Source organism: Schistocerca cancellata, chromosome 2 (genome assembly GCF_023864275.1).
Source record: "Schistocerca cancellata isolate TAMUIC-IGC-003103 chromosome 2, iqSchCanc2.1, whole genome shotgun sequence".
Taxonomy (NCBI): domain Eukaryota; kingdom Metazoa; phylum Arthropoda; class Insecta; order Orthoptera; family Acrididae; genus Schistocerca; species Schistocerca cancellata.
The window spans coordinates 967,331,561-967,475,739 of NC_064627.1; the positions used below are offsets into that span (position 1 = coordinate 967,331,561).

General features: G+C 43.1%; 1 pseudogene; it reads right to left on the reverse strand.

Annotated features, from left to right (window-relative positions):
- Positions 1–57,368: 57,368 nt before the first annotated feature.
- Positions 57,369–57,485, reverse strand: LOC126163464 (5S ribosomal RNA; annotated as a pseudogene).
- Positions 57,486–144,179: the final 86,694 nt, after the last annotated feature.

The following is a 144,179-nucleotide window of genomic DNA, read 5'->3' on the forward strand; positions in this document are numbered from 1 at the left end:
ATCTGGAGAATGTGCTGGCCAGGGCAGTAGTCAAACATTTTCTATATCCAGAAAGGCCCGTACAGGACCTGCAACATGCGGTCGAGCATTATCCTGCTGAAATGAAGTGTTTCGCAAGAATCGAATGAAGGGTATAGCCACGGGTTGAAACACATCTGAAATGTAACGTCCACTGTTCAAAGTGTCGTCATTGCGAACAAGGGGTGACCGAGACGTTTAACCAATGGCACCGCATACCATGACGCCGGGTGATACGCCAGTATGGCGATGACGAATACACGCTTCCAATGTGCGTTCACCGCGATGTCGCCAAACACGGATGCGACCATCATGATTCCGAAAAAATGACGTTTTGCCATTCGTGCACCCAGGTTCGTCGTTGAGTACACCATCGCAGGGCTCCTGTCTGTGCTGCAGCGTCAATGATAACCGCAGCCACGGTCACCGAGCTGATAGTCCATCCTGCTGCAAACGTCGTCGAACTGTTCGTGCAGATGTTTGTTCTCTTGCAAACGTCCCCATCTGTTGACTCAGGGATCGAGACGTGGCTGCACAATCCGTTATAGCCTTGCAAATAAGATGCCTGTCATGTCGACTTCTAGTGATACTAGGCCGTTGGGATCCAGCACGGCGTTCCGTACTACTCTCCTGAACCCACCGCTTCCATATTCTGCTAACAGTCGTTGGATCTCGACCAACGCAAGCAACAATGTCGCGATACGATAAATCACAATCGCGATAGGTTACAATCCGACCTTTATCAAAGTCGGAAACGCTATGGTACGCATTTCTCCTCCTTACACGAGGCATCACAGGCAACGCCGGTCAACTGCTGTTTGTGTATGAGAAATCGGTTTTAATCTTTCCTCATGTCAGCACGTTGTAGGTGTCGCCATCGGCACCAACCTTGTGTGAATGCTCTGATAAGCTAATCATTTGCATATCACAGCATCTTTTTCCTGTAGGTTAAATTTCCCGTCTGTAGCACGTCATCTTCGTGGTGTAGCAATTTTAGTGGCCACTAGTGTAGTTGTTTTAAAGCATCAGGCGTTCTACATACATTCGATTAGATTCAGTTTTAGTTGCACAGATCCAAAAATGAGATGCTTCTCGTGGGTGTGGAACACAGTAGAAAATACAACGTAAAAAAACATAGAACATTTGACTAAAATACTCACTTCCCTGATCATTTGTCAGGAGATTGTCATGACACCCCTCCATTCGAGTACAACGCACAGGAATTTCATATAACTAAGTGAAACTGTCAGAAAAGTTGTTTTTCCAAGATGTTCAACTCGCACATCACATTGGCTTGAATAGCGGGTTATGTATTCAAGCGTTGACCCTTCGCATAAATTTCTACACTTCGTCGTTTTGAGGCAGGTTCGTATAGATAACATCAAATCTCGTCACACGTGATGACTGTTTCCAGAAAAGAGCTGTTTGTGTTTTGCGTTTCAGTCACGTCGTGGCATGCGTCCAAGCGTTATTGTTTTCGTTCGGGAGTCAAAGTGCGGGGGACAAACTTTGTACACACTTTCGTCTTCTTCACAGCATTCTGGAGAACGTCTTGAACACTTGATTTAGAGAGCCGCTCTATTGCTATCTGCGACGCAACATCGTTGACGTGTTAAGGCTACAAGTCCACTACTTCACATCGCCTGCTCAGAGCTGAACATCTGTTGCTTAGAGTGGTTAGTTACAGTTGCCACCGTAGTTGCTGCACTGACGTTGCTGCACTGACATAGAACTACTTAAACCTTACTAACCTAAGGACATCACAAACATGCATGCCCGAGGCAGGATTCGAACCTGCCACCGTAGCAGTCCCGCAGTTCCTGACTGAAGCGCCTAGGACCGCATGGCCACCGCGGCCGGCGAAAATGTAATCACATGTCAGTTCTAGTATAATATATTTGTCCAATGAATACCCGTTTATCATCTGCAATTCTTCTTGGTGTAGCAATTTTAATGCCCAGTAGTGTATTATGGGTATTCTTTGTTTGACACAGGCCGACAAGAACATATTTTAATCGCTAAAGTGATGACAGTTTGTGGTTTCACCACAGTTCAGTCCCGCTATTTAGCAGTTGTTCCACATCACATGGGGATGGTCCCCATCTATTTTTTCATTGAGTTACTGTTTTTTTTTTAAATCAAGGTATCAGTACTCATTCCTAATTTTGTTCTTTCGTTTCTAGACATGGCATTCATCGTTCATGATAGTTTATCATCAATTGACGGCTTTTATCAGTTGAGGAGGGCTGAGAACTTTGCCTAGCCACACCAACTGTTACTCTGCGGCATTCTTAACTATCCCCCACAATGTATGACACAGCATTTGTAAGTAACCTTCATTTGGTATGAAATTACTAGTCGTATTTAAGCCCGTTCTTTGCGTGTCGTATGTGATCCACACATTGACCAGACGTTTTCAATTGGTGAGAGATCTGGAGAATGTACTGGCCAGGGCAGCAGTCGAACATTTTCTGTTTCCAGAAAGGCCCGTACAGCACCTGCAACGTGCGGTCGTGCATTATCGTGCTGAAATGTAGGGTATCTCGGGGATCGAATGAACGGTAGAGCCACGGGTCATAACACATCTGAAATGTAACGTCCACTGTTCAAGGTGCCGTCAATGCGAACAAGAGGTGACCGAGACGTGTAACCAATGGCACCCCACACCATCACGCCGGGTGATAGTCCAGTATGGCGTTGACGAATACACGATTCCAATGTGCGTTCACCGCGATGTCGCCAAACTCGGATGCGATCATCACGATGCTGTAAACGGAACCTGGATTCATCCGAAAAAATGACGTTTTGTCATTCGTGCACCCAGGTTCGTCGTTGAGTACACCCTCGCAGGCGCTCCTGTCTGTGATGCAGCGTCAAGGGTAACCGTATCCATGGTCTCCGTGCTGATAATCCATGCTGCTGCAAACGTCGTCGAACTGTTCGTACACGTGGTTGTTGTCTTGCAGACGTCCCCATCTGTTGACTCAGGGATCGAGACGTGGCTGCACGATCCGTTACAGCCATGCGGATAAGATGCCTCTCATCTCGACTGTTAGCGATACGAGGCCGTTGGGATCGAGCACGGCGTTCCGTATTACCCTCCTGAACCCACCGATTCCATATTCTGGTAACAGTCATTGGATGTCGCCCAACGCGAGCAGCAATGTCGCGATACGATAAACCGCAATCGCGATAGGCTACAATCCGTCCTTTATCAAAGTCGGTAACGTGACGGTACGCATTTCTCCTCCTTACACGAGGCATGACAACAACGTTTCACCAGGCAACGCCGGTCAACTGCTGTTTGTGTATGGGAAATCGGTTGGAAACTTTCCTCATGTCAGCACGTTATAGGTATCGCCACCGGCGCCAACCTTGTGTGAATGCTCTGAAAAGCTAATCATTTGCATATCACAGCATCTTCTTCCTGTCGGTTAACTTTCGCGTCTGTAGCACGTCATCTTGGTGGTGTAGCAATTTTAATGGCCAGTAGTGTAGTTTTAACACCTACATTAAGAAAAACTGTTTACTCTATGAATTGTCAGTCAGTCATATGTTAAGTTAAAGGTACTGTTCTTCCGCGTTCCAAGATCAAACACTTTGCTGGAAGAAAGACACAGCTATGCTTGGCGTAGGTACCAGGATTTCTGTGTCGCGTTTACCGTGAGTGGCCGAAGGCGACGTCCTCTCCCTGGCCGCCGGTGGAAAGCAAAGAAGCTCGCGAGGACAGCTGTGCACGGTGCCGGCACGAGCGCCGCTCATCCGCAACTTGCTGCTGCCGGTGTTTGCCGACCACAGCGGGCTGGGCGGCCCCACGCCACTCGTAATTAAAAACACGCGCCTCAACACACGCGATGCCGCTCCGATACACCGGCAGTTCGACCGAAAAATGCTCGCGGATAACTGGAAGAAACACAAGTAAACGCGCAGGCTTAGCCCCACACCCTCCTCCCGCGAACCCTTTTTTATTTATTTCTTTCCTTTTTCCTGTCGGTATCTGGAAACGCACAGTTGATTAAAACGGAATGCGAACGTCCGTAGGTCTTTTCTTCCGCAATACGGTTCGCCTGGCGGTTGCCGACACACGGTATTTGTGATTACTGCGCTCCGCTCTGTGTTTCGTCGAGTACTGCGTGCCGTTCCGTCGAGATGCGCCAGCGACGGCTATGTTTTTGCGTGAATGTACGTGTTTGAAGAGCAGCTGTTGTCCGCAGCAAAGAACCGCCGCTCAGGAACGGTAAGGAAATTCAGACCAGAGTAACAGCCGCGAATGACATCTCGCTGTAAACATGGATTAACGTAGAATGTTCGCCGACGCTGGTTCCACAGCTGTAGATATCTTCGAAGCACCTGAGGACTACGTACTCAAGTTCCATGATTTATGTGAATTCATAAAGAAATAGCAAAAGTGAAATATAGACCTTCGAAGTTAAAACACTGGGAATGAACCATTATATGTGTCTCAAATTCAACGCGTAATTTCAAGTATCAAGGTCTCACAATTACATTGGTCCTTGAAAACAGTGGTAAATTATAAAAGCATGAGACTGTTTTCACATGATATGCACGTATGAAGTTCTCCTCGGTGCTCCCTAACGTAATATTCGCTTAGATACTTTTTGTCGTTACTAGAACTGTATGACCACTTCCAAGTGATATGACCCGAAAAGAATATTTCCATAGAACAGTGTGTCTGCACGAGAAATTGGGCGGTACTAACGAGGTGTGAAGTATCTATGAGACTGACGACATACCATCAGACATTCAGAAGATAACATGAGCAGAAGAATGCGAGAAATACAGCGCCATGAGCTAAAGACCCCTTGGATCCAAGCCGACCGGTTCTAAGCGCTTCAGTTTGGAACCGCGCAACCTCTGCGGTCGCGGGTACGAATCCGGCCTCGGTCATGGATGTGTCTGATGTCCTTAGGTTAGTTAGCTTTAAGTAGTTCTAAGTTCTAGGGGACTGATGACCTCAGATGTTAAGTCCCATAGTGCTCAGAGCCATTTGCACCATTTGAACCTTGCATCCAAGCTGCTGACAAGAATAATATACATCATCATCATCATCATCATCATCATTTAAGACTGATTATGCCTTTCAGCGTTCAGTCTGGAGCATAGCCCCCCTTATACAGTCCCTCCATGATCCCCTATTCAGTGCTAACATTGGTGCCTCTTCTGATGTTAAACCTATTACTTCAAAATCATTCTCAACCGAATCCAGGTACCTTCTCCTCGGTCTGCCCCGACTCCTCCTACCCTCTACTGCTGAATCCATGAGTCTCTTGGGTAACCTTGCTTCTCCCATGCGTGTAACATGACCCCACTATCTAAGCCTGTTCGCCCTGACTGCTACATCTATAGAGTTCATTCCCAGTTTTTCTTTGATTTCCTCATTGTGGACACCCTCCTGCCATTGTTCCCATCTACTAGTACCTGCAATCATCCTAGCTACTTTCATATCCGTAACCTCAGCCTTGTTGATAAGGTAACCTGAATCCACCCAGCTTTCGCTCCCATACAACAAAGTTGGTCGAAAGATTGAACGGTGCACAGATAACTTAGTCTTGGTACTGACTTCCTTCTTGCAGAAGAGAGTAGATCGTAGCTGAGCGCTCACTGCATTAGCTTTGCTACACCTCGCTTCCAGTTCTTTCACTATGTTGCCATCCTGTGAGAATATGCATCCTAAGTACTTGAAACCGTCCACCTGTTCTAACTTTGTTCCTCCTATTTGGCACTCAATAAGTTTATATTTCTTTCCCACTGACATTACTTTCGTTTTGGAGATGCTAATCTTCATACCATAGTCCTTACATTTCTCATCTAGCTCTGAAATATTACTTTGCAAACTTTCAATCGAATCTGCCATCACAACTAAGTCATCCGCATATGAAAGACTGCTTATTTTGTGTTCACATATCTTAATCTCACCCAGCCAGTCTATTGTTTTCAACATATGATCCATAAGTAATATGAACAACAGTGGAGACAGGTTGCAGCCTTGTCTTACCCCTGATACTACTCTGAACCATGAACTCAATTTACCGTCAACTCTAACTGCTGCCTGACTATCCATGTAAAGACCTTTAATTGCTTGCAAAAGTTTGCCTCCTATTCCATAATCTTGTAGAACAGACTATAACTTCCTCCTTGGAACCCGGTCATATGCCTTTTCTAGATCTATAAAGCATAGATACAATTCCCTGTTCCACTCATAACACTTCTCCATTATTTGCCGTAAGCTAAAGATCTGGTCCTGACAACCTCTAAGAGGCCTAAACCCACACTGATTTTCATCCAATTGGTCCTCAACTAATACTCGCACTTTCCTTTCAACAATACCTGAGAAGATTTTACCCACAACGCTGATTAAAGAGATACCTCTGTAGTTGTTACAATCTTTTCTGTTTCCATGTTTAAAGATTGGTGTGATTACTGCTTTTGTCCAGTCTGATGGAACCTGTCCCGACTCCCAGGCCATTTCAATTATCCTGTGTAGCCATTTGAGACCTGACATTCCACTGTATTTGATGACTTCCGACTTAATTTCATCCACCCCAGCCGCTTTATTGCACTGCAATCTATTGACCATTTTTTCCACTTCCTCAAATGTGATCCTATTTCCATCATCATTCCTATCCCATTCTACCTCGAAATCTGAAACATTACTGATCGCATTTTCACCTACATTGAACAACTCTTCAAAATATTCCTTCCATCTGCCCAAGGCATCCACAGGATTCACCAGCAGTTTTCCTGACCTGTCCAAAATACTTGTCATTTCCTTCTTACCTCCCTTTCGAAGACTGCTAATTACACTCCAGAATGGTTTTCCAGCAGCTTGACCCATAGTCTCCAACCTGTTTTCAAAGTCTTCCCACGATTTCTTCTTCGATGCTGCAATTATCTGTTTGGCTTTGTTTCTTTCTTCAACATAACTTTCTCTGTCTACCTGGGTTCTGGTATGTAGCCATTTTTGATACGCTTTCTTTTTCCTTTTACAGGCTGCCTTGACTGTATCATTCCACCAAGCTGTTTGCTTCATCCTACTTTTACACACTACTGTTCCAAGACATTCTCTAGTCACTTCTAGTACTGTGTCCCTGTACCTTGTCCATTCCTTTTCCAATGACTATAATTGACTACATTCAACTAACTGGTACCTTTCTGAGATCGCTGTTATGTACTTGTGCCTGATTTCCTTATCCTGAAGTTTCTCCACTCTTATCCTCCTACATATGGACCTGACCTCCTGCACTTTCGGCCTCACAATTCCAATTTCATTGCAGATTAAATAATGATCAGTGTCATCAAAGAATCCCCTGAATACACGTGTGTCCCTCGCAGCCTTCCTGAATTCCTGATCTGTTATTATATAGTCAATGACAGATCTGGTTCCCCTGCCCTCCCAAGTATACCGGTGAATGTTCTTATGTTTAAAAAAGGAGTTTGTGATTACTAAGCCCATACTGGCACAGAAATCCAAGAGTTGTTTCCCGTTCCTGTTGGCCTCCATATCCTCTCCAAATTTACCCATAACCTTTACATACCCTTCTGTTCGATTTCCAATCCTGGCGTTAAAATCACCCATGAGCAGAACACTATCCTTGTCCTTTACTCTAACAACTACATCACTGAGTGCCTCATAAAAACTATCCATCTTATCTTGATCTGTCCCTTCACAATGCGAATATACTGACACAATCCTAATTTTCTTGCTAGACACTGTCAAATCTATCCACATCAGTCGTTCGTTTACATACGTTATTGCAACTACGCTGGGTTCCATTTCTTTCCTGATGTAAAGCCCTACACCCCATTGTGCTATTCCTGCTTTGACTCCTGACAGGTAGACCTTGTATTCTCCCACTTCCTCTTCTTTCTCACCCCTTACCCGAATGTCACTAACAGCTAAAACGTCCAGCCCCATCTTACTTGCAGCCTCTGCCAGCTCTACCTTCTTCCCAGAGTAGCTCCCATTGATATTAATAGCTCCCCATCTCATTACCATTTGTTTGCCAAGTCGTATCTTAGGAGTCCCTGGTTTGTCAGTTAGAGGTGGGACTCCGTCACCTCCAAAGGTCCGAGGCATTTTGCTCTGATTATTGCCAGCATCATATTTAGAGTACCAGGAAAGCAGGTTGCTAGCCTTACTTGCCCCGAGTCCCATTGGGTTTTACCCCTAACGGCTGAGGGACTAACCGGTGGATTTGGTAATCTTTGCCGTATGAGCACAAAGGTGACCACGACTCAGAATATGTCCGAGATCCCCAGCCGTATTCCAAAGTAACTGGTATCCCGACTGTCGGGACCACTTACTTGGCCACTCGTACGTTGCCCGTGGCTCATGAACTAGGACATGACTACAGGAACCCACACCATGAACCATAATGTACAGAAGAATGGAAAACAAAACTGAGCGTATGTTAGATGACGATGTTTGTCTTTACGAAAGGTAAAGGCACCATAGAGGCAGTCATGACGTTGTGTTTCTTAATGGAAGCAAAGTCGAGAAAAGTCGAGATCGAAGAACGATTGACGGAAATAAACGAAAGGTTCAAGAGTAGGACTAAAATTCAACGTGAAAGATTCGCTGATGACATCCTTAGTGATGTTGAGGAAGATTTACGGAATCTGTTGGACGGAATGGTCTAATGAGCACAAAGTGTGGATTAAAAGTAAACCGAAGGAAGACGAAAGCAGATAAACTAGCAGAAATGAGAATAGCGAGAAACTTAACGTTAAAATTAGTCATCACGCAATAGAAAAAGCTAATGAATTCTACTACCTTGGAAGCCGGATAATCTATAAAGGATGAAGCAAGGAGGACATAAATAATAGGCTGGCACTGACAAAGAGGGTATTCTTGGCCAAAAGAAGTCTGATAGTATCAAACGTAGCCCTTACTTTGAAGAAGAAATGTTTACGTACCTTTTGAGCAGAGACTTGTATGGTGCTGAATCACGGACTGTAGAAAACCCGGAACACAACAGTATGGAAGCGTTTGAGATGTGGTGCCACAGAAGAATTTTGAAGGTCGGGTGGACTGACCAGGTGCGGAATGAGGAGGTTCTCCTCAGAATACGCTAGGAAAGGGACAGATGGAAACCACTGAGAAGAAGTAGGGACATAACGGTAGGACATGTACGAGGTGCATTCAAGTTCTAAGGCCTCCGACTTTTTTTTTTTTAATTAACTACTCACCCGAAATCGATGAAACTGGCGTTACTTCTCGACGTAATCGCCCTGCAGACGTACACATTTTTCACAACGCTGACGCCATGATTCCATGGCAGCGGCGAAGGCTTCTTTAGGAGTCTGTTTTGACCACTGGAAAATCGCTGAGGCAATAGCAGCACGGCTGGTGAATGTGCGGCCACGGAGAGTGTCTTTCATTGTTGGAAAAAGCCAAAAGTCACTAGGAGCCAGGTCAGGTGAGTAGGGAGCATACGGAATCACTTCAAAGTTGTTATCACGAAGAAACTGTTGCCTAACGTTAGCTCGATGTGCGGGTGCGTTGTCTTGGTGAAACACCACACACGCAGCCTTTCCCGGACGTTTTTGCTGCAGTGCTGGAAGGAATTTGTTCTTCAAAACATTTTCGTAGGATGCACCTGTTACCGTAGTGCACTTTGGAACGCAATGGGTAAGGATTACGCCCTCGCTGTCCCAGAACATGGACACCATCATTTTTTCAGCACTGGCGGTTACCCGAATTTTTTTGGTGGCGGTGAATCTGTGTGCTTCCATTGAGCTGACTGGTGCTTTGTTTCTGGATTGAAAAATGGCATCCACGTCTCATCCATTGTCACAACCGACGAAAAGAAAGTCCCATTCATGCTGTCATTGCGCGTCAACATTGCTTGGCAACATGCCACACGGGCAGCCGTGTGGTCGTCCGTCAGCATTCGTGGCAACCACCTGGATGACACTTTTCGCATTTTCAGGTCGTCATGCAGGATTGTGTGCACAGAACCCACAGAAATGCTAACTCTGGAGGCGATCTGTTCAACAGTCATTCGGCGATCCCCCAAAACAATTCTCTCCACTTTCTCGATCATGTCGTCAAACCGGTTTGTGCGAGCCCGAGGTTGTTTCGGTTTGTTGTCACACGATGTTCTGCCTTCATTAAACTGTCGCACCCATGAACGCACTTTCGACACATCCATAACTCCATCACCACACGTCTCCTTCAACTGTCGATGAATTTCAATTGGTTTCACACCACGCAAATTCAGAAAACGAATGATTGCACGCTGTACAAGTAAGGAAAACGTCGCCATTTTCAGTATTTAAAACAGTTCTTATTCTCGCCGCTGGCGGTAAAATTCCATCTGCCATACGGTGCTGCCATCTCTGGGACGTATTGACAATGAACGCGGCCTCATTTTAAAACAATGCGCATGTTTCTATCTCTTTCCAATCCGGAGAAAAAAAATCGGAGGCCTTAGAACTTGAATGCACCTCGTATTAGTACACCAGGAAATAAGTACCAAGGAGCTAGAGGGAGCTGTAGAGGGTAAAAACAGGAAGGCAAAGATTTGAAATATCCAATAATTAATTAATAACTTAGGGTGCAAGTGCTACTCCGGAAAAAGGGGAAGACAACCCGAGTGTTGAGATTCATCCACTCACAGGAGCGATCTTAACCGCCAATTGATCAAATGGCGAACCTCGTCTGATCTGGTGAGCTTTTCAATGCAACGAGCAAATTTGCAAGTAAAAGAAGATGGCCATATGACTGTAATGTAGTTCCCCGCGAGCAGGAAAGAGCAAAGCTTAAATATGTCCTAGACAATCGACCTAACTGGTTACAGAAGTAGGAAAACATGTTGATGAAGAGGCAAATGATTAATGTACTTTTCTAAAAATCAGTTCAAAGCAAAAGTGCAATTACAACTACAAATCTAACAACGTTCTAACAATATTATATGATTTTCCTGCGCCTCTTAGAGACAAAAAGTGCATTTATTAGCCCTGTACAAATTCACGACGAGACTACGGCAATTACTGTGTAATAACCACTGCGTACGGACGCCGCCAGAAACTTAAAACATTGCAATATGTTACATGCTTTTGAACTTCGTCAGTTAATTGCAGCATTAGTAGGTAGTATGAAGTCAACTGCACTTCAGAGGTTTCCAGCACCACACCACAGTGCCACTGGAGGCACTATGCGTCACGCTCGTGATGTATCCGATACACGAAACTATTAAGTATCGTACGGTAACACGCTGTTTGAAAACGGTCAGATCGGACATAGCAAGAGACATGTTAGAAAAGGACACACAGACCTCGAAAGAGTGCAGAAACAGTGGAGTGAATTCATGGCAAAGGGAGTGGCACAACTGGGAAAATACCTGTACAGTATAATTCCAGAATGAGATTTTCACTCTGCAGCGGAGTGTGCGCTGATATGAAACTTCCTGGCAGATTAAAACTGTGTGCCCGACCGAGACTCGAACTCGGGACCTTTGCCTTTCGCGGGCAAGTGCTCTACCAACTGAGCTACCGAAGCACGACTCACGCCCGGTCCTCACAGCTTCACTTCTGCCAGTACCTCGTCTCCTACCTTCCAAACTTTACAGAAGCTCTCCTGCGAACCTTGCAGAACTAGCACTCCTGAAAGAAAGGATACTGCGGAGACATGGCTTAGCCACAGCCTGGGGGATGTTTCCAGAATGAGATTTTCACTCTGCAGCGGAGTGTGCGCTGATATGAAACTTCCTGGCAGATTAAAACTGTGTGCCCGACCGAGACTCGAACTCGGGACCTTTGCCTTTCGCGGGCAAGTGCTCTACCAACTGAGCTACCGAAGCACGACTCACGCCCGGTCCTCACAGCTTCACTTCTGCCAGTACCTCGTCTCCTACCTTCCAAACTTCACAGAAGCTCTCCTGCGAACCTTGCAGAACTAGCACTCCTGAAAGAAAGGATACTGCGGAGACATGGCTTAGCCACAGCCTGGGGGATGTTTCCAGAATGAGATTTTCACTCTGCAGCGGAGTGTGCGCTGATATGAAACTTCCTGGCAGATTAAAACTGTGTGCCCGACCGAGACTCGAACTCGGGACCTTTGCCTTTCGCGGGCAAGTGCTCTACCAACTGAGCTACCGAAGCACGACTCACGCCCGGTCCTCACAGCTTCACTTCTGCCAGTACCTCGTCTCCTACCTTCCAAACTTTACAGAAGCTCTCCTGCGAACCTTGCAGAACTAGCACTCCTGAAAGAAAGGATACTGCGGAGACATGGCTTAGCCACAGCCTGGGGGATGTTTCCAGAATGAGATTTTCACTCTGCAGCGGAGTGTGCGCTGATATGAAACTTCCTGGCAGATTAAAACTGTGTGCCCGACCGAGACTCGAACTCGGGACCTTTGCCTTTCGCGGGCAAGTGCTCTACCAACTGAGCTACCGAAGCACGACTCACGCCCGGTCCTCACAGCTTCACTTCTGCCAGTACCTCGTCTCCTACCTTCCAAACTTCACAGAAGCTCTCCTGCGAACCTTGCAGAACTAGCACTCCTGAAAGAAAGGATACTGTGGAGACATGGCTTAGCCACAGCCTGGGGGATGTTTCCAGAATGAGATTTTCACTCTGCAGCGGAGTGTGCGCTGATATGAAACTTCCTGGCAGATTAAAACTGTGTGCCCGAGCGAGACTCGAACTCGGGACCTTTGCCTTTCGCGGGCAAGTGCTCTACCAACTGAGCTACCGAAGCACGACTCACGCCCGGTCCTCACAGCTTCACTTCTGCCAGTACCTCGTCTTCTACCTTCCAAACTTTACAGAAGCTCTCCTGCGAACCTTGCAGAACTAGCACTCCTGAAAGAAAGGATACTGCGGAGACATGGCTTAGCCACAGCCTGGGGGATGTTTCCAGAATGAGATTTTCACTCTGCAGCGGAGTGTGCGCTGATATGAAACTTCCTGGCAGATTAAAACTGTGTGCCCGAGCGAGACTCGAACTCGGGACCTTTGCCTTTCGCGGGCAAGTGCTCTACCAACTGAGCTACCGAAGCACGACTCACGCCCGGTCCTCACAGCTTCACTTCTGCCAGTACCTCGTCTCCTACCTTCCAAACTTTACAGAAGCTCTCCTGCGAACCTTGCAGAACTAGCACTCCTGAAAGAAAGGATACTGCGGAGACATGGCTTAGCCACAGCCTGGGGGATGTTTCCAGAATGAGATTTTCACTCTGCAGCGGAGTGTGCGCTGATATGAAACTTCCTGGCAGATTAAAACTGTGTGCCCGAGCGAGACTCGAACTCGTGACCTTTGCCTTTCGCGGGCAAGTGCTCTACCAACTGAGCTACCGAAGCACGACTCACGCCCGGTCCTCACAGCTTCACTTCTGCCAGTACCTCGTCTCCTACCTTCCAAACTTTACAGAAGCTCTCCTGCGAACCTTGCAGAACTAGCACTCCTGAAAGAAAGGATACTGCGGAGACATGGCTTAGCCACAGCCTGGGGGATGTTTCCAGAATGAGATTTTCACTCTGCAGCGGAGTGTGCGCTGATATGAAACTTCCTGGCAGATTAAAACTGTGTGCCCGACCGAGACTCGAACTCGGGACCTTTGCCTTTCGCGGGCAAGTGCTCTACCAACTGAGCTACCGAAGCACGACTCATGCCCGGTCCTCACAGCTTCACTTCTGCCAGTACCTCGTCTCCTACCTTCCAAACTTTACAGAAGCTCTCCTGCGAACCTTGCAGAACTAGCACTCCTGAAAGAAAGGATACTGCGGAGACATGGCTTAGCCACAGCCTGGGGGATGTTTCCAGAATGAGATTTTCACTCTGCAGCGGAGTGTGCGCTGATATGAAACTTCCTGGCAGATTAAAACTGTGTGCCCGACCGAGACTCGAACTCGGGACCTTTGCCTTTCGCGGGCAAGTGCTCTACCAACTGAGCTACCGAAGCACGACTCACGCCCGGTCCTCACAGCTTCACTTCTGCCAGTACCTCGTCTCCTACCTTCCAAACTTTACAGAAGCTCTCCTGCGAACCTTGCAGAACTAGCACTCCTGAAAGAAAGGATACTGCGGAGACATGGCTTAGCCACAGCCTGGGGGATGTTTCCAGAATGAGATTTTCACTCTGCAGCGGAGTGTGCGCTGATATGAAACTTCCTGGCAGATTAAAACTGTGTGCCCGACCGAGACTCGAACTCGGGACCTTTGCCTTTCGCGGGCAAGTGCTCTACCAACTGAGCTACCGAAGCACGACTCACGCCCGGTCCTCACAGCTGGCAGAAGTGAAGCTGTGAGGACCGGGCGTGAGTCGTGCTTCGGTAGCTCAGTTGGTAGAGCACTTGCCCGCGAAAGGCAAAGGTCCCGAGTTCGAGTCTCGGTCGGGCACACAGTTTTAATCTGCCAGGAAGTTTCTGTACAGTATAATTATTCTTCACCATGACGATGCGGTTATGGATGAAACGTCTCAGTCCCACCCACAGAATACTTCATGTCTTGACAGTCCATGGAACATAACCCACCCATTTGCTGCTTTTAAGCCTCGTTCAGGAGGCTGATTGCGCCTGTAGAAAGAAAGGGCCCCGAGATCTCATACTCCTGTACTGAAACATTGGGTCACACGAAAGACGACTATCACACTCACAGAATGACATAACAATCCCTTAGAGACTAGACGTTGTGGACCGATCTTAGCGATTGTACAGTCAGAATATCTAGTGCGCTACATGAAGAATACTTGCAGCAAAGAGAATACAGGCGGCAATGAGCAGTCAATGAATGACTACACAGACAACCCCGGTGAGACAGACGAGAGAAATAGTGGCAACAGGTCAGACGACAGCGGCACAGGCGAAGACGGACCGACATAGGGTAAGGACTAAATATAAAGTAGTAACATATGATAGGTGGTACATTAGAATTGCTAGCTACTAATGCACGTGAATCCCATATGCCATATCCTAGTCGTGAAACAATTTTGACTACATCATTTTGCAGGACGTAACGTACACATGCAGTAAAAAAAAGAAAAGGAAAGAAAAAGAAAGGAACAGCCGACCAGCCGACGCACCACGAAGGAATTATACATATGGGATGAAAGTCGAGAGATGTGATATATATGTACTGACAAACAAATGATTACAGTTCCAGAAAAGCTGGAAGATTTATTTAAGATGTACCCTCGTTATGCTGGAAAAATTATATGTTTAAAGCCGGCGGCAGGAATAAAACGTTATCCGAAATTGAACTGAACACTTTCTCAGAAAATTATTTTGAACAATTAGTTCATGAGCCCACTCGAAGCGTAAATGGTTGCGAAAGCATACTTGACCTTTTAGCAACAAATAATCCTGAACAACTAGTGAGTATTGTGACGAATACAAGGATTAGCGAGCAGGATTAGCGACCACAAGGCAGTTGCTGCTTGTCTGAATACCGTAACACCTACAACCATCAAAAAGAAACGCAAAGTACATCTATTTAAAAAAGATGATAAAAGTGCTCTTCGCGCCTTTTTAAGAGACAGTCTTCACTCCTTCCGATCTGATCATGTAAGTGTAAAAGAGTTGTGGAACGTTTTCAAAGACATAGTATTAACCGCAATTGAGAGATATATACCACTAAAATGGTGATGGTACTGATCCCCCATGGTACACGAAACGGGTCAGATCGTTGATGCAGAAGCAATGAAAAAAGCATGCCAAATTTAAAAGAACGCAAAATACCCAAGATTGGCAAAGTTTTACAGATGTTCGAAATATAGCGCGTACTTCAATGCGAGATGCTTCTAATAGTTTCCACAACGAAATTCTGTCTCGAAATCTGGCAGAAAACCCAAAGAGATTCTGGTCATACATAAAGCACACCAGTGGCAAGACTCAGTCAATACCTTCACTGCTCGATAACAACGGTGAATCACTGATGACAGTGCCACTAAAGCAGAGTCATTAAACACTCCTTCACCAAAGGAAACGAAGTAAATATTCCTGAATTCCAATCAAGAACAACTGCTAAGATGAGAAACATAGAAGTAGATATCCTCGGTGTAACAAAGCAGTTTAAATCACTTAATAAAGGCAAGGCCTCCGGTCCATATTGTATACCAGTCAGGTTCCTCTCAGAGTTCGCTGATAAAACAGCTCCATATTTAGCAATTGTATGCAACCACTCGCTCACAGAAAGATCCATACCTAAAGACTGGAAAATTGCTCAAGTCACACCAATACCCAAAAAGGGAAGTAGGAGTAATCCGCTGAATTACAGGCCTATATCACTAATGTCGATTTGCCGTAGGGTTTTGGAATATATGTTGTTGTTGTTGTTGTGGACTTCAGTCCTGAGACTGGTTTGATGCAGCTCTCCATGCTACCTTATCCGGTGCAAGCTTCTTCATCTCCCAGTACTTACTGTAACGCACATCCATCTGAATCTGCTTAGTGTATTCATCTCTTGGTCACCCTCTACGATCTTTACCCTCCACGCTGCCCTCCAATGCTACATTTGTGATCCCTTGATGCCTCAGAACATGTCCTACTAACCGGTCCCTTCTTTTTGTCCAGTTGTGTCACATACTCCTCTTCTCCCCAATTCTATTCAATGCTTCATCATTAGTTACGTGATCTACCCATCTAATCTTCAGCATTCTTCTGTAGCACCACATTTCGAAAGCTTCTATTCTCTTCTTGTCCAAACTATTTATCGTCCATGTTTCACTTCCATACATGGCTACACTCCATACAAATGCTTTCAGAAACGACTTCCTGATACTTAAATCTATACTCAATGTTAACAAATTTCTCTTCTTCAGAAACGATTTCCTTGCCATTGCCAGTCTACATTTTATATCCTCTCTACTTCGAACATCATCAGTTATTTTGCTCCCCAAATAGCAAAACTCCTTTATTACTTTAAGTGTCTCATTTCCTAATCTAACTCCCTCAGTGTCACCCGACTTAATTCGACCACATTCCATTATCCTAGTTTTGCTTTTGTTGATGTTCATCTTATATCCTCCTTTCAAGACACTGTCCATTCCGTTCAACTGCTCTTCCAAGTCCTTTGCTGTCTCTGATAGAATTACAATGTCATCGGCGAACCTCAAAGTTTTTATATCTTCTCCATGGATTTTAATATCTACTCCGAATTTTTCTTTTTTTTCCTTTAGTGTTTGCTCAATATACAGAAAGAATAACATCGGGGATAGGCTACAACCCTGTCTCACTCCCTTCCCAACCACTGCCTCCCTTTCATGTCCCTCGACTCTTATAACTGCCATCTGGTTTCTGTACAAATTGTAAATAGCCTTTCGCTCCCTGTATTTTACCCCTGCCACCTTTAGAACTTGAAAGAGAGTATTCCAGTCAACATTGTCAAAAGCTTTCTCTAAGTTTACAAATGCTAGAAACGTAGGTTTGCCTTTCCTTAATCTTTCTTCTAAGATAAGTCGTAAGGTCAGTATTGCCTCACGTGTTCCAACATTTCTACGGAATCCAAACTGATCTTCCCCGAGGTCGGCTACCACCAGTTTTTCCATTCGTCTGTAAAGAATTCGCGTTAGTATTTTGCAGCTGTGACTTATTAAACTGATAGTTCGGTAATTTTCACATCTGTCAACACCTGCTTTCTTTGGGATAGGAATTATTATATTCTTCTTGAAGTCTGAGGGCAATTCGTCTGTCTCATACAACTTTCTCATATCTTGGAACGTATACTGTATTCGAATACTATGAAGTACCTCAAAGAAAATGATTTATCGACACATAGGTAGCATGGATTCAGAAAACATCGTTCTTGTGAAACACAACTAGCTCCTTATACTCATGATGTGATAAGTGCTATCGACAGGGGATGTCAAATTGTTTCCATATGTTTAGATATCCATAAGGCTTTCGACACTGTTTCTCACAAGCGTCTTGTAACGAAACTGCGTGACTACGGAGTATCGTCTGAGTTGTGCGACTGGATTCGTGATTTCCTGTCACAAACGTTACAGTTCGTAGTAATAGACGGAAAGTCATCGAGTAAAACAGAAGTAATGTCCGGCGTTCCCCAAGGAAGTGTTATAGGCCCTCTATTGTTCCTGATCGATGTTAACGACGTAGGAGACAATCTGAGTAGCTGTCATGGATTGTTTGCAGATGGTGCTGTCATTTACCGTCTTGTAAAGTCATCAGATGATCAAAACGAGTTGCAAAATGATTTAGATAAGATATCTGTATAGAGCGAAAAGAGGCAATTGACCCTGAATAAATAAACGTGTGAAGTTATTCACATGAGTACTAAAAGAAATCAGCTAAATTTCGATTAAACGATTACAATTACAAATAACCTAAATTGGAACGATCACATAGATAATATTGTGGGTAGAGCAAACCAAAGACTGCTCTTCATTGGGAGAATGCGTAGAAGGTGCCACAGGTCCACCAAAGAGACTGCTTGCACCACGCTTGTCCGCCCTATTCTGGGGTATTGCTGTGCGGTATGGGATACACATTAGGTGGGACTTGAAATATGGTATACCGGCTGAGACACAAAGTAGAAATATGGTACCCCGGGTGAGAAACAAAGTTGAAATATGCTCACTATTTTTTATTTACTTAAATTTGGCATATTTTGTGATAGTACCTTTTCCGTTTGATGTATACAAGGCGATATTTGTCTTGGCTTCAGTTGTCTAGTGGAAGTATGATTCCACAATGCATCTTTGTCGGCTGCAGAAATGACCTGGTTCAATGTGTTTGCGTCATTTTTGGTGCTTCAAATACCATTTCTTCGAATGTAGTTTCTTCTTAAAGTTTGTATAAAAATAATAGTAACAGAATTCAAAATTATTTATGACGACGACCTACACATTTTTCTACCATCAACACACACCAAGAGTTAACTGCCGACTGACTATAGTCAAAGACGACTCCAGCGTCAAAGACATTTTACACCACACACAAGCTTCCACTTGTAATCAGTCTCTTCGCTATTCTTCGACACATTTACTAATAGTAATCAATATGCTTTCACTATAAAAAATATGAGTAAATTAACATATAATAAGGCAAATTACAATAAAAGAAATTCTGACAAGAAATATAAGAAAACATTTACAATTTGGTATCGACAAATCCGGTAAAAAGTAACACATCTCCCAGATCCATTACAACTGCTCCCCAGGGCTTTTGATGTTATGGACATATACAACAAAATCCTGACCACTTTCAGTAATGGATCTGTATTACACAATTATTACATTAATGATGCAGTCTGAAAACCTCTTCCAAATTTGGACTCTTTGAATCTGTGGACTTGTTACTGGCTGTTGTTGCAATGATCCTTCTCCATCAATCTCATACACAAAAAATTCAAGTAAAGAAATTATTTGACATGACAAATATATATGGTATAAAACATACATAAGAAATATTCTAACATACAGCATACAGATTGAAAATAATAGAAAGGTAAAACTCATTTCCTAGAATAAGATTTAAATTTTTTTTATATTAATGTTAATTTCATTATGCTTACATATTGTACAGTAAAAATGATACCGGACATATATAGTGTAGTGTTTTTTCTCTATATTTGCCTTATATATATATATATACTTTTGATTTTTTTAAATATTATTTTTTTACTCATGTTTTTTTTCTTTTGTATATATTTTTTGCTTATGATTTTCTTTTTAAATTTTTTAAATTTTATTACTCATGTTTTTTATTTTTTTCTTATTATCTTCTTCTTTTAGTACAGCTAAAGATACATTAGTATTATCTAAATTTTTGCAATTATTTATGTACACTTGCCTCTCTACTACAATATTACTACAAGTCACATTCTTGTGAAGAGTACTTTTGCTCCACACAACATCAGTATAAACAACAATAAATTGCTCATATATCATGAGACGTTATCTAAAATTGGTTTTGAAACTTATACCTTTGCATGCATGTCCTCACATGCATGCCTTCACCCACAGGGAAGACGTAGCTTCCAAAAATTAGAAAAATTCAGAAATGCTCACTAGGGAGACTTTTTTTGTAAAAAAAGTAAAAATAAATCTTTCTCTCATTCTTTGTTACAACAGTGTTTTTTCATCAGTTTCAATTAACATGTGACTTCAAATTATTAATTTATACATGCAAATATACATACTTGGTTGTACAGGTAGTTTTGTTCTAACAAGCATATTCCAGTGGAGGACTTTTGTTTTACATGATAATAGGTAATTTAAATTTTGAAACTGTGATTTCTGTTTATATAGTTTCAAAGAGACAACATTCCTGAGACCAAATAATTTCTTTGATTTAGGATACACCTATTGATAAGCATTAGGGTGTGGATTTTCTATGACTTCAAAAGGCCCAATATAGATATCAAAGAATTTGTTAATTTCTGAAGTTAACATTTATGATTTTTCATGAGATTTGACCAGAACAAGATCCCCAATTTTGAAAGTGGTTAATTTTACCCTATTGTTATGTCTTTTATTCCTCTTTTCCCCTTGTTTCCCTGACAATATCTTCCCTCTCTTGCATGGTTAAAGGTGTACATTTAGGAAATTCAATAAGTTCTGATATATGATTTGGAGGTCTAATATTTAACATAATCTCATATGGTGAAAATCCTGTGGAACTATGTTGTAGGCTATTCATAATATCTTCAAAATTTCGAATATGCTCAAACCAGGTTGGATGTTTATGGCTACAATAGGTTCTACAAAGTCTCCCAATTTCCCTCACATATCTTTCTGCAGGATTGGTGGATGGGGAATAAACAGATATAAGTATATGCTTCAATTTTGATCTTTTAATAAACTTTTTCCAAATTTTAGAGGTGAACTGTGAACCATTATCTGATAATATAGCTTTTTGTTTACCCACCTGTGCGAAATAATCTCTTTCAATTTTTATTATAATTTCATGGCTAGTAGCTTTTTTCACTGGATATAGTTTAATTAATTTTGAAAATACATCTACCATAACAAATATCTAACAGTGCCCACCTTTACTCTTTGGTAACATTTCATATAAGTCCACAGCGATAAGATCTAAAGGTTTTTCCGGAATAATGTTTTGCATCTCTCCACCACATCTTTGATTGCTCACTTTAACTCTCTGACATTTGTCACAGGTTGCCAATTCTTTTCTCACCTTCTTTCCAATATTGTAAAAATAAACATTTTCTTGTATCTTTTGAATGTACTTCTGTATCCCACAATTACCAAAACTTTCATGTATGTAAATGATCAGCTTTTCACCATCTGCCGCTGGCCAACACAGTTTCCAATTATAAGAATCTACATCTGTTCTCTGAAATAAAATCCCCTTATGTAATTTGTAAAATTTATCAAGTTTCTCATACACCTGCTTGCCTAAACATTCTCTGATTAATTTCCATCTCTGATCCAAATTTTGATTTTTTCTAATTTTGTTACACATAGCTCTAATTGTTTTCTCATTTTCCACCCCTTTCAAGTATCTAATTTTAAATTGCTTTTCCTCATCTTGTTCAAATATCTCCTTTCTCCCCCAATTGGTAACCTTGAAAGTGCATCAGCTACTACATTCTCAGAACTTTTTATGTGTTTGATTTCAAAGTCAAACTGTTGCAGAAATATTGCCCATCTGGTCAATCTACTGTGGTATAATTTGCACTCTTGTAAGTAACTCAAAGCTCTGTGATCCGAAAATACTATGGTTTTATGTCCAATAAAGTAATTTCTAAATTTTGTAAAAGCCCAATGAATTGCCAAAAGTTCCTTCTCTGTGACTGTATAATTTTTCTCATGCTTGAGCAACATTCTGCTTGCAAAAGCTATGGTACAATGTATCTTAACTCCATTCTCTACTCTTTCTTGAAATAACTCTGCTCCAAGCTCATAATTACTGCTATCAGTGTTCAAACAAAATGGTAAATTAAAATCAGGTCTGTGTAATAAGTGTTGCTTCCTCAACTCTTGCTTAACTGTATCAAACTGATCCTGACAACTTTTATCCCAAACCCAAACAGTGTTTTTCTTAAGTAACTGACGTGCATTCAGACTCTGATCACTTATATGTTTTCGGTAATAACTGCATAACCCAAAGAACGACTTGAATTGTTTTTTAGTCTTAGGAATAGTAATATCTGAAATTGCTTTAATTTTTTCTGGATCTGCCAAAATTCCCTTGTCTGTGACAACATGACCCAAAAATTTTAATTCAGAAACTGCAAATTTACATTTCTCTAATTTCAATGTCATCCCCCCTTTTCTAAGTTTTTCACAAACTCACTTCAAAATCGGATAATTTTCCTCCCAATTTTGCCGTGTAACCAAAATGTCATCTACATAAATTTTCAGTTTAGACGCAATTTCTTGCCCCAGTACATGATCCAAAGCTCTTATAAATTCGGAAACAGAAGAATTTAACCCAAATGGCACAACACAATATTGATAACTCTTACCATTGTACAAAAGCAGTATATTTTCTAGAATTAACTGAAAGTGGTACCTGATGAAAACCCAAAGTTAGATCCAAACTTAACATATATTTTCTATCTGTAAATTTATAGAGTAACTCATCAATATTTTCGGGATGGTCTGTCTGTCTGAACAAAATTTTGTTTAAGTGTCTAGATTCCAAAACCAATCTTACCCTACCATCTTTTTTCGAAACTACTACTAGAGGATTATTATATGCACTGATACTCCTTTCTATTATATTACATCCTTCCATCTTTTTCAGCTCTTTCTCATCAGCAGGTCTTTTTGATATTGCATTACTGTATGGTTTTATGAAAAATGGTTCATGAGGTTTTACCTGAAGCTCACACTGATAACCCTTTACCCTACCAGGTATGTCACTGAAAACATCAGTGTATTCCCTCAGCAGATTTTCTAACTGTTGTTTTTGCTCCCCAGATAAATTTTGTGTTTCCGAAATTTTCATATTTACTGAATTCCCAAATTCAATTTCATCAGTATCAAATCTATGAGTTTCAATATTCTCCAATCTATTTTCTTATAGAAAATTGATACTGTCAAAATTTCCATTACTCTGATCACTAAGTGTGTTCACAAAATTTGTCTGACTGTATTCCCTTTCACTAGTTTCTATCAAAAGTTTTCTTCCAACCCAATCAAATACTGTATTTACTTTTACTATCCAATTCATACCCAAAAGAAAATCCTCATTAAATTCCTGAATTACAAAACATCCATGTGTGAACAACTTGCCTTCAATTAAAAGTGTCACTAAAGCCTGGCTTTTTACCAATTTATTGCTCTTCCCAGTAGCACCTTTTACCTTTACCCCAACAACTGGCATTTCAACAAAATCTTTCCCCACTTTCAATTTCTTGCTTAACCTTTCAGATATTCCCGAGATCTCACTTCCTGTATCAATTAAACATTTACCAATCCATGACCCAATTTGAACTTTTATATAAGGACTGCAAAATTGATCACCTTTCTCAGAACCTGTATCCTCGTGTAATAAATCACTTTCAATTTTCCCAAACCTATACTAAGCAGAATCATATGGTATACCATTACATGTATTATTTGTCACAGTTATAAAATTCGCACAAGATACAAAATTGTCATTAGTACTCTTTATTATCGCAAATACCCAAGAATTTTCATCCAAATCACACTGTATACTATTGAAGTACTTATCCTTCAGCTTTTCAAAAATAAAATATCGCATCTTTTTCCACCACTCAGGACATACAGTTTCACATACATTAATACGCATCTTTCTAAAGTTCTTGTCAAAAGAAATAGTTTCACTGTTCAGCCATAGATTCATAAGAAATGTGCGTGTGTCATTAGTATCTGCAAAAGTTTCACTTAGGCTAGAAGTTATACATCTGTCATTATTATTTGTGTAGTCAGATTCTTTACCAACAACATCAAAATTCACACTTTCATATACACTCAGCTTGTGAGCCTTATTCATCCTGGTAACATCCCTGGGTAATATTCTCACTATTTAATCCATTTTCAACCATGTGTATACCCAACTCCCTATTTAAACTAATCAAACACCTTTCCTCAACATCATCAATACCATTATCATCATTACCAACTTTATCATCAACATCATTATCATACATATTCAGGTCATACACATTCAAATTATCCCTTAAAATATTATTTCCCCTTTCTAAAGTTACCAGATCCCTGTCACCAATATTTTCATTCTCACAGCATGCATTCTCTCTTTCATTCAAACACATCTCTGAACTACTACAAACTACATATGACAAAGTGTTGTTCTTTTCTGCCCAAGTGTAAAACTCTGTCAAATTAAGTGAATCACACTTACTTTTATCTACTGTATGTTCTTGTGTACTGAAAATTTTATCTTTATCAATATCATCATTATTTTCCTCTTGAAATTTCTTCAATAAGTAACAACTAATGACCTCATGTGATAGCTTAGGTTTGGAACTGTCATGTTTGGGTTTATGATAGTCACATCCATTGGTCCTTTCATCATGCTCAACTTCTGCCTCAACCTTGCGGACCTTCAAGGGGGCGTCTACCCGTTTTTTATTTCCAGAATTACAACTGGTTCCTGTTTGAACTGCTGATTGTGGTTCTGCCAATGTCTCTGATCAACATTTCTGTTCCCATTCCTATGCCAAACCTGATTGTTGGTAGTTTCTGTTGTACTAATCTCTAGCAAAATTTCTGTGATGTTGATCCCTAAAGTGTTCTCTATTTTATTGATTATTTCCGCGAAAATGTTGTTCTTGTTTTGGATGAAAATTATGGTCCTTCTTTTGAAAATTGTTATATCCCCCTGAATTTTGACTGACACCATGATAATTGTTTTGTTCCCTTTTTTGAAAGTTGTCATTTCCCCAATTTTGACCATTACCTTTCTGAGTAAACCCACTGTATGTTCTTGTTGTTACCCTATCCAACTTTTCAATATAATTGAGAAACTGCTCTATATTACTATCAGGACAATGAATTAAACTCAACTGCATTGCTGATGGTAATCCTCTCTTTAAGGTACCAATTTTGATCAAGTCATCCAAAGTTTTTGGTAAATGAATAAGTTTTTGAAGTTCACTTTTTCAAAATTCTTTCATGTTCCCATCTGATTCTCTATAGTTTCTCCCATTCAAAAATTCACTTTTGATTCTAGTTTGTTTACAATCATCCCAAAAATTTTCCAGAAATTTTGATTCAAATTCTGAACAGGTCATCCCCAAAGTTACAATCTGGTTTGCCCAAGTCAAAGCTTCCCCTTCCAAGAATTTATTCACAAATTTAATTTTTATTTCATCTGGTGAGTGAGGTAGAAAACAATCCTTACAATAGTGTATAAAATCAATGGGATGTAAGGGTCCATCTACCGAAAAGTGCTTCACTGGAATATTAAATACAAGATTGCATGTGTTGACATTGTGATTTTCGCTTTGAAATTCAATGTCAAAACTTTCAATTTTTTCGCTAAGTTCTCTGACAGATTTTTTGTTTTCTAAATCATTGCACTCTACTTTTTTTTCTAAAGTAACCAAACGATTGTCAGTTTCTTGTTGTACATTTTTAACCAAAACTTTTGTATTCTCATCCAAATTTTTAATTTCCCCTTTTATCTCATTTAAATCAATTAAATTTCTTTCCCTATCTCCCAGTTACTCATTTTTTTACAGTATTAATTTCATCGCTCAATTTAGCATCAATTTAATTTACTTTTGCTTCCACAGATTCAATTTTTTCCTCAACACTGCCAACTCTGTTCGAAAGATCACCCATTTGGGTATTGACTGCTTGGACTTGCAACAAAATGTTATCAATTTTTTCATCCCAGTAAGTCTTATTGTCGTCAACTGATTGTTTAAATTTCTTTTGTTAAATTTAAAATAAAACTTTTTAAATCAAATTGATCGGTTCTTTCTGTTTCATTTGACCTGTCGTGATTTTGGAAGTCTATTAAATTACTACTTTCTACTTTAGGCACAATACTCTCGAAAATCTCATAAGTCATTGTGGAGAAAAAAAATTTATACACAACAATACAAAACAAGATAAAAAGATTGTTTTAACAAAATACGAGGGTTTCGTGACTTACCTGGAACACTCATCTACTGTTGCAAATCCACGTTTTCCATCCATGTGATTGTTGACTAAAATTCTTGAAATATTTTCTTCTGTCGAAAATTATATTTTTGCCGAAACATTTCTTCTCCAAAACTTTTACTTCCCGATGAACACAAATACTGTAACACACATTCTGAAAAAACTGGTATTGACACACAAAAATTTTCTTCCTCGTAGCACTGTTGAAGATCACGTGAACACAATATCCCGGCTACAGTCCCCAGTTCAAATATGGTATACCGGCTGAGACACAAAGTAGAAATATGGTACCCCTGCTGAGACACAAAGTTGAAATATGCTCACTATTTTTTATTTACTTAAATTTGGCATATTTCGTGACAGTACCTTTTCCGTTTGATGTATACAAGGCGATATTTGTCTTGGCTTCAGTTGTCTAGTGGAAGTATGATTCCACAATGCATCTTTGTCGGCTGCAGAAATGACCTGGTTCAATGTGTTTGCGTCATTTTTGGTGCTTCAAATACCATTTCTTCGAATGTAGTTTCTTCTTAAAGTTTATGTAAAAATAATAGTAACAGAATTCAAAATTATTTATGACGGCGCCCTACACATTTTTCTACCATCAACACACACCAAGAGTTAACTGCCGACTGACTATAGTCAAAGACGACTCCAGCGTCAAAGACATTTTACACCACACACAAGCTTCCACTTGTAATAAGTCTCTTTGCTATTCTTCGACACATTTACTAATAGTAATGAATATGCTTTCACTCTAAAAAATATAAGTAAATTAACATATAATAAGGCAAATTACAATAAAAAAATTCTGACGAAAAAGTAAGAAAACATTTACAATTTGGTATCGACAAATCCGGTAAAAAATAACACATCTCTCAGATCCATCACAGACTGACGGATTACATCGAAAAAGTTCAAAGAAGGGAGGCTCGTTTTGTACTATTGCGAAATAGGGGAGAAAGTGTCACAGACATGACACAGGATTAGGGGTGGACATCAATAAAACAGAGGCGTTTTTCGTTGCGACGGGATCTTCTCATGAAATTTCAATCACCAGTTTTCTCCTCCGATTGCGAAAACATTCTGTTGGCACCCACCTACATAGGGAGAAACGATCATCACGACAAAATAAGAGAAATCAGGGCTCGCACAGAAAAATTTAAGTGTTTTTTCTTTCCGCGTACCGTTCGAGAGTGGAACGGTAGAGAGACAGCTTGAAGGTGGTTCATTGAACCCTCTGCCTGGCACTTTATTGTGAACAGCAGAGTAAGCACGTAGATGTAGATGTTGATGTAGATGTAAGAGGAACAGATTCACAAAGTGAGCAAGTCAATAATGCGTTGGTCCATCTCTTGCCCTTACACAGTCTGTTATTCGGCTTGGTATTGGTTGATAGAGTTGTTGGATATTCTCCTCAAGGATATCGCGCCAAATTCTGTCCATCTAGACAGTTAAAAGTGCAAAATCCAGAATTCCCTGCCCATAATACTCCAAACGTTCTCCACTGGGGAGAGATCCGGCGACCTTTCTGGCCACAGTAGGGTTTGGCACACACGAGGACAAGCAGTAGCCACTCTAACAGTGTGCAGGCGGGCATTATCTCGCTCAAATGTAAGCCCAGGATGGCTTGCCACGAAGGGAACAAAACAGGGCATAGAATATCGTCGATGTACCGCTGTGGTGTAAGGGTGCCGTGGATGATAACCAAAGGGCTCCCTCTGTGGAAAGACATGGCACCCCAGACATCACTCCAGGTTGTCGGGTCTTATGTCTGACGGCAGTCGGGTTGGTGTCCCACCGCTCTCCAGGGCGTCTCCAGACATATCTTCGGTTTGCATTCATTATAGTATAATTGTCCTTAGTGATGAGTTCCGCTTAGCATTGAGCACAGAGTGCTAGAGTGTACACACGCGCATGGCAAAGAGCTAAAGAACGTAAAGTAGTTCAAATTGTTCAAATGGCTCTGAGCACTATGGGACTTAACACCTGAGGTCATCAGTCCCCTAGAACTTAGAACTACTTAAACCTAACTAACCTAAGAACATCACACACATCCATGCCCCAGGCAGGATCCGAACCTGCGACCATAGCGGTCGCACCGTTCCAGACTAAAGCACCTAGAACCGCTCGGCCACAACGGCCGGCCGTAAAGTAGTAAGATTATAAAAAAGGATCATAGTTAAACGTAACTGAGATAGTCACCAGTGTGTCACAAAAAAGTGTACGTCAGACAATGATACTAGATTTTTAGACAAATGTAGCAATGGAGGACAGCACACTTTCCGGTGTAGAGTAGATAGAAAGTAGAACCTGGCCTACATGTAGCACGACGCCATCTGAGGGCGACAGGCACAAAGTGTTGTCGGGACCATCGCCTTCGGATGGAGAGTGGTACTACGAGTACAAAGGGAGGTGGGCTGCCCAGGAGCGAGAAGCTCAGTTTCTTTTTTGGCAGCATTGATTGTAGCAGCTTATCTAATCTCTTTCCTATTATACTAATTTGCTATCTTTTTAATATACAAATTGTTAATTTTAAATATTTCCGTTTTCTAGTTAGTACGAAGTTTCCAAGTATACGATCCATTGATCGTGACCGGGCCAAATATCTCACGAAATAAGCGTCAAACGAAAATCTACGAACAACGGAACTTGTCTAGCTTGAAGGGGGAAACCATAGGGCGCTAACGTTGGCCCGCTAGATGGCGCTGCCATAGGTCAAACGGATATGAACTGCGTTTTTTTTTTAAATAGGAACCACCATTTTTTATTACATATTCGTGTAGTACGTAAAGAAATATGAATGTTTTAGTTGGACCACTGTTTTCGCTTTGTGATAGATGGAGCTGTAATAGTCACAAATACACTCCTGGAAATGGAAAAAAGAACACATTGACACCGGTGTGTCAGACCCACCATACTTGCTCCGGACACTGCGAGAGGGCTGTACAAGCAATGATCACACGCACGGCACAGCGGACACACCAGGAACCGCGGTGTTGGCCGTCGAATGGCGCTAGCTGCGCAGCATTTGTGCACCGCCGCCGTCAGTGTCAGCCAGTTTGCCGTGGCATACGGAGCTCCATCGCAGTCTTTAACACTGGTAGCATGCCGCGACAGCGTGGACGTGAACCGTATGTGCAGTTGACGGACTTTGAGCGAGGGCGTATAGTGGGCATGCGGGAGGCCGGGTGGACGTACCGCCGAATTGCTCAACACGTGGGGCGTGAGGTCTCCACAGTACATCGATGTTGTCGCCAGTGGTCGGCGGAAGGTGCACGTGCCCGTCGACCTGGGACCGGACCGCAGCGACGCACGGATGCACGCCAAGACCGTAGGATCCTACGCAGTGCCGTAGGGGACCGCACCGCCACTTCCCAGCAAATTAGGGACACTGTTGCTCCTGGGGTATCGGCGAGGACCATTCGCAACCGTCTCCATGAAGCTGGGCTACGGTCCCGCACACCGTTAGGCCGTCTTCCGCTCACGCCCCAACATCGTGCAGCCCGCCCCCAGTGGTGTCGCGACAGGCGTGAATGAAGGGACGAATGGAGAAGTGTCGTCTTCAGCGATGAGAGTCGCTTCTGCCTTGGTGCCAATGATGGTCGTATGCGTGTTTGGCGCCGTGCAGGTGAGCGCCACAATCAGGACTGCATACGACCGAGGCACACAGGGCCAACACCCGGCATCATGGTGTGGGGAGCGATCTCCTACACTGGCCGTACACCACTGGTGATCGTCGAGGGGACACTGAATAGTGCACGGTACATCCAAACCGTCATCGAACCCATCGTTCTACCATTCCTAGACCGGCAAGGGAACTTGCTGTTCCAACAGGACAATGCACGTCCGCATGTATCCCGTGCCACCCAACGTGCTCTAGAAGGTGTAAGTCAACTACCCTGGCCAGCAAGATCTCCGGATCTGTCCCCCATTGAGCATGTTTGGGACTGGATGAAGCGTCGTCTCACGCGGTCTGCACGCCCAGCACGAACGCTGGTCCAACTGAGGCGCCAGGTGGAAATGGCATGGCAAGCCGTTCCACAGGACTACATCCAGCATCTCTACGATCGTCTCCATGGGAGAATAGCAGCCTGCATTGCTGCGAAAGGTGGATATACACTGTACTAGTGCCAACATTGTGCATGCTCTGTTGCCTGTGTCTATGTGCCTGTGGTTCTGTCAGTGTGATCATGTGATGTATCTGACCCCAGGAATGTGTCAATAAAGTTTCCCCTTCCTGGGACAATGAATTCACGGTGTTATTATTTCAATTTCCTGGAGTGTATATGGCTCACAATTTTAGATGAACATTTGGTAACAGGTAGGTTTTTAAATTAAAATGCAGAACGTAGGTACGATTGAACATTTTATTTCGGTTGTTCCAATGTGATACATGTGCCTTTGTGAACGTATCATTTCTGAGAACGCATGCTGTTACAGCGTGATTACGTGTAAATACCACATTAATGCAATAAATGCTGAAAATGATGTCCGTCAACCTCAATGCATTTGGCAATACCTGTAACGACATTCCTCTCAACAGCGAGTACTTCCTCTTCCGTAATATTCGCACATGCATTGACAATGTTGTCAGGCGTTGTCGGTGGATCACTATAGCAAATATCCTTGAACTTTCCCCACAGAAAGATATCCGGGGACGTCAGATCCGGTGAACGTGCGGTGAACGTTCTTCGACGACCAATCCGCGTGTCATGATATATGCTATTCAATACCGCGTCAACAGCACGCGAGCTACGTGCCGGACATCCATCATGTTGGAAGTACATCGCCATTCTGTCATGCAGTGAATCATCTTGTTGTTACATCGGTAGAACGTTGCGTAGAAAATCAGCATACATAGCACCATTTAGATTGCCATCGATAAAATAGGGACAAATTATCCTTCCCCGATAATGCCGCACCATACATTAACCCGCCAAGTTCGCTGATGTTCCACTTGTCGCAGCCATCGTGGATTTTCCGTTGCCCAATAGTGCATATTATCCCGGTTTACGTTATCGCTGTTGGTGAATGACGCTTCGTCGCTAAACAGAACGCGTGCAAAAAATCTGTCACATCGTCCCGTAATTTCTCTTGTGCCCAGTGACAGAACTGTACACGACGTTCAAAGACGTCACAATTCAATTTCTGGTGCATAGAAATACGGTACGGGTGCAGTAGATGTTCATGTAACATTCTCAACACCGACGTTTTTGAGATTCCCCGTTCTCGGGCAATTTGTCTGATGTGCGGATTAGCCGCGACAGCAGCTAACACACCTACTTGGGCATCATCGTTTGTTGCAGGTCGTGGTTGACGTTTCACATGTGGCTGAACACTTCCTGTCTCCTTAAATAACGTAACTATCCTGCGAACGGTCCAGACACTTGGATGATGTCGTCCAGGATACCGAGCAGCATACATAGCACACGCCCGTTGGGCATTTTGATCACAATAGCCATACATCAACACGATATCGACCTTTTCCGCAATTGGTAAACGGTCCGCTTTTTCTTTATTGTCATTTTGAAACCTGTATACAGCCAGGTCTGCAGCAGCATACTACGCCGCTCTTTGGCCGCAGAGAAACACAAAGATACAATGAAGACAATTAGAGAAAAAAAGTGGTGGACATATAAACAGAGACAAACACTTTTTAAAATACAAGGTGCCGTTCACGGGCGTAGATTCCAAGATAAAATTGTTCAGACACTTGGACACAGACAGAAACGAAAATTGTCACACGTGAACGTAGGTGCACAAAACGAATAACACTGAACCACTTAAGCACAAAACGATGGCACACATAGGACACGAGGCGTTGATCTCCGGCGCGCGAATGTTCACTAACCGTGTACGAGTCCGGGGGCCTGCCAAGAGAGGAGGAGGGGGGGTGGGAGAGGGAGAGGGGAGAGCAGATGCCATGCACAGGGGAGACAGGGGGAAGGGAGGAAGGGGGAGTGGAAGATGGGTGGACGGAGGGGACGGGGACGGGGGAAAAGGAAAAGGAAGGGAGGGAGGGGGCCTAAAGGAAAGGACACAGGAAGTGGCAGGGGAGGATCAAAGTTGATAGGAGGGGTAGATGGAGGGGAGGAGGACATCATCAGGGAGGGGGAGCTGGTGGGAGCCACCTTGGGAGAGGGTAAGGAGGGTGGAGAGATGGAGACCGGGTGGGACCTGGGAATACAGGCGTGGCAGCAGGTGGGGGTGGGAGAAGATGGGTGAGACAAGTGGATGAGGAGGATCGAGTTTACGGGTGGTGTACAGGATCCGTATCCTTTCAAGGAAAAGGAGGAGGTGGGAGAAGGGGATGAGATCATACAGGATCCGCATGGGGGAGGGGAGACGGATGTGAAAGGCGAGGCGGAGAGCATGGCGTTCTAGGATTTGGAGGGATTTATAAAAGGTAGGGGGGGCGGAGATCTAGGCCGGATGGGTGTAACAAAGGATAGAGCGGATAAGGGATTTATAGGTGTGGAGGACGGTGGAGGGGTCCAGACCCCACGTACGGCCAGAAAGGAGATTGAGGAGATGGAGTCGGGAGCATGCCTTGGCTTGGATTGTCCGGAGATGAAGAGTCCGGGAGAGGCGACGGTCGAGGGTGACGCCAAGGTACTTAAGGGTGGGAGTGAGGGCGATAGGACGGCCATAGACAGCGAGATAGAAATCAAGGAGGCAGAAGGAAGGGGTGGTTTTGCCCACAATGATCGCCTGGGTTTTGGAGGGATTGACCTTGAGCAACCACTGGTTGCACCAAGCGGTGAACCGGTCAAGATGGGATTGGAGAAGGTGTTGGGAGCGCTGCAGGGTGGGGGCAAGGGCAAGGAAGGCGGTGTCATTGGGAATCTGGAGAAGGTGGATGGGGGGTGACGTCGGCGGCGTGTCCACCGTGTACAAAAGGTACAGAAGGGGGGAGAGGACGGAGCCTTGGGGCACACCAGCGGAGGGGAAAAAGGTGTAGGAATCTGTGTTATGGATGGTGACATAGGAAGGACGGCGGGAGAGAAAGGAGCCGATCAGACGGACGTAGTTAATGGGAAGGGCAAAGGTTTGCTGCTTGAAGAGGAGACCGGAATGCCATACGCGGTCATAAGCTCGTTTGAGGTCCAGGGAGAGGAAGATTGCGGAGCGACGGGAATTAAGCTGGTCGGAAAGGAGATGAGTGAGATGAAGGAGAAGGTCGTCGGAAGAGAAGGACGGCCGAAAGCCACAATGGGTAACGGGAAGGAGGCGGTGCTGGTGGAGATGCTGGTGGATGCGTCGGGTGAGGATAGATTCCAGGACCTTGCTGAAGACCGAGGTAAGGCTGATGGGGCGGTAGGAGGAGACGGTGGACGGAAGTTTGCCAGGTTTAAGGAACATTGGGATACGGAAGGTTTTCCGCAGGTCGGGGTAGTAACCGGTGGACAGGACTACATTGTAGAGCCTGGCCAGGGTGGAGAGGAAAGAGACAGGAGCTTCACGAAGGTGACGGTAGGTGACACGATCGTGACCAGGAGCGGTGTTGCGTTTTGTGCGGAGTGTAGCAATGAGGTCCTGTGTAGTGATAGGGACACTGAGTTCCGTGTGTGCAATGTTGTCCAAGTACTGGAAACCAGGTGCGAGGGGAGGGACAGAGGTGTCAGTGCGATCGCGGACATCCGGGAAGAGGGAGTAATCGAACTGGGGATCATCGGGGATGGAAAATACAGCGGAGAGGTAGGAGACAAAGTGATTGGCCTTACTAAGGGTGTCAGGGAAGGGGTGATCATCATGGAGAAGAGGATAGTAGGGGGGGGGGGTTAGTTCCGGTAAGGTGACGGAAGGCTGACCAGAACTTGGGCGAGTTGATAGGTAGGGTAGCATTTGAACGGGTGCATGTCTGTCGCCAGTCCCGGCGTTTCTTAGCTGCGAGCAAATTACGAATGTGTCACTGGAGTTGCCGGTGGCATCATAGTGTGTCCGGGTCACGCGTGTGGAGGAAGGCACGTTAGAGACGGCGGGATTCACGGAGGAGGAGGACGGCCTGTGGGCGTAAGGTAGGACGGTGGGGTTGGATGGCGACAGTAGGGATGTGGGCCTCCACCGCCTCAGACAAGGTCTGCTGGAGAAAGGAGGTGGCATGGGTGACATCGTCAGTGTGGTGGTAGATGAAGGGGTGGCTATCGACCTGGCCGGAGAGGGTATCCTGGTAGGCATTCCAGTTGGCACGGGAATAGTCATGGACGTACTTAGGAGGAGGGTCATTACGAGGGTCAGGGCGGGGGCGACGACCGTTTGAAACGGTGAGGAGGACAGGGAGATGGTCACTACCAATAGGCTCCAGGACATCCACCATTATGTGGCCAAGGAGGTTGGGGCAGGAGAGGATAACATCGGGAGTGGAGTGGGATTCGGGACGGGTGTGCTGGGGGATGGCCGGCCGAAGTGGCCGTGCGGTTCTAGGCATTGCAGTCTGGAACCGCGAGACCATTACAGTCGCAGGTTCGAATCCTGCCTCGGGCATGGATGTGTGTGATGTCCTTAGGATAATTTAGGTCAAGTAGTGTGTCAGCTTAGGACTGATAACCTTAGCAGTTAAGTCCCATAGGATTTCACACTCATTCGAACATTTTATTGCACCTATTTAAGAGATTCCATCAACATTGCCATGACAAGAAAGTGGCGATGTCTTTTATGAGTTTCGTTCTGTAGTAATTTGATATACACCTTGCTAATATGATAACCGTGTATGTTCATATAACATTTAGCCGTTCCTTGATCTGAAATGGACTCACCTAAGAAGGGGTCATATTATTCTCGGTAACGATACAGTTAACTGTCAGGCTGTTACCCTAAATATCCCGGGTTCGATCTCTCTGTTGTCATAACACTGGCGTAGTCTTCACATTTACCAATAATTTGTATACGTGAAAGAAAATTTACATCACAATTCAGACTGCACTTTATACCATACTGTTTGCGGAGAAGCTTCTCAACTCATGGCCAAGGTAATTCCACTACAAATCTAACTTCGTCTAGTAAAAGACTGCTATGAAGGAAAACCTATACCTATTATTTGAGTGATCTTCGTTGAACTTTGCTTTCTGATAATGCAGAGCGTAGTGGAAATGCCTTTTATACAGAGTATTCATCTAAGATAGAAATAAAAGAGGCGATTGAAGAACAAAATTGTGGTGTAATAATGGCTGCCACCATCTGTCTTCCTTCAGTAAATACTCTTGTTTCATGCAACCACGATATCTACACATACAGAGCACCGCCGTGTTACTGCACAGACAAACAAGAAAGAATTACTCCTTCTGTAAGAGTATATTACTTTTAATAATTTGGGAGCCTTATCGCCTCAGTATTCGACTGGCAGTTGATGACATAAGAATTCAATATTCAAGTATAGGAAATAACTTACATTATCCAACTGAGGATACCGTAATACTTGCCTTTTGCCCTCCCCGCATATTGCTAGTTACTTTAAAATCACTATCACATAACATAAGATGCATGTAATGAAATTAACTCGAAACTGAGAGAAGATCTCGACGGTTTTTGTGGTATCGATAGCTACGGTTCCACAGCGTAGGTGCCCGTTCTTAGGTTGGCACTACGAGAGTTCTACCTCACCTGCTCCTCCTAGCTTCCTACATTCGGCCTACCCTTCAGGTTTCAGGAGCAGACTCACGCACCGCGTTCCAGGCGGGATACAAAAGTTTTCACTAATCATTGATGTTTAAACTTAAAATTCTAGACACAAAATGCAACTGAAAAATGCGGAGATAGACAGAAACTCTCTCTCTCTCTCTCTCTCTCTCTCTCTCTCTCTGTGTGTGTGTGTGTGTGTGTGTGTGTGTGTGTGTGTGTGTGTGTGTGTGCGTGCGTGTGTGTGTGTGCATTACACACAGAAATGATAAAGGTGTTATTATCCGGCATTCTTAGTGATGTGTTCGTAAGTTAACGAGGTGCCACAGAGACTTCAACATTTGATTAATGTTTAAAACTTGGGCATATTTATTTGCACAAATTACAGTACGTTTAGATAAATACAATAAATCAGTAACTTTTATGGCCTTGCATGTAACTGTTCCACACTGTTTTTATTTATTTATTTATTTATTTTTGAGCACTATGGGACTTAACATCTATGGTCATCAGTCCCCTAGAACTTAGAACTACTTAAACCTAACTCACAATTCAACAAGAACCGATATTTTGATCAGACAGAATGGGCATATTATAAACGAGACGGAACAGTTCAAGTTCCTAGGCGTTCGGATAGATAGTAAGCTGTTGTGGAAAGCCCATGTCCAGGATCTTGTTCAGAAGCTAAATGCTGCTTTATTTACCATTAGAACAGTATCTGAAATAAGTGACACTTCAACACGAAAAGTAGTCTACTTCGCATATTTTCATACGCTTATGTCGTATGGTATTATTTTTTGGGGTAATTCTTCTGATTCAAAAAGAGTATTTTTGGCTCAAAAACGGGCTGTTCGAGCTATATGTGGTGTAAGTTCGAGAACCTCTTGTCGACCCCTATTCAAAAATCTGGGAATTCTGACATTGCCCTCACAGTATATATTTTCTTTAATGTCGTTTGTTGTTAGCAATATTAGCCTATTCCCAAGAGTTAGCAGCTTTCACTCAGTTAATACTAGGCAGAAATCAAATCTGCATGTAGAATGCACTTCCTTGACTCTTGTGCAGAAAGGAGTGCAGTATTCTGCTGCATCCATTTTCAATAAGCTACTACAAGAACTCAAAAATCTTAGCAGTAGCCCAAACTCTTTTAAGTCTAAACTGAAGAGTTTCCTCATGGCTCACTCCTTCTATTCTGTCGAGGAGCTCCTGGAAGAGCTAAAAAATTAAGCAAATTGCAGTGTTACATTGTTGATTGTCTTCATTTAAACTTACGACTTGTCACCTGAATATGTTTTTTTTTTTATATTTCATTTTATCTGTTTCTAATATCGTGTTATAATTTCATGTATTGACTCGTTCCATGACCATGGAGACTTCTCCTTAATTTGGTCCCACGGAACAATAAATAACTAAATAAAAAAAAATAAAACCTAACTAACCTAAGGACATCACACAACACTCGGCTCCAGACTGTAGCGCCTAGAACCGCACGGCCACTCCGGCCAGCCAATCTTGGTGGGACTCGGTGTGTAGTGACTTAACAGATTTTCGCGGAGGGCTACTTTTGATAGCAGTCAGTAGAAGCGATATCAGTCTGTGAGGTCTGGAGAGAGGGAGGCCCGGTGACAGCGTGCTGGCGTGCTGTTTGAAAATTCGTCTCCCACGCCGATGTGTGCAGTGAACTGAGCACCGTGTGCGGTCAACCAAGAACCAAGACAGCTTCGACACCGCATCTCTCCCCCCCCCCCCCTCCCAGCCACACTTTCCAACCCCTGCCCCCCCCCCCCCTCCCTCTACAAAATTGCTCATCGTCGTCTCGTAACATTCTTTCCACTAAAGGTATCATAACAGACTGCGACAGTCCCCAAACTGTCTGTACTGTGCATGCGCAGCTTCACGATCGTTCGCGATCGTCAAGAAACTCTTGCGTTAATCGAACTCATATTTCGCGTGTTTCGTTGTTTGACCACCTGTGTCCCGACACCTTCACTCCTTTCGCATTCCTAAAACGTTTGTGGTTTAAATAACGACTCATTACGCCAGGTAAATACTTTTCTTCATGCTTAGCACTACCCGTTTCGAGAGTTTATTCTTCTTTCAGGTGCAAATATCTGCATAAGTATTTTGTATGATGTTTGTATATGTTTTGTTGTGTCTGTTAAACTGTACTGTATCATCACTCATACTATTTTCGAAATTTCTCCCTGTGTGTGTGTGTGTGTGTGTGTGTGTGTGTGTGTGTGTGTGTGTGGTTTTCTGCACCTTATACTGTATCTTCAGAAAGACGAATACAGTGCGAGACAGGCAGAACAACACACAGTGGCACTTGCGTAAATATTTGTTTATGACCGAGAAAGTGTCGAAACGCCTCGAGCTAAGCATGAAAAAATACGTAACTGGTACAGTGTTCCATCATTTAAACAATGAATGACGCAGTTGCAGGATTTCTAAAACCATCGATTATGATGAATGAAAGAGTCAGACGCATCGGCTTCCCATTTACGATCGATGCTTCTTGGAGAAGTCAGTGACACAAAATACTAAGTAAAAAAGTTCTGTCTTATTCCCGACACTTACCACTTTCATCATTAACAGCACGATTTTTGCATAATTATTTTGATTGTATGCATAATTAGTATCAATGTTAATAAAATACAATGTAATAAATGTCTAGACATTACAAATGCTGGAAAATATCTAAAGTCAAGAAAAATTATAATTGGTTAACTTCGTAGGAAGTGGCCGCAGTGTGTCCAGTGGTTATGAATACATGTGAAACAGTATAGCATGCAGGTTTCCACCTACACCACTTCCATTCTGAAGTGAGCCATAGCAACGGGTATAGTACGTGATCCACTGTTACCGGATACTCTTTCAGTACTTGTACGGAAGAGGGGAAGTTTACTCGTTTTGGAAACATGAGGTACCCTACGAGAGAGGCAAAACTTGTGCTATACCTTATTGTGCCCTTGAAAATTTCCTACGTGTGCTAATATGTCGTCGAAGAAATGTCCATATTTTTCACACAATTAATGAATGCTGGCATCGAAAAACTGTATGTCAATAGTAAGCACATAGCCTGAAAATCTTCTTTCCTTTTCTTTAGTCATCAGTTTTCTTCAGTCATCTTCCTTTTCTTCAGTCATCAGACTTCTGATTGGTTAGATGCGGCCCGCCACGAATTCTTCTCCTGTGCCAACCTCTTCACCTCGGAGTAGCACTTCCAACTACGCCACCAGCCGTTTCCTGGACGTATTTCAATTCCTGTCTACCTCTACAGTTTTTGCCCTCTACAGCTCCCTCTAGTACCATGGAAGTCATTCCCTCATGTCTTAGCAGATGTCCTATCATCCTGTCCCTTCTCCTTGTCCGTGTTTTCCACACACTACTTTCCTCTCCGATTCTGCGCATAACCTTCTCATTCCTTACCTTATCAGTCCACCTAGTTTTCAACATTCGTCTGTAGCACTACATCTCAAACGCTTCGATTCTCTTCTGTTTCGGTTTTCCCAAAGTCCATCTTTCACTGCCACACAAACTCCAAACGAACATTCACACAAATTTCTTCTTCAAATTAATGTTAGATGCTAGTATACTTGCCCTTTTTGCCACTGCTAGTCTGCTTTTTATGTCCTCCTTGATCTACACGTCATTGATTATTTTGCTGCCTAGATAGCAGAATTCCGTAACTTCCTCTACTTCGCGACCATCAATCCTGGTGTTAAGTTTCTCGCTGTTAACATTTCTGTTACTTCTCATTGCTTTCGTCTGTCGTCGATTTTCTCTCAATCTGCATCCTGCACTCACCAGACTGTTCATTCCCTTCAGCAGATCCTGTGATTCTTCTTCACTTTCACTCAGAATAGCAATCTCATCAGCGAATTGTATCATTGATATCCTTTCATCTTGAATCATCTATAATTTCCGTATTCCTGAATTACCCTGAACTTTTTTGTACTTCCTTCTTTCGTCGATAAGCTGGAGTACTACTTCTGTTACCCATGGTTTCTGCTCAGTTACCCTCTTTGTACCAATGTTTTTCTTTCCAACTTCTGTGATTGCCCTTTTTAGAGATGTCCACTCCCCTTCAAGTGTGCTGCCTACTGAGCTATTCCTTATTGATGTATCTACAGCCTTCGAGGACGTCAAGCGTATCTGATCATTGCTTTATACATCTGTATCCCACTTGTGGGAGTGTGATTCTTCCTGACTAATCTCTTAAACTCCAGTCTACTCTTCCTCACAACAACATTGTGATCTAAGTCTATACCTGCTCCGAGGTACACCTTACAAACCATTATCTGATTTCGGAATCTCTGTCTAACCATGATGTAATCTAACTGAAATCTTCCCGTATCACCCAGCCTTTTCCAAGTATACGTCCTCCTCTGGTCGTTCTTGAACACTCACTATTACTAGCTGAAATTTATTACAGAACGCGATTAGCCTTTCTCCTTTCTCATTCCTTGTCCCAAGCCCATATTCTTCTCTAAACTTTGGTTCTACTCCTTACCTTGCAATTGCATTCCAGCCCCCCACGATTATTAAATTTTCATCCTCCTTTACGTACTGTATTACCCTTTCAATATCCTCATATACTTTCTCTATATCTTCATCTTCAGCTTGCGACGTCGACATGTATACCTGAATTATAGATGTCGCTGTTTGTTTGCTGTCGTTTCTGATAAAAATAATCCTATTACTGAACTGATCACAGTAACACACTCTGTGCCCTACATTCCTATTCGTAGCCCGTTATACCATTTTATGCTGCTGTTGACACTACCCTATATTTATCTCACCAGAAATCCTTGTCTTCTTCCCATTTCACTTCACTGATCCCTACTATATCTAGATTGAGCCTTTGCATTTCCTTTTTCAGTTTTTCTAGCTTCTCTACCACGTTCAAGCTTCTGATACTCCACGCCCCAACCCGTAGAACGTTATGCTTTCGTTGCCTATTCGATATTTTCGTCATAGTCACCTCCTTCTTGGCAGCCCCTTCTCGGAGATCCGAATGGGGGACTAATCTGGAATCTTTTTCCAATGAAGAGATCATCATGACACCTTTCCCATTACAGGCCACGCGTCCTGTGGATACACGTAATGTGTCTTTAATGGATTGGTTTCCATTGTCTTGTGCATCCTCATACCGTTGATCACTACTAATTCTTCCGCCTTTAGGGGCAGTTTCCCACCCCAAGGACAAGAGAGTGCCCTGAACCTCTGTCCGCTCCTCCATCCTCTTTGACAAGGCAGTCGGCAGAATGGGAGTGACGTCTTATGTCGGAAGCCATCGGCCGCCAATGATGATTATTTATCAAAATGTAAGCAGTGGCTAGTTTCGAAGCTGGGACAGTGGACATTTTGATTAATGATCAAAGACGCTACCCCTTTATCAAGGGAGCACAGGTGCTGAGTACATAAATCAAACAAATCAATTGCAACGGAGTCAAAAAACTTGAAGCAAAGCTTGATGGCCGTACTCTGAATGGCGCTGATGGAATCATATATTTATACTTAGCTTGAAAACTGCACATCCCGAGACCAGAGATACATTCGCCACTGTAGGCTTTAACGTGTAGAAATGATTTCTTCAGCTTGGGGTATCCCAGTTGTTCATATGTATTCTGATTAATTAATATAACTGAAGCACCGGTGTCAAACTGAAACGGTACATTTTGCCTGCAAATCTGTAAAGATATGAACAGTTTTCTTCGGATGTGATCATCAGTTCCGGCTTTCAGGAGTCTGTTTTTGTCGGATTTCTGAGTGACACAGTGTGGGGAGGCGGGTAAAAGTTAATCATTTGTTCGTTCGCCGTTTTTCTGACGCGAGCCTGGCAACTAATTTAGTGGTCAGCCAGAAAGCGAAGGCAAACATACTGACCTTAGTTTCCAGTCTGCATGGCCACATTCTGGTCCAGCCCACTGAAAGAAAAGTTTCTATTCTCCTATTTCTTTACGGGATCAGGACTATGATCTTAAATATAAGTATAAAGTTCCAATCAAAATTATATTGCGTAAAGTTTCTCCCATACAACGCTTGGAAATTCACTATTTTCAATTGAAAGCTAGTCTTTCTATTCTAACAGCACATTTTGCAGTTCAGAGGCGACCTCTTCGGTACGTTCCTACCAGGTTGTCTTTCGCCTTGGCTGAAATTACTCAATGAAAGTTTGCAATAAATGTTCAAAGTTAATGCTTGCCATGAAAGTGGAAATAAAGTCACGACTTACCACTCGGAATTGTAATTCTCACGGACGGCACACTAACAGTTACTTTGGTGAATTCTAAGCGATCCAGGACGGCGTACAGTCCTCGCGAGTTCACTATCCGTTTTTACTGCAAAATACGCGCTTTGACACAGTTCGGCTCTTACGTCATCCGAGGCAGAGCGCGATCCGGCGTTTGACAGACGTGGATCTTACAGTAGCTGAAGTCGAAGTGAACCTTTCTACTGCCTCTCGGGCTGTATTTATATGGGTGCCGGAGCGGACGGCCGAGGGAACGTCTGCTGTCTACGGCTATCTGCATACTGCAGCAGCTTCCGAACGACCGTTATCTCGGCCACATAATCTTTAATAATATAGTTACAAATTGCTTTAGAAACCTCTTAATTTTTACTTGTATACAGTTAGGCTGTTTGAAATTTAAAAAAAAAGTTCAGTTAGCTAGACTGAAAACTTTGCCTCTTACAATTTTTATAGTAGAACTTAAGGTAGATCGTTATCTCTGAACCATATGTTTACTAGAACTTATCTCAGCTGTTATTAGTACTAGAACTCTCAAACTTGGTATAGCTCTATCTCTTGGTATGTTTTATCATCCAGTTTAACCAAAATTCTCTATCATTAAAATCACGCGTACTTAATCTACAGAAATTGGGTACATTTTAGTTACAAAATTGGTTTTTACTTAATTACTCAAAAACTATAAGAGGCACCTTAACGTGGTCTTTCAGTTATTATTTTGGGGTGAACTGAAGCTAAAACAAATTTTCATGTTTCTAAGTCCATTATTTAGCGCCTCTGTTTTTTCGTAAAAATGTCGATTCCGGTGTTAATTTTTGTTATATCGTTTTGGAAACTTGCATCACTTATTTTCGAGCTGTAACTGCACCTTCTGACCAAATTCTGGCTTCCTGTTTTCATTATTTAGCACCACTTATGTTTCTCCTAAAACGTCATTTTTACGTAAACTATTAAGTCTAGAACATAAAGAATTGGTATTTGGAACATAATAACACTAAAATATATTTCAACGAAGTTTTAAACATAAATTTTGATTTTTAATTTCCTCCTTAGTTGTGGTGGAATACTTGCGCGCTACGCGCCGACGCATTAAGGTGACGTGGCGCTGCTAGCTGTGAACTGGGGTAAGTCCCTACACACTCGCTCGCCTCTTTATCTCCCACAGCGCTTGGCTTGCTTCAACAGTGTTTTGCTCTTCGTTTATTTGAGGAGAGCGGATTTAACTGAGGAAAATTTTGCGTTGAGCGTACAGCTTCCCAGTTCTTTTGCTTGGGCCCATGGTTTCCAGTTGGGGATGCAGAATGCAAGATCCTGTTGACTTCAATTTTCTCAAGTTTACATTTGTGTGGAACAGAGTTTACTCCGCGAATCTTTTTCGGACACACTTGCTGTGTGTGAGACCTGACTTGTGGCAGTGTCGACATTCCGTTAGGGGGAAGAAGCATTGTTTACGGTCATGCATTGCACAACGCTTGACACAAAACTCCTGAGCTCGTGAATTTGCAGACAAACAGACTAGCAACTTTGTTTGCCGCTGGCGACGCTGTTTACGGCTGCTGTCAGCATGAGCCATGCCGGACTGCGCCCGCTAAAAATGATCTGCGCTCAGCTCGAAACAACATGCATATTAAAGTATGCTTCCACGAAATTTTGCACTTCTTGAGATTCAGTCACTTTAAGTACATCAATGAGAGCAGGACTGCGATGTTTCAAAATCAGAGTCCGTATTCTATTGTCAGTTTCTGAATGGTTGCATCGCGAAGTATTTCGTCTTGAAATGAAGCTCCACAAAGTGGAGTTAAATTTACAGTTTCTCGTCGGGTCCTTGAGGTCAACGATATATTCCTTGTAAATTTGATTGTAATGACGACGCCCACCAACCAAACAGAAACCACAAGCAGCTACATGAATTTTGGCGTAAAAAATTAGGCTAATTTCCGAACAAATTCCTCATTCGGTACGGTGTGGGGCTTTCTGCACACAGCAGTGTGGTTATTGCTATTAATAATGTCTGAATTTGTTGGCTCTGAAACTTCACGAGTATTGTGAGGGGTTGTTCTCCTGTAGTTGCCATTTCATACACAAATGAAATAGACTTCACTATGTAACAAAAAGAGAATCATTAAAGTTCAAAACTGTGACACAGCTGAAAAAAGTCTTTTTATTAGTTTTGTGGTGCTCCATCCAAATCCTCAGGTGTGCCGATCTCATAAAGCACTCCGTCAACAGGCCACAAGTGGCCCATCGGGACCACCCGACCGCCGTGTCATCCTCAGTTGAGCATGCGGATAGGAGGGGCGTGTGGACAGCACACCGCTCTCCCGGGCGTTACGATGGTTTTCTTTGACCGGAGCCGCTACTATTCGGGCGAGTAGCTCCTCAATTGGCATTACGAGGCTGAGTGCACCCAGAAAAATGGCAACAGCACATTGCGGCCCGATGGTCACCCATCCAAGTGCCGGCCACGCCCGACAGCGCTTAACGTCAGTGATCTGACGGGAACCGGTGTAGCCGGCCGGAGTTCTAGGCGCTTCATTCTGAAACCGCGCGACTTCTACGGTCGCAGGTTCGAATCCTGTCTCGGGCATGGATGTGTGTGATGTCCTTAGGTTAGTTAGGTTCAAAATGGTTCAAATGGCTCTGAGCACTATGGGACTTAACATCTGTGGTCATCAGTCCCCTAGAACTTAGAACTACTTAAACCTAACTAACCTAAGGACATCACACACATCCATGCCCGAGGCAGGATTCGAACCTGCGACCGTAGTAGTCGCGCGGTTCCGGACTGAGGTTAGTTAGGTTTAAGTAGTTCTAAGTTCTAGGGGACTGATGACCTCAGATGTTGAGTCCCATAGTGCTCAGAGGCATTTTTTTTTTTTTTTTGAACCGGTGTATCCAGATAATTTATGGAATTAACTGCTGCGGCAAGGCCGTTACCCCTGCCGATCTCATCCCCAGACTTAATAGCCAACAACTATAATAACAAAATAAAACTTATTTTTATTAACATTTGAAAAACAGTGCATTGTCTGATAAATAACGTATATTGAAGTGGGTCAACACAGCCTTTAGTGAGTACCTACATGTTTCTAATTAAATTATCCTGCATTTGCAGGGTGATTCAGCGGCCCAGACCCATGAGATTTTATGCACTCCACAGCGCCTTCAAATACAACATGAACGACTTTCATATTCTCTCACTCGCTACGTGCAAACTATTAGTCCTATAGAAAAAAATGAATTCAACTTTCTGTAGGAAATTTTTTGAACTGGAATTTTTTTCTCTGGAGGTCGTAATTTTCGAATTATTCAAGAAAATGTACAAAAGTGACTTTCAAATGCATTTTCCTGGAATAACTCGATAACTTCAACCTCCAGCGAAAAAGTATCCCATACAAAATTTAGCAACCTTAAACTTCCCACAAAAAGATCTTGTTCATTTTTTTTCTGTGGGTTAATGGTTTGCTCATAGCAAGCGACAGAATGTGAAAATCTCGCGTGCGATTTTTGAAGGCGTTGTGTGAGTTTTGAAGGCATTGCAGGTTGCATAAAACCTATTGGTTTCGAGCAGCTGAATCCCCTTGTATAGTGAGAATTCTACATTCAGTGGGAAATCTTCTGAGGTTGTTGAGGTAAGTTTACTTAGTGGTTTATTACGAAGACCCATAATGTCTAGTTAACTGTATTTACGAACATAATGGTACTGGTCACGAAAAGGCAGTACGTGCTAATGTGAAACCAACAGATAACGAGATTTAGTGCCCCTGCATCAAATCTGACTTGTTGACATTGTCATATTCCGTTCCTCTCTAACGGGTGGCAGGGACAAAGAATCCAGTGAAATTTTTTTAAGTGCTTTATCTGAAAACTACCTTGAGCAGTTAAACAGAGAACCGACTCGCGGCGATAACATATTAGACCTTTTGGTGACAAACAGACCCGAACTATTTGAAACAGTTAACGCAGAACAGGGAATCAGCGATCATAAAGCGGTTACTGCATCGATGATTTCAGCCGTAAATAGAAATATTAAAAAAGGTAGCAAGATTTTTCTGTTTAGCAAAAGTGACAAAAAGCAAGTTACGGAGTACCTGACGGCTCAACACAAAAGTTTTGTCTCAAGTAGAGATAGTGTTGAGCATCAGTGGACCAAGTTCAAAACCATCGTAAAATATGCATTAGATGAGTATGTGCCAAGCAAGATCGTAAGAGATGGAAAAGAGCCACCGTGGTACAACAACCGAGTTAGAAAACTGCTGCGGAAGCAAAGGGAACTTGACAGCAAACATAAACATAGCCAAAGCCTTGCAGACAAACAAAAATTACGCGAAGCGAAATGTAGTGTGAGGAGGGCTATGCGAGAGGCGTTCAATGAATTCGAAAGTAAAGTTCTATGTACTGACTTGGCAGAAAATCCTAAGAAATTTTGGTCTTACGTCAAAGCGGTAGGTGGATCAAAACAAAATGTCCAGACACTCTGTGCCCAAAATGGTACTGAAACAGAGGATGACAGGCTAAAGGCCGAAATACTAAATGTCTTTTTCCAAAGATGATTCACAGAGGAAGACTGCACTGTAGTTCCTTCTCTAGATCGTCGCACAGATGACAAAATGGTAAATATCGAAATAGACGACAGAGGGATAGAGAAACAATTAAAATCGCTCAAAAGAGGAAAGGCCGCTGGACCTGATGGGATACGAGTTCGATTTTACACAGAGTACGCGAAGGAACTTGCCCCCCTTCTTGCAGCGGTGTACCGTAGGTCTCTAGAAGAGCGTAGCGTTCCAAAGGATTGGAAAAGGGTACAGGTCATCCCCGTTTCCAAGAAGGGACGTCGAACAGATGTGCAGAACTACAGACCTATATCTCTAACGTCGATCAGTTGCAGAATTTTGGAACACGTATTATGTTCGAGTATAATGACTTTTCTGGAGACTAGAAATCTACTCTGTAGGAATCAGCATGGGTTTCGAAAAAGACGGTCGTGTGAAACCCAGCTCGCGCTATTCGTCCACGAGACTCAGAGGGCCATAGACACGGGTTCACAGGTAGATGCCGTGTTTCTTGACTTCCGCAAGGCGTTCGATACAGTTCCCCACAGTCGTTTAATGAAAAAGTAAGAGCATATGGACTATCAGACCAATTGTGAGACTGGAATGAAGAGTTCCTAGATAACAGAACGCAGCATGTCATTCTCAATGGAGAGAAGTCATCCGAAGTAAGAGTGATTTCAGTTGTGCCGCAGTGGAGTGTCATAGGACCGTTGCTATTCACAATATACATAAATGACCTTGTGGATGACATCGGAAGTTAGCTGAGGCTTTTTGCAGATGATGCTGTGGCGTATCGAGAGGTCGTAACAATGGAAAATTGTACTGAAATGCAGGAGGATCTGCAGCGAATTGACGCATGGTGCAGGGAATGGCAATTGAATCTCAATGTAGACAAGTGTAATGTGCTGCGAATACATAGAAAGATAGTCCTTATCATTTAGCTACAAAATAGCAGGTCAGCAACTGGAAGCAGTTAATTCCATAAATCATCTGGGAGTACGCATTAGGAGTGATTTAAAATGGAATGATCATATAAAGTTGATCGTCGGTAAAGCAGATGCCAGACTGAGATTCATTGGAAGAATCCTAAGGAAATGCAGTCCGAAAACAAAGGAAGTAGGTTACAGTACGCTTGTTGGCCCACTGCTTGAATACTGCTCAGCAGTGTGGGATCCGTACCCAATAGGGTTGATAGAAGAGATAGAGAAGATCCAATGGAGAGCAGCGCGCTTCGTTACAGGATCATTTAGTAATCGCGAAAGCGTTACGGAGATAGATAAACTCCAGTGGAAGACTCTGCAGGAGAGACTCTCAGTAGTTCAGTAAGGGCTTTTGTTAAAGTTTCGAGATCATACCTTCACCGAAGAGTCAAGCAGTATATTGCTCCCTGCTACGTATATCTCGCGAAGAGACCATGAGGATAAAATCAGAGAGATTAGAGCCCACACAGAAGCATACCGACAATCCTTCTTTCCACGAACAATACGAGACTGGAATAGAAGGGAGAACCGATAGAGGTACTCAGGGTACCCTCCGCTACACACCGTCAGGTGGCTTGCGGAGTGTGGATTTAGATGTAGATTAATTTTTTTTATTTGCTCTTGTCAGAAGAATGCTAAATATATACTTGATTACATAACAATCATTTTTATATACACTTATATTGCAAAGATTAATTAACAGGAAAAAGGAACTGACCAAATCTGCATTCAGATAACATGTCTCCAAACCTGTGCCACACACTGTGCATTATCACTGACAAGCAATGGGCAAAGAGGACATTGGCACGTGTGGATGACTGTACTTGGCCACAGTCGCTCTTCCTGTCCTCTGATGTAAAGCTCCCTGGCTTAAACGATGACTTAGCCGTGCCAACACCAGTTATTATTCGGTTAAGTGACATCTAAACATCCCAGTCTTCGTTGTAGCCAGCTGGAAGATGTTGTAATGGTTCTTTATTTACGTGACCATTACGGCACTCCAACCCCAGTTCTCGATACCAGCAATATCGTACCACTTTTCTGCGAAGTAAAAGACATATTTTTGTGACAGTATTCACATTTGGTTTTATTAATGTATACGTACTCCGATGTATCGATATATTACAGTGATATGGTTCTTGTGTGTATTCATTTCTGTGAGAGTCATAATCTTTGACTTAGTTGTAACCGTTTTGGCGCGAATGCGCACAGAGCAGTCTTTGTTTCACTTTGCAGAAGTTAAGTTGTTATTTCGTTTTGTAAAAGAACAGTCAAGTCTTGTGTTTGGATAAAGTAGAAATTAAATATATGAAGATTGATACAAAACTTGGAAGGAGAATCAGCATTGGTCGTATTTTTTTGTTTTATTATCCGAAAAATCGATTTTCGGTCACTTAGTGACCATCCTCAGTGCCAGGAGTTAAAAATTTCACAATACGATCAGAGAGTATAAAACAGAAAATCACAACTACACCTGCGTATGAACATAACAGTTGGTAGGAACATACCTGTAATATACAATTAAAATTGGTAGGCACTGGTATCAACAAGCTTAGAGCGATCATATAAACTGAGGCCGCTCTTTAAATGCACCTGTTCTGCAGACCTCGATGTGATAGGGCTTGGAACGCCCTCTATGCGACATGTGTCACGTGAAGACTTAATATTACTGGTTTTGCAAGATATTAACACAAAATAACTCTTGTGCATTTGTGAGTCATGAAGTAATTCATATTTAAAATGTACGTAAAACACGTAGCAGACGAAGGGGGAAGAACATATCTAAAATACATTGGCGTATTGTTAAAAAAAACAACTTAAAAAACACAAAACAGACCGATAACAAGTTGTCAGAGAGCAGGACAAGTAAAAGAGAAAAAGACAATGAAAAAGAATGATATATGAATAACATGAAATGAGGTATAACACAGGTTTTTAAAAAAACATAATACCCACCATCTGGCGTGGGAAGTTAGAAGTACAACGTTCGTGATTTACGTAAAATGTTACGTTAAGACTAAGGAGTCAAATTATATCCAATTATATCCACTATTTGGTCGTGGTGCACAGAACACTCCATGGAGTCGCCAATCAATGATACAAAACTGTTTTCTTGATGATGTGACAATTAAGAAGAAGTATAAGTGAATTTACAAGAAGTTTAATAAAAATGTGGATCGTGAACACCAAATCAAAAATTACTTCTACCATACCATTGTTCTGATCTGGGATTGTTTGATCATTAAGAATTTTCGGAAAAACGCATTTGTTAGGTCTTCAAATATTGCTATAATACAAATCTGGACCTTCTAGCAGTCAAAGTGGAATCACCCTAGAATCAACAAGATGAGCCATAACGACTTCGACGAAATCTACGTGGGAATCCATTCAAGATAAGTGCCAAATTAATGAGTTTTTTACAGTGACCTCATTATTTCCATTCTCAAGACACCATCCACAGTCAGTAACTTTTTTGTTGCCCGATAAAGCGAATATATGCTGCGTGAGCAACATTATTAATCTGATTCCTAATATTTGCAAGTGGTGGTATTGTTAGAATGTTCACATGGTTCCATGCAGTCTTGGTGTTTAGATGTAAGCGCTGCTTTACCTGAAGGAACTTCCAAAAGCTTTGATGTGTAGAACAAACTTTTTCTTGATTTCAACCTAGATTGAGACTGTTGATGGCCAAACAGTGGGTGACATCAATGTTCTGAGCTTTCAGTCGTTCTTCGTCAGAGGCGACTTCTAGACGGCTTCGAGGTACAATGCTAGCAAGACTGTGAATCTTTTCAGCAGGTTTGGTTAGCCTGCGAGGTTCGTCTATTGTGAAGGAATACTAATAAAATCTGTCACACTTCTGGATATCTTTGACATTTCACATTCACGGACAGTGTTATATACCATAACATCGTATTTCATATCATTAGCCTTTTAGTCACTTACACGCTGGAATTCGCCACCACATTCGTAATCTGATGTGCTAGGAAAGTAATTGGCTTGAATGAAGGGAAAAAAGTGATGAGATTACTCATACGTAAGGATGCTAAAATTAGGTTTCCATACCATGCTTCCATACAGATTACTTAACTGTAATTCGGTTAGTTAGTGAGCGTACGTCATTATCGTTCCAGTTATTTGCATGTCTTCCAATTTTCCTGCACTACAACCTCTATTTCGTGATGATGTAGCATTCTGTACCTCACTCCCTTGTACGTGTTTCAGGGAGTTGGACACATGGCGAAAGTTTTGTACGTGCGGCAACCTTTTGTACTTATCATGACTGAATAAGTGCTTAAGGTCGTTGTTCCAGTTCTGTCAATGCGGCGTGGGTACTAGCGAGCGCTCACAGCTCTTACGCTGGAAGTAGGCAGACGGTCAAACTGCTTGAACACAGAAAAAGCACGCGATGCCTTTTGAGAATTTTGTGCGGTGAGACGATATTCACCGACCGCAGTCCAAAGACTTTTTGAAGATGTTTGACAAAATTTCGTGAATTATCATACTGCTGTGCCGTAGAATGGCGAAGCGCAGGCGAACTTTTCAGCGTGTCCTTTGTTATTCGAAACGAAGTCCGCGCATTTGTGAGAATGAGACATGCGACCTACCAGTCAAAGGGATAAAATAAATTTAATGTGGATCTTTTGGTATCACAATTTCTCTATGACGTTTCATCATATAACGATCAACAAAAAGAGGAGGAAGATTTTGAAATTGCTATCCTATTCTAAGCCTTTCGCCCTAGCTATAAATAAAGCAATCATCAATTTAACCTTGCCGTGATCCTATAATGAGTCACAACTTACTGGTCTGAGAGAGAAGTGAGAGCAAGTTAATATGAACATGAATGTACGGGGTGATCAAAAAGTCAATAAACTGAACAAACTGAATAAATCACGGAATAATGTAGATAGAGAGGTACAAATTGACACACATGCTTGGAATGACATGGGGTTTTATTAGAACCAAAAAAATACAAACGTTCAAAAAATGTCCGACAGATCGCGCTTCATCTGATCAGAACAGCAATATTTAGCATAACAAGTAAGACAAAGCAAAGATGATGTTCTTTACAGGAAATGCTCAATATGTCCACCATCATTCCTCAACAATAGCTGCAGTCGAGGAATAATGTTGTGAACAGCACTGTAAAGCATGTCCGGAGTTACGGTGAGGCATTGGCGTCGGATGTTGTCTTTCAGCATCCCTAGAGATGTCGGTCGACCACGATACACTTGCGACTTCAGGTAACCCCAAAGCCAATAATCGCACGCACTGAGGTCTGGGGACCTGGGAGGCCAAGCATGACGAAAGTGGCGGCTGAGCACGCGAGCATCACCAAAGGACGAGCGCAAGAGATCTTTCACACGTCTAGCAACATGGGGTGGTTCTAATAAAACCCCATGTCATTCCAAGCATGTATGTCAATTTTTACCTCTCTATCTACATTATTCCGTGGTTTATTAAGTTTTCAAATTTATACTGACTTTTTGATCACCCGGTACATTTTCCTGCCATATACTGTTCATGAAAAGTTCTCATGTTTCCAGCTGGATGACAGAGTTAAAATACCGCGACTTTTCGAAGAATGTCATACTCATCATCTTCTGCCGAGGTGACGAGGTACTTTGTGTGTGTGTGTTTGAGTGCACGCGCGTTTGTGTGCGTGGAGGGGGGGAGGGGATGACTTTCTGCTATCAGTTTAGCAACTGGCATTCCTTCGTGGATGGTTGAAGTGTAACTTTATCTTTGTTTCGGTCTTGAGAAGGGTATTGTGCTTTGTGTTCTCTGGCCCTTATAGCATGTAGGTGAAAGCTAAGGTATATAGTTACTGTTCGATTTAGATAACCACCTGAGGTAGCCTCACCCAGCGCCAACGCTCACTAGTTATTGATCCAATATATTCTTGCTAATGAGATGTGGGTCGCAGAGCTTATATTTTGTCGCTGAGCCTGCGTGTGTATTGGATGATGGTTTCCAAGATTGTTGTTTGGTTAAGTTCTTCATGTAGGCTGCGGATTCTTGCACTCCCGGGTGCCCCCCCGAATGAGTAGAAGATATTGATTTTGCAACATCAGGATGGATTTGAAATGAGAGCAGACGGCAGTCTCCCGAGTGGAATAACAGTATAAAAGAGCTGGGAGTTATGTTCCTCTGTAAAGGCGAGGTTTAGTATTGACGTACATCTGTTACATGGCCAGTAGGTGGTATAGTCAGAAGATGAGTTGTAAAATCTTGATCCCCTACCCCGTACATACAGTTATCTCACTGTCGAATGTGACCCCTCGCTACTTGAAGTGATTTCTCCGTGGGATTTCCTGATAGTGAAAAATCAGCCTGTCTCTCAATTCCGGACGGCGACGAGTAACCGTCACTGCTCTCGTCCCGTACGCGTTAATTGTAATTGTATTCTCTTTCACCCAGTTGTGTACCATCGTGAGGTGGCGTAGGCGAGCGATGACCACATTGACCCTCCAGCTACTTGTCAGCGCGGTGATGTCAATAAACGGGCGAGCACCACCTGAGGTAATAGTGGAAAATAACTGACAAAGATGACAAGAGTAACGGAGACAAAATGGAACCTTGAGGCATGCTGTCTGTGATGAGTTTGAGGCCAGAGCGCTGTGCATCGATCTTCACTAGTATGCTCCTATTGTGGAAAAACCGCCGATGAACAAGAGGCTGCAGTACGGGAACTGCTGCACGTTCACCAGTCTGAGTAGCAATTTTTCTTGCCAGACTCGAACACAAGCCTTATTTGACGCTCAGAAATCTTGCCACCATGTAGTTTGACACATTAAGGTTATGTGCAATAAATTCGGTGACCAGAACGAGTTGCAGGTCTGCCGACAACGAATGTTGAAAGGTAAACTGGTCCGGATGTGTACTATTGTTATCGAGGAGGGATTGTTGCATTCTCTTTAATAGTAGCCTTTCGAGTTTCTTGGAGAGAGTCGACAGTAAACATATTAGACGGTAGTTTTCCGAACATATGACGTCATTCCGTGACTTTGGTATTGGGACCGCCTCGGAAATCTTCCAGGCATTACCGAAATATCCTTGCAGCATATAGTTGCTATAAATACGTGCTAAGAGCAGAGTTGGCTTCCTTGGTAGGTGTTCAAGTTGTTAATTGGGAATTCTGTCCATGCCTTGAGCTGATTTCCAAGGTGAGCGACACTTTGTCGTACTTCTGTTGGTGCAGTAAGGTCTGGTTCCAGCTGCTGAGCATTCTCTAGGAGTGTTTTTGCTTGACGTTTAGTTCTGGCCACAAAGACATCACCATCATCTATGTCTAATGTGCATTGAGCCTCTTTTGTTTCTGTGAAATTTCTGCCCTGCCCAGACGATCATAGTATCGGTCATTCAAGACCCAAATGGCTAGTTTCGATGGTGAAGACTGGTGTAACGTTCAAACAAGGTGCCATTCGTTGTGAGACTGAAGTATGGAGGTCTCCATTTTGTCTTCCCACATTTCCTGCCTGCGTTCAACAGCTCGAAATTGGAGTTTGTGTACCAATCTTTATTTCTCTGTGGTCTTCGGGGTTTCAGAATCTTTGCCACCATTTGCGAGCTCTATTTTTGAGAGATTTGAGGTCTTAGAACAGTGGGGAAAAGGTTTCACACTGGTGCACAGTATGTGGCATTCAGTTCGACGCCATCTGGAATGCTCTCTTCGTCCTGCTACTCAGGGTTCAAATGGGGTCGTCGATGGATGCTGTGCTGATGCATCTTCTGCTGGTCAAATGTTGTTGCCTAGCGAGGAACTTAACTGATCTCAGTTGGTGATGATGATTGCTGGGTGGCAGGAGTGGTCTAGTGCCTCCCTAATGCAGCCAACAAAAGGGTTGTGTCTAGATCATATTTCCACAATGATGATGAGCTGGAGATGAATATGGACATTCTAGACATGGCTATGTTGATGACATCAGGGTTGTGCTTATGGTTTGCTGGAATTTGTATCAGATCTTGAGGTCCAGGAGTAATTACCTCCAGGCGTTCCTCTAAGATTTGCAGCCTCTCATTTCGAGGTTTGTTACATCAGGAATTCCAAACATTCCTCTCAGCATTTTTTCAACGTCTGGTGTGATGTTATTGGGATGTGGCATTAACGTCCCCACACAGTGGACCTTACCAAAGGTTTTCGACATGGACGTAAAGTGATAAATGATAATGTTTTGTTTGGATATCATGTCTGGTGCGCTTTTCAATTTTTGCAATTTTTCGTTGACGATAACGAAAATGTTTCTCCTTTCTTTATGCAGTTCTTTTATGGGGCGGGTGGTTCATTTTACAAGTTTGCGGTGTGGAAAATACTGGCAACGTTTGCAATGCAGTGGTCCCTCTTTTGGCCAGTAAGTTTCAGTTTGCACCACTATATCTAGCAAGTGACGAACATCATATATTTGGTCACTGGTCGGTCCTGCAGAAGGATGATACAGTACACTGGTTTGGATGTTAGTTTGTCAGTGGTTTCGTCCCTCGTTTTAACTTGGTGAATGGAAGCTCTATGAAATCCTATTGTGTTTACCTTCTACCTCTTCTGCCAATATCTCAGCTGGCATGTATTTGATGACTGCCTTCAAGATCTTCACTGTAAATGGCTTTGTGTAAAAAAGGGCATTTTCGCCGCCCGTAAGAAATGGAAGCCACAACACTGGTCAAAAGTGACTCAGAGTGATACTTTATAAATGGGTTTAGTGGATCCAGTGACATGCTTCTTGAATTCTGCGTTTAGCTTCAGGCAACGTCCGGTATACTGCATCGTGATAGACGGTATTTTCGCAGCTGAAAAGTTTAGAGCTTTTGAAGGGCAGAGATCTGGGAGTTCCAAAAATGTGTGTGAATTCCTAAAGGACCAAACTGCATAGGTCGTCGGTCCCTAGACTCACACACTATTTAAACTAACTTATGCTAAGAACAACACACACACCCATGCCCGAGGGAGGACTCGAACCTGCGGCGGGAGGGACCGCGCAGCCCGTGACAGGACGCTTCAAACCGCGCGGCCATACCACGCGGCTCTTTAAGTTCCCATTCGCGTCACGTGGAGCAGTAACTTCCATTGTTCAGCATACCTGTGTAGTTTGACGGGGACAGGCGTCTGTTACGTCGCCGTTTCCGTCCCGATCAGAGTCGATTACGAAGCTGTGGGACGCGACTGTCAGACGCCAAATGCCGCACAGCGTCCTCCCTTGAAGAGGCGTCGTTGTTGCGATCAGAAGTTAGTATACCATGTCTGGTGACTCTGCCTCTAGTCAGTTTGTCTCTTTGGCGTCGGTGTTTGTTGGTATCTGTTGGTCACTGGTGATATGTTGTCGGCGGTTTTCAACGTCTGCTGTGACTTTAATGGGATATGGATAGTGTTCCTTCAGGGCTGCTGCCTCGACCTCTCATGCACTGCAGTCTGCTCTCGTATGCATCGTGCACTCACCTGTCGAGATACTACGGATGTCGTAATGTTTATACTAGCGCTGTGCCGTCCTCCAACTGGAGGCGGGAAACTGAGTACTGTCTGCTGTCTGGCCGGTGGGTAGGGAGAAGGGTAACGCTGCAGTGGTCGGGGTAGCGAGTGTGCACCTTGGTGTTCTCAAAGTCAAAGCTGTGGTCTACCTTGATTTTATGCTCTGCTATTACAGATTTCTGAGTGTCCCAGCCATAACTGCCTGATGTGGTCCTCTCAGCATTTCGAGGTACATTTCCGCCTTTGCCCTATGTACTGTCGATCGCCTTCACAGATAATGGCATATACTGCAGTGACAAAAGTCTTTAGATACTTCCTAAACTAGTCTCGCGCTTGGGTAATGCGTCAACTGGACGTTTCATGGGCCCCACAAGTCGTTGAAGCCCATTGCAGAAGTAGTGAGCCATGCTGCCTCTATAGCCGCCATAATTGCGAAAATGTTGCGAGTGCAACAGTAAATGTTCGATGGTATTCATGCTGGGAAATTTGGGTGGCCAGATCATTCGTTCGAATTGTCCAAGATGTGATTCAAACCAATCGCGGAACATTTGTGTCCTGGTGACACGGCGTATTTTTCTTTGGGAGCATGATATCCATGAATGACTGCAAACGGTCTTCAACTAGCTGAACATAACCATTTCGACTCAGTAATGACTTCCTTTGGACCAGAGGACCCAGTCCATTCCATGTAAGCACAGCCCACAGCATTAAGAAGCCACCACCAGCTTACCGACTGGTGTGTGTGATGTCCTTAGGTTAGTTAGGTTTAAGTAGTTCTAAGCCCTAGGGGACTGATGGCCTCAGAAGTTAAGTCCCATAGTGCTCAGAGCCATTTGAACCATTTGAACCATCAGGTTGCACACTGCCTTATTGACAGCCTGGCTTCATGGGGTCTGCACCATACTCGGATCCTACTACCGAGCGGTACCAACTGAAATCAGGCTCATCTGACGAGGTCACGGTTTTCCAGTCACCCAGGGTCCAGCCGATATGGTAACGAGCCCAGAAGAGGCACTGCAGGCGAAGTCGTGCTGTTAGCAAAGGCACTTGCGTCGGTATCTGCTGTCATAGCCCATTAACGCCAAATTTAGCCGCATTGTCTTAACGCAAGTCCCATGTTGATTTCTGCGGCTGTTTCACGCCGTATTGCTCGGCTGTTAGCAATGATAACTCTACGCAGGTGCCAAAGGTCGTCGGGCTATTGCGTTGTCCGTGGTGTGATGTAGTAGCACTCCGTCTTCAGGCCACAAGTGGCCCATCGGGACCATCCGACCGCCGTATCATCCTCAGTTGAGGATGCGGATAGGAGGGGCGTGTGGTCAGCACACCGCTCTCCCGGTCGCTATGATGGTTTTCTTTGACCGGAGCCGCTACTATTCGGTCGAGTAGCTCCTCAATTGGCATCACGAGGCTGAGTGCACCCCGAAAAATGGCAACAGCACATGGCGGCTGGATGGTCACCCATCCAAGTGCCGACCACGCCCGACAGTGCTTAACTTCGGTGATCTCACGGGAACCGGTGTATCCACTGCGGCAAGGCCGTTGTCCGTGGTGTGATGTAACGACTCAAATTTGGTATTCTCGGCTCACTCATGACACTGTTGATCTCGCAATATTAAATTACTTAAAAATTTCCTAAAAGGAATGTCTCAAGTGCCTAGCTCCAATTGCCATTCCGCGTTCAATGTCCGTTAAATCCCGTCGTACGCCCCTAATCAAGTTGGAAACCTTTTCACATGTCTCACCTGACGGCAAATCACAGCTCTGCCAATGCACTGCCCTTTTGTACCTTGGCTACTCGATACTACCGTAATCTGTAAACGTGCATATCGCTATCTCATGATTTGTGTTACCTCAGTTATGTTCAGTGTAAGTGTGTCTTTCGCAAAGCAAAAATACTCTTCCGTGTTAGGAAGCGGTCAGAAGTCGGTTTTTATGTTGGATTTTTCAAGTGGCCTCGCAGTTTTGGCTCAGATGCGTCCCAAGTACGGAACGGAAACGAGTCTGTTGTCTTCTTCTTCCTCCTCTTCCCATTTTCCTGCATCTTCTCTCTTCTTGAATGCGCTGGTAACCTGTCCTATTTTTACGGAACACTTCCCTCAAGCTTTGTAGCTCGGCTGGGAGGCTTTCTTTATGACAGAGGCTACACGCCCTGTATACCAGCGAGGTAAGCACAGCCTGGCGCTCCTGTGGATGGTGGCAGCTGGTCGCATGCAGAGAAGGGCTTGCGTGGGCCTTCTTCCTGTATACCGCACGACCCAGTGCACCTTCTATCTTCTTGTTTGTTAGTATGTCGAAGACATGGAGGCAGTCATTCTCCTCTATTTCCAAGGTGAAAGCGATGTTTTGATGGAAGCTGTTACTCGTCTGCCACACTTCCTGACTACAAAGGTGTTGTTAATATACCACACGAAGTTCTTGGATTTTTAGCGAACGGTTTGAAGGACCACTTCCTCAAAGTGTTGCTTTCAGAGATTTGCAGTTTTATTAACAGATGAATGAAGTTGCCACGGACCCTCACTAGCTCCTTACATCGCAAATCCCTACTCATAGGAGGCAGTCCTTGAAACCGTTCGCTAAAAACCCAAGACTTTCTTCCGGTGTGTCGCTGATACTTATGTATTCCGGGAGCGTGGCAGATTATCACTTGATGATTTTGTGGACCTTCTTAACAACATCCATGAAAGACATTGGTTCCGCTATGGGAATAAAGGAGAATAGCTCCCTGTCCCTTTTTTGGACATACTAATGAAGAAGAAGGGAGAAGGTACACTGGATCATGCAGCGTACAGTAGAAGATCCACATCCTGCGCAGTCGTTACTAACCATAGGTGATGCGTCATCTGTGGTAAAGTAAGCCCCTGAGCTGAACTACGACATCTGAAAAAAGTGTACCGCAAAAATGGGTACAGTGAAGCACAGGTCAGTAGGGCATCAAGAAAAGAAAAGACACAGCAAACGGGAGAGAGGAGGGAGAACAAACTCGTTTTCTTTCTCTTCACTTGAAACTTCGGGGCTGATAAGCCGTGGTCGATGTATAAAACTCTCCCCTGACGTTTCGTCTCCGACTCCGGGAGACATCTTCCGAGGTAAAGCGGCGAACTCTTTCTGTTCTCGGGCTTCCCTCAGCCGTAGGTACAAGGTTATTTGAAAACTCCAATATAAATCTGTCTTTTGGCCACTTTCTAACACGGAAGAGTATCCTTGCTCTGTGAAAGACCCACTAAAATTTATTCTGGGATGTACAGAATTGCTGTGAATGCAGTCAACAGTAAATTGTGCAAACTCAGTGGTGTATTTAGCAACGGTGCCAGGAGAACATCAGGTATGTGCGACTGGAACATACAGTAATATCAGCGATAGCAAGGCGTAGCATCAGGAGGACACACCTTTGATTTTCGGGACACCAAGGTGCTATACCTTGCAGCCGGCTATTCGAATAGCATTACAACGGAATCAATAGAAATAAGGATTAACGAGAATTTGGTCAGTAGGGACGAAGGATACCAATTGAGTGCGGTACGGAATCCAGCGTTAGTGGCAATGCAACGAGAGCGCTCCCAGCACCGTCGAGCTCATAAGACACATGTGGAATATCCAAACGGGAAGGCGATCGTGGCCGCTGGCACAGTCGCAACCGCAACCACTGCAGCGTTAACCCCTCCCCGCCCGACAACCGGACAGTACAGAGCTTCCTCAGATAGGTAGCAGTGGAGCGCACTGGTACACATATTGTGGCATAAGCAGTATCTCCACACTTCGGGAGAAGGTGGTGAGTATGGCAGTTTTTGAAACGTCCCGATATTTTAACACTGTCGCCCAACTAAAATCCTGACAATTTTTCAGCAATCACGTTAATACGAATTACGAAAAGATGTTCTAGAAAATCGTGTCATATGAAAGTAACACCTTTTGACCAAGGGCTGTTGCTCTGCAAATGGTAATGCCGTGTGGCTAGGGCCTCCCGTCGGGTTGACCGTTCGCCTGGTGCAAGTCTCACCAGTTGACGCCACGTCGGTGACTAGCGTCTCGATGGGGATGAACTGATGATGATAAAGACAACACAACACCCACTCCCTGAGCGGGGAAAATCTCCGACCCAGCCGGGAATCGAACCCGGGCCATTAGGTATGACATTCCGTCGCGCTGACCACTCAGCGACAAGGGGCGGACTGTTGCTCGGTGATTAATATATACTGATCAAAAATGAATCCATACCGGAAGTGAATGTAAGACTTAGTTTAGTTCTCTCCTGCTTAACGGCAGCGAATTCAGGCAACAGATGTTTCATCTTCCTCCCTGCTGTGGAGTATATCGAATAGGTGTACATAATAGGTAAGCACTTTTCCTTTTATAGATGTTTCAGTCAGCGTAAAAACAGAAACTCTGATGTTAATCTCGAATAGGCCGGCCGTGGTGGCCGTGCGGTTCTAGGCGCTTCAGTCCGGAACCGCGCGACCGCTACGGTCGCAGGTTCGAATCCTGCCTCGGGCAGTTAGGTTAGTTAGGTTTAAGTAGTTCTAAGTTCTAGGGGACTGATGACCTCAGATGTTAAGTCCCCATAGTGCTCAGATCCATTTGAACCATTAATCTCGAATAACAGCAATCCCTTCTACGCCCCTCTGATTTCGCTTGCTAAGAGGCGCTAGTGCAGCAGTGTAGCGTCGTTGAGATGAAGCGTATCAAGGAGGTGCCCGCCTGCAGGCGCCTAGGAATCCGTCACGGGTTTTCTGTGTACAGCTACATTTTTAATGTGCTCAGCAAAGGTGCGTAGATGGTGTTGCCAAACCGTGGAGACTGGCTGGGGGGAGAGAGGCAGAGGGGGTATCTTAAGGGAAGTTTAGACGTTTTATTGACACTTGCGTCAATGTCGCACCTACATCTGATCACGCCACAGAAATGCGCGGAACAATAGGGATGGAAGAGCGTAAACACCCTTCGCTGCTCCTGATCACGTTCAGATTCCGTTAAGTGGTTTTTAAGAGCCCTAGTAGTCCGCTCTGTACACCAGAACAGAAACTGCAGTCGCGTTACACTCCAAAAGGAAATAATTACGTTCTTGGGGTTGCTGAATCAATTTGTCCTTGGAGAAGGCTTGAATCGTCCAGGGGTTGTCAGCAGCATGTAAGGTAATCAAAAATATTGTCTTTTTTCTCGTCGCACTGCCATAAATCGTTTTCTATTGCGAATGGTGTGGGAATCAACGCCCCAAAGGAAGGGGTGGTTTCATTGACGCCCTTCTTTTCGTGTTGATTCTGAGCGGCGGTTTGTCTGAAATGATTTATTCAGCCACTCATCCGAAAATAGCGTGATCTCAATGTTGGAGGAGAAAATTTCCCAGTGAGGTAGGTGTAAACAGAATACATTTAACAAACGCACAATGACCAGTTTCCAAAAGTTGGGGGCTATTCAGGATTTCATAGGACCACACGATTCATTGTCCGCATCCAGACGGATATTTGAGATAACATTTCACAATACCATTAAATGATTTAAACCTCACACATAAGAATAATAATAAGTTAATACAATAGTGTTTGTATCTAATGCCAATAGCTATTAACTCTGAATAACAAACTAACATCAGCAACTTGGAAAACCTGGTACAAGTGTAGAATAGCTAGGTTGAAACTCCTAAGAAACAGTGCTTATGACAGAAACCTAATCGAACAGAACCAAGAAAAAGGTACGCCATCAACTAGGACAAGTTGCAATAAAGAAGCCGGACGCATTCATGGTGCAAGTTCAGACTAACTGTACCACTCAATTCTGTTCTCCCCAAATACTAAAACGATAAATAGCCAATCTAATCTTAGGGCAAAAAACATTTAATCCCAACCCAAAATAACAGGAACATATTAATTGGTGGAAGAAATTTGAAAAAAAGTACATAATTTACTCTTTTCAAGTCTGTACGTCTGGTCTCTAGGGAGTGACGTTCCGGCAAATAGGACGGAACCAGAGTGGACTGTGTGTTATAATTGGCTCCACAGGGCAAGCGCACAGCACCAAGAAATGTTGTGAAATGTGGTCATCAGGTTCATTTTGTTTTGGTTGAACAGTGTCTCTTCCAGGTGGTAACTGGTACACCAATCTTCCTTTCATCGCACCCCACTACGCGATGATTCCTTCATCTAATGTACAGCCACCCACTTCGCCTATTATCTGCGCGAGCGTATAGGCACCATAGCTGCATTGCGCACTCGGCCACGCAGCGGTCTGGAGGTGCTTAGCCAGTTTGTCCTCTCGGAATGTGTATACTCCGTCCTCGTGTTACCAGCTGGATCCTCCCTTGTTGACCACCAGACAGAGACTCCTCCGCGAGCGCGGTACGCCTGCAAAACTCTCCGAAGTCGCCGCACACGAAACCGCTGATAGTAAACGCCAAAGGGCGTAATCACCAGCAGTATCGATAAGAGCTGGCTGGGCTCAGGTGTCGCACTTCCGGCGTCCATCTCAGACGCGTCAAAAGACATTTGTAATGTCAATAAGACGGGATGTGACGACCTTCCCATCGTGTGGTACGTCCAAGGTGGTGTTGGGCAAAATTATGGTGAAATAGTGACGTAATCAACCCACCTTACACCTCGCATGTACTTCTGAGCACTGGCCTTTTTTTTCACTTGTGTCGACATCTTCCTGTTAGAATGTCGCAGGAAACCATGCTTTCGCACCGTTACAGAGAAGACTGTAGGCACCTCTGAGCCAAATTACAAACTTCTGTGTCACAATGGGAGACAATTACGCGGTTTCGAAAGAGTTACCATTTAACTATGTTGCGCAGTGTAATTTGCACCAATAATGGAGCTTTGTTTATCAATTCTGAAATGAACGAAAGAAGTTCTTGTTGCTGTTCCTATCTGTCCACTCGTTGTATCCAGATTTGTTTGAGTCAGTATCATAAGCTCAATTTACTGCAGATATAACACACAAGGTATATGATAGTATTCTAAAAACGACGTAGAATACTATCCCTCTCCTTGCGACAAACTGAATAAGGTTGTTACTCCCAATTGGTTCACTGATATACAGTTCTCTGACTTAGTTTTTAACCACTTAGCACATTGCTAAGGTAGCCTATCAACCATTCTATTACTTTCTTTAGTGTTTACAATCCGCTGAACCCATAGATAGGAAGACTGTTCGTGCAATTTCTTCTAATAATATGGTGTAATGGTTTCACTACAGCTACTTCTATCTGTCCACTTGTATCCAAAGCTGTATGAGTTTAGTATGATCAGCTCAACCTATGCTATGCCTTAGTTATCGACTTGTTATTAACAGAGACAATGAACATTGTTGACTCTATTCACTTACACCACATTAACTGAATAAGCGTCATCCAAAGTAATGTGCTATGCTCCTCTTATCAAAAATATACACAGTTATGTGAAAATTCGGCTTTACCACATAAAATATTTTTTGCATGTGTAATAGGGATTGGTTTATGAACCAAATGAAAAAATTTCTAAAATAGATCATTTATTCGCCTTTACCATATTGCTGTTGGCATCTCATACGTCAGTACATCTACTTCTACATCTATACGCTTGTAAGTAGGCTGTTTGTCTTGTATAAATTGTACAATGGGGACGTTTCACGCTGCATGGCAGAGGGTAAGTCCCATTGTACACGTTATTGCGGTCTTCTCCCCTTTCCATTACATATGGAGTGCGGGAAGAGTGATTGTTTGAATGTCTTTGTGTGTGCACTAATTATTCTAATCTTATCCTCTGATCCCTATGTGAGCAATACATAGGGGATTATAGAATATTCCTAGGGTCACCTTTTGAAGCCGATTCTTGAAATTTTCTTACTAGATTTTCTCGGGATAGTTTATGTCTGTCTTTAAAAGTCTTCCAGTTCAGCTCCTCCAGTGTCTCTGTGACTCTCTTGCACGGATCAAACAAACCTGGTGACCATTCGTGCTGTTCTTCTCTGTATTTGTTCAGTATCCCCTGTTAGTTTGGTACGGGTCCCACACACGTAATCAGTGTTCTCGAACCTGCCGCAAGAGTGATTTGTAAGCAATCTTCTTTGTAGGCAGATTCCATTTCCCCAGTTTTACTATCAGTAAACCGAAGTCTCCACATACTGTACGCACGACAGAGCCTATACGATAATTCCATTTCATATTCCTACAAAGTGTTACACCTAGGTATTTGTATGAGCTGGCCGATCCAACAGTGACTCATTGATATTATATCAATAGTGACTCATTGATATTATATCTTAGGATACTAGATTTTTACGGTTTGTGAAGTGCACCGTTTTACACGTCTGAACATTTCAAGCAAGTTGCCAATCTTTGTACCGCTTTGAAATCTTATCAATATCTGACTGCATATTTATGCAGCTTCTTCATTATAGATAAGAATATAGAATAAGACCGACCTAGTCTCATACTACTGGCATTCATGAAATTCGAGTGGTAAAGATGAAGAGGACTGTTTTGCTCAAAGAGACTCGTTATAACATAACTGAGGTTGCCCTCTGGAACACTTCAGTATATGAATATACATGGCTGAAGAACAATTGCAATGTTCTCGCGGGTAAAGTTTACCTTCTTTCTGTTAATGATATTGCTACATGCAAAGTGTACACTTTATTACAATTAACCACAGCACTAATTCAACAATGAATTCGTTATAGCAAAAATTCATTTGTCTGGAGGTCTGCTTGGCTGACAATAACTACTGATCTGTACACAAGCGGTTTTAGCAAACTCAAGCTCAGTAAAAGACCATGCACATTACGCTCAATCGTGCAATGTTTCTAGAAAACAACTTCAATAGCTAAAAGAGCACTTTTCAGTGACAACGATGATATGTCCGCCCATGGCGGTACGAAAAGTACCCAGATAGCAATGACTGAACAAGTTTCTTTATCAAACATTATTATCGCTTTCTCTCCAACGTGGATTAAAGGAAAACATAAAATAATTCACTTCTTGCATGAGAACAGCCCGCAACGACCGATACAGAGGTAACGCCACAGACGTCTACCACACTGTGCTACTCGTTTTAGGGCGGGTCCCTCTTTATAGCGTTCCTCAAGTCCCTGGAAGGTTCTCTCTGACGTACATAGTGAGGCTACGTGTGAAAGTTACCATATTGGGTCAAATCACGAGGTGCTTACACTGCGATCGCGTGCTCGGTACAGGACCAAGTCATGTGCACACAGGTCGTGGTCTGCCTCTTGTGTGTACATTGCCTGTGTGCAGTATGGCGCCAAGCTGACGCAGTGTAAGCAAACGATTGCGCCAACACTTTCTCTGCCTTCCCAGCGCAGAACATAGCTATAAGGTCAATTTAAAGCAATCATCCACCTCTAAAATCGGATTACATGACACTCCTGGTGGACGGAGCATGGGTATCTGCCTTCCGGAAATTTTTCTCCTATGTGTTAGGCGTCTTATAAGCACTGATGAGATATTGGTTCTTGACACTGCAGGCGTTAAGCCCCGGTACACTTTCCTCTACTCTTACAGACGGGACGAGATGGCGAAGCTCATTTATACATCCCAGGATGAGGCAAGCTCTGGTGGCCAGGCATTTGGGAGGATGATGTCCACAATCACTGCCATTGGTCCTGACATGCTGCATAGATCTGTTGAAGGGCCCTCGAAAGAGCTGGCTGCCAGCAGCACTTTGGATGGCCCAGCGGTGTGGCCTTGGTGGAGACAGCAGGTGGCTCCATTTCCAGAACAAAAGAAAGTGGTAACTTTTTGGTGTCAGGAGAAGGACCATCCCCAGGTCGCAATAGGTTGACATCTTTCCGACACAGTATGCCATCATGAAGTATCAATTCAGCCATGGTCCAGCTTAGTAATTCTGAAATTACTGCTGGAAACCAGTGTTGGCGTACCTTAGTAAAAACAAGGTCTTGCACTGGGTTTTTAAATGAAAAACAGTGGTGGCTAGAGCACTGAGTAGGAAGGCTAGTAACTGTGGGGTGAAGAAAAGATGGGTGTGACTGATGAATTGACCATGAAGTTTCTCCGCGGGAAACACACTGTCCTATGGGGTTGACTTCTAGGACGCCAGAAAAAAGGTAAGAGAGTTTTCCAGAGGATGCTGATGGTGAAGTTTAGACGTTATGGTTTTAAAAGTGTGGATGAAATGCTCCACTAGTCCATTAGAGAAAGGTTGCTGTGTGAACTAAGGTAATGCCATTTTTGTCACAGAAGTGAAGAATTCTGCAGGTGCAGACTGGGGCCACTGTCTGTAGCAACGGTGTCAGGAACCTGTTCAACGTTGAGAGTTGTTCTGCCAGTGCCAGTAGGCCTGCACCCCTGGCTGCCAGATCTGCTTGCAGTCTGGTAGTGTACTGTGGCATACTAGGCAGAGGATCTCGCTGACTGTTGTGTACTCTATGAGTGATGAGCTTTATGTCCAGTGGGAGACTGGCCACAGCTTCTTCTGTGGCAATGTCCAGGTGGAAACACTCGTCGATATCCTTGTTGAAAACTAGGTCCTAGGACCAGGGTGGGAAAGAGAACAGCATTTCCATGCAGTGTAGTAGAGCGGTACTGAGTACACTCCTGGAAATTGAAATAAGAACACCGTGAATTCATTGTCCCAGGAAGGGGAAACTTTATTGACACATTCCTGGGGTCAGATACATCACATGATCACACTGACAGAACCACAGGCACATAGACACAGGCAACAGAGCATGCACAATGTCGGCACTATTACAGTGTATATCCACCTTTCGCAGCAATGCAGGCTGCTATTCTCCCATGGAGACGATCGTAGAGATGCTGGATGTAGTCCTGTGGAACGGCTTGCCATGCCATTTCCACCTGGCGCCTCAGTTGGACCAGCGTTCGTGCTGGACGTGCAGACCGCGTGAGACGACGCTTCATCCAGTCCCAAACATGCTCAATGGGGGACAGATCCGGAGATCTTGCTGGCCAGGGTAGTTGACTTACACCTTGTAGAGCACGTTGGGTGGCACGGGATACATGCGGACGTGCATTGTCCTGTTGGAACAGCAAGTTCCCTTGCCGGTCTAGGAATGGTAGGACGATGGGTTCGATGACGGTTTGGATGTACCGTGCACAATTCAGTGTCCCCTCGACGATCACCAGTGGTGTACGGCCAGTGTAGGAGATCGCTCCCCACACCATGATGCCGGGTGTTGGCCCTGTGTGCCTCGGTCGTATGCAGTCCTGATTGTGGCGCTCACCTGCACGGCGCCAAACACGCATACGACCATCATTGGCACCAAGGCAGAAGCGACTCTCATCGCTGAAGACGACACGTCTCCATTCGTCCCTCCATTCACGCCTGTCGCGACACCACTGGAGGCGGGCTGCACGATGTTGGGGCGTGAGCGGAAGACGGCCAAACGGTGTGCGGGACCGTAGCCCAGCTTCATGGAGACGGTTGCGAATGGTCCTCGCCGATATCCCAAGAACAACAGTGTCCCTAATTTGCTGGGAAGTGGCGGTGCGGTCCCCTACGGCACTGCGTAGGATCCTACGGTCTTGGCGTGCATCCGTGCGTCGCTGCGGTCCGGTCCCATGTCGACGGGCACGTGCACCTTCCGCCGACCACTGGCGACAACATCGATGTACTGTGGAGACCTCACGTCCCACGTGTTGAGCAATTCGGCGGTACGCCCACCCGGCCTCCCGCATGCCCACTATACGCCCTCGCTCAAAGTCCGTCAACTGCACATACGGTTCACGTCCACGCTGTCGCGGCATGCTACCAGTGTTAAAGACTGCGATGGAGCTCCGTATGCCACGGCAAACTGGCTGACACTGACGGCGGCGGTGCACAAATGCTGCGCAGCTAGCGCCATTCGACGGCCAACACCGCGGTTCCTGGTGTGTCCGCTGTGCCGTGCGTGTGATCATTGCTTGTACAGCCCTCTCGCAGTGTCCGGAGCAAGTATGGTGGGTCTGACACACCGGTGTCAATGTGTTCTTTTTTCCATTTCCAGGAGTGTAGAATAGGAACTGGGCTCACCATTAGTGGAGGCATGCTGTCGTAGTGGGAATGGTGGCTCAAGTCTTGACAAGAGGGTGCAAAAGCTTATGCCTGCCAAGTGATGTGAAGCGCCTGCCATACACCTAATAATGGAATTTTTAAAGCCAAAAATTATGGTTAATGCTTCTTTGTCAATCTGACTATAGTTTCACTGAGCAGCAGAGCGTATGTTGGATGCAAAAGCGATTGGGCGTGCCATCTTTTCAATCATGTGGGACTCTACTGCCCCATCCCTGCAGTATGATGCATCTGCTGTCAGGATAAGATGTTTGGCAGAGTCATGTGCTGTGTGGCACAAAGGCAGGAAAGGATCTGTTTTGATTTTCTGAAAGCTTTGTCCCACGCTGGGGTCAATTGCCAACGGTTATTTTTCTGCAGTAGATGATGTAGTGGTTCGCTGCTGCATGGGTAATAAATTTTCGGTAGTAATTCAACTGTTCCAACAGATTTCAACTGGCTGGTATTGTAGGAGGTGAAAGTTTTTGTACCGCCTTGATTTAATCAGGTATGGGACAGATGCTGAAAGCAGTGAATACCTGTTCAAGATATTCAAGTTGATGAACAAAGAACAACACTTGTTCTTGTCACATTTTAGATTGGACTGAACAGATCATCCCAGTTGTTGGCTGGGCCTTGCGCATATTTGCCTGCAATGAGACTGTCGTCCAAGTAGTTTATTGTCTCCGGTACATTGCGTGTGAGATGCTTCAGATATCTTTGAAATATTACTGGGGACTATTGCAAAGGAAATTCTGTTGTGCTGAATGGAGTGTTGATGACTAGAATATGTCAGGATTCTTCATCGAGTGACAGTAGGAGGTATGACTCAAGTCAATTTTTGCAAACACTGGCCCTTGTTGTCCTTTGCCTTGTGTATCGTGAAGTGAGAATGCCCTCGTCTTGTAGACACTGTAATTCCCCCCAAAGCCTAGCTGTAAGCGCAAAAGGCACATTTGCAGTCTTAAAAATAGTTCAGAGCTTGTGATGGAAGCAGGCCAGGTGCGCTTTAAGGTCTCTTAATACCTGAAAAGTGTTGTAAAACTATGGAGCTGAATTTTGAAAAAAAAAAAAATTGTCGTGTTGGTTGCACCCAGGGCGTTTACTGTGAGGACAGAGTCGTGAAATTCTAGCCCAAGTGCATTAAAAGATCGATGCATAAGAGACAGACACCACTTGGAGCATGCGCGACCCTGGCTCTGATCTCTGATACTGACGATATTGTACTTGGGACATGAATTATCCATTAATCTTTAAAGGTCACTGGAATGAATTTACATTGGAGGATCAAAGGGCTGGAGGGGAGAGGATCCGACACTATGATATCATTTCAAATCGATAATGGTCGTGACAGATACTGTATCCATCTGCAAGGAGAGGACTATATTTCTGTAGTGTGTGGGAATACCGATTGAATGTAGGTGCATCTAGGTACAGTTCATCCACGACTAAGGGTTTCATTTGGGCACAGTCCCCACACACATCTTAAAAGCTGATTGACACATTTTGGCCCGAGTTCCAGATTTCCCACAGGAGGTGAACTTAGCTCATCGTTAATGGCATTTGCACCTGTGAGCTATGGATAGTGTTTCTGATTAGTTATCAAAACACCCTGGATCCTGGGTTCAACAGTCGCTACCGCTTAAATTTTGCATAATAATCAGCATTGGCGGCCGAAGACTTCCGGCGTAAGAAGTCACCCACATTCTGCCAACAACGTTGTCAAAAGGGCTGCAGGATCGGACAGAGATTCAGGGAACTCTTTTGCTCTTGGGGTGGAAAACAGCCCACGGAGGCGGAAGACTCAGCAATGATCAACGGCGTGAGGATGCAGAGACCTTAAAGATATATAAAGTGCGTCAACAGGACATGTGGCCTGTAATTGGAAGAGTCACGATGATCTGCCCTTTGTCAAAAGATTCCAGAACAGCCCCCATTCGGATATCCAGGAAGGGACTGTCAAATGGGAGGTGACCATGAGAAAAAGACAGAATAACCAACGAAAGGATAACGTTATACGAGTCAGGACGTGGAATGTCAAAAGTCTGAACGTGATAGGGAAGCTAGAAAATCTGGAAAGGGAAATGCAAAGGCTCAATCTGTATGTAGCGGGGTCAGTGAAGTGAAATAAAGGATTTCCGGTCAAACGAGTATAGGGTAATATCAAAAGCAGCATAAAATGATATAACGGGAGTAAGATTCGTTATGAACAGGAAGGTATGTCAGAGAGTGTCTTACTGTGAACAGTTCAGTGAAAGGGTTGTTCTCGTCAAAATCGATAGCAAACCAACGTCGACAACGATAGTTCAGGTATACGCGTCCACGTGTAGGAGGATACTGAACGAGTAATGCAGTACATAAAGGGAGACGACAATCTAATAGTCATGGTGGACTGGAATACGGTTGTAGGGGAAGGAGGAGAAGAAAGACCTACGGTAGATTATGGGCTTCGTACTAGGTATGAGAGAGAAGGAAGACTGAGATCTGTAATAAATATCAGCTAGTAATAACGAACAGCTAGTAATAACAAATACTCTGTTGAAGAATCACAACAGGAGGAGGTATACTCGGAAAAGATTGGGGAGATTCCAGTTACATTACATCATGGGCAGGCAGAGATTCCGAAATCAGACAGTTGAAAGTAAGGTTTGAAAGTAAGATTTAGACTCATATCACAATGTACTAATGATGAAGACTGTGCTGAAGATTAAGAGACTAGTCAGGATGAATCAATAAGCAAAGAATTGAGATACACAAGTAGTAAAGAGTGAAGAGGAACGCTTGAAGTTCTCTAAAGCTGAAGGTACCGCAATAAGGAATAGCTCAGTAGGCAGTAAAGTTGAAGAGGAATGGTCGTCTCTAAAAAGAGCAATAACAGAGGTTTTAAAGAAAGCCACAGGTAGAAGGAGGGTAACAGCGAAGAAACCGTGGGGCACAGAAGGAACACTTCAGTCGATCGACGAAAGAAAGAAGTACAAAAATTTCTAAGGAAACTTGGGAGCACAGAAGTACAAGTCACATACGATTGAGCTAAATACGAATTGCAGGGATGCTAAGCCGAAATGGCTTATGGAAAACGTGAAGCAATCAGAAAAGAAGTAACTGTTGGAAGGACGGGTCTCAGCATACATAATAGTCAAAACAACCTTCGTCGAAATTAATAGCAAAGACGGTAACATAAAGAGCCCAATGCTAATTCCAATTTTAAAGCCGGAGGAGAGAACTGATAGGTGTAAAGAGTACATTGAAGGCTCCTATGAATGGAAAGTTTGTCAGGTGTGATTGAAGAAGGAACAAGAGTCGATTTACAAAAGGTAAAGTATCCAGTATCAGAATCGGAATTTTAAAGAGATTTGTAAGACTAAATAACAAATAAGGCAGAAGGAATTGATAACATTCCATCAGAATTTCTAAAATCATTGCGGAAGTGGCAAGAAAACGACTGTTAACGTTGATGTGTAGAATGTATGAGTCTGGCGATATAACATCTGAGTTTCGGAAAAATGTCATCCACGCAATTCCGAAGATTGCAAGAGCTAACAAATGCGAAAATTGTCGCACAATCAGCTAAACTGCTCATGCATCCAAGTTGCTCACAAGAATTATATACAAAAGAATAGGGAAGAAAACTTAGAAGTGTTACATGACAGTCAGTTTGCCCTTAGAAAAACTTTAGGAAAGGTAAAGGCGCCAGAGTGGCAGTTCTGACTTTGCTGTTGATAATGGAAGCAGGAAGAAAAATCAAGACACGTTCAATACAATCTATCGACCTGGAAAAAGCATTCGACAGAATGGTGCAAGACGTTAGAAATTCAGGGGAAAATAGAGGTAACCTATAGGGAGAAGCGCATAATATGCAACATGTACTGAAGCTAAGAGGGAATAATAAGAATGGAAGACCAAGAAGGAAGTTCCGGTAGTCAGATTAAAAAGGGTGTAAACAGACTTGTAATATTTCGCCCCTACTGTTCAATCTACACATCGAAGAAACAATGATGGAACTAAAAGAAAGGTTCAGGAGTAAAATTAAAATTCAAGGTGAAAGGATTCAGTGAAACAATTCGCTGATAATGTTGCTATCTACAGTGAAAGTGAAGAAGAATTACGTGATCTGCTGAATGGAATGAACAGTCTAATGAGTACAGAATTGGAGTGAGACAAAATCGGAGAATGACGAAAGTAAAGAGAAGTAGCAGGAATGAGAACAGCGAGAAACTTAACATCAATACTGATGGTCACGAAATAGTAGATGACGGATGGAGAAAGAGAGACATCAAAAGTAGATTAGCACTGGCAAAGACGGCGTTGCTGGGTAAGAGAAGTCTGCTAGTATCAAACATAGGCCTTAACCTGATAAATGTATTTCTGAGAATATTCTCCTGGAGTATGGTAGTGAAACATTGTAGTGGGAAAACCGGAACAGAAGAGAATCAAAGCATTTGAAATGTGAGGCTACAGACGATTGTTGAAAAGTAGGTGGGACTAATAAACTGGGGAATAAAGAGGTCCTGCCAGTCAGTGTGGCCGAGAGGTTCTAGGCGCTTCAGTTAGGAACCGCGCGACCGCTACGGTCGCAGGTTCGAATCCTGCCTCGGGCATGGGTGTGTGTGATGTCCTTAATTAGTTAGGTTTAAGTAGTTATAAGTCCTATGGGACTGATGACCTCAGATGTTAAGTCCCATAGTGCTCAGAGCCATTTGAACCAAAGAGGTTCTCTTCAGACTCGGAGAGGTAAGGGATATTTGGAAAACACTGACATGAAGAAGTGACAGCGTGAAAGGACGTCTGTTGAGACGTCAGGGGTAATGTCCATGGTACTAGAGGGAGCTGTAGAGGGTAAAAAAACTGCAGAGGTAGACAGAGATAGGAATACACCCAGTAAATACCTGAGGAAGTAGTTTGTAAGTACTACTCTGAGATGAGGCTGGTACAGGAGAAGAGCTCGTGATGGGCAGCATCAAACCAGTCAGAAGAGTGAGGACTCTGGTGTCACGCTGACTGATATTCTAGAGATGTGTCTTTGAGTTTCAAGAGATCAGATCTAAGACCATCATCCAGAGCGCGTACTAAAATCGTACTTCTAACCAAGGAAACAGCGTATGACTGCTTATACTCGAGGTTACTGCACTAGAAGCAGCCGTCGCAATCCATTCTCTGGAACTTCCTGTCGAATGGCTGGAAAGCTGGTTGTGATGACTGGAAAGGTTTGACCATGGAGCCGATCTCAGAGAGATGGGAGGAGATCTATAGAGGCCAAGTGGAGGTGGCAGACGGCTGCCAGATCAGGCGTTCTTGGTTGTGCTGCATGTGTTAAAGTGGTTTCAACACCTGGGCAAACGGTTCCACCAGTTCTGTCACGCTGTAAGCTACGTTGTAATGAGTGTACTGTCAAGTGTAAAACACAGGCAAGCACTGACTACCTCGATCGAAGCACATGAGTGAGCCTGACGGTTCACAATACATCGTTGTTGCCAACCGATAAGTCTGCTGATCGTGCCACAAACAATAGCAGCAATGATTGAATAAGTTCATTTATCAAAGATGAACAGACTCATACGACACACAAAATAAATCACTTCTTGCAGTGAAACAATAATTCTTCTGGCAGCTGAAGGCCGGTTACGTTGTCAGAGAATCTAAGTTCATGAAACACACACTTCTTAACAATGTCCCGTAGGACGCTAAGAGTTAAAGTACAAACTGAGTGAACCCCTGTAAGGAGCAAAACTGTCTGTGTCCGGCGTGTAACCATTTGAAAGTTAACAGGAAGAGTCGAACGTGAATGGTTGCAACGTTATGGAGGCGGCTCTGAGGAGCCTGTGGCCTCTAGTAGTACCTGTATTAGCTGCTGGTGGACGGTCAGAGCATGGCCGATTGTATTCCAGCAAATTTTCCCCTGTGTCATAGGCATCTTCGAAGCATTGATGTGATATTTGTTGCTGACACTGGAGGCCTCCGTACAGCAGGCAATAAATTAGGCTGTCAATGCATAGTTGCAGTAACCGTTCCTCGTGTAAATTTCCATACAAAGATTTTCATATTAACTTTTTGCTGGTTCATTGGCATCTGTAAAAGAATAACTTCCGAATTCAAAACAGAATAACTCGTCAGACCAGGCATTTACTGTAAGCAAAAGAAATGAATGCGGTGCATGGAGTTCAGGGGAAATACCTACCACCTGAGACTGCGTAGCGTTTTAGACACTTCACTTGCTATAGGAAGATCCAAGGAAAAGGAACTCAGTGCGTAGTGTTCAGGTGATAACAGCAAGTGAGAAGGTGTCGAGTTTTAGACAATACGCTTGCTGCAGAAAGGCGTGGGTTTCAAATCCACACCTGGTACCCTGAATTAGATGTTGAACCTTTTCCCTCCATCGCTTAAGGTGAATGTCTGAATGGTTTCTGTGAAAAGAGCATAGTTGACTTCCTTTCCTTCATTCCTTATGTAAGTGGGTTTAACCTCCGATTTTTCGTTGCTTATGATGACAATATAAATTTCAGTACCAAACTTCGATTATATTTAATGTAACCGAAGAGTTTATACCTGTTTACAAAGTTTGTTTTGAAAAGAATCCTACTACTGCAGAAAGAAGGTTTGTGAATATTCGGTTACACAAAATTAACATAAGACATTGTATTATGTTTTTGCTACTGTGAAAACGCAAGACACTTAGTACCTGTGGAACAGCTATATGTGAACGTTCTTTCCTTAAGAGTGCAACTATTTAGATATTTTGAAAGAAAAAACAGGAAAGTCTGTTTTCCTTTTTCTTTTTTTCTTAAACCGTCGGTCTTTTGTCTGATTTGATATGGTTCGCCAGGAATTCCTCGTCTGTGCTGTTCTTTTCGTACCAGAGTAGAAGTTGCATCCTACATCTTCCATTATTTGGTAGATGTACTGGATGCAGTACAATATAATTCTTCCTCAACAGTTTTTACCTGCTAGAGCTCCCTCTAGGACAAAGGAAGCTATTCAAAAGGTTCAAATGGCTCTAAGCACTATGGGACTTAACATCTGACGTCATCAGTCACCTAGAGACAGAACTACTTAAACCTAACTAACCTAAGGACATCACACACATTCATGCCCGAGGCAGGATTCGAACCTGCGACCGTAGCACCAGCGCGGTTCCGGACTGAAGCACCTGGAGCCGCTCGGCCGCAGCGGCCGGCAAGGATGCTATTCCATGATATCTCAGCGCATGCTCTACCATCCTGACCCTTCCTCTTCTCAGTGTTTTCCTTATATTCCTCTACTCGTCGATTCTGTGGAGAACATTCTCATCCGTTATCCTATCAGTCGACTTAATTTTCAACATTCATCTGTAGTACCACATCTTAAACTCTTCGAGTTTCTTCCGCTCCGATTACCCTACAGTTCATGTTTCACTACCACACAATGCTCCAAATGTAAATTGTCAGAAATTTATTTCTCAAACTGAGGCCTATATATGACACTAGCAGATTTCTCTTGGACAGGAATGTCATTTTGCCTTTGCTAGTCTGCTTTTTATATTCTCATTGCTCCACACGTCATGGATTATTTTGCTGCCTGGGTAACAGAGTTCCTTAGCTTCATCTACTTTGTGATCAGCAATTATATGTTAAGTTCCTGGCTACTCCCTTACCTGTTACTCCTCATTACTTTCGTCTTTCGTTGATTACTCTCACTCCATATTCTGTACTCATTAGATTTTTTATTCTGTACGACAGATCCTATAATTATTCTTCACTTTCACTGAGGACAGCCATGTCATCAGTGAATCAGATCACTGATATGATCTGACTTCGAATTTTAGTACCACTCCTTAACAGTTCTTTTATTTCCGTCATTGCATCTTTGATGTATAGGTTGAACAGTAGCGGCGAAAGGTCACATCCCTGTCCTACACCCTTTTCTATCCGAGCACGTCGTTCTTGGTTTCCCAGTCTTGTTGTTCCCTCCTGGTCCTTACGCAATTTGTACATTTTATCCGTCTTTTCCTATAGGTTATCCCTATTTTTCTCAGAATTTCTAACATCTTGCACCATTTGGCATTGTCGAACGTTTTTTCCAGGTCGACATATCCTATGAAGGTGTCTCAATGTGCCTTCAGTCGTACCTGCATTATCAAGCGCAACGTCAGAATTGCTTCTCTTTTACCTTAACCTTCTACCAAGCCAAACTCATCGGCACCTAACACATCCGCAATTTTCTTTTCCATTCTTCTGTATATTATTCTTCTCAGCAACTTGTGTGCATGGCTGTTAACCTGACAGTGCGATAATTTTCGCTCTTTTCATCTCTTGCTATCTTCGGAACAGTTTATCGCCAGTGTTTTAGGTTCTACACACGAGCGTCAATAATCATCTTGTCGTCAAATCTCACAAGGATTCTAGAAATTCAGATATCTAGCCCTTCTGCCTTATTAGATCTTAAGTCGTCCAAAGCTCTCTTAAATTCTGATTCGAATACTGCATCGCCTATCTCCCCGGACGACCTTTGTTCCTCCTTCCATCACGACATCAGAGGCCTTCAGTGCATTCTGTCCACCTATGTGCTATCTCCTCTGCATTTAACAGAGGAATTCCCACTGCACTCTTCATGTTATTGTCCTTGCCTTTAATTTCACAGAAGGCTGTTTTTACTTTTCTGTATGCTCAGTCCAATCCTATGTGACTTGTCTTTCTGTGCTCCCAGATTTCCCTAAAGATTTTATACTTCCATCTTTCATCGATCGACTGCAGGCGCGAGTGATTGCCCTTTTTAGGGACGTCCATTCCTCTTCAACTTTACTGCCTGCTGAGCCATTTCTTATTGCGGTACATACAGTCTCAGAGAACTTAAACTTCAGCATGCTCTTCATCACTACTACATTGTGATATCCGTCTACCAAATATCTCTTCCAGGTACAGCTTACAATCCACTGTCTAATATCAGAATCTCTGCCTGCCCATGATGTAATGCAACTGGAATCTTCCCTTCTCTGCCAGTCTTTTCCAAGTATACCTCCTCCTGTTGTGATTCTTGAACAAAGTATCCATTGTTACTAGCTTAAATTTATTACAGGCCTCAGTCTTTCTCCTTCCTCATTCTTAGTACCACGCCCCTATTCTCCCGTAATCCCTTCTTCTTCTCCTTCCCCTACAACCACATTCCAGTCTCCCATGACTATTTTGATTTATGTATTGAATTACTCATTCAGTATCCTCATACACTTCATCTCTTCATCTTCAGCTTCCGACGTGGACGTGTAATTCTGGACTATCACCATCGGCGTTGATTTGCTGTCTATTCTGCTGAAAACTGTAATTGCTCGCTGAAATTTATTGCAGTACCCAGTCAGTTATTCTCTTCTCTCATTCCTGCAACCAACCAATATTCTCGCGTAATCCTTCCCTCTAATCCTTCCCTTACAACCCCAGTCGAATCCCCCACGACCCTTAGATTTTTATCTCCCTTTTCGTACTGAGTTACCCTTTCAGTATCCTCATATACTTTTTCTATCTCTTCATCTGCTGCTTGCAACGATGACGTGTACGCCTGAACTATTGCTGCCGATGTCGATTCTTACGAAAATAATCTTATTACTGAATTGTTCAAGGTAATTCACACTTTGCCCTACGTACCTATTCATAACTAATCATACTCCCGTTACGCCATTTTCTACTGGTGATCATATTACCCATTCTTACCTGACTAGAAACCATTGTCTTCTTTCCATTTCACGTCACTGATCCCTGCTGTATGTAGACTGATCTTTCGCATGTTGCTTTTCAGATATTCTAGCTTCATTACGTGTGACATTCCTCGCGTCGATTCGTGGAACGTTACCCTTTCGTTGGTTATCCGGTCTTTGTCATATGGTCACCTTCACGTTGGCAGTCCCGTCACGGAGATCCTAATTGAGTACTAGTCCGGAATCTTTCACCAATGGAGAGATCATCATGACACTTTTCCTATAATTGGTAAAATATCCTGTGGATATGCGGGTTTCCATTGTCTTCTGCATCCTCATGCCGTTGGTGATTGCTGATTCTTCCGCCTTTTAGGCGCAGTTCCGCACGCCGAGGTCAAGAGGACCCTGTCCACTTGCCCGCCCCCTTCGACAGCAATGATGGTGACTTCATACGCCGGAACACTTCGGCCGCCATATGATTTTCATTCAAAATTTAAGCAGTTTCGAAGTTCAACAAGGGGCCAGCACAATTTCGTTTCTAGCGTCACGAAATTAGCCGTGTCAAGTTCACACGCGCTCCCTGCAATCCGCCGGCGATTCGCCCACCTCATAGCTTTGTTGCCACATTCACCCTGTTAACAGTGGCAGCTGAATGTTGAGTGTTCCCGTACGATATCGTGTTTTCGCGTGTGGTTTCAGTCTTTCGTGCACGGTGCATTGACGTGTCTTTGGTAGTGAGCGAAATGTCGTTCGAAAACAATATAAAATTCTGGCATCGAACATACTGAAGCTTTTTACTGTTCTGGCTAACGGTGAAGAAGCCACGAATAATTTCAGTTTTCCCCATATTCATAAAATGACAGCAAAACCTTGTCGTTATTTCCGAATCGACTGTATTCGGCATTAGCTGTACAGTAGCGTCGACTGAATCTCTAGGTATAAACACGTGTTTTGATTCTCCAAGAAAGGGCTGTAGATGAAAACGGAAATTGCGGCATATGACGAAATGTTAGTGTCTAGAATTGTATTTCGATACTACCGTAGAGAAGAGTATGCGGCGGCTAGAAAAATAAAGAATGATGTTGTTGTTGTTGTTGTTGTTGTTGTGGTCTTCAGTCCTAAACCTGGTTTGATGCAGCTCTCCATGCTACTCTATCCTGTGCAAGCTTCTTCATCTCCCAGTAACTACTGCAACCTACATCCTTCCGAATCTGCTTAGTGTATTCATCTCTTGGTCTCCCTCTACGATTTTTACCTTCCACGCTGCCCTCCAATACTAAATTGGTGATCACTTGATGCCTCAGAACATGTCCTACCAACCGATCCCTTCTAGTTAAGTTGTGCCACAAATTTCTCTTCTCTCCAATTTTATTCACTGTCTCCTCAATAGTTATGTGATCTACCCATCTAATCTTCAGCATTCTTCTGTAGCACCACATTTCGAAAGCTTCTATTCTCTTCTTGTCTAAACAATTTATTGTCCATATTTCACTTCCATACATGGCTACACTCCATACAAATACTTTCAGAAACGACTTCCTGACACTTAAATCTATACTCGACGTTAACAAATTTCTCTTCTTCAGAAACGCTTTCCTTGCCATTGCCAGTCATCATTTTATATCCTCTCTACTTCGACCATCATCAGTTATTTTGCTTCCCAAATAGCAAACCTCCTTTACTATTTTAAGTGTCTCATTTCCTAATCTAATTCCCTCAGCATCATCCGATTTAATTCGACTACATTCCATTATCCTCGTTTTGCTTTTGTTGATGTTCATCTTATATCCTCCTTTCAAGACACTGTCCATTCCGTTCAACTGCTCTTCCAAGTCCTTTGCTGTCTCTGACAGAATTACAATGTCATCGGTGAACCTCAAAGTTTTTATTTCTTCTCAATGGATTTTAATACCTACTCCAAATTTTTCTTTTGTTTCCTTCAGTGCTTGCTCAGTATACAGATTGAATAACATCGGGGAGAGGCTACAACCCTGTCTCACTCCCTTCACAACCACTGCTTCCCTTTCGTGTCCCTCGACTCTTATAACTGCCATCTGGTTTCTGTACAAATTGTAAATAGCCTTTCGCTCCCTGTATTTTACCCCTGACACCTTCAGAATTTGAAAGAGAGTATGCCAGTCAACGTTGTCAAAAGCTTTCTCTAAGTCTACAAATGCTACAAACGTAGGTTTGCCTTTCCTTAATCTAGCTTCTAAGATAAGTCGTAGGGTCAGTATTGCCTCACGTGTTCCAATAATTCCACGGAATCCAAACCGATCTTCCCCGAGGTCGGCTTCTATCAGTTTTTCCATTCGTCTGTAAAGAAATCCCATTAGTATTTTGCAGTTGTGACTCATTAAACTGATAGTTCGGCAATTTTCACATCTGTCAACACCTGTTTTCTTTGGGATTGGAATTATTATATTCCTCTTGAAGTCTGAGGGTATTTCGCCTGTCTCATACATTTTGCTCACCAGATGGTAGAGTTTTGTCAGGACTGGCTCTCCCAAGCCTGTCAGTAGTTCTAATGGAATGTTGTCTATTCCCGGGGCCTTGTTTCGAAAATATGTCTGTGAAAAAACTAATTATTCTGTCTTAGAGTGTCCGTTCATTGTCTTGTCCCCTCACTTAGATTTTCATTCAGAATGTACAACGATGGACAAAAGTTTTTAATGGAATGCAGAGACAATGAGAGAGGAGAGAACGAAGTTTTGTTTAAAATGTGCTTACTGCGTGTTGAGGACAATAGCCGTACAGTGTACTTCGAAAACTCTTAGATTTCACAAAATCACGCGCCGAAATATATTTTGTTCGACTTCAACTGAAATATTGGCCTGAAACTACCAACAGTTACTTTAGTACAGCGTGTATCGGCGATTTGGGTGATGGGTGCAGAGACAAAGGGTCACAGCTGCAAATAAATTTTCGAGAGGTAGGAAATGTTCTGCGTCCTATCAAGGTGACACGTCGAAACTGCAATCCTGGATGCGGCTCACAAGTACTACCGCTGGTAAAATGCGTTCATACCCGACGCGATATCATAATGAAGTATCAGATGTTAACAGAATTAATTTTTTTAACTACTTTCTCTCTGTTCGAAGAGAATGCAAATTCGTCAGCGACATTTTTCCTTACCCAGGCCGAGCATTTTCGTACCTCTTACGGTATTTTATTTTTTATCTCGTGTCACTTTTATGATAAAAAAATGGCTCTGAGCACTATGGGACTTAACATCTATGGTCATCAGTCCCCTAGAACTTAGAACTACTTAAATCTAACTAACCTAAGGACAGCACACAACACCCAGTCATCACGAATCAGAGAAAATCCCTGACCCCACCGGGAATCGAACCCGGGAACCCGGACGTGGGAAGCGAGAACGCTACCGCACCACCACGAGCTGCGGACTTTTATGATAAAAAATATACACTCCTGGAAATGGAAAAAAGAACACATTGACACCGGTGTGTCAGACCCACCATACTTGCTCCGGACACTGCGAGAGGGCTGTACAAGCAATGATCACACGCACGGCACAGCGGACACACCAGGAACCGCGGTGTTGGCCGTCGAATGGCGCTAGCTGCGCAGCATTTGTGCACCGCCGCCGTCAGTGTCAGCCAGTTTGCCGTGGCATACGGAGCTCCATCGCAGTCTTTTAACACTGGTAGCATGCCGCGACAGCGTGGACGTGAACCGTATGTGCAGTTGACGCACTTTGAGCGAGGGCGTATAGTGGGCATGCGGGAGGCCGGGTGGACGTACCGCCGAATTGCTCAACACGTGGGGCGTGAGGTCTCCACAGTACATCGATGTTGTCGCCAGTGGTCGGCGGAAGGTGCACGTGCCCGTCGACTTGGGACCGGACCGCAGCGACGCACGGATGCACGCCAAGACCTTAGGATCCTACGCAGTGCCGTAGGGGACCGCACCGCCACTTCCCAGCAAATTAGGGACACTGTTGCTCCTGGGGTATCGGCGAGGACCATTCGCAACCGTCTCCATGAAGCTGGGCTACGGTCCCGCACACCGTTAGGCCGTCTTCCGCTCACGCCCCAACATCGTGCAGCCCGCCTCCAGTGGTGTCGCGACAGGCGTGAATGGAGGGACGAATGGAGACGTGTCGTCTTCAGCGATGAGAGTCGCTTCTGCCTTGGTGCCAATGATGGTCGTATGCGTGTTTGGCGCCGTGCAGGTGAGCGCCACAATCAGGACTGCATACGACCGAGGCACACAGGGCCAACACCCGGCATCATGGTGTGGGGAGCGATCTCCTACACTGGCCGTACACCACTGGTGATCGTCGAGGGGACACTGAATTGTGCACGGTACATCCAAACCGTCATCGAACCCATCGTCCTACCATTCCTAGACCGGCAAGGGAACTTGCTGTTCCAACAGGACAATGCACGTCCGCATGTATCCCGTGCCACCCAACGTGCTCTACAAGGTGTAAGTCAACTACCCTGGCCAGCAAGATCTCCGGATCTGTCCCCCATTGAGCATGTTTGGGACTGGATGAAGCGTCGTCTCACGCGGTCTGCACGTCCAGCACGAACGCTGGTCCAACTGAGGCGCCAGGTGGAAATGGCATGGCAAGCCGTTCCACAGGACTACATCCAGCATCTCTACGATCGTCTCCATGGGAGAATAGCAGCCTGCATTGCTGCGAAAGGTGGATATACACTGTACTAGTGCCGACATTGTGCATGCTCTGTTGCCTGTGTCTATGTGCCTGTGGTTCTGTCAGTGTGATCATGTGATGTATCTGACCCCAGGAATGTGTCAATAAAGTTTCCCCTTCCTGGGACAATGAATTCACGGTGCTCTTATTTCAATTTCCAGGAGTGTATTTACATGCATCTATGTAGTATGTGGATGTTCATGTATTATTCCCAGTCCAAATATGTCAGTGGCTTTGTTTTTTTATTTCTTTTTTTTTTACCTAAGGCTGCAGGAAAATACATTATTTCAAAATTTCTTGTAATTTTAGTTTTTACTTATTTATTTTCATAGCAGCTGGCAAAAATTTTCGTTTGGAAAGTACTCCATCATATTCTAGACTCAAAATAGAGATGTGTAATAATTTTTTTCTGAATTTTTATTGACCTTTGAAATTATCACTAAGTGACAATGTAGGACGGTGAGATGGTTTTGAGTTACCTATTCTGATGACAGCCGTCACAGTTAAATACGCTACCCTTAGTCCTCGGATCACCCTGTTACGTGATTATTTATTATGTTTGTGGCGCACTAAGAACAGAAGAATATTCTCGGTTTCTATTACAGTCACGAATATACTAGAGCGTCGGGGGGGCAGGGGGGAGGGGGGAAACGGGTGGTGTAACGAGAACATGGTGAGTCGTGAGAACAATATAACACTACGTATTCAAACCGGTTGCGTACCTGCCGCGTAGCATAGGTTGATGTGTGTTACACGCACGTAAATTAAATGGATTCAGACACAGTCTATGACTTGAACACACATTTCACTAACAAAATTAAACGATCGTGATTTAAATTGCGCATGGCTATTAGGCTGGTGAGTCTCGTTCATTCTACTGGATAAAACTGAGTTACGAGAAATAAGTTTCACAACCTTACATTGACGCTCGCCTAATAGATTTAAATTTTGTAATTTCCAAGAATTATTACCTAGCGGAACGCGTGGGCCCCCAACTATTCAGTCGTACATCGAACGTGCAACTCGATGTCAACCACACGACTCTGGTGGAGAAACTATGATAAATGTTCAGTGAGTTGCCATCGGAACATAGTTTACAGTTTTCGGCTGTGAATGGCAGTGAGTGAAAGCGTTTCAGTTTCGGATGCCGATAGTCTCACATGGCGAAATCTAATTCCTCGGTTACGTAGTGTTGAAATGTGTATAAAATTTATTTGCGATTTCGGATTCTTTCCAAATGAGGACATCAGGAATTGCATAGAAATTCATGGACGCAGTGCCGTGGAACTTTGCAAGAAAGATGTAGATGCTGATTTTCCTTTGCGATTATACTGCGCCTAGTTGAACATATTTGGGTATATGGTGGCACTGGAAGAGAATCTCGCAAGTGCTTTATTGGTCGAGTTCATACAAGGGGGAAGAAGACTTCAGTCTCTCTGAAAATGCGCTTTACACTGCCAGACTGTTCTAAGTCTTACAAAACTATAAAGGAAGAAGGATGTCAACACGAATTTGTGAACTGTCGTGTTGAATCTGTGTCTTTGGACGATCCATCCTGTCCACACGCAGAACATCGAACGCATGTGGAAAGCTGTGAAATCGACGATAAAAGGAGAGTGCCGTACAGCAGATAGGGATGAACTCTACCTCTTCCAGTACCTCTGTTTCCACAACTTGAGACTGTGTGGAAAACAAGACACTGTTGATAATCTCAAGACTCATATGCAGGAGTGTACCCGAGTTATGGGAAGAAAGGATTGCTGCCGGCGGCTTACAAAAGTAATACTGCATGAACAAGACGTGGCTGACGATTAAAGTAAGTAATGTCACTATTTTCGTTTATAATTAATTGTAACTTAGTAAACGTTCGTCTTTTGTCGTTGCTCTAGTGAACGCTGTAAGTCATATGGTAGACTTCTATATATATCAATAAGGACCCGCCCCTTCGATAGGCAGTCTTTCTTGAAAATAGCCCTGATTTTTTGTATAAAGGTTGCTAGATACGTTTCGCCTGACTTGATGCAATTCCTTATTCTTTTTAATGTGTCAAACAGTCCATCTTTGTGCCTGTGCGTACAGCCGGCTCCCAGCATTATCATTAACCTGTGTTGGGTATTTTAAAGTTCACTTCTCACATAAACGTTTCGCTTCACTGTTAGCGGAATTGTTACTGAGTTCTTAGCGCACTTCTTAAAGAGCAGACGAGCCCTCTTATTTGTCCTACGGTATATTTTTAGACACTGCTTTCTTGCGAACGTTTTTCTGTGAGTCATTGCTCATTCCATTTGTACTGTTTTTGCTTAGTCGTCTGCCAGTTCCATTTGATAGTTGTTACATCCATCTCCGCGAACAACCAACCAGTGTCTCTGCGCTTTATACAGAGAAGGAGTCACCAGTTTTCGATTCCCGTAAAAACAACGAGGCATTTCAGTGAAAGGACTAATACCGGGCCTACGGCAAACTCCTGCTTTCAAGTAAGCGGAGCTGCACAGAGATGTGTTAAGGTGCTGTTTGTTTTATTGAGCTCCAGCCCAATTCATCTGTTTTGACTTTCTCTTCTGTTAAAGTTGTTTTGTATTTTTAAATGTCTACTGTCTTCTAGCTTAATAGCCACTGGACCTGGGAGAAACGTGGTGTTTCACTGATCCCAATGCACGATCTGCTACTGCCGTTTTATCCATTCTGATCCCTATACAAGACCTTCTACTGCCGTTTTATCCACTTTGCCCAGGCGACGGTTGTGTTCTTTACGATGAATGGTGACGCTTCTTTTAGTAGTTCCTATTTGCACTTGATCACATGTGTAAAGAGTTCTTTATACTCCCGTAGCGACAAGCAGTGAGCGTATGCCCTTTATGTATGGACAGTTCGACTTACTAAGCTTTAACAACCAACTGACTATATGGTTACAGTCTCTGATGATGTCTCCAACATTAAGAGATGAAATATTGGCGGAGAAACACCCCTCTGACAAAGATTTAACGTCTTTACAACAGATATCACCAACGCTGTAAACAGCCTGTCTTCTGGAAACGATTGCGAAAATCATTCAAGAAAAAGTGTAGGCTCTGGCTTCTAAAGCCTACGTTAACGTCCAGTAGAGATCCCTCTATAACGACCGTACTGTCAGCGAGACGATAAGTCGTCTCCATCCTTGTACCGTACTTCCATTAATAAGGGTGTTACCACCACACGCCTTACGACATCTACTGTTTTGATTGCTTCGTTTTTACTCTATTAAACGTATTATCTGTAGATGAGTTGGATATCCTATTGCACTCTGGGCTCATCTTCTTTTAATTTCCTTGATATCTTCAACAGGCGGTCAGACGTAAGTTACTCAGCGGCGTAATGGCTTAGGGTGGTAAGACTTTTCCATGCCACACAGAGAAACTGCGACATAACTTTCGTGTTGGGTTACCCAGTAAATTTGTTTCATTTTAAAAGGGAAAGTGTTGAATGTGAAAGTGTGTTGCTATAGAACTGACATTAGAAGTTAAGGGCGACAGGACACTTTTCTTTTCCGATACAGTGTTGTGCCGACGTGATGTTCATCAAATGGATTGACACTGTAACTCAGGAGATGAAAGTAAAAAACTGTTGTCCCAAAGACGCCAACCGTAGAACATAACAGTATGCGGGATATTCCACTGATATCATTACGTCGTTTAGACTTTGTAGGAGGCTTTGCTTTATGCAGTGACACAATGACAGGGGTGTTTGTATCCATTCATCTTGAGGCAATATAATTTCTGCAGCTGGTAATGACACATGTCCTCCGAATTAAAACATTTCACTATGTGACCGTTCTGTCCTCGATGTAACAATTCAAAAAACTTGACAATGACACGTAACTGAAAAGAAACCGATTGTGTGGATAAAATTACGAATTAAGTGGTGACAGAAGCGTCTGACTTTAATAAATATGCACTTATGATCGAGGTCAGGAGGATTCAGGGAGTTCCGAGTCAACCACCCTCCTGTAAACAAGACCATAAGACAAACAGTTGATGCCGGTTGTTGGGCGAAGTGATCTAGTACGTAGTGAATGCCTAGTTCATTCTATACATCTCCGATGGAGCTCAAACAAGGACGCTGAGGAAGGCAATTTCTCTTGCCCACCCCGCTTTGTTTGCACATCGATGGAAAAGTCTTGCTTCAAGGACAAATACGTTACCTTACCGACAAGGGCCGGATCCAGGCGATTTGCTGAGCATAAGAAGTATAACATTATTTGCTAATTTCTTACATACGCCTACGTCTCATTTCCCATGGGCCAAAATTACTGTTCAGATACAAACCAAGGCAAAAGGACCCCGTCCATTGTACCATCACCACAACATTTCACTATTGACGTGGCAGTCAAGCGAGGTGAGGGCAGGAAGGTGACACGGGATGTGTAGTCAGGAGGATAGAGATTCAAATTTGTATCCGGCTGTTTAGGATTTCCGTGCTTTCTTCAATTGATTAAGGCGAACATCTGGATGGTTTCTTTGATCGCCTTCCCTCTACTTATACTATCCAAACTTCTGTTACCTCTGTGATATTTACGTTGACGTAGACCTAAATATGTCTTCCAAGGAGCACTCTGGGGAATGCCGTCTGCCAAGTATGCACCAGGTCCACACAAAAGACCCGCGTCCTTTCACACTTGATTGGAATTACTGCCACGGAATCACAGACTAATGACGGTGAGGTTAGCAACCACGCTATGAGATTTCCCTCATTCGATCTTAACGTCCATCTCGACTGTGAATCTGCACTACTATGAATACGGAATCAACTTGCTTTGAGATGCATCGTTCTGTCAATAGCTTCCACATCAGAACTGCTGCAGATATCCTCTGCAGTAAATGACAAGGATGTCTCGCGATCCGCTTGTAAAGTACGGTTTATAAAATTCAGTTACTCTGGTAGCAGAATACTTGTGTGTGTGTTTTTTTTTAGGCTAGGTGACAGTTTGAAACACTCTGACGAACACTCGCCATTCGACACGCAGATAGCGAAGTCAGACTGCTTTCAGAGTAAAGGCACTTCTACTGTCAAAGTTTTTCTGTAAATTATCCTAACAAAGTTCCCGAATTTACTGTCCTCCATGAAATTTCTCGCGCTCAAATTATTCTTGGGAGCGAAATCCGGCTGAAAGCCGAAGGAGACAGCTCCGAGATGCGTAACGAGTCATGGGACGTAAATTGGAAGGACACCATAGGAGGGGGAGTGTTGATTTCAGCCAATTAAAATATTGTCTCTATTGAGGTCGAATTTGAGTGTGACAGTTAAGTTATCTGAACGAGTATAGCAGTTCTAAATGACATAAAGTTAATTCTCGGATGCTTTTAGCGGTCACCCGGTGCTGCTGTGACAGTTTGAGAGTCATTCAAAGAAAGTCTACGGTCGGTGGAGCAGAAACTCTGATCAAGCAGTATTAGTTGGAGGCGGTGAGTGAAGCATACAAGAACTATCGCTGTCATAACTTAGCAAAATATCTTGCACAGAACGCGAGAAATTTCTGGTCCTGTGTAAAATTGCTAAGCGAATCGATCCAGTCATTCGCTAACCAGTCTGATGTGGCGGCAAAAATAACAAAATAAAAAAAAGAAGTTTTAAATTTCGCATTTAAGAAATCGTTATTGCAGGAGAATCTTACAAACATATCGTCGTTTGACCATCGCACAGACTCCAGTGTGGAGGACATAGAAATAGGCATCCCTGGCTCAGAGAATCTACTGGCAGAGTGGAAAATCAATAAGTCGCCAGGTCTACATGGCATCCCAATTCATTTCTACAAAGGGTACTGCATTGCACTGACTCATTCAGCTCGCATTTATCTGAATCTCTCGCCCAGCGCGAAGTCCAAAGAGACAGCAGAAAGTTTGACGCTTGCGTATAAGGAGGGTAAAAGAATGGACTGCAAAATTACAGTACAGTATCCTTAACGTCGAATAGCTACAGAATTCTTGAACATTTTCTCAGTCAAAATACATTACATTTTCCTCAGACGGAGAGGCTTCTGTCCTAAAAAAAAAGCACAGTTTCAGAAAGCATTACTCGTGCGAAACTCAATTTGCCCTATTTCTCATGTGATACCCTGCGAACTATTGATGAAGGGCAACAGGCAGATTTGAAAAGGTGCCACACTGCAGACTGCTACCAGCGTTCGGAATAGGGTCCCAAATATGTGAATGGCTGGAAGACTACTTAAGTAATATAACCCGGTATGTTAACCTTGACGGAAAGTGTTCATTAGAGACAAGGTTATCGTCGAGAGAGCCCCAGAGAAGTGTGATGGGAACGCTGTTGTTCTCCGTATACATAAATGACTTGGCGGACACGGTGGACAGCAATTTGCGGTTGTATGCTGATAATGTTGTGGTGTGCGGGAAGGTGTCGAAGTTGAGTGACTGTAGGAGGATACAAGATGATTAGACGATATTTCTATTTGGTGTGTTGAAGGGCAGCTGGCTTTAGATGTTGAGAAATGTTAGTTAATGCTGATGATTAGACAAAACAGTCCAATAATATTCGAATACAGCATACGTAGTGTGCTTCTTGACACAGTCAAGTCGATTAAATATCTAGGACTAACATTGCAAAGCGACACGAAATGGACCAAGCATGTAAGAGTTGTAGTAGGGAAGGTCAATCGTCGACTTCGGTTAACTGGGAGAAGTTTAGGAAAGCGTGGTTCATCCGTAAAGGAGACTGCACATACGACGCTGGTGCCACCCGTTCTTGAGAAATGCTCGAGTGTTTGGGATCGGGTTAAAGGAAGACGATGAAGCAATTAAGAAGCGGGCTACTAGATTTGTTACCGGTAGGTTCGTTCAACACACAAGTATTACGGAAATGCTTAGCGAATTCAAATGGGAGTCTCTGGAGGGAAGATGACTTTCTTTTCGAGGAACGCTGTTGAGAAAAATTAGAGGACCTGCGTTTGAAGGTGAATGCAGAACGATACTACTGTCTCCAACGTACAATCACCTAAGGACCACAAAGGTAAGATTAGATAAGTTAGAGCTCGTACAGAGGCATATAGACTGTCGTTTTTCCCTCGCTCTATTTGCACTTGGATCATTATAGGAAATGACTCGTAGTGATATGAGGTACCCTTCGCCACGTACCATACGGTGGCTTGCGGAATATGTGTGTAGATTTACTCTCAATCGAATTCATGAACGTATTAGGTATCAAAACATAGGGTTTAAACGGGTATCTACAACTTGTACAAAAACCAAATTGCAGTTATGTAAGTCGAAGGATATGGCACCTCATCCCCAATCTTTTTCATGCTACACACTGAACATTTAGTAAAGGGAACCAAGGATACGTTTGGAAAAGAAAGTAAAGAACACAGTGAAGAGAAAAAGGCTTGACGGTAACACTGTAGTTCCGTCAGAGACTACAAAGCACTTGAAAGACCAGTTGAACAGAATGGACAATGTCTTTGAAAGAGAATATAAAATAACATCAACCAAAGTAAATCAAGAGTAATGGATCATATACTCAATGTTGCTGATGGAATAAAATTAGGAAATAAGGAATTAAAACTATTGAATGATTTTTCTGTTTAGGTAGCATAATGACTGACATTGCTCGAAGTAGAGAGGATATAAAATGCAGATCACCACTAAAAAATTAAAAAAATTAAAAACTCCTGAGAAAGCAACAGACAAGAAGATTTTTAAAGGTGATGTTACCGTAGAGTACTGAAGATTAGATTGGCAGACGTGATACTAATGAAGAAGTATTGAGTCGAATTAGGGGGGGGAGGGGGAGGGATATAAATCTATGGCACAACGTGTCTAAGAAGAGCGATTGGTTGATAGGGCACATCCTAAGGCATCAAACAATCGTCATTCAGGAAATGGGGGGGGGGGGGGGGGGAGGGAAGGGTGTGCGAGCAGGAACTCTCATAAAAACTGAAGAATCGTAGAGGGACTCCAAAACCTAACTACAGAAAGCAGGTTCAAATAGATATATATTGCGATAGTCACGCAGAAGCTGACTGCAAAAGATTCTACTGCCGCCAACTCACAGAAACTAGCATCGAGAGCTGCCTATCTTCTGACTGAGGAAAACAACAGCCTTTGCGGTAGTTTTTTAGGCTTCTAGAACGACGAATGAGTATAGTTGGATCTCGAACTTTCCACAGATCTATCGATAAATAGGGCGCCCTGAATACATGTATATCCTATAGAACGTGTCAAAAAATGCTGGATATTGTGGATTGCTGCAATTACGGCCCATTTGAATTCTATATTTCCTTCCATACATTCTTACAGAAAATATGGCCCTTATGTTGACGCTATACAGAAAAAGTAGTAGTAAAGGGCGTCTTCTGTAGTTGTAATGGAGTATTTTATTCGCCAACATGCATTTCGAATGGAGGTTCGAGTCCTCCCTCGGGCATGGGTGTGTGTGTTGTTCTTGGTGTAAGTTAGTTTAAGTAGTGTGTAAGTGTTGGGACCGTTGACCTCAGCAGTTTGGTCCCTTAGGAATTCACATACATTTGAATATTTTTTAATTATATTACCAGGACTTTCAACGTGATGTCAGCACGGCAGAAATTCACTTCTGTGGATTTCGCTGACTTCTGTGGCCTGCGAAATCGTAACAGAAATCAGCAAAATCCTCAGATGCGCGTTTCTAGTGTTTCACATCGCAGTAATGGTTCTCCGACAGTCGTCGAAGCGTTGACGATGATGTGATGCTTGTAAATAAACATTGATGAATAAAATACGATATTACAAATACGTAGGACGCACTTTACCATTAAGTTTTCCATTCATGTCACCGTTAAGGTTCTACCAACAAGAACCTCAATGGCTACTATGAAGAACTGACGCAATATGCCCCTACGTTAGTATGACTACCGTGACTTCACGCAGAATGCAAACAGTAGTGTGTCCGGCGACATCCAGTCTACGTCTACATCTACTTCTATTCTCCTCAAGCCACTTTGTAGTGTGTGGCGTTGGGTACTCTGTGTACCACTCTTACTTCCCCCCTTTCGTGTTCGTGTTCCAATGATTCGTGGGCTGCGTGGTGAGGACGATCTGTGGTAAGCCGCTATGTGAATACTTTGGTTGAAGTTCATGGTAGTAGGCTCTGCCTGCTTTTTAACAGCGACCCCTATCACGACACACAAGCCTCTCTTGCAGCGTCTGTTACTAGAGTTGGGTATGCATCTCCGTAATGCTTTCGCGCTCACTAAACGAACGCATCACAGAACACCGTAATCTTCTTTAAATCTATCAGACTGACGACCAACACTCAAGTATGGGTCGAACGAAGGTTTTGTCAGTCACTTCTTTCGTGGAAGGCCTGCACTTCCTGAGGATTCTTTGAAGAGAATCTCAGTGTGGTGTCTGCCCCTCGTACCATTAGTTGAAATGGTTCAAATGTCTCTGAGCAGTATGGGACTCAACTTCAGAGGTCATCAGTCCCCTAGAACATAGAACTACTTAAACCTAACTAACCTAAGGACATCACACACATCCATGCCCGAGGCAGGATTCGAACCTGCGACCGTAGCGGTCTCGCGGTTCCAGACAGTAGCGCCTAGAACCGCACGATCACTCCGGCCGGCGTACCATTAGTTTTATATCCTAGTTCCACTTAACATAGGTCCGTACGCATACTAGCCCGCATCTCGTGGTCGTGCGGTAGCGTTCTCGCTTCCCACGCCCGGGTTCCCGGGTTCGATTCCCGGCGGGGTCAGGGATTTTCTCTGCCTCGTGATGGCTGGGTGTTGTGTGCTGTCCTTAGGTTAGTTAGGTTTAAGTAGTTCTAAGTTCTAGGGGACTGATGACCATAGCTGTTAAGTCCCATAGTGCTCAGAGCCATTTGAACCATTCGTACGCATACTCCAAGATATTAGCGGACTTTACTGCTTTCAGCGTTCGGAAATCGTGTAATCATACATGAAGTGGTCTTTCCGATTACTTGTGAACAATACTTTTTTTTTTTTTTTTTTTTGGTGAGCGACGACTGGCCATCCCTCCATGAAGAGTCGATCCTCTGGAGGGCTTCCTACATTTCGCTACAGTTTTCTGGCTACAAGGGGCGACTATTGGGAGGGCGGAGGCAGAGTTGGTTCTACGTTGGGAGGTACTCTTCCAGTTACCTCCTTCCCAGTTTTCCTCGAAGGATGGTAGAGACCTTTGGTCGCCATTAGGAGCAGTGTAAGAAGATTCTGAATTAGTTTCTTATTTTAGTACTTTCAGAATTGCAGCCCAGTCAGGAATCGTGATAATCTAATATATAAAAAACTACCAGCCTCGATTGCGGCAATGAAACCAACCTTTACGTAGGTTTCAGCCCAAGTAATTCAGCCTTCTTCAGAAGATATACCTGATTCTATAATGTGTCTACGAGGGCATGGTCTAGAAATAAAACTAAAACAGCCTGAATAGGCGTAGTCACATTTTAAATATGCGGCACATAGGTACTAAGTCACCACCAACACTTTATATATATATAATTTTCCGTGGAGACGAGGCCGTCACCGGAGCTTATGTCTTGGTGGGGACTTAGTACCTATGTACCGCATTTTTAAAATATGACTACGCCTATTCAGGCTGTTTTAGTTTTATTTCTAGACCATGCCCTCGTAGACATATTATAGAATGAGGTATATCTTCTGAAAAAGGCTCAATTACTTGGGCTGAAACCTAGGTAAATGTTGGTTTCATTACCGCAATCGAGGCTGATAGTTTTTTATATATTAGTTTTTTATTTCCATAAAAATACAGGTAGCGTCTTGGCTCGCGATTGGCATCGTCTGCCAATCGCGTCGTAAGCGGCCTTCAGCCCTCCCAGGGCAGCTGACACCGCACACTCCGTTCCAGTCAGTTGCTGCACTGGCGTTCCGCCACTTTCGGTGGTCCCGACACCGCCTGTACCGCGACGCCGCGGCAGTGAATGACGGCAGCGCCTGTGTTGAACTTACATAGGCCGACTTAGAAGGTGCTCTGTCAAAAATGGTTCAAATGGCTCTGAGCACTATGGGACTTAATATCTATGGTCATCAGTCCCCTAGAACTTAGAACTACTTAAACCTAACTAACCTAAGGATATCACACAACACCCAGTCAACACGAGGCAGAGAAAATCCCTGACCCCGCCGGGAATCGAACCCGTGAAGCCGGGCGTGGGAAGCGAGAACGCTACCGCACGACCACGAGCTGCGGACAGGTGCTCTGCCCCTTCCCGCTCACCACCCTTCTTCGTACCGCGATGACGATTGCCATGTAGCCCTGGAGTTCGGCTATATAGGCCTGGAGTCCAGGTAGACCATTCAGGCCCTCCCATCTGCGAGGGAGGTAGACTGTGTTGTTGAACACTGCGACCGGTGATTATGGTGAGGTAGCCATCTCTCCCACAGCGGCTGTTGTTGTCAGTAGCGTGCAGGAAAGCTACAACAGACTTGTGCCATGTCATGTATGCCATCGATCCACCGACTGCCTTACCAGCCCACCGCTGGGGTCTTTATCGACAGAAGTAGTGGCTAATGTTTACCCGACGTCATTCGTATACCGCATAGATCTTCTAATTATGAAGGTATTAGCGGTTTTCCTTCTGCTTTGCTCGCTTAACGAGTTTGTTGTAGTATACAACTGGTTCGTAAAAGCTCTTGGTATTGTTTGTTGCATTTACCTTAGCCTTTCTTTCGTCACATAACGAAGGTGATGTGACCCTATTAGGCTGCTCTGCTCCACTACTTTCTGCTGATGTTTGCTGCCTGTCTCACCGGAAGCGTCAAAGACGTGTTTTTCCCTGACACAGTCTCGGTGTCAAAATGTTTCCATTGCTGCCGTCTCGTGTCGACATTGCCGTAACGTAATCTTCTCTCTGGGACTTTGAAAACTATACCTATTTTACTGCCCTACACAAGGTTGGCATGCAACATAACGTTGCGAGTTCTCCATATACAGCACTATCGTCGTCGAACAGGCTCCTAGAGCGTCCGACGTTATTAACTAGTTTATTTGCATAAGAGTGCTACTCGGAAAGTAAGGAACGATAGTCGCGAAATGGAATTCGCAGTGAAAATCCGATGAAGTTTTGAAGAGAAGTATTGGGCAGCATCTCTAGTACGCCCGCAGATAGCGTTAAGTCGCTCTTCTCATTTCTGAGCGCAAAGTGAGCACGTAAAGATGCCCAGAAAAATAGCGTCTCGTGCCAAGAACGGGTGCCTGCCGGGAGATTTCACCTGATTTCATGCGACCCCGTATAATATAACTGTCATGCATTTCCTTTTACACGGCAGCTGCATTTTCTTCTTCATATCAGTTCTCGTGCGCACACTGAAGGGCCAATGAGGATGCCCTTGCAGCGTTTTCGATGGGAAGTGTTTGACCACCCATTACTCATCCCAGACGTGGCTCACTCAGATTTTCATCTCTGCTCATATGAACCACTGGCTATGAAGACAAAATTTCGGCACAGCCAACGAGCTGCAGTCGAGCGTAGAAAATTGTCAGGAAGCACAGGACAATACTGGAACGTTGGTACAACGCTACGACAGATATCTATGTCGGAATCGGCGACTATGTAGAGACGTAGCTGGAAGATGTATCTAACTGTTGCAAATAAAACAATTTTGACTTTCACTGTGGCTTCCATTTCGCGACCAATCGTTCCTTACTTCCCGAATAGCCCTCATATATTGTACATAATCTGGACAGTGAATCTCCTTCAGTGCAAGATTTCATGGTTGGTATTTGCGTATTTACTGAATTTTGTTTATATGGGCATTGGGCGCGAATCTGTTATTTTAGGCACCGGTCCGATGATGTCACGACGCCATTGTTACGTCGAAGCACACAGCCACTTCACATCGCTGAGCTTGTTTGAGTCTGATAATGCCACTGAAGTCCTTACAGCTGCATGTGACGACTTCAGCACTAGAATACTCACAAAGATAGTCTTAGAACAGCGCCCATTGCCCATAAGAAAAATCACCAGCAAATAATGGTAGTACCTTGGGGTAAGCTCAATTTACTTCTACGTCCGTTCAAATGGTTCAAATGGCTCCGAGCACTACGGGACTTAGCATTTGAGGTCATCAGTCCCCAAGACTTAGAACTACTTAAAGCCAACTAACCTACTGACATCACACACATCCATGCCCGAGGCAGGATTCGAACCTGCGACCGTAGCAGGAGCGCGGTTCCAGACTGAAGCGCTTCGAACCGCTCAGCTGAGTATTAGTGCTCTGTTTCTTAGGGTGTCTTTAATCCAATTGCAAAGCTGGTCTGATACTCTGAAGTAGCAAACAGTGCAGAATGTAGCGTGTGTAGGTTTCTAGAAGGCACCCCTAGCTCCTTGGGAGCTTCGCACAGTGGGTCTCGAACCCGCCGCCTAGCCGTACCCAGAGGGGTCACACGCCCCTGTCTCCCCCCCCCCCCTTCCACCTCCACCCCCACCCACTCTCTACCACCCCATCCCCCCACGCTGACGCCACCGCTTGCACTGCCCACTTCCCGGCAAAGGACTTTCACGAGCGCTCTGCTGTGAAAATGGCAAATTTTAACAGCCACAAAGCTAAAAGCCCTCCGCCCCGATGCGATTGGAAACGCGACGCTTTGATCTTCATTTCATCGACAGGTGCTAAGTAAATCTTGCTGCGAAATTTCCGTTTGTGCAGCCGTGGCGCCGACGGGCGGCGCGGGGGTTTCGCGTCGGCCGGCTCGTTTGGCGGTCTGTGAAATAAAGCGTGAGGGCGCGCTCCGCGCAGCGTGCGCCAAGGAGGCGGCGCGTGTTTGCCGCCGCGGCCAAAACTCACGCTCCGCTGTGTTTTCCACATGTCAATGCTGCGCTCGAGAAACACGTTTCCAATACAGCAGGTCGCAAGGAACGAAATCAAACGCGCGGCTGCTACGTTTGCCGAATTTTAGACGTGTGTCGGTTCGAATGCTCGTCAATACGAGAAACTTAACTCTTTTTTTTTTCCCCTTTCCCCTGACAGCTTCTGAAATGACACGAAAATAATGACAGGTTGTGTAAAAGATATGGCGAATGTACTGTTCTGCGCACCATCAAACAATCTACTGTTGTATTCTATCTACAGCAGGCCTACACTGCTCAGCGGGTTATACACACACCGCGTGAGTTTCAGTGTCTTCCCATGCCACCACCCCTCTACATCTACATCCACATCTACATCTACATGATTAATCTGCAATTTACATTTAAGTGTTTGGCAGAGGGTTCATCGAACCACAATCATACTATCTCTCTACCATTCCACTCCCGAACAGCGCGCGGGAAAAACGAACACCAAAACCTTTCTGTTCGAGCTCTGATTTCTCTTATTTTATTTTGATGATCTTTCCTACCTGTGTAGGTTGGGCTCAACAAAATATTTTCGCATTCGGAAGAGAAAGTTGCTGACTGAAATTTCGCAAATAGATCTCGCCGCGACGAAAAACGTCTTTGTTGTAATGACTTCCATCCCAACTCGCGTATCATATCTGCCACACACTCTCCCCTATTACGTGATAATACAAAACGAGCTGCCCTTTTTTGCACCCTTTCGATGTCCTCCGTCAATCCCACCTGGTAAGGATCCCACACCGCGCAGCAATATTCTAACAGAGGACGAACGAGTGTAGTGTAAGCTGTCTCTTTACTGGACTTGTTGCATCTTCTAAGTGTCCTGCCAATGAAACGCAACCCGTTGGCTCGCCTTCCCCACAATATTGTCTATGTGGTCTTTCCAACTGAAGTTGTTCGTAATTTTAACACCCAGGTACTTAGTTGAATTGACAGCCTTGAGAATTGTACTATTTATCGCGTAATCGAATTCCAACGGATTTCTTTTGGAACTGATGTGGATCACCTCACATTTTTCGTTATTTAGCGTCAACTGCCACCTGCAACACCATACAGCAATCTTTTCTAAATCGCTTTGCAACTGATACTGGTCTTCGGTTGACCTTACTAGACGGTAAATTACAGCATCATCTGCGAACAACCTAAGAGAACTGCTCAGATTGTCACCCAGGTCATTTATATAGATCAGGAACAGCAGAGGTCCCAGGACGCTTCCCTGGGGAATACCTGATATCACTTCAGTTTTACTCGATGATTTGCCCTCTATTACTACGAACTGCTACCTTCTTGACAGGAAATCATGAATACAGTCGCACAACTGAGACGATACCCCATAGGCCCGCAGCTTGATTGGAAGTCGCTTGTGAGAAACGGTGTCAAAAGCTTTCCGGAAATCTAGAAATACGGAATCAACTTGAGGTCCCCTGTCGATAGTGGCAATTACTTCGTGCGAATAAAGAGCTAGCTGCGTTACACAAGAACGATGTTTTCTGAAACCATGCTGATTACGTATCAATAGATCGTTCCGTTCGAGGTGATTCATAATGTTTGAATACAGTATATGCTCCAAAACCCTACTGCAAACCGACGTCAATGATATAGGTCTGTAGTTGGATGGATTACTCCTGCTACCCTTCTTAAACACTGGTGCGACCTGCGCAATTTTCCAATCTGTAGGAACAGATCTATCGGTGAGCGAGCGGTTTTATATGATTGCTAAGTAGGGAGCTATTGTATCAGCGTAATCTGAAAGGAACCTAATCGCTATACAATCTGGACCTGAAGACTTGCCCGTATAAAGCGATTTGAGTTGCTTCGCAACCCCTAAGGTGTCTTCTTCTAAGAAACTCATGTAGCAGCTGTTCGTGTTTCAAATTCTGGAATATTCCATTCGTCTTCCCTGGTGAAGGAATTTCGGAAAACTGAGTTCAATAACTCCGCTTTAGCGGCACAATCGTCGGTAACAGTGCCATCGGCACTGCGCAGCGAAGGTATTGACTGCATCTTGCCGCTTTTGTACTCTACCCTCCACCGCGTCCTTTCCTATTCAGTTCCTCGACTGCGCGATTATTGCTGTACCTACGTACAATTTCCAGTAGGCACAGCCGGCCGGAGTGGCCGAGCGGTTCTAGGCGCTACAGTCTGGAACCGAGCGACACTACGGTCGCAGGTTCGAATCCTGCCTCGGGCATGGATGTGTGTGATGTCATTAGGTTAGTTAGGTTTAAGTAGATCTAAGTTCTAGGGGACTGATGACCTCAGAAGCTAAGTCCCATAGTGCTCAGAGCCATTTGAGCCAGTGTGTACAGTGTCCCAAAACTTGTAGATACCTGTACAGTTCAGTCTTAAGTCGACCATCTGGTTGCGAGAGTAAAGAAACTAGGTTGCGTGGGAATGGGTACAGAAGGAATGGAACGCCTCATTAAACGTGGTTAAATATAAGTGACCGTGGTGGTGTGACAGGTGGAGCACACGGGAGGTCTCGGGTAAGATCCCGGAACTGGGGTGGGGTAGGGGATTTCCCACGTTCCAATCCCTCCAGGACGGCCACAGTGCAGCCCAGGTTACTATTGTCACTACCGGGGATCTCTCTCGGCGGTAAAAATGGTGACCTGGGCGATGGGACCGCCGCATTAACCTTCTAGTGCGGGTTCCACTCTACGCACATCTGGTCACGGGCTTGCGCCACAAATGTGAGATAAAATCTGTGAGCATGTCACATCGCACGATTACCTAACGATAATATCACTAGTGCGGAAGTAAATTGAAGACTTCCGGTTTGGTAAGAGATGAAGTGTATGAATAAAAAAAATCGCATAGAACACAGTAGTGTGACCAATTATTCAAGACTAATGATCCAGTGCTTCGGATGTTCCTTAAGCCGGCGTGACAACGCATATCGAACGAATTCAGAGGATAGGGTCGTAACAGGTCGGTATATTTATTTAGTTATTCAATCTGATCTGTTTAGGCCCATTAGGTACTCTTTTATATCAGACCAGCGTATGACACCTACAGTACATTTTAGTTACCTGAGAAATAGCAGTGTTGATAAGACAGATAGTACTCAAACGATTTGTGTGTCCATAGTGATAATTCGAGTAATTAAAAGTGACAAGGTACTAATAAAGTTAACACTGGCAGTACTCCTACTACTGCTGCTGCTGCTGCTGCCAGTAATAATAATAATAATTATTATTATTATTTTGACAATAATCACAATATTTATTGTGGCAAATATATAAATAATTTGTAGGCGCACAATATAGATATTTTCTGACACAGCTTTTTCTGGGGAAAGGAAATTCAAGGAGACTGCACCAACTAAGGCTATTGAGAAATGAGGAAGATCTGGCTGGAAAGAAGCATGTACAAGGGTAGCGAGTGTTTACAGGGACAATTGTAATCACTATTATTGCTTTCGCAGATACGTCGTTGACTCTCTTCTAAAGCTGAATATGTTATTCAGTTCTCTACTACAATGAGGATAGTTATTCCGGAGTCTTGTTCCTGCAGGCTGAATGATGGAGTGGGACAGAAGGATTTCTGTCCTGATTGGAACAGGTGTTTCTGCTCTGTTGTACAGAGAAGAGCGTTAAGGTCGACGGGAGATGCGAGGGACACAAGAGCGGACAGAGAGTGGTGAATTCCCTGCAGCTGTGCATATGATGGTGAAATGTGATGAAAAAGTTGAACATCACCGATATAACGAGCACAGGCATTCATATTCTGTTCCAGCAATCAATAACTGGACGTGTAATTGTTTGTACAATTTTCTTTTTCAGGTCAAGAAGGAAGAGCTTTTTATATTTTATAGAGCATGGTGGGGTGGCGTTGCCTTCCGTGCTTCGTCCAATTTAGATTTTCATTTGTTATTACTATTCGACTCTTTGCTACGGGAAGAGCAGTTGATATTTGTCCCATTTAGCCCACGCGAAAGAGTAACATAAATGCCCAGCAATCTTATTGGGTATTCGCGGAAGAAAGGCGGTGTACTTCTCACTAAGCCGTGGTGGGCAAATTTAAAGACCTTGTTTTAGAAGAAACTGCCATCGTTCTATGTTTCTCACAGGATTCATGACAATATGATGTGAGAACTTAGGACAAGAAAAGAGACATGTTGACAGTTAGTTCTTCCGCTCAGTACGTGAATGGAAAAGGAAAGAGAGTCGATAATATTTCGTACGTGTACCCTCCGCCACGCACTGTACAATGGCTTTTAGAGCACATATGCACATACGTAGACGCAGAAGGAATTCCACATGAGCTTGGCTTATCAATTGTCGCGGCCCTCGCTTTAAATGGTTTTGGGAACCGACTTAGGCTGTGTTCTGTAAAGTAGGAAACAGCAACTAGCCACTATTAGAAATGCTGCTTATTTACACAGACACCGCCGCTACCTCTTTCGAACCGACAGGTTCATGTTCAGGTGGCTGTTCACGTTTAAATTAAAGACGTTGATTACGTCAGTTGGTAGTTTTTCCCCCCTTGTGACGACAACTAGTGCAAACAATAGGTGCAATTCAAATACGAACAGCCGTTTGAAGAAGCAGTCGGTTCGAAAATGTTAGCGGCGCTCTTTTTGTATCAACAGTGCTGGTTGCTGCTTTTTTCTATGCAAGAATCACCTTGTATTTTGTGCACGGTCGCGCCACATTTTCGATAAAATAGCGTCTACCTAGGCTTCTGCGGCGGGGTCGATGTTAGTTGAGGTCCTTCTGGGTGCACAGGCGCCTCATCTTATGAAATACTTAAAACGTTAAAATACTACAGCAACCGACTTTTCGGCCGTATTGCAGTGGCATACTCAAGGTGTACATTCCGAGTGTGCGCTGAAGACGGCCGCTAAAACCAGTACGAAACGTGGGTTGTTGTGGTTTTTAACTTTTTATGTACTGTAAAACATGAAGCTTATACGAATTTTGGTAAGCTAGTTATGAACACCTCGTTGGGAATTCGAAACACATTTCCTACGAATTCGAATCCAGTTACTTAGCCACTTCGGTACCTGCCAAGATCTCGTAATATTCCAGTCATGCTCATTATGAAACGTGACCACCTCGTGTAGCCCAACACCCAAAGCGTTACGTTTTTCAAGACTGGAAACTCAGCTAGATCTGGACGTGGCAGAGCTGCAGGTCTGGGTGTGGTAACTGAGCCGGTTTTACAAGCTCGCATATCAAAATGCTTGTCTCTGTATCATAAAATTCGATACACAAACAATCAAAATACGACAATAGGTACACAGAGCATTGGTTACACGATTCACTCACAGTAGACGCATACGACTTCCTTCCCTTAAATTAACTGACGACTGTGACAGGCTGTAGGTATGTGGCCGGACTCGAAGTCATAATAAGCAGTTTTACTGGCCGTGCAACTCTCTTCAAACTGTAAGAGTAAATCTTAACGTCACTCAAAATGTGTTTTCTGCACCGTCATGCCGGCCGGTGTGGCCGTGCGGTTCTAGGCGCTTCACTCTGGAACCGCGTGACCGCTACAGTCGCAGGTTCGAATTCTGCCTCGCTCATGGATGTGTGTGCTGTCCTTAGGTCAGTTAGGTTAAAGTAGTTCTAAGTTTCTAGGGGACTGATGACCACAGATGTTAAGTCCCATAGTGCTCAGAGCCATTTGAACCATTTGCACCCTCACCTAACGGAGACTGTTAAACACTTATCTAACGCACTTAAACAATTTTGTAACGAATGAGTAGTTCTAGGTATTCAACCGCTGTGACTCACTCCACTGATGATCGCTGACACTGTAATCAGATAATGCCTTCACCCCTATTCCTGCGCATTGCAGAAACTTAACCATATTGCATCTGCTGTAGCAAGCTCTCCATCGAATACTACTCTTGCTATACGTTACATTTAGATAGTCTTCAAGGTGAATGTGCTACCGCATGAACTGACTACTCTTAAGCAGTGTTGCGGTGGTCTTTTCATTATTTACTGAGACAAGCACGAAATATCGCAACTACAGACTCGAGACAGAACTTTCAATCTCGCTTACAGTTTCTGAAAATTGGGCCGTCTGAGATGTTAACGAAGGGCAGGGCACTATTCCAAAAAATTAGTCAGAAACTTAGAAAAGATATTATTAATTACTCTCAAGTTAAGGACAGCTACTATTTTTAGGTGCTCAGCATCAAAGTTTGAAATTTTGTAAACACTTGTGTCTAGTAAAGAATCAAGGTGAATATAAATATTTCACAGAGCGAGGTGGCGCACTGATTAGCATAGTGAATCCGGAAGGACGACATTTCGAATCCCCTTCCGGCCATCCAGATTTAGGTTTTCTGTGCTTTCCCAGAATCACTCCAGGCAAACGCCCGAATGATTCCTTTGAGAAGAGCACAGCGTATTCTTCCCCATCCTTTCGTAATCGGAGCTTATACACCGTCTCTAAAAACCGCGCTGTGAACACGAAATTACACTGCAATCTTTTTTCCTTTCTTTTCTGTACGTATCTAGCCGGGGGTTCAGAGAACCTCACTTCCTGTTCAGCCTATGAAATAACAATGGATCCATGACGTCGTTTTAGCGAGACTCAATGGATTAACTGACGACATCGTTTCCCGTTTTCACTCTCAGGATGAAATTGTGAAGATGAAGAACAATGAAAGCAATCGTAATTAGAAGAATAGGTATACAAACGTAACATGCATTGAGTACTAATTCATTTTGCACATGAACACATGGGTTTGGCGACTGTGCTATAAAACTAGCAGAAAGCTCCAAGATTCGAATAAAGTAAAATAGAAAACATATAAAGGTGCAGAGACCGAATCTGAAATATTTTCTTTGTTATAGCACACTACTATTCAATGAATCACGAAGAGGTGAATTTTAAATCCTAAGTATAATAGAATATACTTGCGTATAAATGGTTCAAATGGCTCTGAGCACTATGGGATTAACATCTGAGGTCATCAGTCCCCAAGAACTTAGAACTACTTAAACCTAACTAACCTAAGGACATCACACACATCCATGCCCGAGGAAGGATTCAAACCTGCGACCTAGCGGTCGCGCGGTTCCAGACTGAAGCGCCTAGAACCGATACTTGCGTATATTCCCTAAAAGTATACAGGGCAAAAAGAAACGCGTTTGAGAGAAACTAGAAATTAAATGGAATGAAGCTATATCAGGGACGTTGAAAAACACACACACACACACACACACACACACAAAAGATAGAATAGCTCTTTGCCATACCTCTAATACATCCTCTGCTATTGATAAAAGTTTGAAAAATGTACTAGTGAACTTTCCTGGCACTGAGACAGCATCACTGTCTCGTAAAGTGGAAGTCTTGGGTTCGAGTGCTGCCTAGGCCATTTGTGTGTGTGTTTTAAATGATACATTACTGTGTATGACCTATTTGTTATAAAATTCTTACCGAATGTTAGATTCAAACTTGCTGCTTATCTTATAAATCCAAGGTATGCTTAAAAATATTATGGCTTACTCATTCAAAAGAATTAATCAGCTAAAGTAATACTAAGTTACCATACGTCGTTAAAAACTGCGGTTGCTTGAATAAATTACATTACGTAGGTGTGTGAGAACTTTTAGTGGCCGTATCTCTATGCGCAATCCTGTCAAAGTCATGTTTAATACAGACATATGGACTACTATAATAACGGTACTCTGAAGCTACGAACTTTCGTTATTTATACGCAAAAGAACACAACGAATAGATAGCTACATGATTCTGAATATTTACAAGTTCGGTGCATATTGGATAGGAAACAACCATTGATGAAAACAAAATTATAGCCCTAACTGAAAGAGAACACTGAGTGTGCACTTTGGCTATGAATGCTGCTTATTGAACATTGAAGGGGTACAATAGCAACAAAAACCTACTAAGCTGACGGTGCGTGTGACAAGCAAATGGTGCCTGCTTAGTAAACTGGAAGTAAACACCTAAAGGCAACGCGTATTGTTTTATGGTGAAAGCTGAATAAACACGGTACTCTTCATGAAGTTTGAATAGAGTTACGTACTACACATGCCAGTCAGTGGGGGAATTCGATAAAAAAAAGTACACAGTGCTATCCACTAAGATTCGATGGAGATACAGCTACCGAGGAACAGTGAAGCAGATTCATTACTATAGTTGACGTAAACGTAAGTTTTAAACCAAACTTAACAGACGGCACAAAACACTAAGCGAAAAATTCTAATATCGGAAAGCAAATTTGGTTATAGTTACGTTTCCGGTGACTATCGTATTTTTTATGCTATCACAGAAACAGAATGAAGAGGAACATGTGAGGGACACAGAACATTGCTGGAAAGCCTCAAAAACCTATTTAGGAGAATATCTACTCGTAAAATGCTGGAACCTTAGTACAATGACTCATGTCAATAATTTTAAGTTTAACTTTAAATCAAATAGAAGGAAACAAGCCATTAAATTACCACCCCCCACCCCCCTCCTACGAGCTATTATAGAAAAATTTTTAACCGAAGGCTTTAGTATAATGAATGACAAAATTCACAGTTTGTGCGAAACGGAGATGTAGTAATAAACACAGACGAATTTATTATAAATTAAATCTTACTGCGAAAATTCCTGCAAGGTTTTATGAAATTTCATGAAGGCAATGTATAACTAGTGCAACAAAGAGATCTATTCAAAATTGAGAAACACAGCAGTTTCAGATGAAGGTTATGAACCGACGTGACAGAATGACAACACTGCGCGTCAAGTTCTGGAAGAGAGAAGGGAGTCCGTCAAGCGTGGTGTTCAAATCCTCTCAAAGTTTATTCACAAATTTGTTTTCATTTCGGCGATCTAACGAATATAGTAAAACCGGGAATACAGTCTTGAGGAACCTTCGACAGCAAAACTTCGTTCAAAAAATTTGCAGTGTAAGAAAAAGTTAAGCAAATTTTAATATCAAATACAACATGAGCACGCACTACTGAAAAAAGCATGCATTCTCATACGAAATTCAAATAACCACACATTTTCCGTAGTCGTCACGAGGATGTCATGTTGATTCTTTCGTGGCTTCTTGGTAGAACAGCCTTAGAGTTTTAACGAAAAGCACCGAATTGTGGATGTTCTGCAGTATTAATTTATTTCGTTGGCCCGGTTTTGTTTTACAAGGCCTGACTTAACTAGCATCATTAAAATGAATACAATATTGGTAGTATTGTAGAATATGTTACACATGGAGAGTTAAGTGCAAACACAGAATAAATATCCTCCTTGATATAGCAATGGCAACGTAATTGAAAATGTTAAAATTAAAACGTCAATAAACGTAAAACGAACTAAACCAGAAAACCATTAAGACTAAGCATCGAAAAAGAATGTGCATGTGAGTCAAAGCCACGAAAATTCAGTTGTTCTACAGTTTTAAATTATCTTGTTAATCGGTTTTTTTGTTTCTTTATTTTTTTTTACGAGGTCATCGTCAGACTATAAGTGACTATCGTCGTCAAATAGGTTGAGAGTTGCTTACTTAAATATATTATTCCTGTAGAACACCCGAATTTTTCTGTTTTTATATATTCAATTTTAAGTATTCCTTAACATATTCGTTAGATACGACTCTAAACACCAGCGATGAGTATCAGAAACGAAATGAAGTTATACATTCACTGCTGTATGTGCACTTCAGAGAACACATAATTTATCACTCCGTTTGGATGAATAAGAAAAAATAGTTGCAGGGATTGAATGATTAAGCAGTGAGTCATTAGTGGTGGACGAGGGAAACAATACGAGACTATTAGATTGCAGTCTACGTTGTGATAGAAATCTCACTGAAATACCATGATCTGTTAAGTGCATGCCAACACGTTGAGGAAAGAGACCGATCAAGAAGCTAGATTTCTTGTTTTTTGCTTTTGTTTAGGAAGACACTGTAACTACTGCTGGAATCTACTTGCACGGAAGACGTACAAATAAGTTAACGTCTAGAAGTTTTGGTCTTTCCCAGGAAAAGAAAAATGAAATACTGTTAGGCATCACATGCTGATATTCGAAAAGTCTGGAACTAAAAACGACGACAATGAACTTGATGTCTCTAGTCTGGACTACGATATTACACAGTAATGTTCTGCAAGTAATTAAATGTAAACACTAGTAGAACTGATGTTGACTTCATTCACATTTCCTTCCCTCATTATTGTTTTCCTTCTTCGTACAATTTCTTTGTACTTTGTCTTGAAATTTATATATACTTCATTTTATTTTGCACCCGCAGCAAATGAAACTTTGTTTTGCGACTCCGATATATTAAAATATCTATACTTCTTCAACTATTACTGTACATACTACTTTAGTTACAAGGTTTGTTAGTAAGTACCTGTTGTAAGTAAGAACACTTTACTGTCAGTTTCATTTGAGCTCTTAAAACCTTGATGACAGTAAATAAGAACAAATATACGAAGCATTTGGTGACATCGCTTTCCAAATCCTCATTTAATCGACTGACATTGTTGCACTTCTACTGTAGGAGGCAAGCTCAGATTCCATAGACAGTTCTGGTGCAGTAAAACAAGAATTATAATAACAATTTTTTTCACTATACTCATCTCTGAACGGAACACAGTAAGAACGTTACGCCAGTAAGTAGCTGTAAGTAGAAGGTCGGGAGCTGATGTTCCATCTTTTTGATATCCAAGCGACTTTGCAATCTCCCTTCTAATGTCTTTCGTACAGAATAACATGGCTCATGCTACATAGAAAAATGGAACACCTGCTGTAGTTTACGTCTCACCGTGGTTTTTAACATTTTGTGCAACATTCCAGATGAAAACAGTATACAGAAACTCTTATTTGAAATCAAGACGGCCCGTTTTGTTAATTACGTACAGATTATGGTTTTTTTATGCACAGAAAAATGTAGCGGTGCATTTTCTTTGTGAGTGACTGATATGATCTAATTAAATGGACAAGAAAAAACATGGATATATTTGGAAATTCCTTGTTGATACTCATAGAGAGGAGAGATATATGGATGGGACACATTCTGAGACATGAAAGTCTTCTCCACACTATAACGGAAGGCCTTGTGGAGGGCAAAAGGGCAAGAGGCAGACCTAGAAGAAAGTACATAAGCCAGATAATGCAGGACCTAGGATGCAGAAGTTTCACGGAATTGAAGAGGCTGGCCGACAATCGCACTGAATGGAAAGCTGCTGCAAATCAATCTTAGGATTGGCAACTTAAGAAGAAGACTCATAGAAAATCCGACCTGGAGTATCTAGTTAGCCGAAGCCACGCACGGGGTAATCCTACACTAATGTCGTCAATCATCATTGAACTGTATCAAATTGTACAACTTCTTCTACATATCAGTTCCCTTTCTTAACCAACAGTTGAAAATTATATTACCGCTTTTTGTGCTACCTTTAGTTATGAATATGAGAAAATTTTCAGGAAGCAGTACGAAGTGTGAGGATTATAAGAAACAGTTGAATAATTTGTGTAAGAAAATTCAGTAAGTATTACCGAGTTAAAACATTAATTTCGGACCATACCTAATCTTTCAGCTTCTATCAGAAGATATAAGAAGAAATGTTTACAGTGCGACTGTGCACTCCGGTTACTTTAGGAAACTGAACGATTCCGTGGCAAAGAGTGAACTAAGGGATACACTAAAAGGAAAACTTTCGAATGACCGCAACAAAGACACGGTTGTTATTAAACTGTACAGAAAAAATAATCTTGCTTGCGAATCTGTTGGTTCTTGCCTATGTCTACGTACAAATGCCTGTACTTGTAGACACAAGAATAGCCGTGATGCGCTCTTAGAAGAATGAGTTCTCCACGAAGTGATTGAACGTGAATGTGAATTGCATTGTACGTGTACCTGAAATGTGGTACAAAATCTACTGCAAAATCATATAAATACATCTGATATAAAATTGCTGTAACATATTGCTTGAGACATAGACTCGAAATTATTGAATTCTAGCCAAACGTGCAGAAAATGAGGTCGCTCATACTTTACCACACTAATGTAGTAGCACAGATATCTTCCACCGTTAATTTCTGTTCTAAAAAAGGCTGACAGTCTGTATGGCTGTATGCATACACACTGCCAGCCGATGTTGTAGCTAGGTGTTACCAATAATTCGTGTACAAATAAGGTGAATTAATTTGTTATCGGCCAGGGAATTCTGGTATGTGTTTTGGCGTGGAGCGGAATAACTGGAGGAAGAGTGGCGGAGGGGAAGTGAGAGTGCGTTTTTTAATATATATATGTATCCGAAAAATCTCTACAGAAAATGATTATCATGCCTAAAGTATTGACAAATAGAACACATGACGGGGCATTGCGAACCTGCTGTGGGAAGTTTTACATAAATCACAACCACTTAGAATTTACTTTTGCGTTCCTTTAGAGAATTTGGTCACAAAAAGTTTGCTTCCCTACTCTTTCAAAAGGAAGGCTCTGACGCTAGTGAGTAGTGCCTTGTTCTGCGTGCAGATATCTAGCTGGTACTTTGCGCACAAAGCGGTTCAATATGCGGCGCTTCATAGTCTTCTGTAGCTATCAACTTTCCGTTCGCCTCACTATTTCACTTAAAGACTTTTTGAAGACGGGAAGAATACAGTCTTCATGTTGGAAAAAGGGACGTCCTACAGGGCTCACCTCAACAGAAACTGCAACATTTTAAATGATAACTCTTGGGCGGTAGGAAAAGAAATGATTGCGGTCACACTAGTATAACAAGCCAAGTCTCTTATGAAATATTCATTTGTGTTCCGGTTCTACCATTGACGTTGTGGTTACGCTTAGTTTTACTTCAATACATTACGACGCAAAGTACGTGCTTTGTGTTCACCTGCAGGTGTGCCTGCTTAGGTTATTCAAACTGCCTGTTTAGTAAATTACAGCCAACTGTGCAAAGCAGACTGAGTCGAATGTTCTGTTGGTGGCTAGTATAGAGAGGTGGGCAGTTGCGAGAATTGACATCTTGTGATTGTCAGCTTGTTTCTTGATCAGTTCACTGCCATATAAACTATGTGATTTTTTATGATGAGACACATAATGGCTTCATGACAAGCAGCATGTGATCTGCTGCCATAATCAGAATGATATTTAAACGTGTCATAATTTTATTGGCCTGCACGCCAGCTAAGGCAGCCGTTTCATACAGTTGCTGTAAAGCTAACCTGTGTATCTCGCATCTCTATTCTGTAAACGAAGTCCTCTGAACCTCTTACATGTCGTTTAGATGAGATTAGATTAGATTAGTACTTGTTCCATAGATAATGAATACGACACTTCGTAATGATGTGGAACGTGTCAGGTTAATAAAAGGTGTCTATACAAGATATTACATTAGACAAAATATCACATGACACTCAATATTTTTATTTTTTTTTTATTTTTTGTGGGGTTGGGAAATTACCCAATTACTTTATCCAAAAATTCATCTAATAAGTGGAAGGAGTTGCTATTAAGAAATTCTTTTAATTTCCTTTTAAATGCTATATGGCTGTCTGTCAGACTTTTGATGCTATTAGGTAAGTGACCAAAGACTTTTGTGGCAGCATAATTTACCCCCTTCTGAGCCAAAGTTAGATTTAACCTTGAGTAGTGAAGATCATCCTTTCTCCTAGTGTTGTAGCCATGTACACTGCTTCACTTCACGGGAATCACAAAAAAATCTTACATCTGTATAACAAGAACGTTTCCCTGACACACACATTCCAGAGATTCTCATTGGTAAATGAAGATTTGCTTTATTATCCACTGTCCCAGACCTACTGTAGCATTGCTCTAAGTGTGGGAAAGAAATGAATTTGGAAATTTGTGGTAAATTCTATGGGACCAAACTGCTGAGATCATCGGTCCCTAGGCTTACACACTACTTAAACTAACTTACGCTAAGGACAACACACACACCCATGCCCAAGGGGGGACCCGAACCACCGACGGGGGGAGCGGCTCTGTGGGAAAAAAAGTGGTTCAAACGGCTCTAAGCACTGTGGGACTTAACATCTGAGATCTTCACCCCCTAGACTTAAAACTACTTAAACCTAACTAACCTAAGGACATCACACACAACCATGCCCGCGGCAGGATTCGAATCTGCGACCGTAGCAGCAGCGCGGTTCCGGACTGAAGCGCATAGAACCGATCGGTCACAGCGGCCGGCGCTGTGAGAAAGAAATTACTTCCATATTGCGTTTCTAAATGGCAACCTCCACGCCCTTACTTCCCCCTTAGTTGCTCTCTTATCTTAATAAAGGTGATATATTTTGCACAATCAGTAAAAGTAATCGTATATTTTGCACTGGTACAAAGGAAGTAACGGAAGAGGAAATTCTTATTTATTATGTCGGGCTGTAAATAAGTTCTTTGGGAAAGAAAACTATGAAGTAAGCAAAGAGTGTGTTTCTGAGGATATTTGCACCATGTAACAAGCTGTTAGTAAAGTAGACTCCTACTTTGTGGAAATTTGCTTAATTTGCTGTACTGAATGCTAATACTCAGACGTTGTCGTTATTATGCTGGATTTATTCTCACTAAGTTTGTGCGGTTTACTGTATGTTCTAAACTGTCATTTCTATCAACAACGTGATGCCAGTTTGTATTTCGCGAAATGACGCTTTTACTATCTGTGCTACTGAAGTTTTGTTAGTATTACGTAATGGCAAATGCTTAACTTATGAAGGATAGACTGGTAGTTATTGTTCAATCCTATTTGTCCCCGTAAACAATTTTGCAAATGTCGCATCCCAAGCCACGTTCTTAAACCAGTTTCTGATTTCTGTATTTGTTAATATCAGCAAAACACGCGCTTTCATAATAAACACATGCGTATGGAAACACCTGTGCTTGTCGCACAGCTGTGAGCGATATTTATTTTCCCGGAGGGTAACTTTTCTTGTTGTTATCGTTGCTGGTGTTGATGTTTACGTATGGGTAGCTACTGTTACGGTCTACATTTTGTCATTTGTACCATACACACATGCTCCATTACTGGTCAGCTACCAAAGACATACAGCTTTAGCGTTGCACATTCACCAAAAAGCCTAAATTATTAACGTCATTGTACGTTTGAAAGCTGTCTTGTCATCTCGTTATTCTTCATTAATAATCAGTTCTATGTACAATATCGTGACTGTCTGCCTTTACGGCATGTCGTGTTCTTGTTGGCTTTTTCCTTACTCCAAAATAACCGGTTTACAAACGTTATACGATGGTTCTTCCCATCATTATTTGCAGAAGTCGAAGTTTTAGGACGTATAGACGACCTTGATTGTACGAGTCACCCTCCTAATCGGTTATAAAGGATATTTCAGAATGATACTGAAAACACTGAGTTATTGCAGAACCTGATTTGAGAAAGAAATTGGGAATACGATGCTGCATTCGAGTGGTTCAGTTATACACGCTAAAGAACATCGAAAATATGATAAACAGCACCTCCACTGACGAAAATTGCGGCTGTCGATCGACATTGATGAGAAACAGAACATTTTCGGGTAAGTAGACGGTTCTGATTAGTACAAAATGATTTAATTATAAATCAAACATTAAATAAAGTGAGGCGCAAACAGTCAACTACAGTCGGCAAAATAAGTTTGAAGGAGAAGGTACTTGTTAAAGCTAATACTAATTTAATAAAAGAAAAAACAAATGGTGTTTCAATGCTGATGCTAGCGTTGAAGCTCTTCTTATACCTACCCATCACTGTCGCAGTCGCTAAACGCGATGCACGTATACTGTGAACCATTCTCTCAACTTCACACGCCAAGGGCCGCCCATACCCGGGGTCATGGAGAAGCTGCCCTTCTGCCCCCCCCCCTCCCTCCCTCCACCCCATTCTCAAGGAAAGTAAAAAAAAACACAGTATAGTCATGTGTTTTCCTTTAAAAAAAGATTTAAAATTAAGTATTATGCAGGCTTTTAACAAGGCAGAAACTGGAACTTTATTACGGCAACTTGCAAGTCACCTTTCGTGTTCCAGACTATTAAAAACACTTCATTTTCCCCCACCCCCACCCTACAAACTATCGTATGAGCGCTCTTGTCATAGGCTATATAATTTATACTCTTCAAACGTCCCCAGAGAAAGAAATCCAAAGGATGTAGCCCAGGAAATGTAGACGTTGTAGACATTGAGCCCATGTTATCGATACTCAGTACTGCTGGACGAGGTTTCTGATTTTTATATCCTCAGTTTTTTCCCACGGGCGCGAGCTACAATTAATTTTGTGTACAGTTATCATTGTGAAATATTAAATTTTGTCAGTACACATAATTACACTTGAAGATTGTAACGGACGAAACACTCACGTCGGCTTGTTGGCAGAATGTAGGAATGGGGTTCTCTGCATAGCACTGGGTTAACCGCATCCTCATTGATGTGGGCAAACCCTGTAAGTCGTGCTACGAGATATCGTGTACAACCAGAGAGAAGTTTGCTGTTTATGTAAGTAGCATCACGATTCAAATCATTTTCCTTCCTTCCCTATTTAGCATTCCCATGGTTACCAAATATTTCTTTAGGCAGATACTGGGATAGTTTCGCAGGCAGACCCTCACCCTATTCGAACTGAGCAAGTGCTTCGTCTGAATGGCCACGACGAGACATTTAACTTTAGCATTCCAGTTTTTCTAGTTGTCAGGGGATAAGGAGAAATATCTAATACGTTCTTAATATTCAATAGTAACTGCGTTACCTGCTTCTTTCGTCGCTTCCTGCTAGAAAAATTTCATAGTTATAAATGAAAAGTACAAAGTTGTAGATTTTCTACAGTATTAACTTAGTTCGTGAACTAGTTTTCGGCTTACAAGACCAACATCAGACTTTCACTGACTATCGTCGTCAAAGTAGTTACCAATATTGTATCTTCTCTGACTTCCATGGACAGTTAGTTTGATAATTGCAATGTATGCCGAAAACTGGTTAGCAAAGTAAATTAATACTGTAGAGCATTCATAATTTTGTAATTTTCATTTCTATTTATTCGAGTAATCATTTGACTTCACTTTTGGGGCATCCTCAGAGACATGTCTGTATGCATATAATCACATATTACAAAACATTTCAGAGCTGAAATCAGAACTCGGATAGCTCGATAAGCATGGAGACGGCGCGAAAAACAGTTTTGTTATTTATTTTATTTCATTTTATTTTATTTGTAGGTGACATCCGTTTAGCTCCATAGCAACGCTGACGAGCGCACGTATCAAGTACGAATCGAAGTTGCTGTACTGAATCTTTCAGACAAGTAAACAAAATTTAAAAAAAATCGTTCCTGGTCGTATAAATAGATATCCCAGTAACAGTACTCTTTACTGCAGTAAATGAAAATGACGATGTAGGAACAGCCACGATTGTGAATTTATATGAACTGAAGCAAATGACTAATTAGTAATCATAGTTACTGACTCTACATGTAAACGTTGAAGAGGTGAGTACTGATTAGGAATACTCTTCATTTACTTTCGGTGGTAATGATCAAATATACTTGTGAAATATTGTCTTTCCCGTTAATTGTCCAGAACAAGTGGTTCGAAAGGCAATAACCAACATAAACTTCTTAGGACCTCTCGCCATTATGGTGCCCTGTCGAAATTATAACTACGAAAGTGAGGATTATGTCCTAAAATAAGCGACTCGCATAATTAATTTTTAACTAATGACGCTAATACAGTTTTCTGGCAGCAGAATGTTTGAGAGATAAGATCGACAGTGACCTCAATACAGCTGTTAGGACGCTCCCTTGAAAATGTATCCACAGGTCTTGTTAAACTACTCAAGTAGCACACTCAGATTAATTGCTGAGGTGAAGTTCCTTAAAGTTGCGTAAATATTCATCGTCGAGGAACTGCAGGAAAATATAGAATGAGTTTAAATGTCCATATCAAATAATGAACGGAAGCTCAACTTCAATAAGCGTGACAAGAAGCAATGTGACGACTTCTGTACACAATATTTACAGTAGATCAAATAAGCAAAACATTAAGCAGATACGGGAAACGTGGCTAACAAATAACATTATTTGTAAGGATAGTGACTGGGAAATTCTCGGAAAGTATGGAACGTGTGCGAAGTTATCCGATCACAAGGCTTTAGTGCGATTCCTCTCTGTTTTGATATCGACGTTGACGAGTATAATCCTCCTTCATTTCTCCTAATGCGAAAATTCGAGAATACTGCAGAAATTGTTTCGCTCTTCGTCAGGCCGAATTAGAGCAGTGGGAAAACTCTCAGAAGCGTACTACGAGGTGTATATAACGCGGTGATGCAGTTAATGAAAGAGTGCTACAGGGATAAGGTCTGCATAAAGCCAATAATTAATAAAATTCTTCCAAGAAATATGACATTGTCTGCTAAATATCGTTGCAAAAGACACAGAGAAACGAAATTCGAGACAGACTGCATAACAGTTTCAGCGTATCTATCGCAAAGCGCACATGAGGACCTTAAGAACGAGGAAGGAGATGTTAGAGTACGTACGAAGGCAGGGTAGTCGTTGTTCTGGCATGTCTGTGGAGAAGAAAAGAGGTAGGAGAGAGATAAATGGCGTTATGCAAATATCGCCCACTAAGCATTATACAGTGTCTCGTAAACATCATTACAGTTGTACATAGCGAAACACTGTAGAGGTTGTTGCAGAGGGTGCGTTTTCTGTACCGTACAAATATTTAGACTTATTCTCCCCTTTCTGTCAGACTGATTATGGGAGCGAGACATTGGACATTGACTGCTTAGGTGAACCTGTGCTAGCTGCCAGACTGCACGATGAAAATCTTGTATATATTAATATGCATTTTCTCAAATATTGAGTGTTCTCCTTTCCGTAAATAAAATACATTTAATTTGCTAAGAATGAGCAGGAGAGTACGCAGATTTCAATTTTTATTAACTTTTGTAAGTAATGACAAATCTTTATGGCTAGGGAGGCAATTGAAGTATCCTTTTTTCATATAATTGAGTATACTAAATAGTTTGATGCTAAGCTTTCCAGTTGCACCGAATGACGGTCGTTTCACTGCTGTCACAGGACACTGTATACGGTCCCATGTTCTGGTGGGTGACGCCGCACATTAGCAAGTTTTGGTAATATTTACAATGCACTTCTATAATACTTTTATTTTTTGTTGCAATATGAGTAGTAACGAAACATATAACAAATATGTAAACCTTCTGAGCAATGTAGACAGAATATATTCATCGATTAGGAAGAACATATAGATTATGTGTTCAGTGGGCCGCCGACAATGAGATCATTAGAGACAGAGCACAAATTGGGCTAGGAGAGAAAAAGGTAATGATCTCGACTTTTCAAAAAATGGCTCTGAGCACTATGGGACTCAACAAATCGAGGAATGCAAGTTTGATGAGAAGTTTTTAAGATAGGAGGTCAGTTTATCACTAATGTTGTGTAACTTTAAGGAAGAAGAAGCATCGAAGGAAGTAAGTGGAAAATACACTATAGGAATGAAAGTGAATGCGTCACATATACTAATGCTAAGGTACACAAAGGTCATACCTCATCATAATCAAAGTAAGAGCTGCTTATAGTCAACCTGCTACGTGGAGATGACAGCCTTTCAATCCAATAATCTTCAAAATAATTAGATCGACAACGAAAGTAAAGGAACACAGTAGAAAAGAATTCAGAAACTTGCTAAAAATCAAAATTTTAGAAGATACAGTATGTGTGAAAGAACCACAAAATGCAAGATATCCTAAGCTAGCGGTCGTGAGAAGTTGACTGGAGTACACGAAAGAGTAAATCTAAAGAGAAAAGGGACAAACAAAGATACCTCTGCTAGTACGCAATGTCAAAATATGAATGAAGAAGTGTTTTCTGATGATAACTGTACCTCCAGGATGACGGCATCAAACTGTGTACTATGGGAATTTATGAAAGGAATGCTGTTGAAATGTGCTGCTAAAGAAGAACTTTATTTAAAACCAAGATGGACAGATGGAGAAAGAAACGAGGAGATAGTGGTAGGCATAGATATTTGTGAAAATACACATAGGAAAACATTTACCACAATAAGAAATTAGTGGGACATGTTCCAAGGTGGTGACAAATAGCTGTGTGACAGTGAAAGGAGCGACAAATGGAGAAGACCAATGACATTAATTAGAAAATATGAAGAAAATGTCCAAGTCGTGAGGGTACAGTACGTAAAGAGATGAAAAGAGAAAAAGAAAAAAGAAAAAAGAAAGGATCGCCTCAGACCAATTAAGAAAAGTAGAATTCTCATGAGTTCAGTACACAAGCTGATTAAATAGAAAATCAGCACATTCATTTCATAAACATTATATTCTGCAGTTATTTTTTGCTCGGTTGTTCACTTTCACAAAGGATTAAGCACATCACACGTTACAAGTAAAACATACACACTTTGCGTGGCAACTAATGACAACACGTTACAGTATATAATCATTTCGTATTACACTATTTTCAATATCTTCAATACAAATTCAAAATTTGTGATAACGGCTAAAGAGGAAGCAAAAGAAGGGAAGGGAAAGAGAAAGGAAGGGAAAAATAATTTCGAAGGATAAGCCACAACTTTACTTACTACACCAGAAATGCTGGTAGCAAAGTATGGAAATGAAAGAATGCTGAACATTGGTAAAGACTAAAAGAAAAGAAGGTGATCCAAGTTAATATAGCTCACAGACAGCAAAAAGAATAAGAAGCTCGTTTGATGACGTAGGTAATTCAGGAGTCGAGTGCCTGGATCACGCAAGGATTTCACATACTCACTTACATGAATAAGGGTTCATGACAGCTTTGAGAGTAAGGAACTACAAATAAACACATAAACTGAATGTAACAAGTTATTAGGTCGAAACACTAGAGTAATATTCTAGAATGAGTTGCATGAGTGTTTCGTAAGCAGTCTCCTTTGTGCACTGGTTTCATGTTCCCAGGTTCCCACCAATCAACGAAAGTACAACGACCTGATTTTATAAATGAGCTCATGTAATAATTCCACTTTATATCCGCGCAAACTGCTACACCCACATACACGCATCAAAAAAAGGTTTGCATCACCTCGCTTCCGAGAGTTCCGCAACCTGTACAGAATATTGGAATAGAGATTAACATAATCATCATTTCCGCCCTTTTTATTGCTCATGAAAAACACACATTGCGTGTTGTACCACCATACAGCGAGACCTTCAGACCTGGTAGTTCAGACAGCTGTACTCACTGGTACCTCTAATAACCAGTAGCACGTCCTCTTGTATTGATGCACGCCTGTATTCGCCGTGGCATACTATCCGCAAGTTCATCAAGGCACTGTTGGTCCAGATGGTCCCACTCCTCAACGGCGATTCGGCGTAGATCCCTCAGAGTGGTTGGTAGGTCACGTCGTCCATAAACAGCCCTTTTCAATCTATCCCAGGCATGTTCGATAGGGTTCATGTCTGGAGAACATGCTGGCCACTCTAGTCGAGCGATGTCGTTATCCTGAAGGAAGTCATTCACAAGATGAGCACGATGGGGGACAAATTGTCGTCCATGAAGACGAATGCCTCGCCAATATGTTGCCGATATGGTTGCACTATCGGTCGGAGAATGGTATTCACGTTTCGTTCAGCCGTTACGGCTCCTTCCATGACCACCAGCAGAGTACGTCGGCCCCACATAACGCCACCCTAAACAGCAGGGGACCTCCACCTTGCTGCATTCGCTGGACAGTGTGTCTAAGGCGTTAAGCCTGGCTGGGTTGCCTCCAAACACGTCTCTGAGGATTGTCTGGTTGAAGGCATATGTGACAGTCACCGGTGAAGAGAATGTGATCCCAATCCTGAGCGGTCCATTTGGCATGTTGTTGGGCCCATATGTACCGCGCTGCATGGTGTCGTGGTCGCAAAGATGGACCTTCCCATGGACGTCGGAAGTGAGCTTGGGCATCATGCAGCCTATTGCGCACAGTTTGAGTCGTAACACGACGTCTTGTGGCTGCACGAAAATCATTATTCAACATGGTGACGTTGCTGTCAGGGTTCCTCCGAGCCATAATCCTAAGGAAGCGGTCATCCTCTGCAGTAGTAGCCCTTGGGCGGCCTGAGCGAGTTACGCCATTGACAGTTCCTGTCTCTCTGTATCTCCTCTATGTCCGAACTACATCGCTTTGGTTCACTCCGAGACGCCTGGACACTTCCTTTGTTGAGAGCCCTTCCTGGCACAAAGTAACAATGAGGACCCGATCTAAACGGCGGTACTGTCCGTCTAGGCATGGTTGAACTACAGACAACATGAACCATGTACTACTTCCTGGTGGAATGACCGGAACTGATTGGCTGTCTGTCTGACCCCTTCCGTCTAATTGGCGCTGGTCATGAATGGTTGTTTACATCTTTGCTAGGGTTTAGGAGATGTGTGAAAACATCGAGGCATAAGTTCCATAGCAACGTATTTGAGGAAGCTGTAAGGTGTAAAAAGAGAGTAATTGAGGATGTTGGCTGCAAAAGTCATTGCGAGGTTAGCGTATTCGCAGTGGGCTACATCCAGTCAGTCAAAAGACTGATGACTCACCCTCCCCCCCCCCCTCGGTCGCCAAAAAAACTTCTTGCTTCATCCGACATGCGACATGTGTTATTTTCAATTCAAAGGTAGGAGAACTTCTTAGTTCCGTTGGGCACGCTTCTACATGACACTACAAATGACGTCGAAATTATAAGTAGTCTAAGGGCAGACCTATTTGTCAACAGCGAAGAAATATAACTGTCTTGACGAAGTTTCCTTTTGGTTACTAATTTCATTAATTCAGTTTGTAGGGTGGCCGAGTGGTTCTAGGCGCTACAGTCTGGAATCTCGCGACCGCTACGGTTGCAGGTTCGAATCCTGCCTCAGGCATGGATGTGTGTGATGTTTTTAGGTTAGTTAGGTTTAAGTAGTTCTAAGTTCTAGGGGACTGATGACCACTGCAGTTAAGTCCCATAGTGCTCAGAGCCAATTCAGTTTCTAGCTGTCTCGAAGAATAAGTTCAAAATGTCTCTTAGCACTATGGGACTTAACATCTGAGGTCATCAGTTCCCTAGAACTTAACTACTTAAACCTAACTAAGTTAATGACAGCACACATATCCATGCCCGAGGCAGGATTCGAACCTGCGACCGTAGCGGTCGCGTGGTACCAGACTGAAGCGCCTAGAACGCTCGACCACATCGGCCGGCGAAGAATAAGTAACGGACTTGACAGCTTCCTCTGTGTTATACTCACGAAGGTAAAGCACACAGCAAGATTGTAGAGTTAAATGCGATGTGAGAGTAAGTTATTCACAGTAGCATGGAAATAGCATTTTTTCCCCTCTTGTGCGGTACTGTGGAAGAGCTGTTGGCACAAACATACTGTTTATAGGATCGTGAGAATTCGATCAAAGCCGATTCCGGTTTCCTCTCGATTTAACTGGCCTACAACTTTAATGAAATGGAAACGAAAAAATATAATCAGTGTTGGGGGAAAAAAAAGAAAAGAATACCCGATAGCAAACAGGTGTACGGCAACGCAGCTTGTCAGTGCGGTGTGAGGCCGCGGTAATGACTTTCAACCGGCTTAATAGATAGCTCTCGTCGATGGTTCGAAATCTGGACTCGTACTCGATTTCCGCCGCTGTCACGGTTGCGAATGACAAGCTTTTTGCGCCACCATCGGCGTGACTCCCATTGAGTCGGCAGTGACTCGGCTGCCAGTTTTCGATCCGGTGTACCTTGGGCCGGCTTTGACGCGGCCGCGGCAGATATTTCCTGTGATAGGGAGCGCAGGCAGCGCCGGCGTCGCGCCCAGGGACTGGTGGGGACGGGGCCCGCCGCCTGCGAGGGAAGGGACCGGTTCCGCTAGGCCGGCTCACAGATCCCGACCTGCGCCAACGATCCTCCGGAGACGCAGACCGCGAACGCGCTCCGCCCTGCCCTACAATGGTCTGCCAGGGCGGCCTAGGCGCAGCAGCTGCAGTGCGCACGCAGCTGCCCCAGTCTCCGTGCCCAGTAAACACAGTACGGAGGTCTAGTGGTTTCTACATCTACATCTACATCCACACTCCGCAAGCCACCTGACGGTGTGTGGCGGAGGGTACTTTGAATACCTCTATCGGTTCTCCCTTCTATTCCAGTCTCGTATTGTTCTTGGAAAGATAGATTGTCGGTACGCATCTGTGTGGGCTCTAATCTCTCTGATTTTATCCTCATAGTCTCTTCACGAGATATACGTAGGAGAGAGCAATATACTGCTTGACTCCTCGGTGAAGGTATGTTGTCGAAACTTCAACAAAAGCCCGTACCCACCTACTGAGCGTCTCTTCTGCAGAGTCTTCCACTGGAGTTTATCTGTCATCTCCGTAACGCTTTCGACATTGCTAAATGATCCTGTAACGAAGCGCGCTGCTCCCCGTTGGATCTTCTATCAACCCTATCTGGTACGGATCCCACAGTGGTGAGCAACATTCAAGCAGTGGGCGAACTAGTGTACTGTAACCACTTCCCTTGTTTTCCGATTGCATTTCCTTAGGATTCTTCCGATGAATCCCAGTCTGGCATACGCTTTACCAACGATCAACTTTATATGATCATTCCATTTCAAATCACTCCTAATACCTACTCCCAGATAATTTATGGAATTAACTGCTTCCAGTTGCTGACCTGCTATATTGCAGCTAAATGATAAAGGATCTTTCTTTCTATGTATTCGCAGCACATTACACTTCTCTACATAGAGATTCAATTGCCATTCCCTGCACCATGGCCGGACGGTGTGTCCGAGCGGTTCTCCGCGATTCAGTCTGGAACCGCGTGACCGCTGCGGTCGCAGGTTCGAATCCTGTCTCGGGCATGGATGTGTGTAATGTCCTTAGGTTAGTTAGGTTTAAGTAGTTCTACGTTCTGGGGGATTGATGAGCTCAGATGTTAAGTCCCATAGTGCTCAAAGCCATTTTTTGAACCTGCACCATGCGTCAATTTGTTGAAGATCCTCCTGCATTTCAGTACAATTTTCCATTGTTACAACCTCTCGATATACTACAGCATCATCCGCAAAAAGCCTCAGTTAACTTCCGATGTCATCCACAAGGTCATTTATGTATATTGTGAATAGCAACGGTCCTACGACACTCCCCTCGGGCACACCTGAAATCACTCTTACTTCGGAAGACTTCTCTCCATTGAGAATGACATGCTGCGTTCTGTTATCTAGGTACTCTTCAATCCAATCACACAATTGGTCTGATAATGCATATGCTCTTACTTTGTTCATTAATCGACTGTGGGGAACTGTATCGAACGCCTTGCGGAGGTCAAGAAACTCGGCATCTACCTGGAAACCCGTGTCTATGGCTCTCTGAGTCTCGTGGACGAATAACGCGAGCTGGGTTTCACACCATCGTCTTTTTCGAAACCCATGCTGATTCCTACAGAGTAGATTTCTAGGCTCCAGAAAAGTCATTATACTCGAACATAATACGTGTTCCAAAATTCTACAACTGATCGACGTTAGAGATATAGGTTCTGCACATTTGTTCGACGTCCCTTCTTGAAAACGGGGATGACCTGCGCCCTTTTCCAGCTCCTTGGAACGCTACGCTCTTCTAGAGACCTACGGTACACCGCTGCAAGAAGGGGGGCAAGTTCATTCGCGTACTCTGTGTAACTTCCTTGTTAGAGCCGTGATTGGCGCATGGGCATAACGTTTGACGTTATTGGTGACTTCAATCTCGTCGATACAGCAGCCAACATGAGTAACGTAGAAGGAAATATCCTCGCAGTAGTGAAGCAACTTAAATCACTTAATAAAAGCAAGTCTTCTGGTCGAGACTGTATACCAGTTAGGTTCCTTTCGGAGTTTGCTGACGAATTAGCTCCGTACTAAACAATCATATACAACCGTTCGCTCGACGTAAAATCCGTACCCAAAGACTGGGAAGTTGCACAGGTCACACCAATATTCAAGAAAGGTAGTAAGAGTAATCCATCAAATTACAGGCCCATGTCGTTAACGTCGAAATGCAGCAGGATTTTGGAACACATATTGTGTTCAAACATTATGAATTACCTCGAAGGAAACTGTCTATGCCGCGCGGGATTAGCCGAGTAGTCTAAGGCGCTGCAGACATGGACTGGGGGGCTGGTCCCGGCGGAGGTTCGAGTCCTCCCTCGGGTGTGTGTTTGTCCTTAGGATAATTTAGGTTAAGTAGTGTGTAAGCTTAGGGACTGATAACTTTAGCAGTTGAGTCCCATGAGATTTCACACACATTTGCATTTTTGAAACTGTCTATTGACACACAGTCAACACGGGTTTAGAAAAAACCATTCCTTTGAAACACAACTAGCTCTCTATTCACATGAAATGTTGAGTGCTATTGACAAGGGCTTTCAGATCTATTCCGTAATTCTGGATTTCCGGAAGGCTTTTGACACTTTACCACACAAGCGGTTTGTAGTGAAACTGCTTTCGTATGGAATATCGTCTCAGTTATGTGACTGGATTTGTGATTTCCTATCAGAGAGGTCACAGTTCGTAGTAGTTGACGGAAGGTCATGGAGTAAAACAGAAGCGATTTCTGGCGTTCCCCAAGGTAGTGTTATAGACCCTTTGCTGTTCCTTGTCTACGTGAACGATTTGGGAGACAATCTGAGCAGCCTTGTTAGATTGTTTGCAGATGACGCTGTCTTTTATCGACTAATAAAGTCATCAGAAGATCGAAACAAATTGCAAAACGATTTATAAAAGATATCTGAATGGCGCGAAAATGGGCAGTTGACCCTAAATAACGAAAAGTGTGAGGTCATCCACATGAGTGCTAAAAGGAATTCGTTAGACTTCGGTTACACGATAAATCAGTCTAATCTAAAAGCCGTAAATTCAACTACATACCTAGGTACTACAATTACGAACAACGTAAATTGGAAGGAACACATAGAACATGTTGTGGGGAAGGCTAACCAATGACTGCGTTTTATTGACAGGACATTTAGGAAATGTAACATTTACAAAGGAGACTGCCTACACTACGCTTGTCCGTCAAGTTTTAGCAAACTGCTGCGCGGTGTGGGATCATTACCAGATAGGACCGACGGAGTACATCGAAAAAGTTCAAAGAAGGGCAGCACGTTTTGTATTATCGCGATGTATGGGAACGAGTGTCTCTGAAGTGATACAGGATTTGGGATGGGCATCATTAAAAGAGAGGCATTTTTCGTTGCGACGGAATCTTCTCATGAAATTCCAATCATAAACTTTCTCTTCCGAATGCGAAAATATTTTGTTAACACCGACCTACATAGGGAGAAACTATCACCACGATAAAATAAGGGAAATCAATGCTAGCACGGAAAGATATAGGTGTTCGTTCTTTCTGCGCGCTGTAAGAGAGTGGAATAATAGAAAATTGTGAAGGTGGTTCGATGAACTCTCTTCCAGGCACTTAAATGTATTTGATCTCTGTCTCTGGAGCTGGATACACAGTTTTGGAGGCGGCCGCTGTGGCCGAGCGGTTGTAGGCACTTCCGTCCCTGGTTCGAATCCTGCCTCGGGCATGGATGGGTGTGATGTTCTTAGGTTAGTTAGGTTTAAGTAGTTTTAAGTTCTAGGGGACTGATGACCAGATGTTAGGTCCCATAGTGCTCAGAGACATTTGAACCATTTGAAGCTTTAGTCATCTCGTGTTGCAGCCTTCCTATAAACAACGACGCCGTCTGGGAACACCTTCGTGGGACTATCGAACTTGTCTACTAGATTATTTATGTATTATTTAAACACTAACCGCTCTATAACTGTCACTTCGGGTGCTTACGAAATATCCTCTACATCTGCCTATTACACCGCGCGAAGAACACCGAGTTGAGCTCTATGAGCTAAAAAATTTAGGCTCCTCTCATAAGTCTTATTCAATACTCGGTAAGCTAGCACATATTTTTTCACTAAACGACAGTGCGGAACTGCCTTCTCAAAGACAAGTATCTCTTGAGCATCTTGGTTTAAGGAGTTCTGGATCTCACTCGTGCGTACACGAGAATGCTCTGTTGATTTTGTAGGCAGTTAAAGTACCCAGGTCATTTAACACATCTGTTTTGTGCTTTCCGTCTCAATGTTCCTGCATTATTGATGCTTAGCCGCCCTATTGTGCTTGTGAGGAAACGAAGAAACTGATAGATAGGTCTCTGCACATTATTAGGTATCGTATTGGTCTGCGGTCTGTAACGTGTACTTCTACACGTACTGTAAGGGCCCTGGGTGGTTAATTTTCGATTTTACAACACTGGTGGATAGAGACAATACGACCCTAATAATAACGTTTTCTTTGCTGAAGATGAAAATGAGTAAATAACCATTTACCTAGTAACAAATGGTGCGTCTAATCTCGATGCGCAGTTAATTAGGATAAATAATACAGCGCCTTACTGTACGGATACTCCTCACTGGAAATCAGAATAATTAATGACTCCGGGACAAATGTTTTTAAGAATAGTTTTCAGGAGATAACATCGGATGTAATTTATAATTAACCAAATGCTAACACATAATTTAAACCGTGCCGCGATCAATCTTCATCACTATTTGAAAACAGCTTTCCTCATAAGCTAACCAGAAAGAACACTCAACAGCCACGTAAAAAACAATGGATCACTAGAGGGGTTAAAGTATCGTGTGAAAGGAGAAGGGGAATGTATCTTCTGGCAGGAACAAGTAGGGATCCTGCAGTAGTTTCACCCTACAAGAACTACTCTACATTACTGAGAAAGGTTATTCAAAAATCAAAGAACATGCACACAATGTCAGAAATCAGTACTTTCGACAACAGACTTAAAGCTATGTGGACTGTAGTGAAACGAGAGACAGGACAAGCAGCCACAGAACAGGACAACATCACTACTGAACTGAAAGAAAGGGGTATAAATGACGAATCACAGGTCGCAAATGCACTTAATAATCATTTATTATATATATAAGAAAGCACAGGAACAAGCAATTCAAGAGCAAAATCACGGCAGTATGCTGAAAAAGTAATTTTCATAAAATTCAATCATATGAGTGTATCACCAACTTTTTCTTCTGAAATTAAGAAGATTACACATTCTCTCAAAAACAAAAGCTCTTCTGGTTTTGATCGTGTTTCCAAAGAGTACTAAAAATTTGTTCCCATATAATATGCCCAGTCTAATCTGAAATATGTAATGCATCATTAAGACAAGGTAATTTTCAAGAGAGACTAAAGTATACCGTTGTTGAACATCTCTGTAAGAAAGGTCATAAGAGAGATGTCATTAATTACAGACCTGTTACACCGCTGACATTGTTCTCAAAAACGTACGAGAAGATGACGTATTCTAAAACAGAAGCTCAGTAACAGAGAATCACAGTTAGGGTTTCTGAAGGGATGCTCAACTGAGAATGCCATTTACACGTTCACTCACCAGATTTTACAAGCATTAAAACGTAAAATAGCGCTGGTTGGCATTTTCTGACACCTCTCTAAAGCATTTGACTATGTGAATAACAGCAATCTCCTAGATAAATTTACGGTCTATGGAACCGATGGTATAGCCAACCAGTGGATTATATCATATGCAACCAAAAAAATGCAGAAAGTTGTACTTAGTAATTCAAGCAAAATAGTAAAAATGGTTCAAATGGCACTGAGCACTACGGGACTTAACATCTGAGATCATCAGTCCCCTAGAACTTAGAACTAGTTAAACCTAACTAACCTAAGGACATCACACACATCCATGCCCGAGGCAGGATTCGAACCTTCGACCGTAGCGGTCTTGCGGTTCCAGACTGAAGGGCCTAGAACCGCTCGGCCGCACCAGCCGCCGCAAAATAGTCCAGGGAGATAATTCTGACTAAGAAGAAATCCTGTATGGGGTTCCCCAAGGTTCTATTTTACGTTCACTTCTGTTCCTAATACACATATCGAAAAAAGTTTTGCATCACCTCGGTTCTGAGATTTACGGAACCTGTATAGAAAATTGGAATAGATATCAACATAAACATCGTTTCCGCCAATTTTATTCCTCATGAAAAACACACATTGCATGTTGTACCACCACACAGCGAGACCTTCAGGGATGGGTATCCAGATTGCTGTACACACCGGCACGTCCTCTTGTATTGATGCATGCCTGTATTCGCGGTGGCATATTATCCACAGGTTCATCAAGGCACTGTTGGTCCAGACTGTCCCACTCCTCAAAGGCGATTCGGCGTAGATCCCTCGGAGTGGTTGGTGGGCCACGTCGTCCACAGACAGCTCTTTTCAATCTATTCCAGGCATCTTCGCTAAGGTTCATGTCTGGAGAACATGCTGGCCAGTCTAGTCGAGCGATGTCTTTATCCTGAAGGAAGTCATTCACAAAATGTTCACGATGGGGGCGCGAATTGTCGTCCATGAAGACGGATGCCTCGCCGATGTTCTGCCGATATGGTTCCACTATCGGTCGGAGGATAGCATTCACGTATCGTACAGCCGTTACGTCTCCTTCAATGACCACCAGTGGAGTACGTCGGCCCCACATAATGCCACCCCAAACCATCAGATAACCTCCACCTTGCTGCTCTCGCTGGACAGTGTGCCTTAGGCGTTCAGCCTGACCTGGTTGCCTCCGACCATGTCTCCGACGATTGTCTGGTTGAAGGCGTACGCGACATTCATCGGTGAAGAGAACGTGATGCCAATCCTGAGAGGTCTATTTGGCATGTTGTTGGGCCCATCTGTTCCACGCTGCACGCTGCATGGTGTTGTGGTTGCAACCATCTGTACCACGCTGCATGGTGTTGTGGTTGCAAAGATGGACCTCGCCACGGACGTCGGGAGTGAAGTTGCGCATCATGCAACCTATTGCGCACAGTTTCACTCGTAACACGACGTCTTCTGGCTGCACGAAAAGCATTATTCAATATGGTGGCGTTGCTGTCAGGGTTCCTCTGAGCCGTAATCCGTAGGGAGCGGTCATCCACTGCAGTAGTAGCCATTGGGCGGCCTGACCGAGGCATGTGATTGACAGTTCCTGTCTCTCTGTATCTCCTTCATGTCCGAACAACATCACTTTGGTTCACTCCGAGGCTCCTGGACAATTCCCTTGTTGAGAGCCGTTCCTGGCACAAAGTAACAATGCGGACGCGATCGAACCGCGGCATTGACCGTCAAGGCACGGTTGAACTACAGACATGAGCCGTGTACCTCCTTCCTCGTGGAAAAACTGGAACTAATCGACTGTCGGACCCCCTCCTTGTAATAAGCGCTGGTCATTCATGGTTGTTTGCATCTTTGGGCAGGTTTAGTGTCGTCTCTGAACAGTCAAAGGGACTGTGTCTGTGATACAATATCCATAGTCGACGTCATCTTCAGGAGTTCTCGGGACTGGAGTGATGCAAAACGTTCTTTGATGTGTGTATTTATATGAACTCATTAATTCCAACTGTAACTCATTGATACTGCAGTCGTAGGATATTGTTACCTGTTGTGAAAAACTTTTTTTGAAGTGTGTATATGTAAATGATCGTCTGTCTAGTATATGACAAGCAGAATTAGTTCTTTTTGAGGTTTACAGTAGCACTGCAATAAATCCAAGCAAACATACAGAAACAGAAGAAATGTTGAACAAAGTTCTTTAAAGTAGCGTTGACTCATCCTCTGCTAACGGTCTCACCCACAATTTTGCAAAGATACAACACATTCAGTGCTGCACATCTAGAGGTAATTCACAACTGATAAGTTTAACACATGGTGAGGAAATAGTAAACAGGGTGGAAACTTAAAAATTCTTCGGGGTCCATGTTAATGAGAATTTCAATTGGAAGAAACACATTTTGGAACTCTTAAAACAACTTAGTTCAGCCACATTTGCGCATAGAATCGCTGCAGATTTTGAGTGAGACAAATCGGTAAGTGGACATATTATGCATATTTTCATTCAATAATGTCATATGCAATAATGTTCTGGGGTAACTCATGTTTAAGAAAGTCTTCGTTGCACAAAATCGTGCTGTAAGGATAATATTTGGTGTTCACCCACGACCCTCTTGTAGACACTTGTTTAAGAAGTTGAGCATTCTGATTACTGGATCACAGTATGTCTATTCCCTCACGAAGTTTGTTGTAAATAATCCACTAGAGTACAAAAATAGCAATGAGGTACTTAATTACAATAACAGAAGCAAACACTACATTCATTACTCCACATTACGACTGTCTTTGGCACATAAAGAGGTGCACAGCGCTGCAACAAAAGTTTTTGATCACTTATCCAGTGACATGAAATATCTGGTAGACAGCAAAGTAAAATTTGATACGAAATGAGAAAGTCTGACAACACATTCTATATCGTAGAAGAATTTCTATTATTGTAACGCGTAAAGGGTGCTGGTTATGAATTACTAACTCACATTCTTATATCTTTTTCCTTTTGGGAAAAAAATCTTTGTAATGTTCAGAACGTTATCGTATGTACAAATTAATTTGCGATGTGTGTGTAACATGACGTTTCCCACATCATTACAATCTATCGTGCAAAATGATCCATGGAAAGTGTAACTAACTAACTATTTACGATTTTGTTGTTTATTAAGTATTTCACAATATGATGGTGTCGTCAAGACGAAAAATATACTTTTTAAGCCTACACATAAGTATGTCAGTAAATCGTGCCATATGGATCTACGTAATAAATTTCCTTAATCTCTACAGAGCGCGTGTTTTCAATTTTAACTTGTCACAATCATGACTCATGAATACTGTTTGCGTTGTCAACACGGATATGTAGCATTACCTAAGAAATGTGACGAAGCTAATCTTCGTGTAATTTTTTTAAGTGGCATAAAAATAGAAGCACTTTACTCTCAGGAAATAAAATTTGAGAAAAAATTGACATGTTCTCGAGCATTTTTTAACTATATTCGTCCAATCATTTTCCGTACAAAGTTATGTGTATGATCGTAACAGATCTGTGATCCAGTTTCGTTTCACAACTAAACTGGAAATGTTGTGCTTCATTCTTCCGCTCACTTCTCTCCATACTATTGTAGTTCTTGTGGTGTTGGCCTTCATTCGTAAAACTGGTTTACTGCAGCTGTACAAGTTCGTCTATCCAGTGCGAGTTTCTTGGACTCTACGTAATTGCTACAACTTAAATTCATTTGACCTTTTATACCATACTCAAACCTTGATTTCTCTCTGCGGTTTTTAACTTTCGATCTTCCCTCCATTACCAAATCTTCTATTGCCCGATGCCGCAGGTCCGATCTTGTAAACGGGTCCCTTCTTATAGTCAAGTTGAACCGTAAATTCCTTATCCCCCTAATCCGATTCAGTACCTCTTCCGTAGTTACCTGAGATATCCATCTAATATTCGGCATTCTTCTGTAGCATTACATTTCGAAAGGTTATATTATCCTCTTTGAAGTGTTTATCGTCAACAGTTCCATTCTGTAGAGAGCTACACTTACAACACATTCAGGAACGATTTCGTAATACTTAAATTTACAATGATATGCCAAAACATTATTTTAAATTCGGAAATTTGTGGTAAGTTCTTATGGGACCAACTCCTCAAGTCATCGGTCCCTAAGCTTACACACTACTTAATCTAACTTAAACTAACTTACGCTAGGGACAACACACACACCCATCCCCCCTCCCCCCCGAGGGAGGAGTCGAACCTCCGACGGGGCGGGGGGGGGGGGGGGGCGCCGCGCGGACCTTGCAAGGCGCCTAGACTGGGCGGCTACCCCGCGCGCCAAAACACTATTATAATCTTATTATCAACGTCTTCGTAGACCCCTGGTCAACGTTTGGAGAGTTATACAGCAGCGATTCTATGTCGGAAATGGATACGACAAGTCCTTGGTACGTTTTGGGAGGTATGTGGCACTAGAGGTCTACGCGAATATCACAAAATCCCTGCCAATTGAATACTGCTGGTTTGTGAGCACGGAGCTGTCACCCTATAGCGTCCCAGATGTGATCCATCGGGTTCAGATCACCTGAGTAAGGTGGCCCTGGTGCCACCCTGATCACACTCGGATTAGTATCAGGCTTCTCTAACCACTTTAGCATTACTCTACCTTTGTGATATGAACTGTTATCCCTCTTTCTGCTGCAAGGTGCCACGCCGTCGGTGAAGACATCAAACGTGAAGGATTGGAGGTGGCGTTTAACTAAGTTCACGTGGTCTCCAGCTGTTATTACGTCTTCGATTACTATCAAAGGTCCCATGGAAGACCAGGTGAATGTCCCCCTTAGTACAAAGGTGTCAAGAGTCATGGGAGAGCGATTTGCACATGTGCAGATGGTGGTAGCGTCGCTTACACAAGGAATAAAAGGGCAACGCATTAGCGGAGCTGTCATTTTTGCTTAGGTTACTCCTGTGGAACGGTGCCCGACGTGATTATGGCTGCACAGTGAGAATTAATTACTCTTAATGGAGAACTCTTGTTGAAGCTAGACACATGGGACATTCAGTTTCGGAAATCGTTAGAGAATTCAATTTTTTGAGCTCTGCAGTGTCAAGGGTGTGCCGAGAATACCAAATTTCAGGCATTTCCTCTCACCACAGACAATGCAGTGGCCGACGGCCTTCATCTAACGACCGAGAGCAAGGCCGTTTGCGTAGAGTTTTCTGCGCCAACGAACAAGCAACACTGCGTGAAATAACTGCACAGATCAACGTATCTGTTAGGACAGAGCGAAGAAATGTGGCATTAATGTGCTACGGCGGCAGATGACCGAACCGCGTGCCTCTGCTAACACCACATCACCTGCAGCGCCAGTCCTGGGTTCGTGACCCTATCGGTTGGACTCTGCACGACTGGTAAACTACGGCATGGGTAGGTGAGTACCAATCTGAATTGGTAAGACCTCCGGTGAGGCGTCCGATCCAGATTGTGTACCAGTCAGGTTCCTCTCAGAGTATGCTGATAAAATAGCACCATATTTAGCAATTATATACAACCACTCGCTCACAGAAAGATACGTACCTAACGACTGGAAAGTTGCTCAAGTCACACCAATACCCAAAAAGGGGGTTAGGAGTAATCCACTGAATTACAGGCCTATATCACGAACGTCGATTGGCAGTAGGGTTGTAGAACATATACTGTATTCGAACATTATGAAGTACCTAGAAGAAAACGATTTATTGACATATAGTCAGCACGGATTCAGAAAATATCGTTCTTGTGAAACACTACTAGCTCTTTATTCTTATGAAGTAATAAGTGCTATCGACAGGGAGCCTATGGAGTATCGCCTCAGTAGTGCGACTGGATTCGTGATTTCCTGTCAGAAAGGTCCAGTTCGTAGTAATAGACGGAAAGTCATCGAGTAAAACAGAAGTAATATCCGGCGTCCCCCAAAGAAGTGTTATAGGCCCTCTATTGTTCCTGTTCTATATTAACGACATAGGAGACAATCTGAGTAGCCATCTTAGATTGTTTTACCGTCTTGTAAAGTCATCATATGATCAAAATGACTTGCAAAATGATTTAGATAAGATATCTGTATGGTGCGAAAAGTGGCAATTGACCCTGAATAAAGAAAAGTGCGAAGTTATTCACATGAATACTAAAAGAAATCAGATAAATTTCCATTGCGCGATAAGTCACACAAATCTGAGGGCTGTAAATTCAACTAAATACTTAGGGATTACAATTACGAATAACCAAAATTGGAACGATCACATAGGTAATGTTGTGGGTAGAGCAAACCAAAGACTGCATTGGCAGAACACTCAGAAGGTGCAACAAGTCTACCAAAGAGACTGCTTACACTATTCATGCCGCCCTATTCTGGAGTACTGCTGTGCGGTGTGGGATCCGCATCAGGTGGGACTGACGGATGACATCGAAAAAGTACAAAAAAGGGCAGTTCGTTTTGTATTATCGCCAAACAGGGGAGATAGTATCACAGACATGATACGTGGAGTGGCAATCATTAAAACAAAGGAGATATTCGTTGCGACGGGATCTTCTCATGAAATTTCAATCACCAGTTTTCTCCTGTGATTGCGAAAACATACTGTTGGCACCCACCCACATAGGGAGAAATGATCATCACGATAAAATAGATAAAATAAGAGAATCAGGGCTCGCACGGAAAAATTTAAGTGATCGTTTTTCCCGCGTGCCGTTCGAGAGTGGAACGGTAGAGAGATAGTATGAAGCTGGTTCATTGAACCCTGTGCCAGGCACTTTATTATGAATAGCAGAGTAATCACGTAGAAGTAGATGTAGATGATGGTAAGGTTCGAGTGTGTCGCAGACGCCAAGAAGCCATAGATCCAAGTTGTCAACAAGGCACTGTGCAAGCTAGTGGTGGCTCCATAATAGTGTGGGCTGTGTTTACATGCAGTGGTCTAGTTCCTCTGGTCAAACTGAAACGATAACTGACTGGAAAGGATTATGAGCTATTCGAAGACTATTTCCCGCCATCCATGGATTTCATGTTCCCAAACAATGGAAGAATTCTTATGGGTGAGTATGTGCCATGTCACAGGCTTACAGTCGTCCACAGTTGGTTAGGAGAACATTCTGGACAGTTCGAACGGATGATTTGCCCACCTAGAACGCTCAACATGAATCTCATCGAAAATATATGGGACGTAACCGAGAAGTCAGATCGTGCACAAAATCCAGCACCTGCAACTCTCCCACAGTTATGGACTGCTCTAGAGACAGCATGGCTCGATATTTCCGCAGGGGACCTCTAACGACTTATTGAGCGCATGGCACGTCGGGTTGCTGCACTGAGCCGGGCAAAAGAAGGTCCGACGTGACATTAGAAGCTATCGCAAGACTTTTCTTCACCTCAGTTTGCTGTGCAGTCTGCGTTGATGCACTTTACTAAAAGTCGTTAGCCTACATGAGAGCGAGCCCGCTCACGACTGTCGAGCTGGTGTAACATGAAACGTGATTCTTACGAAGCGGTGACACGTTTCCACTGATTCACCGTCCAGTCTCGATCATCTGACGATGTCGCTATGTCAGTATGGCAACATTTTGGAGTCGCCTGTTGCAGAGTCCCATGTTCAACGATTTGCGCTGAACAATGTTCTCCGAAGCATTTGTGTCTTTACAGGAATTGTAGTCTGCCGTTACATCTGCCACAGAACGCTGCCTACCCTGACTTTCATAGTGGGGAAGCTTACCATCTGCACTTTCTACGTGAGACTTGGGCGTCCAGCACCTCCTGGTCTAATCGTGTTTCACTGGCCTTCAAACACTTCCCGAACAGGCGACCAGCTCGTTTACAGGCGCCAGGACAGTGGTCATAATGCTCTGACTCATTAGTAAATACCCGCAGTAAACAAAGTTCTCTTTTTCACAAATACTTTTCCATTTTTGCCACTTCCTATTTAATGTCCACTATATTTCTGGGATCTTCAGTTACGTTGTTGCCCAAACAGCAAAATCTATCTACTGCCTTTCCATTGTCTTTAGTGTCTCATTTTCTAACGTAATTTCCTCAACATCACTTGATTTCATTCTGTTGCGTTCCATGACCATGATCTGATACTAGTTGATATCCAACTTATAAACTCTTTTCAAGGTATTATTCATTCCTTTCAACTACTCTTGCAAGTTTTCCGTTCCAGAGAGAACTGCGGTGTCTTCGGCAAATTTCTAACGTTTTATTTCTTCTTCTTGAACTGTAATTCTCTTTCCCCATTTCTTGGCATTTCCTTTACTGCTTGTTCAGCCTACACAGTGAACAATACTAAAGCATCATGGATAAACTACAACCCTTTCTCTCTCCCTTTAGTGTGCAGAATGAATAATATCAGAACATCCGGGGTGCACTAAAACCCTGTCTCATTCCCCTCAACTAATGCTTCTCTAATTTTTTTCGAGTCACTGTTATCTAATTTTGGTACAAGTTGTAGTCTAGAGTCATAATTTTCCAGCGTGTTCTTAACAATTTGTCCATAGACCGGCTTCTACCAATCTTTTCTCTCTTCCGTAAATAACTTCTATCAGTACTTTGCAACAATTACACCGATGGTTCTATAATATCCACGTCTGTCAACATCTGCCTTCTTTGAAACTGAAATTGTTACTCTTGTCTTGAAGTCGCCTCTCTCATGCTCTCACACTTTCTCATACTAAGTGGAATAGTTTTGTGATAGCTTTTTTCCCCCAGAGATCTTAGTAATTCTGAGGGGACATCGTCGACTCCAAAATTTTTCTTTAGGCTTAAGTCTTTCGGTGCTCTGTCTTCTCCTACCACATCTTCATCGACTTCGTGAACCCTTTCGATAATTCGTGGAGGTATATTCCGTCTATGCAACTAATTGAAGGCAGTCTGTTTATTGCCAAACCCGTTTTGCTTATTTTATTTGTGAAGCATCTTCAGTGGCGAAGACGGAACATACTTCCACGACATGCTGTTTAGTAGGGCGGGCAACCATAGCCAAACCCCGACATTTTTTCAAAGAAAATTCCACACTGGCTGTACGAATGATTTTTATTAAATTTTTATTAAATTTTATTAAATTTTCTCTTTGAAAAAATACTCCCATGAATTTTAAAGCTACTAAGAAAAGACGGAAAACATAAAAAATGACCTTTCGTAATATTGTCTTTAAGTTCGTTTACTCTGTGCAGCTCATCTATCAATTCCTCCCACCTTCCAGCCTTCCCACCTTTGTTTATTACTTCCTTGCAACTGAGCCGCTGTTCATACAGCTGCTTCCCTTTTCTCCAAGTGTGCCTGTAATTTTGCTTTATCTTTTCCCTATTCCTTCTATGTATTTCTCCTCAAGGAAGTCCTACTTTTCCACTTTGGACGTTCGGACAATAGTCATCTTCTGAAGCTGAAGCGGCGTTTCAGACTTACGAAATTGAAGTTATTATCTGAGATTTTCGGTGCTGTAACTCGTGTGAGTTACTGCAGATTTTCTTTTAACTAACCCATCCATCTAGTAATCACTTGGAGATCTCCACTGCTCTCCTATGAACCGTGCCGGGGTTTGTTAGGAATGTACTACGAGTCCCTGCGTCAGGACTAGGGACCTGGTGCTCGGTTTGAGCAACCTGCTCCCAGTATCCGCGTCGTGCGTACGCATTGAGAACTATATGGGGAAACCTTTAATAGTGTGTACCATTGTCTGCTAGTTTATGTCCTTCACCAATCCGACCTTGTCATATACAGAGCTGGAGCACAACGTCGGGCTGGTGAAGAATAGGGGTGAAGATGTTCATGCCCTTTAAAAGAAGCCACTCTGGGATTCACTTTGAGCTATTTAGCTAAATCTTTGGAAACCTAAATCTACACATGACGGAAACAGTGATTTGAACCACCATTCTCCCAAATACATGCCCAGTCTCGTACCACTGCACCATCTCACTCGATTATTACAGTTGGTGCATTACCTTCGTCTTACAAGTTCTAGAAGGGAAACACGACTTGGTGTTGTAGAAGGAATTATCTTGAATTTCACGTAGTGATTTAGGATAACCCTGGAAGGAAATATCAAAATAGCTGATTGGGGGCTTGACATCCACTCCTACCACCTTGCTCTGTGGTTGTTCTAGAGACAACTATTGAGCATAGTAGCTGTAACAGCGTATAATGTGACCGAACAGTGGAATTTGATGATGCGGAGAAGCTTAATTTAGTGATACTCGGATGTGATGCTGTAATCCTACAGCTTTTACGTGGTGTATTTCTGTAGAAGTGGTGGGTATGTACGTAGTGTGGACCTAACAGACCTGGAGAAATCATAAACGCTACAGGAGACGACGCACTGTGACGCCATCATGGGACGACAGGTACCTCATGTCTGCGAGAATGAAGGAATGTAAAACTACGTCTCGAATGTTTTCACAGAACACACTGCGGACAAAGATAGTCATTTCCGTGACTTACAGTGTTCATAACACAAAGCCAGAGACCTCTCCTATTACAACTGGTTGACCGATAGACACAGTGACATTTTAGGTTTGTGAGTACTGGGTTACGGTGAGGGATTTGTTCAAACTATTTTCATTGCGGGGGGGGGGGGGGGAATGCAGTGGGGAAACATGGGAATGCATAATCTGTAGTAAAATAAGCTGACAGAGAAGCAGGAGCGTAAGATCTGTGCCCTTCAGGTGCAGTTACGACGCGCAAAGGAGGAACTAGATAGGCTGAGGAGGGTGAAGGGTGGTGTGGACTGGGAACTGGCAGTTGGCAAGAAGGCAGCTAGGAGGAGGAGCTATTCAGACAGTTATGCTTTGCTTATATGCAATAGTTTTGACCTACTGTCAGCGTTGAGTGGAGAGGAGCCTCTTGTAGCTGTAGATGTAGGGAACATGCAGCAGTCCTCAGCAGTTGCAACTATAACAGAAAGGGGAAGGTTCTGCTGCTAGGTGGTTGGACGGTAGAGGAGTGGGCCAGCAGTTGCGGGAAGTGATGGGGACTGAGTACCAGGTCACCAGCATTGTAAAGCCTAGTACAAGGTTGGCTGAGGTGACTGAGAGCATAGGGGAGTTATGTAGGAATTTTACGGAGGAGGATCAGGTAGTGATAGTGGGTGGAGCAGAGACGGAGAATATGATGTAGATGGTGACCTGAAAAAGATAGCTACTCAAACTGGTGGCTCTAATGTGCGTTTCAGGCAAGTGTTTCAGCGTCATGATCGGCTTCATCTTAATGCGGCTGTTAGGCGCATTAACATGGGACTGGAGAGGGCGCTGATGGCAGAGGGCATGGATCACATTTCTGTGGTGCTGGTTGGGTGTATCAGTAGACTGGGTTTCACTAGGCATGGCCTGCACCTCAGTTGGTATGGGAAGGGGAGGCTTATAGGTGACAGTGTAGTGGATGGTGGTGGGATCACTCATGGAGAAATTCCTGTAGTAGTTGGTGTTAGAGCTGCACCTTTTTTAGACCGAAGTCATTTGATAGGTATACGTGCTTAAAGGAAGTCCCTCTAACTAAGGGATCAACTTCAGAAGACGTCATGTTTCCAAGTAGAGAAAGCATATTTCATCAAAATATACGAGGTATTAAAGTTAGTAAACTGCGTATAGATGTTGACTCTGAAATTATTCGTATGTCGGAGCACCACTTAAATAATTTGACAATTCAGAGGCTTCCTTTACCGGGATACAGATTGGCTGGCTGTTTTTCAAAGAGTTCCTTGCGGGGTGGGGGAGTGGCCGTGTACGCAAAAAACAGAATACCATTTGATTCCATAGATGTATCACGGCATTGCACTGAACAGATATTTGAATGTTGTTCAGGGGCAGTTGAATTTAGTGAAACTAAAATTCCAATTGTTCTTGTTTATAGTTCCCCTAACTCTGACTTCAGAGCATTTCTGCTCAAGCTAGGGTGTGTTCCTGATTCACTTTATAGAAAGTACCAGAAATTAGTTATATGTGGTGACTTCAATATGAATTTTGTTCATGATGGTGCAAGAAAATGGATGTTGGTAGATCTCCTAAATTCATATGATCTGATGCAGATTGTGTTTTTTCCAACTAGGGTGCAGGGGAACAGTGGCACAGCCATAGACAATATTTCTATTCATTCTTCATTACTATATGGACATTCTGTTAGTAAAAGTGGGAATGGCCTTTCAGACCATGATGCACAAATTTTAACACTATAAAGCTTTTGTACTCCAACAAATGCCACATATAATTACAAACTATGTAGGAAAGTTAATCCAATAGCATTAGAGAGTTTTTTATACCTTGTCAAGGAAGAAGAGTGGCAAGATGTTTATAGTGCCGATAACGGAGATGATAAATATAATACTTTCCTTAACATATTTCTCATGCTCTTTGACAGTTGCTTTCCATTAGAACGTTCTAAACGGTGTAATACCAGTAATAGCCGGCCGCGGTGGTCTAGCGGTTCTGGCGCTGCAGTCCGGAACCGCGGGACTGCTACGGTCGCAGGTTCGAATCCTGCCTCGGGCATGGGTGTGTGTGATGTCCTTAGGTTAGTTAGGTTTAAGTAGTTCTAAGTTCTAGGGGACTTATGACCTAAGATGTTGAGTCCCATAGTGCTCAGAGCCATTTGAACCAATACCAGTAATAGGCAACTCGGGTGGCTGACTAGTGAGATAAGGATATCATGTACAACAAAGCGGGTATTATATGAAAATGTTAGAAATAGTCACAATCAGGCTACAGTAGCCCGTTACAAACAGTATTTGAAGGCGCTTAAAAATGTTATTGGGAAGGCAAAGAGTATGTGGTATGCAGATAGAATCGCTAATTCACAGGATAAAGTTAAAACCATATGGTCGGTGAACGTAGTGTCTGGTCAGCAGCACAAGGTCGATGATATAAAGTCAGTTCGTAGTAAAACTATTTCTGTTACTGATAAATCAGATACATGAACAGTATTTAACAATCATTTTCTGAGCACTGCTGGTGAATTAAATAAAAATTTAGTTTCTACAAGGAATCGTATAACTTTCTTGGCAAATGCCTTTCTGAGATTTATGTCTGAAATACTCCTGTGCGATACAGATAAGTGGGTGACTGAGTCGATAATTAAATCACTGCAGACTAAGGACTCTCATGGCTATGATGGAGTGCCTAACAGAATATTAAAGTAGTGTGCTGTACATGTTAGGCCTGTATTTAGCCATATTTTTCCTCTGGGAATGGTCAGTTTCCTGAACTATTTAAGTACTCAGTAGTGAAGCCGCTTTATAAAAATTGTAGACCTATTTCTATGCCATCAGTGTTTGCTTAATTTATTGAAAAGGCTGCGTATGTAAGGATAATTGATCATTTTATATCAAACGATTTACTATCAAATGTTCAGTTCGGCTTTAGAAGTCGTTTAACAACTGAAAATGCTATATTCTCTTTTCTCTGCGAGCTATTGGATGGATTAAACAAAACGTTTCGAACGCTAGTCATATTTTTTGATTTAAGTAAGGCGTTTGATTTTGTTGATAACAAAGTATTGCTCCAGAAGCTGGACCATTACGGAATAGGGGGAGTAGCTCACAATTGGTTCACATCTTACTTTAGCAACCGACAGCAAAATGTCATTATTTACAATGTTCAGAATGGCTTTGATGTGGTGTCTGAGTGGGGTACCGTCAAATGGGGGGGGGGGGGGGAGGGAGATTCCCCAAGGATCAGTGTTAGGGCCACTGACGTTCCTTATTTATATAAATGATATGCCCTCTAGAATTACGAGTAACTCTAAAATATTTCTGTTTGCTGATGACACTAGCTTGGTAGTAAACGATGTGTGCTCGGTTTCAAATAGTACAGTTCATGACCTAAGTTCATGGCTTGTAGAAAATAAACTAATGCTAAATCACAGTAAGAGTTAGTTTTTACAGTTTCTAACACAAAATTCAACAAAACCTGACTTTCAATCTCACAGAGGGGAATATGACTAGTGAAACTGAACAGTTCATATTTCTAGGTGTTCAAATAAATAGTAAACTGTCATGGAAAGTCCACATTGAGGATATTGTTCAAAGACTTAATGCTGAAATTTTTACTGTTCCAACGATATCTGAAGTGAGTGATCGTTCGACACGAAAATTGGTCTGCTTTCCTTATTTTCATTCCCTTGTGTCGTATGATGTTATATTTTGGGGTAACTCCTCAAATTCTAAAAGGATACTTTTGGCTCAGAAACGGGCGGTTCGGGCAATAAGTGGTGTAAGTTCATGAACCTCTTGTCGACCCCTCTTCACGAGTCTGGGTATTTTGACATTGCCTTCCCTGTACATACACACCTTACTGTCATTACTTGTTGACAATATTAGCTTATTCCCAAGAATAAGCAGCTTTCTCTTAGTTAATACTCGGCATAAATCAAACTTGCATTTGGATCGGACTTACTTAACTCTTGTGCAGAGAGGTGTGCAGTATACTGGTGCATCCATTTTCAATAAGCTACCACTAGAATTCAAAAATCTTAGCAGTAATCCACGTGCTTTCAAATCGAAATTGTGGGGTTTCCTCATGGGTCACTCCTTCTATTGTCTAGGAGTTCCTTGAAAAAATTATGCTGGTTCTTGTTGTACTGTTGATTTCGTTTGCTTAAACTTATGGATTGACTTTTTTCTGGTTCATAAACATTTTATTTTTATCTGTTATTACTTTTATGTTGTAATTTTATGTACTGGCACGTTCCAAGACCTTGGAGATATGCTCCTCAATTTCGTCCTACGGAACTTGATGTGTAAATAAATAAATAAACGATTAGCAGCTTATCGTATCTGACTACTGTGATATCAAGGATGTGCGAGATGGAATACAGGTGCACGCTATCTTCCGAAGTGCAGTGCCTGTCATTGCAAATTAATAATTACTGCAACCACGGAGGTGCTATAGGAAATTGGGAGTGGTTCTCGCAGCAACTGGATCTTCGAGGAAGCTGCAGAGTGCAAAAATGTACCATTCCTTTAAAACTATCTTATATTTCTATTCGAAAGTGACAATTTTATTAAACATACTTTCACGACGTCCTAGTGAGACTCGATATCTTTCCCATATCGTGAGGTGGACAATTAACCCACAGAACATATCCACGATCTCTTGACACTCAAGTATTGCTTGAACTTTTGTCATATTTTAAATGCTAAACAATTTTATGCAATACCTCATTCAGTCTCCTGTTTTCCTATCCATCACTTGACACTGCTTGTATCCTTCAGTGGTCTTTGCAGATCATCCGTTAGTTTCTTCCAGTTTCTGCATGTTTTAGCCGTCAATCAGCCTTCAAAATTTTGTTCATTTGTTATATCTCAACATATAATTTTTATGTTGGATCACAGCCCTTATGAGGTCTGAAGCTACTTCGACAGATTATGTGTTGTTGGTGCTTATTCGAATTCTTTTCGCCCCCTTAGGGCAGGTTTACCCCGTTCCAGGCAGTTCATACTCATTTTTGTATGCTCTTCAGGATAATATTTTACAGTGTGGAGAGGACCTGAGCAAAACAAAAGAATGAATATATTTATATGTGACAAAGATAAATTTGTGCTGCTGGAAATTGTAACATGGGACTCATAATATACTTATTCACTCTCGTAATTTGCTTTTCACCTAGCTAACTGTGTTTGGAACAGAGGTACTCACAAAAAGAAATACAGTAAGAAGAAACTATCTTCATTACTCGTCTTCACTGCCTGAAAACTTTGCTGCAATTGAATCGGCTTAAACAAATCGTTGCCAAAATAATACATGAGAGAATGTGATTAACATGGCGATGAAACAGCTTCAGCCAGTTGCAATGCAGCGATTCGGGGCGGAATCAATACCCGTAGCTCGTGAATTTTTTTGTGGCAGAATTTTTTAAAGTTACCGCGCAGTACGTGCTGATTACTTGAGTTACATGTGTTGCACCTTATAGCCAGTTCAGGATTCCGTTCGTATAACTAACCTAAGGTGCCAGACACTGATAAACTCGTATGACTTGGAACGTGACGCGCCTGGGAGCAACACATCTATCACAGATATTATAGAATGCTGTGGACAACTCATGTAACGCCCTCAGTCTCAGTTACTTCTTGAGGGGAAGGGAGGCGGGCATAGAAGGAATAATGTGCCGGCAATAGCATCCAAAACCCATGTTCAACGGCTTTAGGTAAACATTTCAAGGCATAAGCTTCGTCGAGTCTTCGTCATCTGTTGTTAGTAGCAACGCTAAGCATGATTCTACGCAGAAATATCTTTCTTTGTCCTCCATGGTCTCAGTACTTTTACATTTTTTGTCGCCTGCTTGGAAGTGCCAAGTCTGGCAACTGGATTACGGAAGTGGTAAACTCTTCATAATCCCAAAACCTGAAGGTTATCACGTTACCAAGGAAGGTAACCTAGCATATACTTCGAAACAGGACAGATCGCAAGTCCGGCTTCACATTAATTAACAGTGTGTTTTAATGACAGAAAGTGATAAAGTACAACGGCAGGTTCACTGAGTTCGTTTGCTGAAGTCAAAAAGATTGTTTCACTCACATCGGTGATTCAAATACGCAACTGGTTTACGTTTTTCACTGAGAGACAACACAGCTAGCGTTTTCTCCACAAATGAAATTTTAGTTCTACTCCTCTCGGTTATTCTACTGCTACAGTAATGCTGGCCCCTTGGAATGACTGAGTATTGCCTATGCTTCCTTTTGAAGTCTGCAAAATGTCAGCGTCTTCTAGCCCAAACTTGTATTTGTGGAGTTCTCCCTTATGGAGGGCGTCCAATAAGAACGAAATCCGCATCGTCCTAAGACGCAACAAACTGCTTTGATAACAAAATTACACGAATGCCAGGTCTGTCAGGATATGAATATATCTATATAGTTTTCAAAGCTGCTAAATCCTTTCATAAATATCCAATACTCTGTTGCAGACCTTTAATGCTTCCCTCATGTCTGTCGATAGTCCCCAACTCATTATAATCATCAACATTTGTTTTCAACTATGTCAGTAGGCCTTTTGCATTTCCATTATGTGATACATCGCTTCCCTCTTAATGCTGATGTGTATAATGAAATCCAGCACTTGATCAGCGGTTCGAGATCTCTACCTCTGGTCTTTCCCTTCCACATACCTAAGACTACGTTTCTTTACCCCTCTTCTCCTCTCCTAATATATACCCTTCCAATTTCTTTTCCTTCATTTTATTACACTCAACAGCGGTGTCTGCTCTCCCATTCTTCTCAGGACCTCCTTATTCACACCTTATCCATCCAACGTATTCTTTCCCATCCCCCGCAACGTCCACATCTGAAAATCCTCCAGCCATTCTTTCTTCCTCATGATCCACGTTTTACCACAATACAGGAGGGAACGGCATACAGAACACTTTAACACTGTTTTCCCCATTTCTTCGTTCGCATTGCTTCAGAAAGCTCTTCCCTCGCCATTGCTATCGTGATTTTATTTGTTGTGCTGCAAAAATGGTTCAAATGGCTCTGAGCACTATGGGACTTAACATCTGCGGTCATCAGTCCCCTAGAACTTAGAACTACTTAAACCTAACTAACCAAAGGACATCACACACACCCACGCCCGAGGCAGGATTCGAACCTGCGACGGTAGCGGTCGCGCGGTTCCAAACTGAAGCGCCCAGAACCGCTCGGCCACTCCGGCCGGCTCGTGTGTTTTGGCAGCCTACATGCGGGACAGTGATTCTCTAGTCAGGTTGCTGCAAGTCTTCGGCCAATGGTGCAGGATGACCTAGAATGTTGCAATGAGTCCATTACTCATTATCGGATGAGAGGAACGGATGTAAAAGGGTTACAATACGGCGATCTTCCCTCGTGGTGGTCCGACTGGGCGACAAGAACGTACGTCGATGACGATAGTTCATGCCCTCACGTACGTAAGCACTCCAACATCGGGTACTGTGACATCCAGATTCCCCACAAATCTGAATATTGCACGGTTCGACCAGCCTACCAAACAAGGACTCACAACGAGTCGGTGTTACTTCGGCTGGTCGAATCGTGGAATATTCAGCTTCACGACAAGGCTCCTTTCAAGCTCTGTCAGTTGCTGGTAAAGCTATATGACACAAGTACGCTGCATCTCCGTGTCATTCACAGTGATCACTCAACATCTAAAGCAGTTCACGCCCTTTAATGTGCCCTACCAATCTTGGTAGCAACGCTAAACACGGACATACTAATGTGATCTGGTGGCCATTCTAATTGTCACAGAAAACCATATACATACCCAACCGATGATGCGGACGTGAGCTAAGACAGACTGACACCTAACGATATCTTCCGGGTGTCTCACTTTTTTTATGAGGCAATGTGCGTGCCACGTCTTGTTGCATTGAATGTGGTAGCGCGACCTTGAAAAGCAATAAACAGCCGACTAAGATGCCCTCACTGTCCATAGTGTCAAACATCTCTTCCCTTTAGTGATTGGTTGTCAAAAATGGAAAGCTACTCGTTAAAAAGATTTACTGACGCGTTTAAAATTATGACTCAATAGGATGTAGTGCCCTCAAACCCGATCGAATAAACAGATGTAATTTTCACAACATTTACCATCGCAACTGGGAGAATCTTGTCACCTTGGATACAAAATAACGAAAAACATAGTTCTTTAACCCACATGTAGTTGGCGGAGGTTCTCGACATACAGTTATTCTGGCAGCAGAGTTTGATGGGAC